General features: G+C 34.7%; 7 protein-coding genes across 9 annotated transcripts; 3 read left to right on the forward strand and 4 right to left on the reverse strand.

Annotated features, from left to right (window-relative positions):
* Positions 1 to 3154: 3154 nt before the first annotated feature.
* Positions 3155 to 48503, reverse strand: LOC134263042 (dynein axonemal heavy chain 5-like). Of its 2 annotated transcripts, XM_062745341.1 has the most exons (67): positions 48272 to 48503; positions 47352 to 47398; positions 47157 to 47249; positions 43440 to 43535; positions 42099 to 42167; positions 41777 to 41821; positions 38390 to 38774; positions 37972 to 38137; positions 37743 to 37836; positions 37496 to 37594; positions 37185 to 37366; positions 36409 to 36730; positions 36066 to 36161; positions 34903 to 35166; positions 34706 to 34771; positions 34346 to 34575; positions 33046 to 33197; positions 32488 to 32695; positions 31949 to 32121; positions 31531 to 31787; positions 30445 to 30477; positions 29164 to 29367; positions 28955 to 29035; positions 27902 to 28425; positions 27403 to 27702; positions 26985 to 27225; positions 26686 to 26812; positions 26163 to 26389; positions 25673 to 25939; positions 23875 to 24003; positions 23568 to 23705; positions 23194 to 23418; positions 22806 to 22978; positions 22392 to 22570; positions 22002 to 22189; positions 21288 to 21725; positions 20879 to 21178; positions 20380 to 20623; positions 19659 to 20197; positions 19299 to 19409; positions 19048 to 19170; positions 18586 to 18828; positions 17168 to 17461; positions 16832 to 16925; positions 15720 to 15868; positions 15315 to 15469; positions 14442 to 14595; positions 13913 to 14077; positions 13621 to 13809; positions 13014 to 13170; positions 12230 to 12726; positions 11833 to 12138; positions 11127 to 11384; positions 10780 to 10974; positions 10446 to 10601; positions 10065 to 10247; positions 9596 to 9839; positions 9006 to 9451; positions 8422 to 8589; positions 7951 to 8226; positions 7539 to 7703; positions 7102 to 7296; positions 6629 to 6891; positions 6261 to 6417; positions 5620 to 5961; positions 5369 to 5495; positions 3155 to 3888 (listed from the first exon to the last, which is right to left on the reverse strand). In XM_062745341.1, the coding sequence occupies exons 1-67, from the start codon at positions 48375 to 48377 to the stop codon at positions 3602 to 3604; spliced, it is 13806 nt and encodes a 4601-aa protein (XP_062601325.1). In that variant the 5' UTR covers positions 48378 to 48503; the 3' UTR covers positions 3155 to 3601. The 2 variants fall into 2 exon arrangements, with proteins under 2 accessions (XP_062601325.1, XP_062601326.1); XM_062745342.1 differs by lacking the exon at positions 30445 to 30477.
* A 4461-nt stretch (positions 48504 to 52964) lies between these two features.
* Positions 52965 to 65033, reverse strand: LOC134263043 (myb-like protein X). Its single transcript, XM_062745343.1, has 2 exons — positions 64919 to 65033; positions 52965 to 55409 (listed from the first exon to the last, which is right to left on the reverse strand). Exon 2 carries the CDS (start codon positions 55406 to 55408, stop codon positions 53204 to 53206), a length of 2205 nt encoding a protein of 734 aa, XP_062601327.1. The 5' UTR covers position 55409; positions 64919 to 65033; the 3' UTR covers positions 52965 to 53203.
* An 11342-nt stretch (positions 65034 to 76375) lies between these two features.
* LOC134263036 (uncharacterized) lies at positions 76376 to 86751 on the reverse strand. 2 transcript variants are annotated; one of them, XM_062745331.1, is made up of 4 exons: positions 86700 to 86751; positions 86490 to 86574; positions 78423 to 78455; positions 76376 to 77951 (listed from the first exon to the last, which is right to left on the reverse strand). In XM_062745331.1, the coding sequence occupies exon 4, from the start codon at positions 77925 to 77927 to the stop codon at positions 76863 to 76865; it is 1065 nt and encodes a 354-aa protein (XP_062601315.1). In that variant the 5' UTR covers positions 77928 to 77951; positions 78423 to 78455; positions 86490 to 86574; positions 86700 to 86751; the 3' UTR covers positions 76376 to 76862. The 2 variants fall into 2 exon arrangements, with proteins under 2 accessions (XP_062601315.1, XP_062601316.1); XM_062745332.1 differs by lacking the exon at positions 86700 to 86751 and having other exon boundaries at positions 86490 to 86587.
* Positions 86752 to 91189: 4438 nt separating this feature from the next.
* On the forward strand, positions 91190 to 96484 carry LOC134263037 (xaa-Arg dipeptidase-like). The gene is made up of 6 exons (XM_062745333.1): positions 91190 to 91582; positions 91843 to 91991; positions 92131 to 92273; positions 93096 to 93250; positions 93930 to 94170; positions 96301 to 96484. The coding sequence occupies exons 1-6, from the start codon at positions 91217 to 91219 to the stop codon at positions 96432 to 96434; spliced, it is 1188 nt and encodes a 395-aa protein (XP_062601317.1). The 5' UTR covers positions 91190 to 91216; the 3' UTR covers positions 96435 to 96484.
* An 8339-nt stretch (positions 96485 to 104823) lies between these two features.
* LOC134263046 (cryptochrome-1-like) lies at positions 104824 to 116754 on the reverse strand. The gene is made up of 12 exons (XM_062745347.1): positions 116445 to 116754; positions 114260 to 114368; positions 113357 to 113499; positions 112814 to 112998; positions 111481 to 111569; positions 111068 to 111208; positions 110584 to 110754; positions 110276 to 110416; positions 107373 to 107524; positions 105783 to 105985; positions 105422 to 105475; positions 104824 to 104960 (listed from the first exon to the last, which is right to left on the reverse strand). Exons 1-12 carry the CDS (start codon positions 116615 to 116617, stop codon positions 104833 to 104835), a joined length of 1689 nt encoding a protein of 562 aa, XP_062601331.1. The 5' UTR covers positions 116618 to 116754; the 3' UTR covers positions 104824 to 104832.
* Positions 116755 to 128890: 12136 nt separating this feature from the next.
* LOC134263039 (uncharacterized) lies at positions 128891 to 130987 on the forward strand. The gene has a single exon (XM_062745335.1). The coding sequence runs from the start codon at positions 128891 to 128893 to the stop codon at positions 130985 to 130987; it is 2097 nt and encodes a 698-aa protein (XP_062601319.1).
* Positions 130988 to 133189: 2202 nt separating this feature from the next.
* On the forward strand, positions 133190 to 139134 carry LOC134263044 (uncharacterized). Its single transcript, XM_062745344.1, has 2 exons — positions 133190 to 133351; positions 136290 to 139134. The coding sequence occupies exon 2, from the start codon at positions 136297 to 136299 to the stop codon at positions 138385 to 138387; it is 2091 nt and encodes a 696-aa protein (XP_062601328.1). The 5' UTR covers positions 133190 to 133351; positions 136290 to 136296; the 3' UTR covers positions 138388 to 139134.
* Positions 139135 to 144179: the final 5045 nt, after the last annotated feature.

Genomic DNA, 144179 nt, shown 5'->3' on the forward strand with positions numbered 1-144179 from the left:
TAGAAGTATAGACAAGATAGCATGGTCAAAATACAAGATCTCACGCGCATGAACGTGCGCTTCGCTCTGATTGGCTGAAACTAAAGTCTCAATATCTTTCTTGTTTCTTGTCATAATCCTTTGAAATTTTGAACATAGTGCTACATTATGAAGATCTACAGCATGATATAAAAGAATTTTCATAAAAGCATGCACATTTGCGCGTGCTGCAATCTGATTGGCTGAAACTTTAAATGGCTATATATCCTTTGTTTTTTGACGAAATTCTTTGAAATTTAAAATATAGTCATGCATTAGGATAACCTACAATATCGTATAGAAAAAAATCATGAAATCACGCACATGCATGTGTGCTGCAATCTGATTGGCTGAAACTTGAAATGGCTATAACTCCCTTGTTTTTCTACCGAACCGGATTGGATTTAGAACATAGATCGATGTAAGGGACTCCTACAAGAAGGTATGGTCATCAATCACGTGCACGCACGTGCGTGCATTTAGAACGAGTATAATTAAAAATACACTTGAATGAGTGATGTTTATTACTTTTGGACGGAATGCTTTAATATATAGTATATTAAAATATATAGATAGTGTAGACAAGATGATATGGTCATAACTCACATGCATTCACATGCGCTGGGGTGCAATGCAAAAATTTGAATATAACTGGTATCCTTTTGGGAAAACGTTGTTAAAAGCAAAAATGCACAGAGTCTGTCTTATTTAATGAAGCTTACAGGGAATATGGCACCAAAAAGGGAGTTGGGGAGCATTTGGGGAACATCTGTAACGGTCCCCGTTACAATTAGCACTAGTTTTATGTGCATTTCCTGCTTTGTAAATAATGCATTGACTTGTAGATTTATGATACTTCTCTCCTGGCTCAGGCAAACTGTGTAAAATTTGACAATTCCATCATGACTGAGTAACACGATTTGTAAGATGTATGTCTACACAGGTGAGAAAACTACAGTGAAATGCTTCAAACTGTTGAGAAATTTGGGGCTTAATTATATAGGGGTTGATAAAAATAACTAAAATATTCATTATTACATATACAAATGAAAATAGTTTATAGTTTAGTTTTGAAAATTCAATTCAAAGTAGTTTGCATAATGTTTTATGAATTTAATTTTTTTGGGGGGTGGGTTAGGATTTCAAGTTTTTAAATGATTGATTAAAATGGTTATTTTCATCAAACCTATTATTATTAACTAAACATAAAATATGTTCCTGTAAAGCAGCTCTCATCAATTTCTGGTATTTTCATTATCCCTGAACACACGTTAAGGAAAACAAGAGGCTTGTGGGCTACATCGCTCACCAGTACATTGAGGCAAGGAAATTCTTCTAAAAAATATTGAAGAAACTAAAAGAATTAAAAAACTTGAAGCCTGTATGTCATTCCTAAAAACGATAACTCACAAATGGGCAATTAGATGGTCATTTTTCACACCTGAGTTACCTGTGTTATTTGATGAATAAAGGACATCCTTATATTCATGACATGGCATTAATTTATTGGATTGTGTTAACAATGATCAGGTATATTGTAAATTTGAATTTTCAAAATTATTCAATTACTGCACAATCTAAGCAGCGAGGAATAATGAAAAAAATGACTTGTATCCACAAATATATAAAAAATATTCCAAAATACACATTCTTGACATCATGAAACTAGCTGAACATGAGAATGGGCTGTGTGGCTTGCATCAATCCATTTATATTAGTCTATAACTTTCCTAAAAAAATAGTGTATGAATTTTTATTAAACTTTGACTAAATCATATGTAATGTAATAACAAGATGTGTTTGTGAAACACTAATGCCCCCATATGGCAGCTTATGGCGAGGGTTGAATTCTCTCAATGCATGTCAAACTCCAAACGTCAAGGTCAAAAGTGTTAGTACCCAAAGGAAGGTCTCGATACGAAGAATATACCTGTGAAATATGAAAGTCCTATTTCTAACTGTTCAAAAGTTATGATCAAGGTTGAAGTTTTTTAAAAGTGGGTCAAACTCTTCAGTCAAAATTTCTTATACCAGCTGAAAGGTCTTGTTACCATGAATACCGGTACACATGTGATGGATGAAAGCCCTAGCTCCAATTGTTCAAAAGTTATGGCCAAGGTTAAAGTGTATCTTTTTTGTAAAAGTAGGTCAAACTCCAAGGTCAAGAGGTCAAATTTGGTGGTACCCATGGAAAGGTATTGTCACAAGGAAAACACATGTGAAATATCAAAGCCATAGCCCCACCCACTCAATAGTTATAGGCTAGGTAAATAATGACAACATACAGACAGACAGGACAAAACCGGTATACCCCCAGGGATCTTGGGATCCAGGGGCATTATATAAATATTGCATGTAGTTGAGTGTAACATTGAAAATTTTCACCCTAAGAAAACCATTGTCAACCGAGGCGCAATGGTTTTCGAGGGGTGAAAATTTTTAATGTTACACTCAACTACATGCAATATTTATTATATTATACTGAATGTTTTATACAAATACATATAACAGTGAACCGTGCGCGCATAAATTCTGCTCAGTTGCTATTTTTTGGAATACCACCCGTCGTCAAACAATGTTGACTGTTGCTACGCAGGAGGGCGTTGCTTCATTATTCAGCAGGTAATAGTGTTTTTTAACAAATGTTTCTCAACGAATCAGATTCAAGTAATTTACATGAAAGTATAATATAAAAAATATCATATATTAAGCAGTGTCATTATTATGAACGAGTTCAAGCAGTTGACTAGGAGGCCTTTTCAAATCATCCTCATACAGATGAACATCGTTAATTCAAACACTGATATCGATATCTCAAATAATGGATACGTCGGAATGGTTTGGAAGTCCCAAGCATTTATTCTTTATTTTATACCCTTGATATCTGGAATCCTCAGATATCTTGAAGTTTTTTCTCAGTCCGATTGAGTTCAAGAAAACAATTCAGGTTCGACTCTATATGTAAATCTCGGAGCTAGTCTACAGTATACAAATTTGTCCTCACTCCTGTCATGTATTTTGCAATAATCTGATAAAATTAAATAAAAACCTTGGTAAATGTTATATTTTATTGTTTCAAATCAACACAAAATTTAGCATATTTTTATATCATGTAAACATGTAACAAAAAAACAACAATTTTCGTGCATGTATAACAACAAATGGAGTAAATAAATAAACAAAATATAAATATGTATACTCATTGAAAAGACAAAATTGTGTTTATTTGTATAGTTTTTGCATTAAGATATTGTAGTGGAAAATGAAGAGGGAAGGATACAAAAATAGAACACTCAAAGAAAATAAATAAATACCAAAAAATACTGTTCTGGTTAAAAGAATAATTGGACGGAATTCATAAAAAATATCAGACTGTATACAAAACACACAAGATGGAAATTAATTGGTTTATCACATTTGTTTTGTTCTTGTACGAAAAAAAATGGAAACTTGCACAGCTTTTGTTATTATGCCCAAATTATATTGTCACTCAAACACATCTCATAAAGTCAGAAATGGCAAAACTCCACACAGAAAAAACATAGACTCGCAAGGTAAGATTTAGCAATAGTCCGACTGCAGTTTATTTGATGTCGCACAACAGAGCAACTCCACGCAAGATCCAGTGGTCTGGATTCTTGTTGGTCTTCAGTGCTAGTGGGAAGATGTAGGTCAAGTCTGTACGCCTGGGCTTCTTGTACACTGGGCACTCGTACAGATTGGTGGTCTTGCCCGGTTTGTCAACATTTACAGCGAAGACGTGGGCGACGGGTAGTAATGTGTACAGAACCTTAGGGGTGGGCTCAACCAGACGGCAGTTTCTGCGGTCCCATCCGGCACCATCCAGGTACAATCCAAAAATATACACACCTGTATTGACAAACAGCATAATAGTTAAATTCAAAATTTACTGCTGAAATTAAATGTAGGATTTCAAATATTAATAAATTTAATACCGGGTACCTAAATTGACAAGGAAAATTTTAGATTTCATATTTGAAAAATTTCTTTCTAATAAATTACAGGTAAACTTCGGTATCTCGACATCGGATATGTCGACAACCTGGGATATGTCGACGTCTGTCCGCGGTCCCGGCATTTTTTACTATATAAATGATTTGCAAAAACTCGGATATGTCGACCTCGGTAATGTCGACTACCCCGCTTATCTCGATGTATTTCACAGTCCCAAGAGCAAAATTTACCTGGTATATGTCGACATTGGGGCAATTTTCTGCTCTACTTAACCTAATTGTTTGTCAGTTGGTCGCTCGTCACGCACGGGCGACTCCGTGTATCTCGACGTCGGCAGAAATTCACACCTTTCACACCCATGTTTTGACTACATAATACTCTGTAGAAATGTGTTTGTAGAGGAATCCCAAGCCCCCTCGGCGTCTCTAATACGTTAATTAAAATGTTTAATGTTCAGCTTGGGTAATATCATTGATAAATCTTCTCGATTCTGCGTAAATGTAAAACGGTTTTTTATGTCGAAATCAAACAAAACTTAAACATTTTATTTAAAAAAGTAACCGAATAACAATGAATATACACACTGAATTCAATTTAACTTAAATATTGGGGTCAAAATTCAACAGGAATCAATCAAATCTACGGCATGCACGATTATTGCATCAGCTGTAATATGGCTGCATATGTTGTTAAATGCGCAATTCCAATTAAATTTTGCATTGAAAATAAAATGAAAATTACTGATGAATGATTATGAAATAAAAAAGAAGTGAAATGAAATAAATTAAAAATTATATGCATTATTTTTTTTTTCGTATCTCGGAAGTTGACTTTGTACCGTTCCAGTTTGGAGTTTATAGAGCGCATTTCGTATCCTGTTCTAACAGAGCTAGTGACACGCGGATCGAATGCTGGATGGAAAACGGTTTTTAGTAAAATGATAAGATTTCGATAAAAAAGAAAGCATTTCATAAATAACATTTGTGAATAACTTCTTAGATTTTCTAATAAATATAGAAGGATAACTGAAACAAACGAGCTACAGTCTAATTGAAGACATGTAGGTACCTGTAGGTACGTCTGTTCATGTCTATGGTTTTAGTATGAAGTATTAAAAATTAAGGACGTCGAGTCTCAACTCTGATATCTCGACACCTCGGATATCTCAACATTTTCCGACTGTCCCGTCGATGTCGAGATAACAAAGTTTACCTGTACATAGAAAATATCTATACATTAAAAAGAATCTAGGTCAGTTGTCAAGTTGAAATCTATATCACCATTTGAACAGGAGAGCAAATATACATGTATACTTTTATACTCTCTCCATGACCTACATCACAATTAAAATATAGTATAATTGAGTGAGACTGACCTTCATTAGGAGGGCTATGGATGTCCTCCTTCATCATTCTAGTGATGTCATTGTCCAGGACTACAGCATCTAAAGCCCAGCCCTTGTGAGCTCTGGTGATCTCCTGCCTCATGGCTGTCAGGAAACCCTACACCAAAGAAGAAACACAATTTAAATTTAACCATTTAACTCTTAAAAAAAATATACTGACAGAATACAAGCCTACAAACTTTTACTTTCATTGTTTAGCAGTTATACAGTGACATCCCTACCTGTGGATTGAAGAACCCAGTCATCCAGAACGACGTTGGACGGCCCTCAAACAACCAGGTGGAGAACTGCTGGTTACGGTCCAGTAAGTCCGTGAACCAGAAACCGAGAGTGGCAGACTCCCAGGAGATCTTCTTCCAGTTCGTGGGGACACGGGCATCAAACATGTTGTCTAGAGCATCGCGAAGGTTCTCACTCATGATGATGGTTCCATCAATGGCCAGTTTTAGGTCCAGTAGTGTGTTACGGACTAAAGTGATGACCTTCTGCATTCTGTCAATCTCTTGGCGAAGGAAGATGTTGATTGGCTGAAGCTGGCCCATTTTCTTCAGTCTCTCTTTCACCTGTTAAGGAAACATACACATGTATTTCATTTTACCCAATTTTTAAAAATATTCTAAGATAACAATTAATATTCTAAGATAACAATTATGCTTCATTAAGTTTTTTCTGAAAATATTTTAACTACTTGTATAAGTAGAGCTGCAGTTACTTGGTTTTTTTATTCTTCAAACTCAGTCATGGAATCAATTTTTCTGAGTGAAATGATAATATTCCTCTACTCCTACTCGTATAACAGATCAGCTAGCATGTTCTCCTTTCATTTAAATCCTTAAATATCTATATATTACAGTCAGCATACCTCATGAGGAATATAGTCCTGTGGCAGTTTCTCCAACATGTCGTCTGCCAGTCTGTACACCACAGTCTCCCTGGTCTCACCACCACCACCGCCGGCATCCTTAGGCTGAATGTCCACAATGTTGGCAAGCATGGTGTTTGCTGTGTTAGTCTGGTATCTAAAGAATTCAACATTCCATTAGTGTGTGCCCTCTTTGTGCAGCACTTTCTCTTTTACTGAGAATTCAAAATTGCAATACCAGTGATAAATTTGGTCACAGCAACACAAAAACTAACAATCATATGAAATCAGCATCTAACATAGCTTATTTATATCTCAGTGTAGATTAAGAGAGAACAGAGAGGTATCATTTCCCTAAAAACACTTACGTGATGTCAGCATTGGAGTGCAGACCGAAGCATTCTGGGGAGTCTCTTAGCGGCAGAGTCTCTATGTACGTTCTGTATTCATCCAGGTTCTTACATTTGGGGATCTTGTATCCAGTGTAGAACTGGAAGCTGTCAGAGAACATGGCCTCACTGAACCACACTTTACAGTAGGTGTTCAAAAGTCGCTTGTCATAGTCGTCTGTGACACGACCTCCGTACTGTACCTCTCCTGCCATGTATCTAACAGTGTTCCAAGACACACCCTGTACAACAGACATAGAAGCAAGAAAAATATTAAAAGGTCTTCTTGAATATACTCAATACAAGACAAATATACAGTATATAAATTTGATTGCCTTCAATCCTCATTTTATTTACACCAATTAATCAGATAAATTTGAAAGAAAATGCTCAGATAAAGAATTACAGTCAATAATTAATATCACAGCACTACTTGTACTTGACTGACTGACCTTCTTTGGATCGATGTCGTCCAGATGGTTTTGTATGAACTGTACAGTGGAGGTGAAGTCGGCCTGGTTAAACTCGTAGGGGATGTTCCATCCGATGGGTCCGAACTTCCTCCTCTCCTGTACTGTTGTGTGAAGGAAGGCCACGCCGTACAACATTGGCTTCCACTGCGGCAGGTTTGTGTATTCCAGTTGTTCCTGTACAACAATGACATCAATATTAAAGATTTTCATCAATTTTACAGGTATAGTGAATTTATTGAAGAATATTACTACTTTCTCTGAGAAAAAAGGTCATCTTATCAACTCTTTTAGCCTAAAACCAATTTCAAGCTTCAAAAGATGCTCTAGGCTTGTGTGTAAAATATTGAAAAAAAAAGATTTGTGCAACTTTGCTTGTAAAAAAATGGTTCTATCTAAAAAGCCACATGATAACAAACCTGAGTAATGAGAGCGTATGTCCTCTTCAGACCGGCTTTGACGCCCTGTGGAGGTTCATTGGTGAACTTGATAGAGCTCTGCAGCAGGTTGATTGGGAACTTCTTGTGTTCCTCAGTTGTCATCCAAATACGGAAGTTTTCATTTACATTTTCAGCTGTGATGACCTAAAGTGACAAAGAATATGTTAGTTCTAAACCATTCAACAAATGATTTTTCTCTCAAAATATCTGCACTCATTAAGACTTTTTTGCACTTATAAATCATAGGGTTGGCTGCATTGAGCTACATGAAAAGAGTTGAGATTCTTAAAGAAATTTTAAACTGTAATTTATGATCTCTAAAAGAAAGTGGTCTGTACATTAACATAATGAAAATTAACAAACGCTGTGAAAGAAAAATATATGGACTGACTGTATCTAGACATTCGTCCATGAAGTCCAGACCCAAGTGACAGTTCTGTAGCAGGACCCAGGACCCATCCTGCATGGAGGCGGAGATGAGGCGGCGGGCGTGCACCTCCTGACCTTGACCCATGGAGATATAGCCACATTTGATGTTCTTCTTCTTGGCCAGACCCATGATGTTCTCTGTCGGGTCAGATCCCATGGACAGGAAGCAAACCATGGGGGTCCTGATGTTAGATTCCTTCCACATTTCCTCCAAGTTCAAAATGACGCTCTCTGCAAACTGGAAACATGAAATTAAATCATTAGTTTAAATTTTCCTTACTGACTCATGTGGGGTTTTTTTTTCGCAAAATGCTGACTAAATCACAGTATTCCAACTGGAACTTTCCTATCCTATTAAAATTACATAGAGATTTGAAATAATTTACTTGTGCTTTAAAATGTAAACTCTTAAGAAGACATCACAGACACCTACCCTGGGACCCATAGCCTCAGCAATGTAAGTTTTAGCCATGGGCACTGTTCTGTCTGGGCACCAGGATCGGATCAGGAGCAGCTTACGGAATGTATCCAGAGTTGTGGAGTAGCCATCTGGAATAGTGCACTCTTCTGGAGCATCGTCATCAAACCAGTTCTTCCAGGCCTATTGAATGAAATATCATACAGGTAACTTAAATTACCCATCTATAAATTTTCTAAAGAAGACCACAAGACTAAAAAATTAAAAAAGAATTAAAAAAAAATCCCCCCTTTTTACTCAAAGAAAAATGTTGACTGCGTCTTGTCCTGCTGTTTTTTATTTTGAATTAAAAAAATATCCCTCCCCCTTTTTTTCTCAAAGAAAAATGTTGACCCCTCGTCTAACCCCATCCCTAGCTTCACTGATTAGTATGCAGAAATTTTGATTAGAAAATTTCACTCTCATCTTAGCCCAGTTGAGCTTAAAATGACAATCAGCTTAATTAATTACAAAGAAAGCTGAAACTCTAAAATTAACTTATGCATGTAAAATCTCTGCATGATATAGTAACACTGTTCCTAATTAGAACGTCTCCCTACCTTATCATTCCTAGCCACTTGACCACAGATCTGGCTAAACTGTCCTAGTTTACTGAGCTCTACCAAGTTAAGCCAGGTGATATCTGAGATCCATTTCTTGGGTTTGGGCTCCACTGCGTTTAAATCCAATGCGGCACCTCCTTTGATGAAGGTCTGGAATTCCTCCATACGGATCCTGCCACCATTCAACTCAATCTTACAAGTCAGGAGAGTGGTGTATAAGAACTTGTCTACCTCATACAGACCTCGGGCTGTGTATTTGAATACTTCATAGGTCAAGTACTCGATGATGTTATTGATACGCTTGCTGGTGATGGGGGATTTCTGGGAATTAGCCATAGACAGGTCGAAAAGTTCCAGGAACTGTTTCAAGGAAGTCTGGTACATGATGTTGACCAAGCTCATCTCAACAATAACAAAGTACACGATACTTCCTCTGTTTGATACTGAAAGGGACAGAAAATGAAAGACATTAATAGAATATCCACCATGCAACACATTCCTAAGAAATTTAATAGAAAAATGAAAGGATAAACAATCTTAAAATTCAAATAAAACCTTTTCCCTAAATTTCCCAGTGATATCTTTACCTGGCCTGAATTCCTCACGAGCGGAGTTGATTTTAATCTCGGTTTCGGCGGCGACCTTCAGTTTCTCGCTGACGTCCTCGGCGGTGGCCTTGGTGACCTGCAGCACCTCGATCAGAGATTCGTCCTCCACCAGTGACCCCTGGGTGGATGTCAGGCGGTACAGCAGGTTATCTTCCAGCTCCTGCATCTTCCTCTTGTTGGCCGTCACTTCTTCCATTAGGGACACTCTCTCCTGTTCCAGTTCCTATAGAACACAGAGACAGTGCTTATAGTCAATGACACAATTGCAGATCTAACTTAACATGTATGTTGTGCTAATGGAAATACAATCAATATCAGTGACTTCTTAGTACATCATAGCTTTCCAATAACCATCTTAACAAAAGTACTTGTTTCTTTAGTCATTCCTGATCATCAACAATTTGCATGTCTTTCAAAGGATAAACAAAGGGTATGACATAATTTGTACCTGTTTCTCAGTCAAGATGACCACCCCTAACAGCTGATCCTCCAGACCCTTCATTGTTACAGTGAAATCCACAATGGACGTGCGAGCTGACACTTCTGGTGTGTAGGTCGGGTTACCTAGCTTTGTGGTGATGTACAGACGGAATCCATTCATCACATCTACCTCCTTATCTCCTACTTTCACCTTGAAAACGAAAACAGCTAAATATCATCTCACTTTCACAATGAACAGAATATGATGCTCTGTAACTTTTAGTATCATGATTTTAACAATATTTCCCAATGTATTTTTTTTACATCAATTATACATGGTTTTCTTTATCTCAGTAAAGCTAATGAGATGACTGCTATGCCGTTCTGTAAGGAGATTTCTTTGACTCACCTTGAATGTGGAGCCTGACTTGATGAAGTTCTTTTCTAGGACGTTGTCCAGGGCTGGGTCCAGTTCCTCACCCACATCCTCAATAATGAGGGGTCGCCCCAGGGACAGGCTGTCCTCAAGGTGGGTACGGAAGTATTTATGGTTCAGGGCTGTCACCTACACATAAACCAAAGCACTGTCAGTCTTACAACCTATCCCTTTAGGGTTCTTTCTCTTTAATCCATTTGAGCATTCTAACAACGTTTGCAATAGAGAATAAAATCTTCTATACAAATGTATCAGGTACATTAAGTGCTTTTTTAAAAATGATTTATATTTTTCAAAATATATTAACCTGTAATTCGTTTTTGCCCTCCCTCTTTTTAATCCAGGCTTTGCCCTGCCCCTGTGGATCAATCAGAAGAGGGAAGCGGGAAGCCTTGGTTACAATCAGACCATTCTGAATGGACAGCTCATCATTGGGCAAACCTTCAAGGTTCCACTCTCCAATAGTGGCATTGTCCACCAACATAGACACAATCTGCAGGTCCTGTTATATCAACAAGTGAAAACTGTCAATCAAAATGTTTATAAAAGCATGCCTAGCAGCAAGAAGAAAATTATCCATTTCTGTGTGCATAAGAGACTCAAAGAAAAATTTGCTGTCAACAAGAAGTATAAATAAATTGCTATAATTCTTACATCACTGAATGGAATTTTCTGGGCAATCATCTCCTTTTTCCAGTTTTTCAATATGAGGTTTCGGAATTCCTGGTTGAACGGGCCTGTGTAGGACAGGAAGCCAGTGCAGAGCAGGACATCCCCGACAAGTCTGTGGATCTGAGCCTCGAATCCCTTACTGGCCTCAGTCCAACGGATTCTTTCCCCTGACAGGCCTTGAATCAAGGCAGTGGCATTAGTCATTTTCCTGCGGCAGGCCTCTGCATCATCTACCAATGCCTACAACATCCAAGTTTACTGGATTAATATCATACACAGTGGTGTAATAATTATATTATTGAAAATGTGTCTTTTCTTTAAATCCAATAAGTTGAATTCATGTAGTTTTCTCAACATTCATACAAAGAGTGTACAAAGTCATGAAGTTTTCTTACAATTCATACAAAGGGGGTAAAATTCAACATATTAACTTTTATCTTTTTCAATTAGATTTACCTTCTCCATGACTGTCATTCTTAAATTTCAATGTCAAATTATTTGATGAAAAAATTGAGAAACAAGTAATTGGGCCTATACTTTTGTTGAAGACTTTGATTTAATAAAAAATGACATCATTTTGGCTTGCATTTGATTATAAGAGTACACCATATATAGTACACCAGAAGTGTGAAGCGACTCTGTCCTTATCTGACCCAGTAACCTATAAACAGATCACTGGTTCCCTCACCTGCTTTTCCTTCATGGCAGCATCATACATGGCCATTACAGCGGCCAGCTCCTTGTTCTTCTCGTCTAGCTGTGCCTGGGCATTGTTCAAGTCCTTCATGGCCGACTGAAGTCGAGCCTCCTGTACCGCTAAGTTTGCCTTTAGGGGCAATACTTCTTTGTTGATGCCGTAGAAGAAGGCCATGGCTTTGGTCCAGGAGCACAGACCGGCTACATCACCACACACTTTCTGAGCCGTCTCTAGATTGTAGTCCTCCATCTGTAAATAGGGCTGTAACAGTTCCACCGTCTCCTCATTGATGGTATCCTGTAGTTAGAAAACAATACATATACTGACACAGAACACTGATAAATACAGAGAGGGGCAAAAAGTATGGCACACTGTAGAATGTCTTTACCTTATTAAAGGTCATTAAACCATTCAGGAAGGAGCTACTGCTCATCAGTTTCAAGGCTTCTGACCAGGATGGTATGACACAGTGTCTCTCTTCATCCATTTTGACTTGGTCTAAACGGCGCTGGAAGAGTAACAGTACACAGTCCATAATCCTCATGATCAGATGAGGGGGTTTTCCCAGCTTCTTGACAGTGGAGATATGGGCAGGTTTGATTGTCTGTAAGGCAGCCTCCGCTTCCTCCAGGGCAGGCCTGGCCACCTCCAGTTTCTCCTCGGCCGACGCTTTGTCCACGGAGATGGAATCTACAATAGCCTGGGCTTTGTCCTTGACCACCTGTACCTGGGCCTTGACCTTTTCAGCCGCCTGGGCACTGACGGTCACTTCAGCAAGCACCTGGTCAGCCTTCTTAGAGGCCACCGCTAACTCCTTTTCCTTGACTGCCAGTTCCTTGGACAGTTCATTTACCGACTCAGTTGCTTCAACTAGTTTTTTCAAACCTGGAAAAGACAATTTACTTTAATAATTCAGAGCACCGTCGAATAAGTTTTTATACTTATCCTGCATACTTGCAGAATTTTAAAAGTAACCTGCATTGCAGACTTACAGACTTTTAAAAATAACAGAACAAAAATTTCTAAAAGCCAGCACATAACCATTAACATTACTAGATTCAGACTGTAGAAATGATGACAAATCACATGAACAGATTTATTTGACAACATCAATTTCTAAATCAATTAAAAAAGAAAAACAACCTGTATCATTGTTAAAGAGGAAACAATACCTGTATTCATTCTCTCAGCCAGAATGCCAATTTCTCCTTTCTTCTCGCTGTATATGGTCTTGTAACCAGCAATGAAGGACAGATAAGACTTGGGTGTAACATAGGTCTGACGACGGTATCTTTGGAAGTAATCAATGCACATCTCCGCCACAAGATCCTGTAAAACAAAATAGCAGAACCGTTGGATAAATCATAATCCATAAATGGGAAAGAATAGCAAAACAAGATTTCTCTTCTTCATGTTACCTTCACAATTCACAAACATTTTGTGTTCCTCTTTACAACTTGGCCATTTATAGTCTAATAAGTATCTATGATATTTTTTTCTGCTGTTAGAATGAAGACTAATAGAGGAGTAACTCATTACTCTCAGAAAAATCTCTAAAACAGTTCAATCACTTCTCCTTTCAAAAATTTAGGTTTAAAACAATAAATATTTCCTTAAATTTTCCTCTGTGTATGGAACCCTTAATTTCCTTTATCTTTCAATTTCTTTTCAATTTTTCTCCATTTTAAGTATTTAAATGTATCAGAATAATAGAAATGTTTTATTCCACTAAAAGGTCAACTAGTTTTTTCCTTCGATTTGAAACTCTTGAACCCTAACCTGGAAGAGACCCATAGTTCCGACAACAGCTGTTTTGACAGCAGGTGTACAGGAAATGTCGTATTCTGCCAGGAAATGGTTGGATACGGCTATCAGGGCATCCTTTGGCCAGCGCTGGAACCAGTTCATTGTACAGCCAGAGATAAGTCCAGGGAACTTGAGGGATCGGCTACGGAACTTCTCACCAACCTGAGGTTACAGGGGATAATGTTAAACAGGGAGTCTTAGGGTTGACAGATGGTATGAATATCAGTTAAGTCACAACTTATAGTAAGGCTGAATTATTACTTACAGGAGAGAAACACAGAGCCACATGAAGGTTCTGTCGACAGCGAGATAGGTAGTAATCGTACAGATTCTCGTTTGTGGGTGGACGACGTGGGAATTCTTTCTTCATTTCTGCTATCAGTTCTTGTAAGATCTCATCCATTTCATCTCTTGCAAACAGGCCAGATACCTACACAGATTTGAGAATCTTAATAATCACACACCTCTTATAAAGCAAAAACATAAATGTTAGAAGAGAAAAACAAATGGCCCATAGGTCATAATGTTCTTAGACTTGTACATTCTTTTTCCCTCTCTTTTACAAACATATAGCTAAATACCACCACTTCCATTGGTTACTAATCAAAAGGCAAATCAAAGAAAGAAAAGGTCTGCACATTTCTCTGTTATAAAAATATTCAAGTCCTAAATATGAAACAGTCTTTGTTGTGTACAGGTATGCCTTGTCCTGACAGGTCAAAATGCAACTCTTGAAGTAAAGCTGTGTACTTTAAATTTATGACTTGAAGGAAATAAGATTTTGTGAGAGGTACCTCTCCTGAGGACAGGATGTTGTTCATGTACTCCAGGAAGCCCTCGTCTTTGATCTCGTTGTCAGTGAAGATGAAGGTGATTCCTTTTCCCTGCTGTCCTGCCGTTCTGTACAGGAATTTTAGATCCTCCAGCAGGTTTGTTACATTGTACGACCTTAAATACAATTCATTCAGAATAATTCAAACATTTTGCAAAAAATCAGTTTTTCCAGAATGAAAAAAAGCCTACCACATGATTACTGATACTGAGGCAGTTCAAAGATTACAATAAGACAGCTGAATTTGCAATACTCTGAATTATGGACAGGTAAGCAACATGGACCATGACAAGAATCAATACAAACCACAAGCTAAGCACAGAAATCTGAAGACTTACAATTGACCTAACACAGGTAAAGGCAGACAGAGAAATTTTGATACTAAGATACTATTTTTTAGTTTCCTTTAAATTTTTGAGCAACCGTCATTCAAGACTGTGGTATATATCTGGGGTATTTGAAGAGTTAATGGCTTTTAATATGTTTAAAACTTCTCTAAAGATCAGTCTTGGACATACAAATATCACATGTAATCAATCTCTTTTCAAATACGTTGTGCCATTTTCTCATTTTTTTTCTCAGTGAAACAATTATCTGGCTGTGAATGTTTCTGACAACATATCCATTCTTACCTCCTAGGTGATTGCAATAGCAAAAAAAATTCTTACGTTTCAAACATCTTACAATATTTCTCCTATTTCTTTTATATTTCATCACATTGAAGTTTGCATATTCAATGTATTTCATATTTATCTCTACCATCATAAAATTCAATCCTTTACTTTTTATTCAGTCTTTGTATTAAACTGGTTTAGAGATAAGTATTTATAGTAACCTGGACAAGGTGATCTGGAAGTTTTTGTAGCCAGCGATGAATGAAGCCAGTCTGGTCAAGCTCTGTTTACCAGACCCTCCCACTCCCACCAGCAGGGCGTGGCCTCGGGGCGTACGAATGACGCGGGAAATCTTCACCAGATTCGTCATAGCATCCTACAACCATAGCAAGACAAGTTTTAACAATCAATACAAGACATGAACATATATATTTACTTCTCAAATCAAAGAATTGAAAACATTTCTTAAATTAGAAAATTGTAAGATTTTATAGATATTTGATTTTACTACATACATAATGATATTGACAATCCAGTATTTTTGTTTTATTTCATTAGTTTTTTTTGGTAAGATTAATATTGATGGCATCTTATATAACCCTTTATTGGTTAAGACAAGACCTAACCTTGAAGAAGACCAGGTCCATCTTGGATCCTCTGATGGTCTCGTTGTACTGTTCCTGGTAGGACTTGAGGCGCTCAGACAGGAAGTCCAGGGTAGGGATCGGTTCATAGATCTTAGGGGCCTCAAGGTCTGCATCGTCTGTCTCCTCACCTACACCAAACAAAAGGTCAACAGGTCACATTCCTCATACCAAACAAAAAGTCAACAGGTCACATTCCTCATACCAAATAAAAGGTTAAGAGGTCACATCTAAGTCACCTCTAACTCTAAACCAAATCTGAGTTCTGGCAATTTAAGATTCCTTTTCGTAAAATATGCTTAAACATGTATTTTTCTTTAATGTTTTTTTTTGTAAATGTTTCAATAAGTTTTACTTTACTGCTGTAACACTTATTTAAAATGTTGACATTTCTATTGATCAAATAATCAATATTGTTACCATGCAGATAGTTATTTACTGTGCGATTTTGATGAAATGTATCATGCATGCAAAGTTAACATTAATTTCATAATAGGCGGTGTTCAATGGTACATAAAAATAATTTCATTCTTAAAATACAAAATTAAGAGATCCATTCAAGGCCTCAGGGAATAGCCATGCAATGTATTTCTTGACCATAGACCCGTAAAACAAATGCTAAGAGGGTCTGCTTGAAAGTACAATACATTGTGATAAGTGTTCCTGCACAATAAAACAGCCCAAAATAACATTCTGGTTCTTACAACAAATTATGCATGTGAAAACCTGAGACTAAACTGGCTCATCTGGAATAAAACATTGAGCTTAACAACACATTAACAAAAGCTAACATTGAAAAACACTTTTATTCTGTGAATATGACTTAAGATACGGAGTGATAATCTAACTAATTATCTACTCTACGTGATTTCTTTTTACTCTGCATCATCTTTGCTTTTCCTAAGAAAACATATTAATATATATTGTAAATTTCCTAAATTAAAAACCTGAGCAACTGGAGACCTATTGTAATAGTCTTAGACCTACTCATTCACTTGATAATTACCAATTTCAATGCTATAAATTTTACTTTACAAGTAAACTGCATACGCCAATAAAAATAATTTTCTCGTCAGATAAAGGTCGTGACCTACCTGTAGGTTCTGGGGCCTCACGAAGGAAATCAACAAAATACGGCTCGGCCTCCATGTCTGCCACTGCTGCAGAACCACACTCCTCCTCAGCAACCTGTAATTAGCATAATAATTAATATTGATCATAATTCACTTACAAGGTCCAAAAAATTATAAAAATAAATAAAATAAAATTACAATGCAACTTATAGATTGCAATAAAATTTTACTATGATCTGGTTGTGGCAAACTCTTTATTTCTGACTACTAAATATTTGTGCAAATAATCGCAAAACCTAAGAACAGCTCATTGTACAATATTTTTAAACATGTTTTACAGTAGTATGTATGTAATACCTGCTTAACGGTCTTGTCAAACCAATCTTTGTCTGTTATGTCAACAAATCTGTCAGCGATGGTGCGGAAACACTCGTGCTTCCACAGGGACATCATTCTGCCGGCGTTGTTGATAATCTCGGGGGTCGTATTCAGCATGCCCTGCCAGATACGACTCAAATCACGGAGGTTGAAGACGTAGTGGAACTTGGCAGGGGTAGGCAACATCTTGACCTTGACTCGCTGCCACACTTTTCTAGTTGCTGGGACAAGGGAGTTAACCAGTTCACAGACCTCCTCTGCAAATTCTCGACCCTGTCCAAAAAATCAGCCAGTTATTAATTCCAAGACTGGTTAGGCCCAAGTAAGTCATATTCTTCTTATTATGTCTTTATATATTTATAATTTTTTATTCTTATAAACATTTCTATATACAAAGTACTTTATTTACATATAATCTTAGAAAAATTATGCATTAATTGAGGATACTGGGCTATTCATGAATAAAAATAATTTGATAAAGAAAAGACTCAGAAACACATTCTAAAATAGGAAATAACTTGATTGAAATTGTGCAAAATTGAAATAATTCATGCCACTGTCATGCAAGTAAAATCTGCCCATGTAAAACCATTTTCAAATCCATGTGCACTTTTACGAATCATTTATAAAGAAAAAGGACAAATAGAGAAATGAAGACTAAATGTTCCCAGGAAAATATTCTAAATATTCTATTAGTGGAACAGCAGATTGCTGGAGACTGCATATTGTCAGTATAATACTACTGTAACATGTGAATCAACATTCCTCTAGGTCAGCTAACACAGTAGTTACAACATTCACAGATAATTTTTATAAAATATAACTGAATAAATTTGACTTCATCTGACAGTTTACAAAATACATCTTGCCCCTTCCTTTTTTCCCTGCATTATGTAGAAAGGATTGTAAGGAGGACCATAAAAAAGAACAGTGTTTGGAGACATATAAAGTGACGTGTAAATTAACAGATACAAATGTGTGTGAAATAAGAAGAAAGAAAAAATCGACCACTACACTTATTGGTCAACAACAGCTAGTAGTTAGTATACTTTACGTACATGCTGCAATTATAAAAGCAAACATAAGTTAGAATGCTCCTTCTTAGAACATGGATAATTTGTAACACTCACAGGGTTTAATACACAATTGGAAAGAGAAATTTAATATGGCACATTTACAGACATCTGAACACAGATTACAAAACAATTAATACATGTAGAAACATAGGGCATTGATTAAAAAAGTTTCCAATTTGATATTTATGTCATATAATTTATTCATACTTTCAGCAAGTAATTAAGGTCATTCCTCACTGGGATGGTATAAGCACCAAGTTAATTTAACATTTACTTAACATACAATGTAAACAAGTACTTCGCATCAAATGTAAGCCTTACCGGAATGAAATAGCCTTTGCCAATGGTCTTGAAGATTTTGTCAATGGAGCTGTTTGACGGGAGAGTGCAGTTGAAGATGTTGAAGTGTCGTTTAAGTCGGGACGGAATGTCGTTACGACCTCCACCTGGGTGGATCATGGCGGCCACCATCTGGATGTCTACAATGTTTGTAAACTCTCCAGGCTTCTCCAGATTGTAAAATCCCTTAGCCTCCATCATCTGGCGGGTGATCTCATTGGTCACCTACAAACATCCAATCAAAATTAGTCTACAAATATATCTGATAGACTATCTTGATGAGAAGTCTGCAATATTTTATGGAATTAACTTCCTTAAATACAAGATCCATTCTTAAGGAGAAGAAGGCACTAGTGTACTACAAATTGGAAAGCTGGGACCCAGAATAACAATATAACCACAGGTCCAGTTATTTTATTTAGTAAGGGGACCCTTAGTACATACCTGATCTCCCCATTCATTGATAATGGGCATGTTGATGTCATCAACAAACACTGTCATCTTCTTCCCTGCTGGTGGGCCGTAGGTTGTACCCATCCTCTTGTCTACATAACTCTCAATAGTTCTCTAAAAACAAAGATATAATAGCTGCATGACAAATGTATTTTTCACTGGCAATTAAAAAAACAGAATATTCAGTGTGTTTCCTGATAATGTTACAAGAAAAGTTGACACTACAGTCCTGGGTGACCTACCTGGAACATGTAAGGTGTACTGGCACTGGAGAAGTTAAAGCTCTTAAACACATGAGTTTCTGGGTCAAATTTGTTACAGTATCCCTGCACCATTACAGTCTTAGCTGTACCCTGTAAGACAAAGGAAAATTTTCAATAGGTTTGTATTTATTTGTATATATGTATTACAAGAAGCAAACTTGATGAAATTGATATAATTATGCACTATTTATAAAATGTATATACATACTCATTAGATTATGTAAAATCTAAAATACACATTGACATCAGGAAACATACAGAAGAAGAAGAAATATGAAAGAGGAGAAAATATGATTGATCTGAATCATACAGACCAACCATTAGTGATATAAAACTGACCTGTTCACCAATCAGGAGCACCGCCTTGCCCTGCTTGGAGATGGTTCCAATGAGGTAATCCGTTCTGACATTGTCCACGTTGGGAACTAGGATACTGGTGTACTCGGGTACGGAGTCTGAGGGGTAGACGTACTCTGGCACCAGTCCAGACCAGTGCTCCCAGTCTCCTGTCTCTCCCACCATGTACTCAAAGATGGTGTCGTCCCCGTCAGCAGGGGGGAGGGGCAGGTTACTGACGTTCTCCTTAAGCCAGTCCTCCATCTTCTTCCTGTCTTCCAGCTCCAATAGAGCCCCAAGGGTCCACATGTGAGCAAAGATAATGATCCTCTGTAGATGGGGTACTTTGATGTCTTTAGCCTCCTCTCCTGAAGGAATCAGACCTTCCAACAAGTCACACAGCTGCCTCACATACATGCACTCAAGCACCTGCATTTTGGCTTCATATTTCTGAATGACTTGGGTGTAAAGTTTGGGAAAGATGGCTTCACAAGTTTGGAAGATAGTGTCCTGTTGATTGGCAGGTCGTGTATTCAACCATCCTGTTCAGAAAACATAACAAAGTTCACATATTGAATATTTTCAAATTCATATAAAATGATAAAACAGCATACATTTACAAATACATTGTAATGTATTTAAGACAGGATTGCCACAAAGAATGAGCCAACAAACCATGTATAGAGATAAAAGTATAAACCTTTCTATATTGATTCTGACTTACCCCTAAGGATGGGATCCCAGTCCAAGATAGAACTGGACATGAACACCATCCCGTTTCTGGAGACAGTAGCTGGCGAGGCATTGTCAATGTTGTGCACCTCAAAGATGATCTTACAATTAGGGGCCATTGGGATACGATCACCGTTAGCCAGGGTCAAGGTCTTGTTGTCGTCCAGCACAGAGTTCAAGTTCTCAATCCAGATAGCATCTACTGGACCATCCAAAATCAGCCAAATATGTTCACCCTGGAAAGAATAAGGTTCATATTTTTAATAATTTTACAGACTTAATAAGGGCTATGAAAGATTTAAAACTATAATTGTTTTATTGGTATTAATTTCATTAAAATATGTATACTTTTATTACATTGAAATTTACATCATTATTCCATATTTATGTTATTTTTGTTCAAAATTTAACTTAATAATATGAGGAGCAAAAGTCATAACTTGGTTTTATACACCATTTGATGTAAATCAATATATAGGAACTTAATTAACCTTTTTGGTTTTGTGAGTTCTCCTCCAGAGAGTGGAGAAGATCCCGTCTGTCCAGTCATTAGTGGCCACATCCAGACGACCAAACATCTGGGGGGCGGTGATAGCCTTGGGGTTCATCCTCATCTCCTTGTGGGGCTCACCACAATCTGTCATGGCCTTCATCAGCATGTTGATACACTTGGTCTTCCCTGCCCCGGTGGGCCCCAGGGTCATCATACCGTGTCTGACCCGCTGGGTCTCAAACAGCTGAATCAGCTTCAGGATCCAGGGGGCGTGGACGATCAGTCCCGCATCAAGTACCTACAGCAAGAAAACAAATACATTTCACAGTCTAACATTGCAAATCAAGGACCAAAGTTTTTGTTTTCAGTTCTGTCTATTTGGAACACAAGATGGCTAAAAATCTTACATTTTTCTCAATGGCAGCCTCCATTTCTGGGTACCCTGCCTTGTCTAGTGTGATTCCAGGGAACAAGTCATCAATCAAAGACATAAAGAGAGGTTCGTCCTCATCTACAAGCTTGGACAAGTTCATGTCACGTAAAACTCTCATCACAATCACGGTCTCAGCATCCTCAGGGTTGGCACGCTTGAATGCTCCCAAAGTACGCAGGACAGAGAGAATATTACGAAGACCAAAATCATAATGGACCTGTTTTGTTAGCTGTTCCTCACAGAGTTTGTAGAGAGTGAAGAATTTCTTGGCAAGGACAATGTTCTGCATGAAACCACAGCTAGCCAACTTGACTCTGATGATAATGGCTCTGTCGGGAACCATCATGGCTACTGTACGGAAGTTAATCTTCAGATTCTCTGGCAATTCCTGACGACCAGCATAACCAGGGTTCTGAAATCAATGGTTGTCAAAAATTATTCAGGTAAAAAATAATCAGTAGAATCAAGTAACATACACATATACAGTACTTCTGAATGGAAGCTTTGAAGAAATTATAATACATACAGAAACATTATACTATAAAGTAAACATTTGGATATAAGAATACCTCCCCTTAAAATTTCCTTTTTTACACTATCAAAAAGAAAGTAATTCATGAGAAATCAATTTTTAATTCTACCATAGATGCCTTGTTCTTATTGTCTATCATAGAGCATTTCTCCTTACCATAGTCAAGAAAATACCAAACTCGGGATCCATGTCCACATTGTCTCCGTCAGTGAAGATAAACTGAGACTTCCTCTCCTTCTTACACAGCAGTACGATGGCGATTTGTTGAGCAGCCACAGACAACACAGGCAACTCAATTCTGTTGAACTCGTCAAAGCATCCCCAGGAGCCAGACTGGGCCAAACCTGTCAACAACAAGACCAAAATAAAAATTCATTTAATGATAAAGTAATACTTTATGTTTCTGATTTTTCACTTTCTCAGCAAGTATTTGGTCTATTTGATAATAAGAAAACTTGATCATCTTTCTTTTTTTATTTTTCCAGGTTTCTTTTTCCTACAGGTAGAAAGCAATGAAAACAGAGATTCTGAACTGAGAAGCCTGACCTTTGTAGATTCGCCCCAGTCCTCTGTAGTCCATCTGATCGGAGCAGTTAAATACCACCACGTATTTGCCGAGACACCGCCCCATGTCTTTGGTGGTCTCTGTCTTCCCTGTACCGGCGGGCCCAGCAGGGGCTCCTCCCAAGGACATTCCTAAGGCCTGGGCCAGGGTGATGTAACATCTGAAACAGACAAGCAAAACCATCATCTTGGATCACATTTAAAATTTACCCATGACATTTTCAAACTGAAGCAGTGGTTCTGCAGAGAACTACTGACAAGAATTAGATTTACTGATTTATGGATCATTTATTGAAACTTGTAGGTCATCTGACATTAATACAGCTGCTGTAATATTTCTGTAGCCTTAGATTAACTACATTCTTAAGGAATCTGCCTCCTCTTCCCTGATCTTACCTGTCAGTGAGCGGAGTGATGACCAAACGCTCGGTGCACCCCAGGAACTCGTTCATGTAGGTGAAGTCTACGTCGGTAATGGAGATCAGACACTGGTCTGTGTCCTCCTTAAAGTAGAACCTGGACTGCTTCAGCCACTCAAAGTCATTGGGGGAGCGGATGTGCATCTTTACCTGTTAAAATTCAAAATCACATTAAACCATTCTCTGTTTTCTGTCCCATTTTATTTGATTTACAAAACCTAAGTTCTCATGTATGAACAAAACAATACATATTTCAACAATAAGTCAGAAGTCTGACCAACGATTTTTTTAATTCTCATACTTAGTCACTCAAAATTTACTTAAATCCTTTTAATTTTTTTTCAAATCAGTTTGTCTAGACTTACCAAGTCATCAAAGATGTCTTTCTGATGGACGTGAACAGTAATGAGGGTCTCAAATTTGGTTCTCTCAATTTTGGTCAGTTCAGTGGTTGTCATGGCAATGAGCTCATTCAGAATGTCTAAGAATTTCTGGTTGGTGTTCTGCATTATTTTCTTATCCACTCGAGCATTGTTGAGAGCTTCTTCTGAATCTCGCGTCCACAACATCTGGATACCCAACAGTCCAATCTACAGAACAAAGAAACTGGTTAGAGGAGAAAATTAGCCTAAAGATCTTACAAAAAATCAACAGTCATTTTCATTAAAAACTACATCAAAATTTACAATTTTATTGAATAAATAGATCTCAGGATCTCATTAACACTGCTTATTCTGACCTGTGAGGGGAACATGTTCTCGAACTCGATGAGTTTGAAGCTTGGATCTCCGATACTGATGGCTGCTGATCTGATGATGCTGTGGAGGGACTTCCTCGACACACGCAGTAAGTCTCCCAGCCATATCTCAACGTTACCCTACAATGTCAATAATTGATATCAATTACTTTTATTCATTCAAATTTAATCAAATTCAGAATTATTTAATGTATACAATCAGGTAAAATATGCATTTATATTATCTTATTTTCTATTCCATTGTGTGTAAGTGCAGTGGGCAGAAACTTTGATCTAAAATTAGCCTTACCTGACACATGACAGCTTCCTCCAGTCCTACATTCTCCCCTTCCTGGGAGTTGATGGACAGAATCTTGTCATAAACTTTCTCATCAAACGTCACGGTCTTGGTGTTATCAAATACACTCAACAAATGGGCCTGCAATGTAAAACATAAGTGTCAATGGAGATTGAACTGTTTTCAGAGGACATGTCAAGGAATACGATCACTGAAAACCTTTATAAACAGAAAATCTTTTTTTTAATATATACATTCTATGTCAAGTAGCAATGCTTTCAACCAGAAAGGATGTATTCGCTATGACAAAAGAATTGACCTATAGGAGAGAACAATTTCCCGGAAAAAGTGACATTTAAAAATGAATCTTCATTTGTTGTTTTCTATCGTATATATGTCTAAATTTTTCAAATTTGAATTTTATACCTAATATTTATTATTTACAACTTTACAATAAACCTCCAAAGTTGGCCAAAACACCATTTTGTCCGTTTAAGCGTTGATTTTTGCATGTATTTTGGCCTAGAAGTCCTTCAGGGCAGGCCTGCCCCTAAATAAAACTTTGATATTTTGATAGGTTGATATATAAAGAATAATTTAAGATAGGAATTTTTTAGGGGCACCCCTGCCCTAGGGTCGAAATTCACAAAAAACTTACAAAAAAGTAAGGAAACCTGATTTTTATAATCTGCTTCAAATTTATACCTTTTATTATTAAAGTCAGACTAGCTCAGTTGATATATGAGCTGATTTTTACATCGTGGAAACTTTCTTTTTAAAGTCGGGGGTTCGAATCCACCTGGTACCACACTTTTAAAGTTTTAATTTTTCGCCTTTTCAAAGACAATTTTTATTTTTTAATAGATTGGGCATTTTCTTTCAATTATCTATCCTTTTTGCATGCCTATTTTTGATATAAGAAACACTAAAGAGAGATCAGATCGTAACAATCCAATGTAAAGTTGTCAGTCAGGCGGAACAGTGTAAGCACACTTTCTCCGAGGACACGAATAGCACACTTTGTGTTACTCGATACAGGTATTCTTGGCAGCATTGAGCTGCGATGGAATTTCATTTCTATATATTCCTTGGAATTTAATCACATTGACTTTGGCTACATATATCAGTAACTGATTTCCTTGGATTTCATTTAGGCCTGTATAATTTGCACACATTAATGGCATGTTTTATCATATCCACGGATAAATAGCCTAGACATAAAGGATAGAATTTCAGAGACAGTAGACGTTACCAATGTGCACAATGAGAAGTAAAGAAAAATACCAATTATTACATTTGGAGATAACAAACTCAGAAAATCAATGAAAGGGTTCCTCCTATCTATACTCACTGAAATAAGGATTTAGGAAAAACAAATTGTTATATGTATACAGCCTAATGTCATTAATCAGAACGGAAATCAACAAGCTTTTTGTAGAGAATAAAACCAAGCCCGGTCCTATAGGTCAGATCCCTATTTATAATGAAGTGATCCTTTGAAAAAAAAAACTACTGTATAGGGGATTAATTTCACGGGTTGTAATTTTCACGTTTTCCTCTTCTCTGACACTGTCGCGGTTTCTTGAATTCGCGGAATTTGTATGTTAGAAAAGTTCCCTCCCTTATCTATACATATTGAAAACTTATTCACTGTTTCTTGAATTCACGGATTCATCAACACCGTGAAAATAGCGAATATTAACACCGCGAGTTATTTTCCCCCTATACAGTATTTTTGAAGTGTTAATTCTCAATGCAGCACTGAGAACATGCCTGTGAATTATTAAGTTAACATTAGATTAAGACGGACCTGAATGGTGTGGGAGTCACTGGCCTGACCCAGGATTTCCAGCAGGGCGGGGTCAGACACGAAGAAGAATCGTGGGAAGATGAGACGTTTCTTCTCGAGGTAGCCTGTGAGTGATTTCTGACAGATCTCGAGCTGCTCCAGGAGGTGGGGCAGGAGTTGGCTCAGGGTGTCGTCCCCCACACAACACTGCACCACATTGGGAATCTCATGAGCTCTCTGCATTATCTTCATCCAAGACTTGTCAATGTTGCTAAAGCGCTTAGCTTCCTGAAATGAGTTATACGAAAAGATGTTTGAATTTACTGTTTTAATTTCTCCTTAAGCTAACTTTTTACTTCAGTACTCAGTTTATCATCTCTAAAACATTATGAAAATAATGTAACAGATAAAAATATTCTCTGTTTTGTGACACTCTGCAGCTTATTCCATCAAAACACATATAATAAACTTCTTAACAATAATCTTTCCACCTGATCACATGGTACATTACCTGGGGCAGCTGTTTGGCAATGTCACCACCCACAAAGACAGCCTCCAGGTAGATCCACAGATTCTGCACCACCAGCCAGTTCTCAATGATCTCGGTGGTGCCGGTCAGCTTCTGGACCCACTCCTGGATTTTGGGTTTGAAGGGAGCATTATACCTGTTACTGAGGAGGGATCCAAGCACCATCAAGCTGTCCTCCATCAGGGCCACTGTCTCTGAGGTCGTGTCACCTGAAAATCAACATAAACATTCCAGTTATTGAAAAAGCACATTGAGAATTGAGTATGAAGAAAATAGCTGTCTTCATGATAGACAAGTGTTCAGTACCAAACAAAAAAGAAGGAAGTTACACTTCACATGTTCTGTTGAATTATATTTGAAAAGTCAAAGTACAAAAATGTTGTTCACACTACAGAGAAAGTTATGATTATGACTGATACTTTTTATAATTTATTCACAGTTCACTTTACAGCATTCTAAATATCATGACTAGTAATAACAATAGTAGCTTCCATTAAGACCTTACCTTTCAGTAGAAGCTCTCCTCGGGTTTTGAAGCTGGAGAACTGGAAGTCCTGGGCACTCCAGTCATTGACCACCTGCTTCAGTTTGGCTTCAATGTCCTTCTCCTTCACCGCAGAGATGCAGACATCCTGACAAGTACAGTTCAATAGTAAATAAAGATTCTGCATGTACAGGGTACAACCATCAGTTATAAATGGTGAATTATTAGGGAACTAGTATGAATTATAAAGGTTAAAGACAAAATACAGATTCAGTACAACTCCCTGATCAGTAACTAGAGGAGCCATTCCTCTGACCTACCTCAATGTCCTCTTTGTACTGTAGTAGAGGAGCCTCCATCAGATTTCTCAGCAGGAAGTTGTCGGCCTCTACGTCAAACGTGTGTCCAGTGATCTGAGCGATGCGCTCCCAGTGACGTGGCATCATCGCTTTGTTTGACATCATCTCCAGAAGAGGACAAGTCTCGTTAAAGTCATCAATCGTCTTCTTCAACTCTTCATAAGCCTGCCACTCTTTTAAAGCCTTGGGCAGTTTTCGGCATCTGTGTTTCAAAGACATTTGTATCTTTACAATTCACTACGTCAGAATCTATACTTGATAATATACATGTAAATCTTTCACTTCCACAGCTTCAATTAACTAAGTTTCTTAATGATTGTTTTAATTATAATTTCCAGAAACTATAATGTACAGTATAAAAATATCTGCAATGACATACTTGTTTCCAAAGTCAAGCAGCTCATTGTTAATCTTCTCAATATCAATCTCCACCCAGGGGATATCCTGATATCCGTTGACGTTCTCCAGCACCACGTTGTACAGCTGGTACAGTTTCTGGAGGAGGTTCAGTTCCTTCCTTATCCTCTGGAGGTCAGGGTACTGAGTGACGGGCAGGCCAAACAGTTCCTCTCCCCCGGAGTAAGTGGTGTACTTCCTCCACAGCTCATCAAAGCGGGCCTGGTAGATGTTCAGTCTGTCTGAGGCCTCGCGTGGGTGGATACCTTCCTCCATAGGACCCCTGTCAAAGGTAAACTTTATCATGAAGAACATTTTTAAAAAATTCCACTTTCTCTGATTAACATCATAAAATTTTAACAACCTAGGTACTTAAATGTCTTAAATCTTCAATGAAATATTTCATTCCTTCTTATTACAATGTAAGAGTTCAATATAACAACCAGCGAAAAACATAAAGTAAATTAATAGGAAGGTCTTACTTGGTGTCATAGTCAGAAACGAATTCCTTGTTATCTGTGATGAACTGTTCCACTCCAGCCAGGAGGTCGGCCTTGAACTCGGGCTGGATCTTCAGCAGGTGGTTCTGGACCTGCTGTGACTGAGCAATCAGCTTCTTCCAGCCGTAAGACAGAGTATCAACTCGCTCAGCATTGCCGTCATTGAAGAAAATATTGTACTTGTTAAGCATTGCATAGCTTTCCTCCATTGGGGTGATTGTCATGTCGATTCGGATTTCGGCCTCGCGGATTTCTGCGAGGGAAGCCATGTGAGATCTGACATCGTCCAAGTCTTTGACGGGGCGAGACAAACGTTTGGTGAGATTGTCAATGAAGTCCAGTATCTCGTCCATCTCGTGGGCACACTTCTCATTCAGAGCCTTGGCGTATGCCATCTTCCAGTTCTTGGCCTCAGTAATCAGAGCCAGTTTGAGTGGTTCTGTGCTCAACAATGTGGCACCTACCCTGTAGCTAAGCTGCATCTCTTCTTTCTCTGTTTCCAGTTTCTATAAAAATATTAATTAGCATAATACACATACAGGTATTTTCCATCCTAATATATTGACGGTGCGACCGTTATGGCGAGCGCAGATATTTTTTTGTTATAATTTAGATCAGGCTCGTTAAACTGCATGTGACATTTGGTGCGTCTAGACTCTGACGTCAAATGACGTCGTATGTAAGTTACATTTCCAAAAAGAAGCCTGAACAGTGCTGAAAGTAAATGAAAAACGTTTCCTTTACTTAAAATTTATCTTTAATATTTATCCATTAAATCAGGGCATGTTTACTTTTAGTTGAACTTTTGCTGCTATTCTCAAGAGAACGCAGCTTTAACAAGTGATGCATTGTGGGTCCAAATAACTGCGTCAAAAAATTCGATCAAATGAATGTGCAGTAGTCCGAATTTTCTCTTCACACAGGCATTGCTTTAAGAGCTCGCAGTGACGTGCGTCGCAACACTCGCTGCGCTCACTATCAAGATGAGTAGCATTTTTTGCTATTATATATCAGAACACTAGTTTAACACCATACCTGGTAATATCTGATTTGAGCTTCAATTTCAGTGAGTATGGGATTGTTAGACATAAATTCCTTGACAGTGGCCTCTGGTTCCTGGAACATAAATATTTGTATTTGAAAATAAATATTTTCAAGTCCATTAACTTAAATTATTTCAAAATTAGTAAAACTTTAAGGACTATATACTCCCCAAAGATTTGTGGTTGTGCTGAGTTACGTACCTTGTCCCACAGGTGGCTGTCCTTGGTGAAGATCTCCAGCACTTCCTGTGCCTCCGTCTTGTTCTGAGTGATGATGGAGTTCAGCTGAATGACGATCTTTGTCACGTCCTTGTGCTCCGCGATTATCTTGTGCAGAGGTTTGATCATCGAGTTGGGCATCATCTTGGCCTCCTCACCCTGGTCAGCCGCCATTTGTTCCATTTCCTGCACAAACACATGGACTAATTAACTTTATAAACAAAGTTGGGAAATCAGATATAAACAGTCATTTTTTTGTTTTCTTTAACCTAATTATTTAATTTACACTTTTCATTACCATATAAAATAAAAACACATTGTTTAATTAAGCTTTAACAGAATTACTTGTAGCAACCCAGATAAGTGCAACTGTTAAAATGTTACTGAATTAACACTGAAAATTAAAAACCTTTTAATGAAAACATATAGCAATGACATATATGCATGTCGCCCAGTAACAAGTTCAGCTCCCATGGTTGTTTTGAAGCAAACGCTTACATGTATCCTACTGGTCATTCATCACTATAATAATTTCATCAATTTATTTCAATACCATCAGTTTTTACATATATATTTTTAAATCTCATTCACAACAAGGAGTGCCAGCATTAATAGACTGTGATACACCTTTTAGCCCCACTGTCTCAGGCAAGAATTTGTGTTGTCTCCCTTTTACAAATTAAAAATCTTGTTTGTAAAAAAAAAAAAAAAATGAAAAGGCTATTATTCTTAAAAGTATAGTATAAAACTCTCTTTTTATCAAGTAAAGGCCAGAATTAAATGTTTTGATGTATAGACTATGAGAAAGAATTCGCAGTGCAATTCCTATCCAATATCTTTGGATGAAATATTTGTTTTCAATAAATATTTTTGTTCATTTATGTATGATGAACATGGTTTAAAATGGTAATAAAATTACACTTTCTTGAATATTTAACAAACTAATGGATTGACTGTTTAATTGAAATATGTGACAAAATTTTTATCATTCATGTATCCTTTATACTGTTCTTTTTTCGAAATTAGATAATTTATTTCAAGATCAATAGTAATTCTGTGAAATGTGAAAGTGAGTAGGGGAAGATTAGGACAAGGGAGACAACTGCAAACGAAGTCATTTTTCCTGTGTGTTTGGGAAATGAAGAAACTTGATTGATTTCATTAGGTGAATTTGACAAGGTTTGTGGGATTCTTGACTGACACAGAGCACAACAGTATATATATAGCCTGCCCCAGTGTGTGAACAGAAGCTGACAAATCTACCTTTCCGTCACCTCGTGTTGACTTCTCCGTTATCTACGACAGGTAGTAAATTGTCCGTTATTTGAATATCTCTTTACATATGTCATTATTTAACAAAGAAAAATGTATATTAACATATCTGATAATATGGTAGATTTCTTATGAAATCTAAGCCAATTTAAGCCAAATTAAAACATTTTGTGTCTAAATCTGAAAAATGTGAATTTTGTTTAGATATTATACTAAGTGAGGATACTGCTAGCTCATTCCCCCAATACACATGTACCTATACATATTCTGCTCTACTCTAAGTATTTATCATGCAGATGATAACATACCTTTATTTTATCATTCTACTGCATAGCAATTAGCAGTGATTTTAATTACTATAGTCAAAGATTTTAATTTACTATGATATTCTCTGAAAGTTAATTATGAAAGCTACAGACCAGTCTAGTAATCTAAAATGATATTAAGATATACATTATAGAGTTCTTTGTACTGTAACACAGTTCCTCGTTCCTACAAGAAACTTGCTAATCATAGACTAAGACCTCTTCCTGCTACGTTATCAATACCTGCTTGAGGATTGCTTACAAAAGCAGCACTTTTTCCTTCTTCCCTATAATTCAGTTTAATTGGCAATTCAGTGATGACAAAATAGCATGAAAAATGAAAAACTGCTATCAAATTTAATCAACACATCACTCAAACTTTTGAATGGAATTCTAAAATTCAGATTTGAACCAAAAGGAAATTGGAATAAATAAACAACAAAAATTCAAAGTTTTAACTAATATAATCTTTTAAAAATCTAATATTACCAGATAACTTTTTGAGTGAATTTCTTTTGCTTTCAAAGACTGTGATGATGACCTAACAAAGCCTCTCTGTACAAATTTAACAAACAAAGAAAAAATTTTGAGGCTGATTTCAAGCTTGAATACATCATACCAGATAATGTTACTTGTAGAGAATGTCAGAGAATCAAATTACTTGGATCTGAATTTTAGTGATGAGATACACATTATAAATGATGTACGTTTGAGAACACACTGACACCAGCACACGTTTGTAGACAGCATGAGACAGTATAAGACAGTATACCTTCTGTTGCTGTTTCTGGTGGTAGATGAGATGTTCCCACTGCGGGATGTCCTGGGACGTCTTCAGTATCAGCTGTACCGCCTTGTTCAGGGCTGACTGAAGGTCATCCAGACTGGGCTTCATCACTACGTTAGGGATCGCCAGAACAATGTCAGCGCGGAACAACGGAGGCTTGGAATCCATCTTGTCTGCATCCTTGCTGTACTTATTAAAGATTTGAAGTCTCCTCTTAATGGCATCCAAGGACAGGCGGGTACCTGAGGAAATCAACAAGGTACATTATAGATATTCTTAACTCCTTCAACTGGCTGCATAAATTTTTGCTTTATTCTTTTAAACAAACATAAAACAAAAATATGCTTAACTCATTTTAAATGATAACATGATATGTGAGATAAATGTGGTATACAAATCTTACATTTGACCAGTGCCTCAGTGTTTCTCTGGGTGAAGTAGTTCAGCAGGGCATAGTAACAGTCCGTCTCTGAGGACCCCTCCCCTTCAGCCAGGACCGCCTTCTCTTTAGCATTCAGGTTCCCCTTCATGGTGTCCACTAATTCATACACAGCCTGCTCCACCAGCTGGCTTTGACTAAAGTAAAAACATCAAGACTTAATAGAGACACTAAAGATATATCTAGACTTTATTTGAAGAATTACATGCAGTGGCTCATGTATTCAAAACAAATGCATGACTGATTCATTCAGTGAGACTAGATACTAATCATGTGGAAATTCAAAACAATTTTTATGCTAAATTTTGAATTACCACTGCTTTGTTTACATTTTCTTATTGGTAATTTATTTTTAAGAAAAATATTTTTGCAGTGCAATAAACTCGCAAATTTGCTAAAAATTTACTACAGCAAAAATGACGGTATCATAATAATAACTGCCTCAGTTCCCCCCCCCCCCATTTATAATTCTATACCCAGCTGCAGCAATATGAGGTACTTACTTGGCAAGTTGTTTGGAAGCACTATCCACAGCCGTGGCTGTCAGATCCAGGAACTTCTCCATGGTAACGGCCTCATCCTCCGGGAGGTCACAAAGCGCTGTGACAGACATGTCTTGTAGGACGGCCTCAATACGACAGTCCAGGATGTCCTTGACCGTCTTAGAGAGCTTCTCTAGCTGAGCCATCACCTTGTAGGTGTGCTCAATGTCTGTAATGTAAATATGTAACATTTACTATTGCTGTGAACATTAATTAAAAATGAGGGAGTTTTTAAAAGTGCAGAGCATCTACATTTAAACTATTGCAAAGTTCACAAATAAGTATCAAATTTTATGCACGTTTCCGATAAAATGACATTCAACTGATCATATTCAAACACACTTCACAATGCATTTGAGCGCACATAAGTAATCCATGTATTATTTGTTTTTCAATTTATGCTTTATATTAAACACAGAAATTTAACACATATCAAGGCTAATAAATCACAGATAATATTCCTATGTTCTTGTTAAATCAGAGATTAATTTGTCTGCTATATACATGTAAATGTCTTACAGTGATCCACATTAAGGGCTGTCCAGGTAAGGGTGGTAACTCCGGGGAGGAGGGCCTCCTCTACTCGATCACAGAAAGGCTTCATGGGGGGCTGTAACACAGCCGGGATGTCGTCCTTGATTCTCTTGTACTCCAGCAACATCTCACGTAAACTAAAGAAGGGGGAAACATCAAATTAATGACTACTCCATAATTTTCGGAAAAACACATTTCTCTTAATGGTTAATCAAGCCTATTCTCTTCTTTTTAAACAATTTTATTAATAAAGTTAAAGATAAAGGTCTGAGATGTTAAATAGAAAAAATAACTTTAACCCTTATCATGCTTTATAATATTTGTATAATGTTATAACAGGGTGCTGCATAAAACAATAAAATCATTTTTTAAATATTAGTGTCTTTAAATTACATGACTACTCATAATCCTTATATAATTTTTATAGTTTGAATCAGTACAAATGTCACTCCATTATCAGATTCATTCTAAAAACACCTGTGTAAGTTACAGGTAAGAAAAGGTAATGCATGTGCATTCTACACAAAACTACACTAAAATTTCATGGTTAATCAAAAACAGTTTTGATGCGAGATATTTCATCACCTTTTCCTATACATATATCTACTGTGATACAGGTTCTCTTACGTCAGGTAAACCTCGTTAACCAAGAAACTAGAGAAAATAAGTTATTTATGTTTATTTATTTCAATGGTGTGAATAATTGTAAAAGGAAAATACTAAACAAGAACAACGAACTCAAATTCGCACGTTTTATTTCGGAGACGTGTCCACAACGTCCCGGTTCTCGTGTATATCGTCGTCTGCATAACACCAACTTTATCCAACTAATATATCTACATCTTATAAATTCGTTGAAATTAAAACATACTCAAAGCACTCAAAAGCAATATCTTTTCCAAATTACCAAGATAATTTAAAATAAATGCGGTTATTCGGCGTTGTTTAGGAATAAATCGTCATTGTCGATACATTCCGCCATTTTTGTAACTGAAGTTACAACCTGCGTCTTTTTGATGAGCTTTTGTACTTTCAACCAATGAAATCAGGGCTTATAAACAGTGTTTCGGTGTGTAAAACGGATATTACGAAATACCAACACAAAAATAGTTTGTACAATGGTTTTTTTATTCTTAAAATAGGAATGGGAATTTCCGATATTCAAAAACGACTTATGCCGCGACCAGCACTGAAACGTAAAGTTGCCGATCGCGGCAAATGCCGCGATTAGCACGATAAGGGTTAATTACTTTATATTTAAAAAACTAAAGTGGATTACACTTACGATACAGAGTTACTCTTGATTTCCTCCTCTTTCACAATAAGGGCCTTGGCTGTATCAGGAACTTCCAGTTTCAGGGCCTGAAGGCATTTGGACTCCTGAATCAACTCAAGCACTTGTGGGTCAAAGTTCACATAGAGTTCATTGGTCTCTGGGTGACGGACAAGGAGGGAAGAATTGAGGCCTCCTTTAGCGGCTTCTACTGCCCTACACCACCCGCGGTGATACAGCATCTGGGATTTTCATGAAAGTTTTAATAAACACAAGTCTGACAGAATACTTTCATTGATAGTATCTAAACAAAAGAATGATGATTTCACAACATAATTATCTAGTTATGATAATATAATCTAATTCCTTTACCTCATATTCTAACAAAACTCCTGCCATTTTGTTGTAATTCCTCACAATTTTCTTGGCCTCTGGGTGCTACAACACAGATTTCAACATCAATATCAATGCTGCACTTTTATAAGGTATATATAACAGCAATATTAAAAGTAAACACTTTTTTTAAATGTACAATTTTGTCACGTCCATGAGGTGACAATGCTACACACCTTCAGAATTTCTGGCTTTGTCTTGAACACCTTCATTGGGTGTTCTATCTTCCTGTACAGCTGACGTGACCAGGCGATCCTGCCGGCCACTGGGGGGAGGTTGCGGGGGATCAGGGGCTCGGACTTGTACTTCTGGTACGCCTTCCTGATGCCCTCCAGGTCCTTACCGTAACTCATCAGGACCCTCATGTACTTCTCATTCATGTCAAGCTCCGCTCCTCCAATGCTCTCAAACTTGGTCAGAAGCTCCACAGCTTTCTCAGTCTAAACATTCAAAACATAAGTTATAACATTTTACCCTCTTTCTCTCTCTCTCTTTTTATTTCATGTCGCTTCTACCTGTTGGAATTTATTTTTTCATTTGATAGTAGACAAATGTATGTATACAAGTACAGTGGACCTTCAGATATCCGGACGCCAGATATCCGGATGCTTCAGTATCCGGACGCTTTTTCATCGGAACGAAATTTTTAAATGTTATTCTGTCTTGTTTAACTGGTGATTCAGATATCCGGATCCTTCACATATCCGGACAAATTGACTGGGAACCAAAGTGTCCGGATAAATGAGGGTCCACTGTATCTGTATATCCACTGTGCCATTCAATACAAAATGGTGAAATACATGTACATGCGACTCCCAAACTTCATATCTGGGCTTCAAAACAACAACTTTTCTTTACCATAGAAAAGACCACTAAACATTCAAATAAGTTATAACATTTAAGTGCCATAGTGAATATATAATAGCAAGTCATATCTATAAACCATCTTTAAATCTAGAGTGGAAAGACACTACTTATTTTACTACACAAGTTTCAGATAAGAGAAAGATTTCAGAGAAATTTGTCATGTATATTAACAACAAATTTAGCAAACACATTCATATGTTTATCAGAATACTCATTTTCCGAGGCAAGGACTACATATAACTTACCCTGACTCCCTGGTTACATTTAATTAAAGACAATAAATCTGTACACAAAATTCAAAATCAGGTAGTTAAACAAAGCAATGAAGTCCCTTTCTTTCTGGCTCCAGAATGGATTCTAAAACTGATACGTAAAGACCAGGACTATACATATACATGCCAATAATATTAATGGATGATCTCGATTTTGACATTATGGTCATAGAGTTTTATATTATTTTGCAGCAACTTACAGTTAATGATCGTGAAAACCAGGAATCCATGAAATTCTGAATGTTGGCTCTCAAAGCATCAATCTGACTGCGAAACTCCACGTAATCCACATCAAACTGAAAAACACAAACACAAAAATATTAAAAAATTGAAATATACACGTATTTGTAATCTAATGAAAATGTAAGGAATTTACATTGGAAAAACAATATATTCAGATAACAGAAACAGAGGAATTTTGTGTGGGCTTTTTTTTTTTGGTAGGGATGCTTTGTATTTTTTTTAATCTCTTGAGGCTCTGAATATTACTCTGTACAAAACCAAAGAAATATCAAAGTTGTCTCCCTTAACCCTTGTTCTTACCTCGGCTTTCCTGTGGTCCAGTATATTGTAGTTCTTCTTCTTGGTAGCGTCCACAATGGTCTTATACTTCACCGCGATGGTGTCAATGCCCTCGATCTTCACACCGTGCAGTCCAGAAAACATCTCCATCGTGTTGACCATGTCCGCGATTCTCTCCAGTCTCTTACAGAAAGTGTCAAATTTACCAAAAATGTAGTTCTCACTGAACTCAAACTGACGCTCATTCGGATTCTCTCGGAGCTTTTCCTTAGTCCTCTGGAACTGCTTCTGGTATTCTTCATTCAGCTGAATACATTCATTCAGTCTCTGCAGCAAAACTGGTCTGCAAAATTAACAACAGTTATTTAAAATCATAAAAAGAAAAATTTAATGATATATTAAAGGAAAATAATTGCAAAAATAAAATTATAACATTACAAGGCCCAGGCAACTTATATTTATAAACACACATGCTTCTGAAACTAAATTTAAATTGAATGATAATTGAACAAATTAAACAACAGTTTGCAAATATATCAACATTGGAATATCAGTGAGGTGTGAAACAGAAGTCTCATTGAGTTCATAAGTTATGTACATAGCATATAAAGATGAAGCAATCAACCATTTTATGATTGAGAGAGAATGAAAATAAAACATGTGAATTCTTATTTTATCATATTCACTCAGGTGCATATTTATTTAAATCATGCCTTGTGAGAAAAATTATTGCATACTGATAACTTTTGCAGGACATACACCAAAATGATTCACTGATATTTTTGCTGGAAGCCTACCTAGGGATATCCCATATTTTGCTGACGTCGTGCATGATGTAGGCTTTACAGGTGGTGATCATCTGGTTAGTGACCTTGACAAAGAGGGAGGTCATTCTCTCTGAGGTGTTGTAATACTGAGAAATACTGTAGATCATTCGGATGGCATTCATCAGACTAGGAATATGTTCTACCATGGTGGCCTTAAAAAAAAACATATTAATACATCAAGTCCTATATAACACTATGACATGATTTACCAGCCTATGTGATGGGGACACATGTAGTTTCAATGATTTTTTTAATTTCAGTCATATAAATTATGGACTTACAGGTGTGCATTTGACCAATGGACCAAAGAACTTGTCCAGTGTATACAGGTATTTGACATTGTCCTTAGCTTCATTAGCTGTGTCTGTAATCTGACCGTCCTGAAAAACATCATTAAAACATACACTGACGTGAAAATTACTTGTTAAATAAATTACTTTCAAAGATTGCAATTCTTATATTCCCTCAAATAATAAGATTCATTGATGTTTAAATTAAAGTTTCTGAATATGCTTGTTAAACTGTTACCAGTTCTTTCCATCTGCGGAGTGACTTGGATTTGGCAACTTGTAGTACACCAACTACTGCCTTACATCTTGGACTTTTCATCTGCTCAAGCAAGCTGCAACAACACATTAATGTCATTTTTTCTAAAATTTTATTAGCAAAATAATTCCAAACAGTCTACAACTTAACCTCTTCAAAAGGCTCAATTTGAAATTTTTTATGAGCAAAACATCAATGATTATTGTCATACTTGTTGAATTTGGCCATTCTGCTCTTCCAGTAGGCTAACTCAGCTGTTGGTCCGATGTCGTCTGCCTCCCTCCTCATCTGCTCAGACTCAGCCAACACCTGCTCTATTTGTTTGGACCATGTAGACAACAGATTCTCAAACTTCTCCAGGTACTCAGTGTTGGCAGCTAAAGCACAAAATCACAGTACATTTCATATGACATGATAATGTTTGATGACAAATTTACTAAATTAGATTTATCAGTTTATTCTCTACTGCATCAAAACATGTATATAATGGAAATGAGAAAATAATTGGATTTTTTAAGTTCTAAAATAATTTAAATGAATTGATAGATTTCTCAATAAAAATGATTCAACTAGATTTTAAAGAATCAGGTTTCATGACGAAGATAAGTGTTCCGTGTTTCCATGTTTACCTGCAGCTTGATAATCCTGGGGAGAAGCAAACGTATCCACCACGTGTCCAATTCCATTCTCAGCCAGAGTTACCTGCCCCTCCATATTGTCAACAGCAGAAAGAAGGCTACTGATGAAATTCTCCAAATGTTCCAAAAATTCATCCACCTGGGGGGCCGTTTTCTTCTCGGCATTCTCCTCATTGGAGGGCATTGAGATGGTGCCCCAGGCCTCCAGGGACTTGAGGGCAGGTAGTATGATTTTGGAGAGGTACTTCTCCATGCTGTTGAGGACATTTCCTCCTGTGGCATCCACCATTCCAAAGTTGACTTCCTGTGCAATGTTCTGGGGAGTGATGGCTTTTGCTGTTGTTCTTAGGAAGTACAAACATATGCCATGAAGTCCCTGTAAAAATAAAAGAAACTTGTCTTTAAACATGTTAAAATATAATGTTTTCAATATCTATTTCTCTGGGAAAACATTGGGTAGAAAAAATAAACATAGGTAATCAGAGATTACAGAGCTCACCTCAACGAATGTTGTTTTTACGTAAGGCAAAGTCACACAATTAACCAACAAATAGTGTACATTCCAAAAATGAAAATATTTAAGCAATTTTGATCTGATACTTTGAAATAGACCTAAATAAAAAATTTAAACTAGTTATTCTTCATGAAAATGTAATCAAAATCCAGCATCTGAAGCAAATTTGAGAAATTTCATCTCTTGATGAAAACTTTAACCTGTTCACTCAACCGGAAAATGTAGGTCAGATGCAGCATCCGAAGCAAGCCCGGTAGAGTGCATCCTTAGATGTATCATCCATGCAAGTTTGGTCAACATAGGGCTTATAGTTACTTGCAAATGAAACATGCACCAAAAACTTTAACCTGTTCACTCAACCGCAAAATGTAGGTCAGATTCAGCATCCGAAGCAAGCCCAGTAGTATGCATCCTTAGATGTATCATACATGCAAGTTTGGTCAACATAGGGCTTATAGTTACTTGGAAATGAAACCTGCACCAAAAACTTTGACCTGTTCACTCAACCGGAAAATGTAGGTCAGATTCAGCATCCGAAGCAAGCCCGGTTGTATCCATCCTTAGATGTATCATCCATGCAAGTTTGGTCAACACAGGGCTTATAGTTACTTGGAAATGAAACCTGCACCAAAAACTTTAACCTGTTCACTCAACCGGAAAATGTAGGTCAGATTCAGCATCCGAAGCAATAGTATGCATCCTTAGATGTATCATCCATGCAAGTTTGGTCAACATAGGGCTTATAGTTACTTGCAAATGAAACCTGCACCAAAAACTTTAACCTGTTCACTCAACCGGAAAATATAGGTCAGATTCAGCATCCGAAGCAAGCCCGGTTGTATCCATCCTTAGATGTATCATCCATGCAAGTTTGGTCAACATAGGGCTCATAGTTACTTGGAAATGAAACCTGCACCAAAAACTTTAACCTGTTCACTCAACCGGAAAATGTAGGTCAGATTCAGCATCCGAAGCAAGACCAGTAGTATGCATCCTTAGATGTATCATCCATGCAAGTTTGGTCAACATAGGGCTTATAGTTACTTGGAAATGAAACATGCACCAAAAACTTTAACCTGTTCACTCAACCGGAAAATGTAGGTCAGATTCAGCATTCGAAACAAGCCCGGTAGTATGCATCCTTAGATGTATCATCCATGCAAGTTTGGTCAACATAGGGCTTATAGTTACCTGGAAATGAAACCTGCACCAAAAACTTTAACCTGTTCACTAAACCGGAAAATGTAGGTCAGATTCAGCATCCGAAGCAAGCCTGGTAGTATCCATCCTTAGATGTATCATCCATGCAAGTTTGGTCAACATAGGGCTTATAGTTACTTGGAAATGAAACCTACACCAAAAACTGCACCAAAAATGTTAACCTGCTCCAAAAACATTAACCTGGTCATTCCTCTGCTGAAATTGCAGCATCTGAAACTTTGACTGGTACAATGAAACACACTAGAACCATCTTCCATGCATGTCTAATCAATATAGGACACAGAAGTACTTAAAAAGAAAACTGCTCCAAAAAACTTAACCTTAACCTGGGACGCCGACGCCGACGTGGACGCCGACGCCGACACCGACGCCGACGCCGAGGGTATTACATAAGCTCCCCCAACTTCGTTGAGGTGAGCTAAAAACCTTTAACATAATGTTCATGTACTTCCTTGCTCAGTACTACCAATAAGTCTTTTTTATTGTCTTTGAATTCTCTCAGAGATTAAACAAATATTACACTTTTTTCCTACTAAATAAATCAAAATTGTCTTTATTTTATAATTTTCTAATTTTATGCATTAAAAACAATTCTGGGTTTGTTACATAAGCCGACAGACTCATTACATGATTTCAGATAAGGACAGAAAAGTCACAGCTACGGTTCTAAATTGCCAATAAATCTCGCTTATACCTTTTCTGCCTGCAATTAGATTGCATGTTAAGCCGCAGTGTAATTAACAACAAATCAGCGTCGGTTTCAATAACATTCTTTGAATGGGCTGGATGTAATTTATAATTTATTTGGTCCTTCACCTGAAGTCTTTACATCAGGTATTTAGTCCGGTATTGATTATCAGTGGTCACGGTAAGGAGAGGGAAAATATCAATATTCTGTCTACCCCGTGGTGTTGATAAAAATCACATTCTCCTCCCCTAACAACTCAGACTTGTGAACAATCTCACATTTCTCAGGGGCTTATTTGTTTCTTTGATTTATTCTTAGACAATAATAAAATGTGAAAAAAAATATTTTGGTCTTATCTCTACCATATCTCTGTCTCCACTAAAACTAAGGAATCAATATAAATCCATTTTAAGGCTCTAGTTGGTCCACAATGCATTAGTGATGGTAAAGTGCTTAATTCCACTACCGGATGCCACAGACATGGAATAACATGTCAATATCTTAACATGAGAGTTATAATAGCACTTTATCTGTGGTAAATTGTATCCTTAATAGTAACTGATACTAGCAAACATGACTTTGGTTATACTCTTTGTCAGAGTTTCTATTCATGCAGTCAACTTCATCAATTATTCCCAATATCAGCCCCCCAAGTTGATAAACAGTTCAAGTGCTCCTAACTTTTGATTCGAGTTAACCATCATCTCAGAGATTGATATATTCAATGGCTCTTAATAATAAATAAAATTGGTATGAAAAAAATATTGATTTCTCAGGAAAAAATTAGGTTGACTGGTTTGCTCTGATTTAGAATTAAAAAGAATACTTTGCCTATGTGCTTTTTTCCAAATTGAAAGAACTTTTCCATCAAAAAGCCTTAGATATCTTTGTTTCTATAACTTCAAAATCACATCAAATTTAAATTTGTAATTACAGCAATTAGGACAACATTTACCTCTGCATCTCCTGGTGTCAAAAACAATTTCTTCTGACCATTCCCCTAAAGACAAAAAAAGATAGAATTATTATAACATATTGAGATGTACAGAGAAACCTGTCTTTTCCAACATGTATTGCAGAACAAATTTTGTGATGGAATAGACAGGGTGTCACAACATAGAAAATAGTAAAACAGAAATTAAAATAAGGGAATATGGAAATTTAGTACAGTCAAATGGATTGCTTTGGTGTTGAATCAGGTTTGTACTGTTCTACAAAAAGTTTCACCAAAATATCATAAATAAATTGAGCTGAATTTTCTTGATAAGTACACTTACTGCATCTTGATAAAAGAAAATCAATTTCCTTGTTCCATTTTCTTTGAAGAATGGTTCAATCATGTCAAACTGCAAGGAAAATATGAAAGTTACTTTAATTGATTTAAAAAAAAAAAATTTTCAACAAAGTTCTTTGTTTATCAAGTAATTCTAAATTTTACCGATAGAAAGAGAATTGTTTGTTCTCTTTTGCCCTTTCAATAGTTTAATATACAGGAAACACGTCTATACATTAATAAACAATCAATTCTAAACTAATCCAGAAAGGGTAAGAATGAAGCAAATTTAGAATTTTAATTCAAATTTAAATTTGAAGTTTGAAATTACATGTGTGGTTAAATTAAGATTTTTTTTTCTTTTGATTTATGATGCAGGCTACTAGAAGTGTCATTCTTTAAAATCCTTAACATGTCAAATTTGCTGCAAATATTTAACCCTCTACATTCTAACCAATTATGTGTATTTCACACAAAGCTCTACTGCAAACAACTAATGATAGAAAAGTAAATATGAACAAGTGAAATGTATCAATTTCAACCTTATAGCAGTTATAAGCACTAAATGTTTAACAGCTTTAAACCCAGATTTAATACACCTATACCCAGGTAGGTATACACAGGGCCTTTCAAGTGTCACAGGGTAAATATTGACCCAAGTTATTTGCGACAGTTTGGTCCACTACTTGATTGTCTGATTACCGAGCCCAATCAGATAACTCTCAAACTAATATGTTGAAGAAGTTCTCATGGTCAATATGAATCGCACAATATATCACTTACACAGTAGAATTATCTACCTATAAGACGACCTCAAAGAACAACATTTGTAGGTGATCTGAGGACTTGTTTTATTAACTATCTCGAGACGAGAGCTGAGCACACAACAACACCCCAGACTTGAACAGCTGATTATACTGCTAATATACACCAATATTTATACTTTTTCCTCTTCACTGGATTTACAAGTAAACAGTTATTGACCAAAATTTATGACACAGTTTATACTAATATATCTCAGCTGTATATGCAGTACATGTTTTCAAAAACTTTATCATATATAACGATCAAAGTCATATATTCTCATACAAATCCTGAGGATTATTTGGTATTCTTGTAGTCTGTCTCATAATTTAATTAACAACAGCCTCTGGTGTCAGATTGCAGGAAAATTTTATTAAAATTTAATTGATTTTTCTTTTTTATCTCCCATATTTTTCACTGAATTTAAAATCACAGTTTGATCAATGTTTTGGAAAATTTGGAAGTTCTATTAAATGAACAATCTTACAAGAAAATGTATTCACTTTAAGTGATACAGAGTGCTTGATGTGAAATTTCTCACCCGCTCATCACCGAAGAGGAAGTCCTCCACGGCACTGACGTCCAGATTAAGGGCCGTGGCCAACTGCTGGAACATGTGCTGGTGCCTGGCATCACACTGAAAAAGACAAGACCCTACATAGAATACACAACTCAACTTTAAGTGATGTAGTGTTGTTTGTGTTGAACATTAGATATTATAAACATACTACAGAGCTAATCAACTCACTAAAGAGTTAGAAGTATCTAATATAACTGGTTTGCAAACAGGCCAAAAAATACTTATTGAACTAGTTTACATAGCATTCTTAATAATTTTTTTATGTAGAAGATTTAATTTGATTCTCAGAAGAAAATTATCTGGTCATTAAGTAGAATTGTCAGCAGACACAAAATAATGGCAGACCTTGGTGCAGGCCTTATTGCTAAAGGCTGAGAGAGGACTAAGTACGAGCAAGTAATCAGAACAAAAATTAGTTGTCTGAAAGTAGCTATTATTAATAGACTTTTTGTCACTGATATATCTAAATTGAAGTTGAAGGCCACATCAAGTGTTTTCTCATATATAAAATTTTGAATAAATCCTGCTCAATACGAATGCACAAATAGGTCTGGTAATAATGGGGCACAATTGGTACCCATGGGAATTCTGACAGACTGTTGTCAAGTTTTCTTTCTTGTCATTTATCAAATTATCTAATACTTTATGATATCTTGTAATGTAAGGATCTGAAGATAAAAAAGCACCAAGAAATACCAATTGAAAACGATACTCTCCCCAACAAAATAGTGAGAGACAATACTCTGTACTACACAAAATATCTACTTTTGGAGTTAAAATTTAATGTTTATGAAATTGACCACTTCATGCAAAACATACAATTGCTTTTTATTTTTAAATCAAAAGAGGGTTTTGATGAGTTTTGTTTGTTAATGAAATACCATGCTCATTATAGTGAGTGACTTTTTTTTTCCTATTAAAAATAAATATTGGAATTTAATTCTTCTTTTATATGTATCCAGATAATCAAGATAAAATATATTTCCAAGGAAAATAACTGATCAGATTATATACTTTAAAAGAATTTTGATCAATTACTTCAAGACTGACATTACAGGCTGGCAAACAGAGGAGACTTGAGTACCAGTGTCCGATTAGCCAAGCATTCAATACAGCCCTATCAGTTTAAAAGGTATCATATGAAATTCAATCCCTATGTCTGAAAAACATGCTATCCACATTTAAAATATAAGTCTCTTAAAAACCCTAATCTTTATTTTATTGCAACACAATGACTAGGAGTTCTGATCAACAGATTTTCAGTTCCAGAATTAATCGAGGGGTATAGCCCAAGTTTTTTAAAATCCACAGCAGATTTAAGACAAAACAAAAGGCAGATTAAAATATTACTGTAGAGTGTATAGAACTTGTCAGGGATGCCATCTAATGCACATGTCTACAAAGCATTTAAAAAGATTGATAAAGGGTTGTGTCCATGACTACGTTACAACAGACGGGGGCCTTCGGAGAGTTCATACACCAGCTAAGGCTTTATCAGCCCACAGCTACCTCCTGCTGGTTGGCATTTACACAGAATTACACTCATCCTTCTTTGTTTTATAACAAAATCTTATAATCCAATGACATCATTGTTAACATAAAAATTAAAATGTGACTAACTCGTTACTATTTTTTTCATAACTTATGAGTAATTCATACATTTTCTCACTTTCTACATACTTTGTTTCCTTGGCTCTGAAAATCTCCAGAGCTCTCACACCTATACTTTTTAGCTGAATAATGTATATATCAAACTAACACAAACAGTCCCTTCATTTTCTTTAATATTTGGTCCTTTTTAAAATTTTCCCAAAGATTTAGTTATTGGGAAAATGAAAACATGCAACTGGAGAAAGCGCTACCTTTTTCAGATTAAGAATGTGGCTTTTGATTAGCCCTAATTATGAAAAATCGGGAGCCCTATATATACTGAATATAAATTCTTCTTACGACTTTTCATAACAGAATCAATTTTTTTAATTTAGTGACAAAGATGGTCAATATCCTATTTTTAGAGTCATAATGGAATGGATCTTACGGTAAAACGACATGTCAATCACTTCAATTACTTAATAGCCGAGTGCTTCATTTTCATTTGATATATATTTTGGTAAACTACTTATTAATATAGGACGGTAGATCATCTATAGAAAATTCATGTTAAGTATCTAATTAATGCCAATTTTATAACTATTTTTATCCAAAACTAAGAAGAGGTTGAAATTTTATGAACATAAAAGAAGAAATACAAGTCATTTTTTTAAGATCACTCTTTAAATCCCCTATAATTAGAAAAGTTCCTTTTTCCAATCCAAATGAGTGAAAAGCAGTAAAGCATGTAATTCTATCGAACTTATACACTTTCATACTATAGAAATAATTTTATACACTACTGACTGAAAAAAAATGCCATTAAATATGGGGCATTTAATTTCACCACCTATTATAAATGTCTTAAAGAAAGAAGTGGTACATGTTGATCAGAAACCGAACTTAAAGACCCCTAAAACCAAATCAAAAACAACTATGCATGAAATGTTTGTATAATGAAAAACAAGAAAAATTTCCATTTAATTTTCAAATGAATGTTCACTTTCATGGATGTTTCCCATATAGTCTAACTATAGACATTTTCTGTATAACTGAGGTAAATTAACACTTCATATATAACAGTCTTTTCTTGGTTTAAAAAAGAGGGTAAATATTGACTAAGAGTTTAACACAATCAATTGCAAACAAAATCTAGACAGACTACAATCTGGTCTTTCAATACTGATTTGTAATAATCATTCTTGATTTTTTTTTTATGTTATTGGATATGCAAGTAAGCCCTTGCTTCTGCCGACTTCAAACAGCTTTAGTGACGGAATTAATTTTACCATAAAGACGTTGTTAAGATCAACAAAAGAATATTGATATTGATTGGTAAAACATTTAACTTTCCAAAGCACGCGGGTACAATATATACTCAGCATTATATTCTCACTATTGCTCATACATTGTCAATCTCTTTTGCTAAAGGCAGACATAAATTCACTCAACCTTCTTATTTTTCATCCTAAATTCAATAGATAATTTGTGTTCGCCCATCTTGACTTAACTGAAAAGGAGCTGAAATGTGCATATATTGTGAAGTCACGCAGCTTAACTTTTTCTTACCATGGAAAATTCTCAAACTTTAGAACGGTATTAATTTTAAGATTTCACCACCAAAAAAGGACCAATTCTAACACAATTCTGATACCAAGTAAATGAAATGCTAAAATTTACTGGACGTTTTGTGTCTAATGGTATGTCTTTGTTACTTTTCAATACAAATTATTAATTAATGTTATTATGAAAATCACTAACTATTAGTCACTGTATAAAGAAAACTTAATGACATAACTGAAACCTAATGTAACTCTTACGTATGATTTTAAATACAGAATTTTTAACTTTTGCCTTTAATCCTAATTGCAACGAATGAAATAAATTGCATCTAACTTCTCTATTGACTACATGATGATTTTGTTTTATTGTAAATTGTAGTCCTTTGTGTACCCGCATTTGTCTTTGTTTTATCGTAAATTGTAGTCCTTTAGGTAACTGCATTTGTCTTTGTTTTATCGTAAATTGCAGTCCTTTACGTACCTGCATTTGTCTTTGTTTTATTGTAAATTGTAGTCCTTTACGAACCTGCATTTGTCTTTCCTCGCGGTTCTGTTTGGCCCGCTTCTGCATTTCTTTCATGGCCTCACTGCTGAGAACATTCTTCTTCTGCTGCGTAACCTGGGAAATAGTTACAATGAACGTAAAATATATAAACTGCTCAAAGAGGAAAGTTACAAATGAAACATTGCTAGAATATGTACATGTTTAAAATATGTTTACCTTCGGCTGCGCTGCCTGTTTTGCTGGTGGTTTCTTTTTCTCATCTCCTAATGAAAGGAAAATTCAAATCAGTAAGGGTTTGTAATTTATGTTGTGTTTGCATGTTTTGAGGAACTTTCCTATCAAATTTCAAAGTATATGATAAATTATTCATCTAAGAAAGATGGATCAAAGAAAAAAATTGTGCCAGACTGGCAATATTTTGTGTGCTGTAGATATCCCAACATAGAAACACTAAAATGCTTAAATTACTGAATGTGTACACTGTCTAAGTGAGATGAGGTTTTCCCTTTCAGAGCAATTCCTATACAATGATATAATTTATCACAGCCAAACTAATTCTCACCACCCTCAGAATTACATTCACCATGTGCAATTTACTTCATAACCTTGAGTATCAAAGAGATCTATGCGAGATGTAACCAAATTCATGTACTATTGTGAACACATACTAAATACTGTACCACTGTGACAAATACCAAAAACTTTTGTCAGAACACTTAATTGCTCCCACAAAACTTGTCCTCTTTTTTAGGAGTCCCTCACCATCCCAATCTCTCACATACCTATAACATTACTGAAACTTTCATCTGAGTATCCATATGTTAAGAAATCGCTTGAAGCCGATGCTAATTAAATGTAATGTTGAAAAATTCTGTTAAATAGAACTTAACCTCTTTCATATATATCAAGATATGTAAACTTTTAAGAGGAATCGATCATGGGCAGATTCAAAGTTCAATTCAGTTTTAAAGAAAAACAATAAAATTTTTAAACAAAAAAGTTTTGGTTTTAGAAACAATATTCCTCATTTTCTGAATTTTAATTAACTTTAATAAGCCATGAAAGTACTTAAAAGATAGCATTTACAAAATCTTCAAGGGGGTCCAATATATCTGCATGCTGAGTCCTAGGCCTACCTTTTGAAATCAAAGGGGGTGCCACTTCTTGGTCAGGCTTTGGACTGGGGGGCTTAGTGGACTCCTTTTCACTTGGTCCCCCATCCTGTTGCTCTGTACCCTCCATCGTTAAAAAACTGCTAAAGTAAAGTAATCCTAAATACTAACTCTACGATCTACTGATCAGACGGGCGACATCCCGTCCTTCACAACTTCACAAGTAACAGACCGTTTCCGGTAGCGCGTATGAATACGTCGCACTTACAAAATATTTGTGCGTCTTTGAAATTTAATCCAATACAGTTTAAAACCAATGAAATTGCTTAGTAAAGGTTATGAAAATGTTTGCACAGGATAAAGTCTTAAATGAAAGTAATATAATTGATTTACAATGAACGTCTATTGAACTTTTATCGCGGAGTAACATCCATAACGACAAGGCAGCGTCGTGTCCATAGTTACATGATGCTAAGGAGTCGGTGCGCGATTTCGCGGGAAATGTCACATAAAGGAGTAAAATTTACCCAAGATTCGATTCTAAAGTGTGAAGTGGCAATTAATGCAATACACTTTGTAGGAAAACATAACATGAAACTTAAACTGTTAAACAGAGACAAAAATAGCATATTTGAACGTGTACGTTCTGACTTCAGATATACTGACTTATGCTATTAAAAAGATTTTAGCTGATAATATACTTAATTTGCCTGTAGATACGACACTTTGGATACTTTGTATTAATGCCTTTTTTCTATTTTGGACTTTGATTCCTTTTACGAACAGAAAACACTTTCCAAATATAACTTCCTCTTTTTCAACTTATTTACATATGCTGTAGTAATACTCAGTATTTTATTTTACAATTTGTTACTGCAATGGAAGGGGATTGAGTTTAATCACTCAAATTGGGTCTCTAATTAGATCATGGACAACTTTTTTTTCAAAACAGTCCCTGAGAATTTACACAAACGGCTTTTAATGTGTTTTCCTTCCACAACATTTCTAAAATGTTATTGTGTTAATGCCATTGTATTTAATGACACTTTCGTCAATAAATCTCCAGTTCTCATAATGTATTACTGTTAACAAAATTATCATACGTAAACATCTGAAAGAACCTATCATTAATTTTAAATTTACAGGATTGAATGTCTAAATGGATCAAAGCATCAACAGTTGTCCTTCCTTTTCCTTCCTCAATGTCATTGAATGGGCAACAACTCTGAAGTACAGAATATACCCCTCCCCTCAAAAAAGAAAATATTATTAAAATGAATGCACAAGTGCAAAGTAGTTACACACTTTTATGTTAGCATTATATACAACAAAAAGTACATGTCCAAATACTAGTATATACATCAAATGGAAATGCAGGGTTTTTTTTAATTTTTATTTTTTATTTGTTAACAGACAGGCTGTCTTTATGAACAAGGCTTGCTGCAAATTCTATTTCTCTCTCACAAATTTTAATTTGCTTTACCAACCATAACTCTTGAGCACAATTGAATTTCATTCAAACATTATATATCATTTTGCTTTAGTCAAAAGGGTCTGACTCATTACATGTTCTTCTATGTGCAACAATATTTGGGTTTGGAATATTCTAGCTAGTAAAAGAAATACACAAAAAATAATGAATGCCTTATGTTTATTTTTTTATTCTTCCAAAGCAAACAAAGAAGGAACAAAGGTCCGTGAAACACTTAAAAATTCGAATTTCTAAAATGGTTTTGAGTTTTAGAATGTGAAATTCAATATTTTAGTTTAAAAAATTTAATCTAAAATTTCAAATTTCCAAACAGGTTTTATAATTTTAATATTTTAGATTTTTACCTTAAATGGTCAAAATTCAAATTTCCAAAAACGATTTTTGGGATTTAAACGTTTGAGATTTTAGTCATCCGTTTGTACAGAAAGTTTACACTTAACAATCTTAAGTTCGGGAATATTTTTCGTCTTTTGATTTTTTTGAAATTAGCTTTAAACTTTTAAAATCCAACTCTGAAACGTTTTAGATTTTTAGAAATTTGGAATTTTATTTCAAATGTTCTACTTTCAAATAACCTAAACACTTTGAGTTTTTAGAATTTTACTTTAAATATCCAAAATATATACCAGGTATGGAATTTGATATTTTGGATATTTGAAGTAAACTTCTAAAAACTCAAAATGTGCAAAAGTGTTTTCGTTATTTAAAAGTTGAGTGTTTGAATCAAAATTCTAAATTTCTATAAATCTAAAAGTTGGGAAGTTTGAAGTAAATTCCAAATAATCAAAAGACAAAGAATGTTATTGAATTTTAGATTGTTAAGTGTAAACTTTCTGAAGAAACAGTAGATTAAAAACTCAAAAGTTTAAAATACAAAATTTATTTTTGGAAAGTTGAATTTTTGAATATTTAAGGTAAAAATCTAAAATACTAAAACCTGTTTGGAAATTCAGATTTTTGAACTAAAATACTAAATTTCAAAATACCAAATCAGTTTCAGTTTTTGAAAGTTAGAAATATGAACTAATATATCAACATTCAAAAACTCAAAATCATTTTAGAAATTTGAATTGAAAAGTGTTACACAGACCAACAAACTACAATAAAGAATGCCATATTGCATGGTGTGGTGTGGTATACCACTTTCTGAAAGACTTTGTACACTTTGTAGTAAAGGTCAAATTGCTGATGAATTTCATTACATTCTAGAATGCAAAGCTTTGGAAAATGAAAGGAAAAAATACCTAGGTAATTATTATTCCAGTAGACCAAATATTATTAAATTTACAGAACTTATGTCAACTCAAAACGAACAAATTCTGAAAAAATTATGTATGTTTATTCTAAAAATTTATGACGCTACCTGTCCTCCTTAATATGTTACTTGTCTGTTTCTCCCTCTTTTTTCATTTTTTCTTCATTTTGTAACATTTTGTATTGTATATATTATATTTTTTGTACCTCTGACCAGTTTGTTTAAAATGTATATATGTTTTACTGTACCCCATGTACCAATATTTTGGTTTTGGGAGAATAAACTGAACTTGAACTTGAACATGGTAAAATGGTATGTACATAACACATAATTTAAGGCTTTTTGGAGATTATATGGGTTCTTTTTAAACTATATTGAATTTTATTTCTTACAAAATATTTTTTATGAAGAGACAAAAAAAAAAGATTTGTTAGTAAAGAAGAATAAAATTTTGAAGAAAAATTTTTCTCCTTGTATTCATGACTGTGAAACCAGAAGGGAATTTATGCTTATTACAATTTTCAGATAAGCTTGGACTTTCAGTAAGTTCTCAACTTTAAATAATTATCTTCTGAAATTTACACAGCTTTCCTTCACTGTTGAATGTCAGTGTAGCAAATAGCCAATTAAAAGTTCTCGCACGGCACAGAGGCGGGGCTTAAGTAGCCACATCATTGTTGACAATTTAAAGTTCCTGATATTATTAGTTTCTTAACCAATGAGAATCTATTTACCAATTAATTACACTGCACCAAGAATGCCACACCTTACTGAAAGTTTAGGCTTACCTGAGAATTGTCCTATTTTAAACATTCATGCAGTTTCAAAGAGAAAGTCTCACTTCATAGTACCTGTAGCAAGTCTAGGGACTGCATTGTAATTTTCTCTCTCAACATTTCATGAAAATGAGACCTGTAAGCCACAATGCTCATACAAGATAAACAAGAGGCCAATGGGCAATATCACTCATGGGCTAGTTAAAAAAACACAACTCAGCTAAGTATTGAAAAGTTTACTTGATAGGGGAGGGGGGTGTTGAATTTTCTATTACAATGTACTTCAGAATGTCACTATATCAATAAGCATATACATGTATGTATAATTTTGCCATACTTGAAAAGAAGATACATGTATTTGATCTCCCATTGTCATTCCCATTGGATGCTTCCACTCGAGTTTCATCTTTCCTGGCCCAATGGTTTTGGAGATTTTTTAAAGATTTTTCCTATATATTCCTATGTAAAAATTTGATCAGCCATTGTGGCCCCACCCTAGCCTTGGAGGTCATGATTTGAACAAACTTGAATCTACACTACCTGAGGATGTTTCCACACAAGTTTCATCTTTCCTGGCCCAATGGTCCTTGACAAGAAGATTTTTAAAAGATACCATTAATTTATCATTAATTCATAATTATCTCCCCTTGGAAGAGGGCTTGGTCTTTCATTTGAACAAACCTGAATCCCCTTTACCCAGGGATACTTTGTGGCAAGTTTGGTTGAAGATGGCCCGTGGTTCTTAAGAAGAAGATGAAAATGTGAAAAGTTTATGACAACGATAACTGCAACGACAGACAACGGACAAATTTTGATCAGAAGAGCTCACTTCAGCCTTCAGCTCAGGTGAGCTAATAATCTTAGTTAATGGCAAATAAATATGGTGATATCATTGATTCAAATGCTTGTACATGGATCAAATGACCTAACATGCATATTTTTAATCTGTCTACACTTTGTAAATTTTTACTTAAAATAATTCATATAAAACGTCTTCATTTGAACAAACTACCAGTGGATGGTTGCATTTGCACATTTCTAAGGATTTTTTTTAAAGATCAAGCATCTCCCATGAAGACTTTTGATTGCCACTATTGTGGCCCCAACCTAACCCAGAGGTCATCAATTTAAAATAAATTAATCTAAACTTCAAAAAAAGTTTTTACTTAAGTTTTGTCTTTTACAGACAAGTGGTTCATAAGATTTTTTTTTTTAATGGCACCAAATTCTGTTTCTAAATTTTCTCCTTCCTAAAAGGAGTGTTTCTTCAATGAATCAAATTTTCTGCAGAATGATGGATAGATAGCCAGGCAAATGCTGATCAGAAAAGCTCACTTGAGCTGAGGTTCAAGTGAGCTTAAAATAACTACCAGCTTAATATTTAAAATTACAGTTCTCCACTATGAGTAAATTCATCTCCCTTACATCTAATACTAGTACTCATAAAATCTTTCATAAACTTCATCCTCTTTTATCATAGCATTTGCAATGTCCAAAGGTAAACACACAGAGACAAGAGACTTGCTCTCATTGTTATCCCTGCACGGGGCCTTGATGAGATCCACCATAATGTGAGGTCCAAACTGGTCATCCTTCCCCTCAAATTCCCGCTGAGTTAACTGATTCACAAGGGAAGACAACTTGTTGTGCTGTTCCTCATACCTCATCCTTTCCAACTGCACTTTCTGTGAATATTCATCTTGCACGGCTTGTTCTTCACTGAAAGCAACACACTTCATGTGATTCATTTGTGCCTGATGGTCCATTTTCAACTGCATGAGTTTACACTGTTTAATCATCAGATCAAAGTGCTGATAATGAACAGCTCTCGCCTCCATTTCCTGTTGAATTCGTAAGTGTCGAATGCGATTCCTATTCCGATCAATTTGATCATCCATCTTTGCATGGAAGATACACTTCATCTCTAGAAGTCTGTTATAATAATAATGCTCCAAGTCATTCATGTCCATTCTCAATTTGTTAATATTTTCTGCCAAAGATCTCGTATTCACATGACTTTTCATATATGGATCTGCCCCATTGCTATCTCCATGAAGGGTAGATAAGTGAAATCCTTCCAATCGCCCTTTCATGCCATTGGCCTTTTTCCTGAGAGTAGTTGCGTGGGTCAGATTTTTATCAGGATTATGGATTCCATTGGAATTCCACTTTCTCATCACACTCCTTGTCAATTCATTTTCACTTTTTAAATAAGACTTCTCTGCCTCGTAATTTAACTGTGTGTGGTATTTCTCCTCATCCCCCTTGTCTTGAGAATCTCTTGCGTCCTCGGCACTTTCATCAGTATGTTTAACCAGTGGACTGACACAGATCGTTGGTACCTTAGCCTTATTATCTAATACTGAAGTCTCTATCTTTCTTTTCTGAGTAGCCTCCTCTTCATCTCGATCAGATTTCTCAAAATCTGATTCTGAGTCATCTAGCAAGTTGATAACTACATATTCTACATCAGACTGGGGTTTGGCACTCTCTAGATTCCTTTTATCCTTTTCTTCTAACTCAGTATCATGAGAATCTGAAAGTTTTGTCTTTTTGGGATGGGTTTCTTTAAAATCATTTTCTTTTCTCTTTTGAGTACCACAAACAATGTTTTTATTGACATCAACATTTGTCTTTTGGACTAGTTCACTTGTATTAACAGTTTTTAATTTGTTGTCTCCTGTTTCATCTGGAACCACACCATCATTTTCCGATGTAGAAGGAGGAGGAGTCTTTGATTCTATTTTCTCCTTCGCCGTAACATCTCTGTCATTCTTCAGTGTTTTATCCGCGATTACCGTCTCCTCACCAGATAACAAAGATTCTTCATCAACATCATCATCCGAATCTAACTCACTCCAAATGTATTCATCCAATCCAAGAATATCCTCCGAAAGTTCAACATCTTCTTCCTCATCTAAAGCAACTAAGCTTGTTGAAGTTGTAGTGGACAAACTGGCAAATCTCCCAGGTTTTTCCTCTTTCTTCTGCTCATCTCTCTGTACATAAGACTGAGATAAAATGCTATCCATGTCTATTTTGCTTAGTTGGGTCTGATTCAAGTCCTTTATGGAATCCTCCATTTTTAACTTTGAGGGACCGTCTGAACTCAACCAATGATTCCGGGGCAGTTCACACAGCATTGTGACCTCAGACAATAGCTCTTCATAGGTCATTTCATGGATGTCTTTAGCTTCACCTTTTACTTCCGACACTGTCTTTTCTTTGTCTTCTTGCTCTATGACAGTTTTATCTGTGTCCCCTTGCTCCAGGACAGTCTTTTCTTTGTCTTCTTGCTCTAAGACTGTTCTGTCCGTGTCCTCTTCCTCCAAGACAGTCTTTTCTTTAGGTTCTGATAACAGGGGAATTGAACACAACTTTTTGGGCATTAATGGTGTACTATGAGTCCTGAATGAAAATCTTTTGTCTGAGCGAGGATCAAGGGAAGGCGTAAATTCATTGGCTGAACATGAAACAACAGCATTGTCAGTGTGAGATGGAGTATCCAAGCAGCTATTATCATTTGATTTAATGGGAGACAAGTTGAGGGTCTGGTTAAGTGTCCTGTTTTGAGAGTCCTCCTCACACAGACTTAAAATGGAGCTGTGTAGCTCATCTATGTCAGACTCGGAACCCATGCTGCAAAATGGAAACAAGCTACTTTACTTGTAATTCTCTTACAACAGGCAAATATCTAACAATCCAATAACTTAGGTACCCCCTGCTGCTTCATACCATTTAAAAGAATCTTCTGTTTATTTCTATGTTAGATGATTTTTCTCAACTGTCTAGTATAAAATAACAAAATTAAGATCTGGCAAGCTTTAAAAGAATGTTTGTTTGCCCTCTCCTGACTCAAGATAAAAAAGTTGGATTGGAAGGTAGGTAAGAATATTATTTTTCTCAAAAAATTTCAATTTCAATGCTTATTTTTAAAATATATTTTCCAGAATACATAAAAGAGATTGCTTTCTGGAGATTAAAAAGTTTTGAGTTGGGCCATTTTTAGCCAGTTGGTTGGGAGAAGGCAGTGGAACAATTTTTTTCAAAGATGGCCTCATTAAAGTAACTTACATCAGTACATGTTTTACATCGGATGTGATAATGTAAATTTGTAAAATATCTAAAGAGCTAGAATGCATATTGTAAATTAATTTCATGCATATGAATCGAAAATTTAGAATTTATAATGCACAATGTGTACGTTACTCAAGGCTTTCAAAAACATGCAACAGGAAGGGAAAATATGGGAACCAGAGCCAGGAAGTTCCATACTTTTTTTTCCTTCCTGTTAAATTATTTGGCACCATTGTTGCATCCACTGGAATTGCTGTTAAAAGTTCTTTTCAGGACAAAAAAAGATCTCAGCAAGGTAAAAGATGATTTTAGGAGGGAGGAGTGCACTAGTTTGGGTTGTGGATATTGCCCTGGGAAGATCAGTTGGCAGAGCCCCTCCCTAGAAATTCAGGGGGTCTATGACTCTACATCTAGGTCCGGACAATCACATTTGATGCCATGCCCTTTATCAGGTAAAAGACCTGCCAGAGAAGAATTTAGGTTGGTGTCTTTAATGAGGGCAAAAACATAGGTAATCAGAGATTACAGAGCTCACCTCAATGCATATTGTCTTTTACTAAGGCAAAGCCCCAGAGTAAACTAATAATTTAAAAGTGTGGATCCAAAGATGCAACATTTCTACAATTTGGTCTGATAGGGCTTGTCGTTTTATATGAAAACAGACTTAGGCCACACCAATTTGTAACATAGTTCTTTGGATTTTCAAAAATAAAAAGAGAGGCGAGCGAGCGAAAATATTTTACAAATATTTATTTTTTCAGTTTTCAAAATTATGAGGAGAGCGAACATAATTAATATTAGTGGCAAAAATTTCTAAGTTCTTCTATAGTACACAGGGGTGTGCAATTGAGAAAAAAATCAAGTACTTTCCCACAGGCTAGTGGCAGCTTTCAAGTTAATAGCCCCTAGTAAAAAGTTACTTACCCAAACAGAGGGGCAAAAATTAAAATAAATACTAATCTGGAGAAGAAATTAATTGCTGAAAAAGTCAGGGTACTGGGGTCATTCTTTTTAAAATTAAAGTTAAAAGTTCTCACTATCAATATTAATCATGCATAAATTGTTATGAAAAAAAAATTAAAATTATTTAAATGAATTATCTTCCCTTTTTCTTGATCATTGCACTAGCTCATTTAGAATAAAATCAAAATCATTTTGTTTTCATCTTAAATCATTAAATACACTGGAAATATATTTTATGTGAGTCATAAAACACTTATCTTTCAGTTCATTGGATAATCGTAAATAATTTAATGAGACATCTGCATGTATTTACCATAAATGGAGGAATAGAGGAAATTCGGATTAGGAAAACATAGGTAATCAGAGATTACAGAGCTCACCTCAACGAATGTTGTCTTTAAGTAAGGCAAAGTCACACAATTAACCAAAAAAAAAGTGTACATTCCAAAAATGAAAATATTTAAGCAATTTTGATCTGATACTTTGAAATAGACCTACATAAAAAATTTAAACTAGTTCTTCTTAATGAAAATGTAATCAAAATCCAGCATCTGAAGCAAATTTGAGATTTTCATCTCTTGATGCAACATTTGTGCAAGTTCGGTTTATACTATGTTATATGAGCCTTATAGGTTTTTGGTAATAGACCTGCAACCATAACTTTTACCTGGTCTATTATCTGAAAAATGTATGTCAAATTCAGCATCCGAAGCAAGTCCATTAGTGTGCATCCTAAGATGTATCGTCCATGCAAGTTTGCTCATTATAGGGCTCATAGTTAATTGGAAATGAAACATGTATTAAAAACTAACATTTTCAGTCATCCACAAAAAGTAGGTCAGATTCAGCATCTGAAGCAAGCCTGGTAGTATGCATCCTTAGATGTATCATCCATGCAAGATTGGTCAACATAGGACTTATAGTTACTTGGAAATGAAACCTGCACCAAAAACTTTAACCTGTTCACTCAACCAGAAAATGTAGGTCAGATTCAGCATCCGAAGCAAGCCCAGTAGTGTGCATCCTTAGGTGTATCATCCATGCAAGTTTGGTCAACTTAGGGCTTAAAGTTACTTGCAAATGAAACCTGCACCAAAAACTTTAACCTGTTCACTCAACTGGAAAATGTAGGTCAGATTCAGCATCCGAAGCAAGCCTGGTAGTATCCATCCTTAGATGTATCATCCATGCAAGTTTGGTCAACATAGGACTTATAGTTACTTGGAAATGAAACCTGCACCAAAAACTTTAACCTGTTCACTCAACCGGAAAATGTAGGTCAGATTCAGCATCCGAAGCAAGCCCGGTAGTATGCATCCTTATATGTATCATCCATGCAAGTTTGGTCAACATAGGGCTTATAGTAACTTGGAAATGAAATCTACACCAAAAACTGCACCAAAAATATTAACCTGCTCCAAAAACATTAACCTGGTCATTCCTTTGCTGAAACTGCAGCATCTGAAACTTTGAATGGTACAATGAAACACAGTAGAACCATCTTCCATGCATGTCTAATCAATATAGGACATAAAAGTACTTAAAAAGAAAACTGCTCCAAAAAACTTAACCTTAACCTGGGACGCCGACGCCGACACGGACGCCGACGCCGACACCGACGCCGACGCCGAGGGTATTACATAAGCTCCCCCAACTTCGTTGAGGTGAGCTAAAAAACGAGCGTTTTTGGAAGTAATTAAGTCAGATAGAACTACAAAACAGATAAGATTATGAAGATTTATATATGTTTTTTACTAGCCCGACGTGCTACCTCCTTGCAGAAAACACCTAGCCTGATCCCCAAAAATGGTAGCCCCGGTTGTTTGGATATGCTAATTGCTCACCCCTAGTACATACAAAGAGTTACACGAGCATCTTGCAAAACTTCACAGACTGCTAAAAAGAACAAACAAACTCTAAATCCCGCGCTTCTGTCATACAAATTTCCAAGTCTTCTATGCGTTTTGTGTAAAAAGTTGAGAAAAAAATTGAAATCGGATATTTCTGGACGCGCGCGCGAAATTTATTTTTTTAATATTATAATTTGGATTTGTTAAAAATAGAAGCGGCGAATCCGACGAACTATATTAGAAATTGGTATGGCCTTATCCAAAACTTCAAACTAGTCACCCACCAAGAAAATGTAATTGAAATCCAGCATCTGAAGCAAGTTTGAGAGTGTTCATCCCTTGTTGCATCATAGACCTTGTGGTTTCTTAGTTATAGACATGCACTCAAGGCCGTAACTAGGCTCCAATTTTTAGTGAGGCAAGGGTGCTGGGCATACCTAGTCCCAGACGGGACAAGGGTAGTACCTGATGGCCAGTGATGTGGCTTTCCGGGGGGGGGGGGGGTTTGGATTGTCGCCTGCATGGCACAGTGGTTAGAGCATATACTCTAGAGTCACAGACTAAGGAGTTTTTTTTACATCACGGGTTCGAATCCACTGCGGGATGTAGAGACAGGTCCTTCGTATGAGACCGTAAAAACTGAGGTCCTATGTCACATTAAGTGATGGCACAAAAAGATCTCTCGCTGTTCAATCATCTTCAGTACAGATTTAAAACTTGCAGCCCTCCACCGGCAGGTAGTGGTGTCTCAATATGAATGAGAAATTCTTAGAAGGGATGTTAAACAATCAAACAATTTACAAATCAAACATTTTGAATTATATTTTACATGCGTTCTTCATGAAAATGAGGCTCCTGGTGAGATGAACGATTTACAGAAATTGAAACAGAAGTTGAAAATACTAATTTAGCACGAAGACACGCATAATTCATAAGTTCGATGTAACACTTTTTCCACTTTTCAGAAAACTCTCAAAATTTAGTGAGGCATTTGCCTCACTTGCCTCAATGGTAGTTACGGCCTTGGGCACTAAAAACTTTAAAGACCCAATTTTTTTACCGTACGGTTACCTGAGGAGGGGGAGTGGTCTAGGTAACAGTGGTGTTATTTACCTGGAGACCCCCAATACCCAAGATGTCAAAAATCTAGTATATACACGTAGCATTACACAGGAAGTCTGTGTCTGGTGATCAGGGTCGGTGGGTCAATATTCCGTGTTTCGTGTCTAAATTTGAGTGAAACTACTTGAAATAATTGAAATATTTCAATGAAAAAAAAAAATTATAAATACTTTCAGTGATATATAATGAAGAAAAAAAATATATACAGAAATATCATTTTTATATTTAAAATTAAAGAAAAGAACACAGTGTAAAACTACAAAGTAAACATATCTTTTTAAATTAAACTTGTGTAAATATCAAAATTTTAAAAAAAATTATATAATTAAATATTCCATTCATAGGTAGGCCTATCCGTCGTGTGAACATATACAATGTACCGTACTGCGATAGGAATATTGCCTACGTTCTGATCAACAATAGTGTCGAAAATATTCTCCATTTCCGGGTGTTCGTGTGTTTAATTTTTTTTTATTGTTTGCAAGATTTCTTTTATACCTTTAAGAATTGATCTTTGGCTTCATATTTTCACTTTTTAATTTCGAATATTGGGTATTGACAGATGTAAGGAAATTCGAACTAAAAGTTACAATCTCGAAACTCCTAGCTATTTTCATTTCAGAACTTTACAACGGAACATGGTATAGATTGTATTCATATATACGTAGATAAAACATGGGATAAATGATTTTTTTTATCCGTGCCGTTTGTGCTAAATATCTTTTCTTATTTATCATATTTCAATTTTAATCGACAATTAGCGTTTCTGTGCACGGACTGGTCTAAATTCTACAGAGCAGATATCTTGGACGACATACCGCCTAAAATACAATATAGCCGTTGAGATTAAAAGCAAATATTTTATGAAGTCATGTTTTAATTATCTACTCTCAATTGTTTTTAAAATAAAATTTTACCAAGATTCTTTTTTTAAACCCGTGTATACAAGGCGGCTACATAAAAGTTTTTGACGCGTGACCAGGCAAGCGTTTTCAAAGGACATAAACTCAGACTATCGGTAGCTGACCTGTCAATCATATCAGAAGCTATTGTTTTTTTAATGATTGACAGGCGGTAAATTATTGATCTTGAATCAGGTAGATTTTGGGGGCGTTAACATAAAATTGGGTGTTTAACCTGGTCCATTATCTGTAATATGTATGCCAGGTCCAGCATCTGAAGCAACTCCAATAGTGTGCATCCTTAGATGTATAACCCATGCAAGTTTGGGCAACATAGGGCTTAAAGTTACTGTATACAGGGAAATTTTCAGCCCCTTTTATTTTTGCCCCTTTCGCCTTCTTCATGATTGGGCGAATTTAAAATGGGGCAAATTCAAAGAACATAGCATAATTTCTTAAACAGAACTATGACTGGGCGAATTTAAAAGGGGGCAAAATTGATTGAAAGTGCAAAAGAGTGAGAAAATAACATGGGGCGAAAATAACCCTGTACACAGTACTTGGAAATGAGACTTGCACCAAAAACTTTACCCTGTGTCAATCATGGAAAATGTAGGTCAGATCCAGGATCCTAAGCAAGCCTGGGCAACATAGAGCTCACAGTTACTTAGAAATAAGACCTGCACCAAAAACTTTACCCTGTGTCAATCATCTGGTAATTGTACGTCAGATCCAGGATCCAAAGCAAGCCTGGTAGTATTCATCCTTAGATGTATCATCAAGCAAGTTTAGGCAACATAGGGCTCATAATTACTTGGAAATGGGACCTGCACAAAAAACTTGAATCTGTTTACTCGACCAGAAAATGTAGGTCAGATCAAGAATCCAAAGCAAGCTTGACAGTGTGCATCCTCAAATGTATCATCCATGCAAATTTGCTCAACATAAGCTCATCGTTACTTGGAAATGATCGAGACTTGCACCCAAAACATTAATCTGCACTTAAAACATTAACCTGCTCCAAGAACAATAATGTGACATTATGTGGTCATTCCTTTGCTGAAATTACAGTATCTGAAACCTTGGCTGGTACAATAAATCACACTAGAAGCATCCTCCATGTATCTATAACTCAGGTAAGGCAAAGAAGTGTTTAAATAAAAAAAAACTTTAACATGGGATGACATAGATGTTGAGGGTATCATATAAGCTCCCCCAAAGACATTGAAGTGAGCTAAAAAGGGAGGGGGGAATGTGATGAGCTGATCGAAATCAAAATGGCAAGTACTTTTTATCCACTCTCTTTAGTTTATTTTTGTCAAAATACCATATTTTAACAAGAGGCCCATGGGCCACATCGCTCACCTGAGCACATGGGCTAGTTAAAAAACCAAAATCAACTTATTATTGAAAAGCTTACTTGTTGGATGAGGGGGATTTGTTTTCTATTACTAACTTGAAAATGTCAATATATCAATAAACCATACAAAAGTCATGTAAAATTTTGACATACTTGAAAAGACGATTTTTAAAGATTTTTTCCAATATATTACTCGATCTCCCATTGTGACCCCTCCACCCCCCCCCCACCCCCCACACCCCACCCAAACCCTTCACTACTTGCAGATGCAATTTCAATTTGACAAAACTTTAAATTTAAATTTTTTCTATATATTCCCAGGGCTGTCACTTGCATTTTTGTCAAATTGGGAAAATTTTATATGTCAATTTGACAAAATATTTAACATGAAAGCCATTTATCACTTTGAAAAGTATACTTGAAAAGCTAAATTTTTTCCTATATCATAAGGTATATATTCCTATGCATTTTTAAAAATTACAGAGAATAAAAATTGTGGTGAGGGGTTATTTCTTACTGTTTAATTGCATCTTAAATAAATCAAAAATTTTGATTATAAAGAATTATTTATTGAAATTATCAAGTTACTATTTAAAATTTAATGTAATATCATAAAATTGCCTAGATCTACAATTTATTTCTCTTTTTTTTTTTTTTGGTCATTTAACACATGAAAATGAAACAGATAGTATCTAAGGTTTTCTTTTAACTTATAATTCACTTTAAAATTGTTTATTTATTTTATGAATTAACTCATAATGGTTATCCTTGTTTAATAATGAAATTAAGTTCCCCAACCCAATCTACGCATGACCTATCTATAGATCTCTATTCCACGACAGAGGAAAAATGAAATAAACGATCATGACAGGGTTGTTGCAGATTAAAATTAATCATGCATTAGTGCTTGGATCAAATAAAGGATGTGTGTGTGTAAAAATTGATTCGAGAAAACACGTTTTTGGGAATTTTTATATATTCCACTTTGTGCCATTGGGAAAACAAATTTGAGGGCAGTGACGGCCCTGATTCCTATGTAAAAATTTGATCAGCAATTGTGACCCCGCCCTACCCTGGGGGTCATGATTTGAACAAACTTGAATCTACACTATCTGAGGATGCTTCCACATTAGTTTCATCTTTCCTAACCAAATGGATCTGGAGAAGATTTTTAAAGATTTTCCCTATATATTCCTATGTAAAACTTTGATCGGCTATTGTGGCCATGCCCTACCCCCTGGGGTCATGATTTGAACAAACTTGAATCTACACTACCTGAGGATGATTCCATATGAGTTTCATCTTTCCTGGCCCAATGGTTCTGGATAGGAAGATTTTTAAAAGATTTTCCCTACATATTCCTATGTAAAACTTTGATCGGCCATTGTGGTCCCGCCTTATCCCAGGGGTCATGATTTGAACAAACTTGAATCTACAGTACATGAGGATGATTCCATATGAATTTCATCTTTCCTAGCCCAATGGTTCTGGAGAAGAAGATTTTTAAAGATTTTCCCTATATATTTCTATGTAAAACTTTGATCGGCCATTGTGGCCCCGCCCGACCCCCGGGGGTCATGATTTGAACAAACTTGAATCTACACTACCTGAGGATGATTTCACATGATTTTCATCTTTCCTGGCCCAATGGTTCTGGAGAAGAAGATTTTTAAAAGATACCATAAATTTTTCATTAATTCATTATTATCTCCCCTAAAAAGAGGGCTTGGCCCTTCATTTGAACACACTTGAATCCCCTTCACCCAAGAATGCTTTGCGCCAAGTTTGGTTAAAATTGGTCCAGTGGTTCTTGAGAAGTCGAAAATGTGAAAAGTTTACAGACAGACAGACAGACGGACTACAGACAAAATGTGATCAGAAAAGCTCACTTGAGCTTTCAGCTCAGGTGAGCTAAAAAAAAGTTTGGCAAATTTAAGGGATTTTTCAATTCATTTTGAGTGTACTTAGACAGACATAAAAAAAATTACTGTACGATACACAAAATACACCATCCTAACACTGACCTTCCTTTAATTGGGACCAGAAAACCAAATGAGAAATTTTTTCTTGTACTGTAGACTAAATTTACGTACTTTTAGAGATGTACATTTCAATACAGATAGACTATTTCATCTTCTTAAGATGAGTAGCCCCTAAATATCTTTATGTATATTTATACACATACAATCCTTTCTTGTGAAGACAACAAATACTGCCAGTACCATATTGAACGAAATAGGTAATACACTAATAGTCAAACTCTTCCATTTGCAACTTCACAATCATTACCTGTGTGTAGTAAATGTTCATTCAACATTCTCCACACACTTTATACCATAGTATAGTGAAATTTGTAGGGGGAAAATTGGAAGTTTATTAAGTTGGGTGACCGAAAAAGGCCACTAGCCCCCCCCCCCCACGAAATAGGATTTTCGAGTTTGGGCAACTTTTAATGTTGTTGTTGTTGTTTTTTTAGGTAATTAAAAAAAAATTTCTCCATTGGCCTTCATGTATTGGTACTTTCAAAAACGATTGCATTATTGCCTAATTGTCAAACTTCCAAAAATTTGCAACTTCACTTTTTATTCTGTGTTATAAGATCATTTCTTCACACATTCTCCACACAATCTATAATAATTTTAGTCCCATTTATCAGTGGGTGACCAGAGGCCATTAGCTGGCCTCCATAAGCAGGAGACAGGAAGTTTAATTGATAGTGGCGATGTCAGTTTGCTGAGTAACGGGGTTAGACTGTAGAGAAAGGCATTCCATTGGCCTTCATGTATTGGTATTCGTTATTCTGTACATAGATTTCATTATTGCACTAATTGCACTAATTGCACTGATGGTATTATTCCAAAAATAATGTCTAACCTGACTTTTTATCCTTGTTGAGATTCGAACAAAGGTACTGGACCTCTGCTTCTGGAGTTGTTTATAATCTTTGAAATGGCGCGCTGACGTCAAAACCGGTGTTGCGTGAATTCGGGCCCAGTGCTGCGATTGGATCGTTCTGATCCCCCCCACCCGACACAGACACATATATTTTTAAGGATATGCAGGCAAAATTATTATATGCTAGTCAAATCTATTTTACAAACAGACACATAGGAAGATTGAGATTAAAATTATAATTAATGACGTTTTCCAGGCTTTTTTCACGTACGTGTTTGATGAAAATGAATGTAGGATAAAATATCAGATATTTCTGACTGTACCAATCATTTTTACGATGAAATAAATTAAAGTTTTATAGACGGGTAGCATGGGAGAGAGAGAGAGAGAGAGAGAGAGAGAGAGAGAGAAAATTCCCCAAACTAAAAAAATCTTGGGAAGAAAGATTCTTACTCAATATTTTCAGAATTTTCCTCTCAAGTACAATATTTTAGGGCGATTTGTAACTAACAGTGGGAATAAGGAGGATAGATTTCAATTTCAATAAAAGACTAAATACGTTTTATTCGAACGAAGTAGGAAGGGTCTGGATATGATACACTGTAATATTAAAATCATACCAACATTGCTTAATAATATAAACATTTTTATGTTACGGTAGGTCCTATCTATATTTATTACTATACATATGTACATATGTAAATTTAAAATTGCCTGATTGTATGACAATTTTTAAAACAAAAAGCCCACAGAAAAGATGTTCATTCATTATTAACCGTCTTATTCCAAGAAAACGTACACTTGTATCTACCATGTAAATTTCACTATAATAATAAATTCTCTTTTTGAAAAAACATTCAGTAAGCAAATCTAAAGGTGAAAGTTGTCACTTGTGTGAAATTAGGAGCAAGTGAACATTGTGACTGTATCATTCCTTTCATCGTGTTATTCTTTTAAAAAACCAGCTTCTTTTGTATAATTTTCTTTACCTTGTTACCTCAACTAGCACTGCAAAGTATGTTGGGGTTGAATTATTAAAATATTGATTAAAAAAAACAACAACAACAAAAATCTCTGGATGGTACGGATAGGCACAAAGTGTGAATTGAAAAATTCATATGGCAACCGCGTTCTGGGAATAATATATTGTCATGTTGTAAATTTTGAATTTACAACATGACAACAAGATGCCATGCCATAAATTCTGTGTTTACTGTCACCTATTAAATTAAAAATTAAATTAACAAAATTACAGCTTGACAATATCTTTACGCTCAGCAGCATGCCTTCTTATATGGTGTTTTGGGAGACAGACCAATTACTACTGTTTATATAAAATGAATTTACAAACAAAATCCCTTTCTGGTTATAGACTTTGTCAGAAAACAAAGTGGTCTGTCTTTTGTATAAATGCATGTATTTGGTATTTGTGTTCTCAAAATGTCCAAGGAAGCCAAAAACATCCATGTGTAGAATTTTTTTTACTTCTTGCAGATTTTCCAATATTTGATATTTAAAGTTTCAGCTATAGGATTGGGTCTGGCGATAACTTTTGGACTTTGTCTATAACTATTGAAAGGGTAGGGCTATAACTATATTTTCATAAGTGCATTCCTTCCGACAAGACCTTTCTTCGTGTACCACTAAATTTGACCCCTCGCCCTTGGAGTTTTACCCATTTGAAAAAAAAACAAAAAACCAGGAGGTGTTTGTGAAACAATGATGCCCAAGTATGACACCCAGTGGTGTTGACCAAGGTTTAAAGTGTTTGTTACAGAAGGACAGACTGAAAGTCAATTTAGGTTTTATGTTCCTTCACTTTTGCAAATGCTCGGGAAAATATTGCTTTCTAATAAAAACATACGGAGATAACGCACAGTATTCAAGATCAAAAGTCCATTAAACAATACAAAACAAAAATAGGAGCAGAGCAAACACGGACCTCCAAAATCAGAGGTGGGATCAGGTGCCATGAAGGAGTGAGTATCCCCCTCTGACCGGTCACACCCGCCATGTGCCCCTTGTCATGATCGGGAAATAACGGAAAAACCCGTCGTCAATTCAGCGTATAAATAATGGACTAACAATTATTATGAAAAACGTCAGTCTGCATTTAACTCAATGATGAATTGCATTTGCTGACACGGTCATTGTATCGACCACCGAACTTACGAACTTGCGGAAGTTGACGATTGTAGAGCTTGTTTGTAAGATTACCATTAATGTCTTTTTCAAGTAAAATATCAAAATATGAAACAGATGTGTCAGACTCTGTGGTATCTTTTATCTCAAGCTCACTGGGATATATTGTATCGACATAAGAATGGAAATTACCATTGTTAATTGACAATACGTCGTCGATATATCGAAATGTCGAGTTGAAGGCCACAGCAAGTGTTTTCTTCTTTTCACGTATAAGATTTCGGACAAATTCTGATTCAAATGAATATAAAAAGATCTGCTAATAACGGAGCGCAATTGGTACCCAAGGGAATTCCAATTGATTCCAATAGATTGTTGGAAGACCATATCTATATGGTTCAAATTCATTTTGGTTCTCAGGGATCTTATAAATATTCAAAACTGACATAATTATGATATTGAAGAATTTCTTCCTTAGAAAGGGAACTATGAGTATAAGTTGGATTACCACTTGTAGAATCAAATCCAAGTAGATTGATTATTGAAAACTTTCACAATTAAAATTGATTAATCTAAATTGAAACTATTTTAAGTGAATCTGATAACTGACATGTGTTTACCCCAAACCGATACACATTCTTATGCTAACAGATATTTATAAGCCCCCATAAATGAATATTCTGTGGTATATAGTTTTTGCCCCATCACTATATCCATCCGTTTGTCTTAACTTGGCCATAATTTTTGAGTGGGAACGGATTTTTTCACGAAATTTTTACTCATTTATAAGGAACTTTCGCGTTCCATCAAATTTGACCGTGACCTTTTTTACCTACAAAATGTATTTTTACGTTATAAATTGCTTCATTTATCCCTTGGTAAATTTTAATTTGTACTTCCATTCTACTTCAACATTCATTGTGACAAAACTGAGTGATAATTGTTATCAAAACACTGGCCGGATTAGGTTGTTTTTAAAAAGTTATCACCTGTGCCAGTGTTATGAATGACTTACGATGATTAGTCCACAGATTAAGCATGCTAAGTGTGTATTTTCATAATATACGAGAGATACTATACACAAATGAAAATAAACAATTAACTGTGTTGGTAACAGAAAACAATTTTCAATATTCAGTTATTTGTTATCTTGAGATATTTATAATTTTAGCAAAATCTGGTTTTAAATATTTTTTCTACTTTTATGGGTGGGACTATGGATTTCATAATTTCAAAGATGTACACATGGCACACACACATCGGTATTGTGTAATTTTCATCGGAAAATGAAAAAAACCTAAAACATTTTTTAATCAAATTTAAATAATTTTAGACAATCAATGATTAAAAATGGGATGTCTACTTCGTGAATTTTTATTTGTCAGATTTAGCGTGGATGAGTGCATTTCATATTGAAAAATTAAAAGAAACGACAGCAAAATTTGTTATCAAAGCTGCACATGAGAGAATTGGCTTGGCTATATTCATCAATTTATAGGAAATACAGTTAAAAACTAAAGCTGGGTAATGAAAAAGTTGCCCATATAAGCAGCGTTATATCCAATGTTTAATATATTTTTCCAGCTACAGTCATTTTTAAAAAGTGATATGTCATTTTTAGCTATAAAAAAATATATTATGTTTACTTTTAAAAAGTGTAAAAGTAGTGCTGATATATACTAAAGATAAATGTTTTAAAAAAAAATTAATTATTTCTAAATGATAGCATTTTAATATCTTTCTTTGTATATAAGATTACAATACAAATACAGTATATCTGGAAGAGAAATCAATGTTTTCAGATACATGTAACGGCTGAACAGATCCTGTAGAAATTTGCCTGGGAAATTCCACAACTTTCACTCGTTAATATCATGTTAATCACACTTACTACGTTTTTGCCCCATCATTATATTTTGTTTGTTATGTAACAAATTAATGGCCATAATTTTTCAGGGTGGGGCTAATGGCTTTCTTTTTTTTTTAAAAAAAAATTCCTTATAAAAAACTTTCTGCAGATGATACCACACAAATTTGACCTAGTGTTTTTTACAAAAATTGGAGTGTGACCCATTTTACCAAAAATTTACAAACTTAACCCTTGGTCATAACTTTTGAATAGTTTGTACCAGGGTTCTCATACTTCACACGTGTATTCATTGTGACAAAACCCTTCAATGGATACAAAAATATTTGACCTTGACCTTAGAGATTGACTTTTTGAAAAAGTTAACCTTGACTATAACTTTTGATCCATTAAAAGCCTCACTAATTATATATTATTGCCATAATGAAGTAGTATTTCATAGGTGTATTTTTATTCAATACCAAAAAAAATATATGATAAAATTGTTTTAACATTAATTTTTTCAAGTATAATCTTGACCTAGGAGACATCCCTGTAATCAATGATTCAATGGTTGATAGTTTTTGTCCTGTCCATTTTTGTCTGTTTATATGTTTGTCCGTAAAAACTTAAACCTTGCCCTAACTTTTGAGTGGGTGAGGCTATGGATTTCATATTTCAAAGGTGTATTTATTGTAAAAAAATTCCTGTAAAACAGTAAATAAAAAAATGTTGGCCTTAATCTTGGAGTTTGACCCAAGTCATAAAGTCATATGGATTCTTGTCCAGGTAACAATCTTGTAATACAGAGACAATTTAAACCACTTATCACCTTGAGAAATTTTGAGATCTTCCACCAAGGACAAGGTCACTGCATGGGAACAAATGTGTAAATAATTCTTCAAGCAACAGTTTTGTAATGCAGTGACTGTACAAGCTCATACTTGGAAAAAGGGTCCCTTAAATTTGCAGTTGTGTCATGAATGACTAGACCCATGTGGACAAGGTCAAGATTACTCATGGTAAGAAGCATCCAGTATTGAAGAAACACATGCAATTGATTCAATTCCAGTTTCAACCCATGAAACATGGGTAACCTTCTAGAAAAGCTTATGGTATCTACAGAGCATCTTATCCAACTTAAACTCAACATATGATGCTACAATAAAAGAGCAATACATTATTACAGATAATATTTTATTTTGACAAAGTCAACACCATGGTCAAATCACTGAATCACATGACCAAAGAAAAAAAAAACTTGTGAAACAAACACAAAATTGCACATATTATGTGAACACGGATACAAAAATCAGCATAAATAGTGATCAGCCATTCCTATTAATAGATATACAGTTTTAAAATAATATGGATAAGACATTAAATTATATAATTTCTGGACAACCAGCCATTGGATGATAAATGTATGCACTTAAAATAGTGGACACAATTAAAAATTCTGTAAAAAGAGGAAAACAAAACATATAAACAACTGCTTGAAGCTCAACCATTAAAAAGAATACATAAAAAGCAATGAGTGATATGCAATGATGTAAAATTATGACCAATATATGAATAATTACATAACTCATCTTTAAGAAAAAAAAAACTGCATGTATGGCCCAGTTTGGTTTCAAAAATAATTTTTAAAAACTTGGATTCCTTTAGTTTGTAAGATGTGTAAAATAGCACAATGCTGCTTTTGTAGAATCTTCCATAAACACAACTAAATTTAAAAAAAATAGGATCTACTGTCCATAATGAGCAGCATTGGAACACAACATTTTAATGACATTATATATATATATATATATATCAATCTTTGCACCAGGTTAGCCCTACAGCCTTTAATTCAAAAGTATGCCCGTCAAAGTTTTTCAAAACATCAATGACCAAAGTTGTGTATATACTTCAAAGCAAACATTTTAATGCTGATTCTTGGTACATATATTTGCCTCTTACGTCAGGCCTTAAAACGTCATGTTCATTGAAAGTTTGATTTCTGAAGTACTGTTTGACCTCTAGGTGACCTCTCACTTCAGGTACATCTGTTAGGGCATGATACAGAGAACAAATCTAAGCCTACATAAACTAAACAATGGCTACTTTTTCATAATTTTCTGTCATTTCCTGATAAAAATTGCTAGCAGGATGTAACTTGGGACTACAAAAATTTAAACTAAACAAATCGCCCCAGAGTTTTTTTTTCTGCTCTTGAAATTCTTATCTTGAACACAAGAAAAATCAACTAGAACAACTGTTCAATCACTTGAACCTATTTGTAAGAACACAAATATTTAGCATATATCAAAATCTCATTAGCCAGAAATGTACTTTCTGGTCTTGAAATTGTATTAAGTTATTTTGAACACAAAGAGAAAAATCAACTAGAATTGTCCAATAATTTGAACCTATACCTGTAAAGAACACAAATTTTTAGCATATTAATATTTTATATGCCAGTATGGAATATCATGTTTTGTTGATTGCGTTGAATTTGTTTTATTACATCTTACGTCAAAGTCCTAAAATAGCTCTACTGTGGAAAAAAATGGAAGTTACACCATATGCTGCTAATACTTGCATGCAGCTGTTAAACAAATTAAAACAGAAAGTTGAAGAAAAAACTATTTCTATTCACTAACTTAAAATTCCCTTTAATTAAGATAAAAAAAGCCCCTTTTGGGAGTTGGGACACACCACAATTCAAATGCGAAAAAAACAAAATATTTTTAGTATTTCTGTTGTAAAAGAAATACCCTTTTTCAAAGTTTCGGATAAAAAAATCTTTTGATCCATGCATTTTTAACATTATGGAAAACTTTAGGGATAAATTCACATGAAATGATTCACATAATGCAGTGATGTGATCAGATAATTGTCAGCCATGCTTTACTGAGGATCTATTATGTAAATTAAAATTGTCACCATTTTAACAACATGAGTATTATATTTATTTGTTTAAAAAGGATGGATTATTTTTTATAAATTGTTTCACTCTTGCAATGAAAATACCTTCATTTATCTTACAATCAAATAATACTTGAAAAGTTTGTCATTGAAAAAAAATGTCAAGAAGTTACAACTCCATGATCCCTCTCCCTAAGAACCTGAATCCCTGCCCACAGAACCTGAATCCCTGTTCCTATCTTGGCTGTCCATCTGTGACTCGGACAGATACAGTGGCCATTCTCCTAATTTTCCTAACTCGACAGAAGGGATCAATATAATTTACCACACTGTCTATATACCATCTGCAGGATTGACAGAACAAAAGAATCAATATAGTAAAGAAATAAAGAATAATATCACTGTTTTCAAATGTCCAACATCAGTGTCAAAATGCAGGGGGTTATTAATTATTGACAGACATGTTTCATTTTCTATTGGAGAACCCCATCATAATATAAAATAATCAAAATAAAATAAACAATGGGAAGAAAAATACAAGGTCAAGGTCATTATCAGTTAAAGGAAACTAGAATTCTAAAGTAAAAGTGCAGGCCATAATTCCATGCTAACTAGATAATCAATGACTAGCCTTACAACTACATTTATGGAAATGGACCACTTTATCTGTATGACTGAGAAAAAGTGGAGCTAAATTTACGGTTGTTTAAGAACCTTTATATTTTGAAGTAGGTAGACAACTAAAAAAAAATGTGAATCATCAGAATTGCAGTATACTGTAAAGTGTAATGTTCTCTGAATGAGAATTAGGGGTACATACAAAATAGTTACATCAGCAACTTAACATACCCTAACAACTGAAAATTAAAATAATTTTTTAATATTACCTCAGTATAACATATTTTGTTCAGCAAGCTTAATGTGCTTTTATAAAGACATGGATATGATCAAAACAAACAAATAAAAAAAAAAGTATCATCGGATATTAACATTTGTTGGAAAAATTGGTAATATTAACAAATGTATCCAGCAACATTTTACAACAGATAAACATTCAGTTATTGCAAGAAATCATAATTATACACAGAGAAATTTATAGAAACCACATTGAGCACTTTGAATTCCAGCACACCCAATCTCTCTCAATCATACTAACAACGGCTTAAGGATAAATAACACAAACTTTTTTCTAAAAAAAATTAAATATTTCTGAAAAAATATATATGTGCCTCTCTCACTTTATAAGTGAATTTTGTTTAGTTTAACAGCATAGTGTTTGGCAATGCCACATAATTTGGTGAAAAGTGCGAAAATGCTCAATACATTTTTGTAAAAAGTTTTAGAAATATATTAAGTTTTTCTTACTGCAAAGTTTCTTGGGACATTTTCAGAATTTTAACATTTTACACAATTAAAATTTCTTAATTATACTTCCATTGAAAGAAGTATTGAAAAAAATGATATTGTAACTCTTCTGTTTTGGAGATAAAATTTGTTTGTGGTATGTATCCTTAAAATGTAAAACTTCTGGTAATTTTTTGCCCTTCAGAGGTAAAATTGAAAAAAAGATTTTTAAAAAATATATATATATATAAAGGTTCTCCAAAGCATTCAAAAAAAGATAGAGCAAGAGCTTAGAATCAACCTGAAGCTAATTTTGCTAAAATTTAAAGTTGGCATAGTGTTCCATTTTGGGGGAGGGGTTCAGAATTATGCTGGGGATCCCTAGTTCTCTTGCTTAAAGCCCTTTTGATGAAAACTTTGATTGCCGTTTGAAAAATTAAAATTTTATAATTAAAAAGAAAAAAAAAACTATGATAAAAAAAACATGGATATTTTAAATTGACAACGTTCTGCATGAGAAAAAAACCCCACAAAAATCAATTCTATAAAATACCAGAGAAAGAAAAATATGAAAAATATTAAAGGGAAAATATTACCCCTGCAAGCCCAAAAGTGCTATTTAATGCCTATGATCTTTTATTTATTATATGTTTATCAAAGAGAGAGAAAAAAAAACACACAAAGGTAGGGGAAAATCACTGAATCCTTTTATGAAATATTAAGGGTTAATTACATACCTAAAATTGAAACCAACAATTTTATTTGTCCCATCTGAGACATCAAAAAGAGAAAAGACATCATAGCAAAATGAAGCATGGCTTTTAATTACAGAAACTGCCACGTACGTGATGTTCAGATGAGACCAAACTTTTGATATAAAAACAAGGGTAAATATTTAATAATTGAGAATTTATAGAATACATGTATCTACCTCACTGAATTTAAGCATAAAATTTAACTTGATGGGACTCATAGGAAAACAAGCATCATTAATCATTAATTGAGCTCTATTTCACTTGGCTTTCCTACCTCAGTCAAGCTTTAATATTCATTATACCTGTATATAAAATTTATATCAATTACATGCATTACGCTCTCTTCTACTAGTGGTACAGCAAGTGGATCATTTTAATTCATATGGGGTCATTATGTTTGTGGGCTAGCAAAATTTTGTTGGTTCATGGGGACATAATTTAAAAGGATTCCTTTCATACAGAAGTATATTGACTAAATATTAAGGCCATTCCAGTTTTGATTTTTGTATAGCATCTAACCTAAAGCTGAAAACCTACCAGAAAACCTGAAAACCTACCAGAAGAGAAAAACACAACATTATAATCACAACTCTACAAAACCTTATAGCGCATTTTCTTGGCGGGTGTAAATTTTGACGTTTTGTTTGCTCAAAGGTATGCCAATAATTCTAGTGCAATTTATTTTAGCGAAAAACAGTGGTTCAGCTCTTTGCGGATAAAGACTTAGATGAGCACTGACTGTTTTAGCGATTAAAATTTTAGCGTACTGCCATCAAAATGCCAAAAAAAGGCCAAAATCAGCATCCCGCTAAAATAACTCGTTATACAGTATCTCATCATCATTTGACTATTCTCCTCACATTGTAACTTCAGTTAACCACTATCTTTTGAAACAAAAAATTCTTTTGGTACATAACCTTAAACAAAAGAGATGCTTGTCTCAGGAGAGCAAGTTATGTTTCAAAGATTTGTATTTGTGTTTGTTTTTAATTTTAGAACCTCAAAACCAATCTGTCCTTGGATGCTTAACATAAAATAAACTTGGAATGGCCTAATTTTTCTTGGGGATGAAATTCGTGGATAAGGGTGACCCACGAAAACCAGGAACAGTGGTCCCCCACGAACAATGATGATTCCAAAGTGAGTGGTTTGGTTTCCCTTGAGCAAATCTACACTGGAAACTAAATAAGCAATACCTGTCACATTACGCAGATTAACTGACATTTTTAAAGATAAAAATTAACAAGAGTTTTACGTTATCCCAACACATTCTACGTTTTGAGTAAGCAGGGGAAAAAGTCTTACAGTTAGAGTGACTTCAAGTTAGACAAGCTACAAATTGCCCAATGTGGTTTCAACACAAAATATGTACATGCTACATTTATTTACATAGATTTGAGTTCAGTGTAAAAATGATGATTTCATTACATAGGAAGTGTTACTGCATCTAAAAAAATTAGCAATAAAAAGTTTTTTTTTGCCTCAAAAAAAAAAAAACAAGAAGAACAGTCATAATTGCAGATTTAACAAGTGGCTAATATTTTAAGAACAAAATATAAAGTCTTTAGGATTTTTTTTTTTTTTTTAGAATTTGAGAAATAAAATTATTATTAAAATGTTTCAAAGGCACTACATTTCTATGTTTTAATTATATTACCAATAGGTTCAAAATTAAGGTTTAATGCTTAGTATTTTTTAAAATTTTGGCAATAAGTCCCACATACACAGAAAATTAAACACTTAAACAACATGCTTATAAATCATGTACATGAAAATGTCAAAAGAGCTATGAAAGACATCAATATTGCTCCAATGGCATAAAAAAAGACAGAACTTGGACAGAACTTTTAACAACACAAAATAATAATGCTTCTTTTTATTATTACTGGAACGAATCAACCATCTGAGTGCCACAAGGCTAACAGTGTAGCTATCCTCCCTCTGTCCAAAGGGTGTGATGTGAACAAAACTAATTTATACTAAATGAGAATATTTTTTATAAATTAGTTAATTTCACAGTTTGTAGCCTTGTTCTACATGAAAACATTCTTTAAAATACTGTTTGACCCACTTATTTTGCTGAAAATTAAACAAATAGGATTCTAAATTACCAGAAAGTGCATGAAAAATAAATTGGGAAATTTAAATCATTTTTGTGTCTGTATAAGAAGTCTAAAACAAGAGAATTGATCACAAAATCAAGTTCTCATTTAGTAACACATAGCTTATTTAAACTCAAGCATATTTTTTAAAATATATACCGTATAAGTGGAACTTTTAACGAGACGCAAATTTAGCGATTTCTACCTAAAATCTGGTGTTTTATTTTTAGTGAGAAGTAATTTTAGCGATTTTAAAATGCTAACTAAAGAAGCTATTACAAATAATACAATTTAATATATATATACAAAATTAAATAAAAAACATACGGTATACTAATAAAACATGTCACAGCACAGCTGGCCACCTACCAAAAAGAACTTTTCTCCCAATTAAATAAAAATATAAAAGTCATGAAAAGACAAAGGAAAGTGTTAATAATTATATTATACAACCTTAATGTATAAATTAAAAAAATAACACTAAAGACAAAATCAGCAAATTATGTAAATCTCTCTCATGAAAGCATAAATATACACATATAAATCTTTATTCATGTCTCATTTTGAAAGACTTGTCAAAAAAAAAACATTTGACAGTGTAACTATATGATCAACAACCTTTGTTTTAAACAAATAAATTGGCCAATATTTATGGAGAAATGAAACAAAAAACATTGTATTGTAACATAAAATTCAGATACTAAATTTGACGAATATACAATTTTCCTTTTTGGATGGCAAAATGGTTAATATCACTTATGACTACAAACAATTACCCTTGGTATTGGATCCTCTCAATTCCTCCATGTTGAACTGAATGACGATCAGTCGAACGTGCTATTGTGCCGCGTTTTACGACTGCAGTTATCGTTTTCCTCCCATCGACTACTGACCCTGTCTCTCTGTGTATTCTGTAGGGCTTCTGACTTAGCTATGTCTATCACAGCGTACGTGGGGGGCTGCTCTCTAACAGGAGCAGGTGGCGCCGGGGCCACAGGGGCAGAAACTGACCCCGTGTCCACCGTTATGTACAGACAACCTGATTGGTCCATTGTGGTCAGACTAGACTGATTACTATAATTAGTCATTCCATTGGTATCTCTACGGGTCAGAACAGGGGGTGGAGGTCTAGCGGGCTGCTTATCTGGCTGAACATTCACATAGTTTTGAACATTGTCATCTAAAAAGACGTCCTCTGTGTTCACAGGCGAACCCTCTTCCGGCTCCGGACTATTGTCATTATTACACAAACTGTCGTCACTGGATGTGAACACTAGATCTGTGTAATTGATACTGTTCAGCTGAGGTACAGGCTGGCTTGGTTGTGGAACGTCCATATGAAGAATATCAAATATACTCTGAGTGGCGTTAGCAGGGGGCATAGTATTGGCATACTGGCTCCTACTATCCACGGTTACCTGGTTTACGTAATTTTCCATGCTCATTTGGGGTAGGTGCGGATTTCCGTTTGAATGGTTGCCATTCCTGTTCTGAAAGTCTGGGATTTCAATCATGGATGGGGGTCGACTATTGTTATGAGTATTTTCCACGTGATGCACATTCTGCTCACTTTGTCCTGCCCTACGAATGGATTCCTGTACAGTGTTAAACAGTACCTCAGCTCTCTGACACTTGAAAGCAAATATCCCTGGTCCTGTCGCACATCTTCGGCCACTTTCAAAGGAGAATAGTTCCTCTTCCCATCCGTACCGCCTCAGACATCGAAGCGGCCAGCGGATCTCCTTCTGCCGATGGTACAGAATCAGGTCCGAATCCGTCACTTCAATTTTCCCATGATTCAATTCTTCACCATGTTCATCAACATTGTACACCCGGAAAATTTTTCTGTGTCTGCCATTCCTTTCGGGTTTTGTGAAAATGCATCCCATTTTCTAGAAAAGTTCCTGCATTATCTGGTAAATAAATAATAAAATATTCAATATCATATGCCTCATATTTAAGGATTCTCTAGTGTAAAAAAAACAATAGATATACAATTGAACTTTGTTATCTCATTAAGGACTGTTATCTTGAATATCAAGGATATATGCAGATGTAATTTGGCAGTCTGAACTTGGGAAATTTCAAATCATTACAAATAGTTTCAGAAAGCTTATTTCACCTGTACCAGACTAATTGATAACAAAACAATTGTTACTGTCAATACAACAGGCTCAAAAATATTTTACTCCTCAGGAGTCTAAATCATTGTATTGACTGAAAAAAAAAGCAATAGTAGTACAAGTATTAATATTTTTAATAAGTTTCCATTGTTGACCAATTTTTTTTCAAACCCGATATTTGACCTTTAGCAATAACTTTTTTTTCACAATATTTATAACTATATATAACTGTAGCGTGTTTTACCACTCATTAGCACATACCTGATTGGTAGCTTATTTTTCCTCATAGCTCACCTAAAAAAACAAGAAATTAACAATATTAATTAACAATTAACAATATTAACAAGGCTTCATTAAAGGATAAACTCTATGCATTTAAGACTTTAACAACGTTTACCCAGAAGTGTACCAAGTTCATTCAAATTTAAGCATTGCACGCTTGCGCATGTGAATGCATGTGCGTAATGACTATATCATCTTGTCTACACAATCTATATATTTTGATATACTAAATATTAAAGTATTTAATCCAAAAGTATTAAAAAATACGCTCATTTGAGTGTATTTGTTATTTTACTCTTTGCACGTGCACGAACGTGCATACATGAGCATGGTGACTATACCATCTTGTAGAAGTCCATTACATCAATGGCTAAATCTTACCCCGTTTGGTTGTAAACCAAGGGAGTTGTAGCTGCTTAAATTTAAGCCAATCAGATTGCAGCGCATGTACACGTGCATGCATGTGCATGGTATAGAAGTCCTTTATGATCCAAATCCCACCCCGTTTGGTTGTAAACCACGTGAGTTATAGCTATTTAAAGTTTCAGCCAATCAGATTGCAGCGCACGTGCATGCACGTGTTTTTATGATAATTGCTATATATTTTGTTGTAGGATATCCTAATGCATGGCTATGTTCAAAATTTCAAAGGATTTTGTCAAAAAACAAGAAAGATATTGAGACTTTGAATCAGAGCGAAGCGCACGTGCATGCACGTGAGATCTTGCTATTTTGACCATGTCATCTTGTCTATATTACTAATGTATCCTTACATTATGAGTTTCAAAAAATTTCATCAAAAAATAGAAAAGTTACGGCAATATCCATTATATTGGTCATTTCACGTGTTGCACGTGCGCGCTCTGCAAGCACGTGCGCGCAAAATGACCTTGATTCCGCAAATCTACATAACATGTCTATGACCCTAAAAAGGTTTTACCTACATATGTTTTCCAGGAAGAAGAAGAAGAAAAATAATAATAATAATACTAATAAGAAACAGAGTAAAAACAATATGTTCCCCACCTTCGTTTGGGGAACATAATTAACAATTAACAATATTAACAATATTAAAATACTCATTACACATGTTACATATACTTTTCCTTTTAATAAACATGTAAAAATAATTATAAAAAAATTAACACAAGAAAATCCAATGGCTCCAATCATATGGCCCATTATAACCTTTAGCTAGAAAAGTGAATACATGAGGAAAAACACCAATAGGCTACTTATACCTCACGTGTCTATTGGATGGATAGAATACCTTCAACTTATCATAATTTATATTAATCTACAGTTTTTTCCTGATCTTGTGATATTGTTCAAGATCAAGTTATGTTTTCCATAAAGACAGAGATTCCCCAGGTCAACAATATTAAATATTTTATGTCAATTTAATATTAACACAAGCTGCAATCATATGGCACATGTATTAAGTAAGTGACAAGTTTACAAGGTCTCCCATGTATTACCTCTGAAGAAGCATATTTGATCGTATGTACATTAATAGCTGATTGATAAAAACTTATTAACATAAAAAAAAGAATTTTTATTATTTAAATCAATTCCAAATTCCATTACTTCCTATTTCCAGCAGTAATAAGCCTTTAACAAGCTAAATATCACTGATGGAAGATTAACACATGCTGTTCATGCAGCACTAAAGATAGATCTATTCTAATGATACTTATTTCCTACTTCTACTTTCAAAATTCTTAAACATTTTTTTATGCTGATTGTCCCTTTCTTCATTTGCTTCCAATGAACAACTTAATAACTTCCTTAGAATTATACTTTTAAAAAAAAGGTAGTATTAACTACATGTATATATGAAGTTATATCATATATTTTAGGCTACATATGCACTCAAAATTTACACTCAATTAAATTCAAATTAACAGCTTTATTACAACATAAGCCAGAAAATTCTCTACAAGGAATACTTTTTTTCCTTTTCTTTTTATATCAATTAAAAAATCTTATTTCACAATTGGTGAAGACTTCATATATCATAGAGTTCTTCCTAGAATTAACTCAGATTCAAGTTGTACAGAAGTCATAAATTAGATTGTAATCAGGAAAGAAAAATAAAATTTTATAGTTCCTAACATTTCAACACAGTAATGGACATATCTGCAAATATAAGCCAAAATAATACTTCAGTATGTCAGAAACTGACTAGAGATCTTTCTTAAGATAAATTTCAATTAATTGATTAATGATAATATGTTTGTTTTTAACTTTGCAATTGTGTTAATGCTTTGTGAAATTGTTACAACATCCCAAACAAGCAGCTCAAACAATTCTTTTTTTTGTTTAAACTTCATCACTACCGATGGTGTCAAATAATACATATAGATCAGTTGAAAATAAAAACTAATACATAGACTGAAAGTACACACAGGTCATTCCCAGGTAACACTTATGCAATTATTTCTGTTCAAACTTAATTTCAAAATAGACAAAAAACCAGATCAGAGGAAACTTGTAGACTGAAAATACTTCATCAAACTTGCCTTTATTGAATTAGATGTCCTAGAAACCCATTAAATGTACGAGCCTACAACTTCCTGCTCTGCCAAAACAGCAACAAAGATGACAGAGAAAGAGAAACTTGTCTTAGTCCCATTTAAGAACTCTTAATCTGGACTGTACCACAAGAAGACGAAGGCCTCCACAGAAGTATTATTTATCTGCCACTGAAGTAACACAACCAATGCAGAAATCCAATAATCACACAAGGCAATGTCAAAGCGAAGCATCCTGGAAATATATCGTGTCTGCTGCATAATACAATTGTAGACACAAATGAAAATCATCTTCAATTTGTCTGGCGCAGCCTGACTTTTTAACAAGACAGTTAGATAATGTCAAGTGCTCTGTTGAGGGAATGTCAAATTTGCTACAGTTCAACTGTAGACCACCTCTCTGGCTGACTTCTACTATTTTTAAATATAAAAATATATGAAGTTCATACTTTTATGGTATCCTAAAGATAAAATATCTGTACTTCTGTGTGTTCAGATGTTTTGTCACCCTTGTTAATGAAAGTAAAAAATTAAGAAAATTTAAAAATTAATGCATTTTGAAAGAAATTCAGCTCTAACTATGACCTTGAGGAATGAGGAATTTAATTTATCAACATCACAATATTTTCGAAGCAATTTAATAATATCTGTTTTTATTTTCAGGAAAAACAGGAAATAGGGGGTGTTCAAAGATTTTTTCTTATTTTACTATCATGTTTCCTAATCCGATTCATAAAACAATTTCAAGAAATTTTGTGTTGCTATTTATTTTTTAATGAAATGAGGAGGAGGGTACAAGCAATTTGTTATTTATGTGTACAGTTTACATAATTCTACAAACATGGATCTTATTTTGCCTTCTTCATGAAAAAAGGGGAATTGGGGGTGTTCTAGGTAACCCAGCTAAGACTCAAAGTAAACATGCAAAAACACTGTTCAGAACATGTACACTGCATCTGTCATTTTTCAACCGTCACTGTGGTTCTAGAGAGGAAGACTAAAATTCACATTTAAAGAGAATTTGAGATATGGATAAAAAAAATCTTGCTCAGATGAGCTAAAAATTCCAAGTAATTAAAGAAAATGGCAAAGTAACCCACTTCAGGATGTGGAACTTTCATATTTAGTACAGCAGAACCAGATGACTTATAACATTTATATACTACACCTGCTTACTAAATATCAAATTATCCCTCATTATTTTCTAACCTGGTAAACATGGAGATTTTGTACAAATACTGTAGATCACTAAATTATTGCGACACCTTATTTTCGCGAGATATATAGTCATTGACTCTTTATAAGCGAGACATAATTTTCACTAATTTTTAAAATTTCTCTGTATAATCTGAATAATACTATACGCGAGGATGAAATTTTCACATGCTCGCTGTCTCGCGCAATTACGCAAAAATAAAGTTCTCGCGAATAAAAAGTGATTTACAGTATAAGGTAAAAAATCATTACAAAACATCAGTGTGTTTCCAACTAAATTTAAAAACAATGACACATTTTTGTATAAAAAAGAACAAGGTAGTGAAAGTCTTCTAAGAAATAAATAAAATCAATGCCTTGTAAATCCCGGCCACTACTATCACAAACTCTGATAGGATGAGGCTTTGTCTGTAGAAAATGACAACAAATTTCATCTTTATTTGTAGGATCACATTTCAGACTACTGAAAATATGACTTGTCTGCAGATCGAGTCATCTCTGTTTTTCTGTGAAATGAAATTTAAATGTAAGCTAAATCGTCATGTTAAATATCAAGGCCATCAAACCATGTAAACCGTAGTTTCAAAATGTAAGAGCCTATATATTCCGTATTTTACCATTTATCAAGAAAACAGAGCTCAGACCATTGCCCTCAAAGTAATGTTACTCGGATTTAGCTTTCATTGCCAATATCAAACAAATATTTTCATTAATAATTGAAAATTAAAAGTTTCTATAATACTGATACACAAGAGTTCATTCACCCACCTGTTTTAACAGAAAATTAACAAACCTAGCATTAATACTATCCAAACACTGTGTAAAATTTTACCGTTAAAAAAAATTAAGTTATGCAAAATTCCTATCATTAGCACCATGAGAATATTTTTTTTCTTAATATCAGATGACTTGTGGTAAATCAGAGTCCCATTATACTCACTTAAAGCAATATTAAGAGGACAAGATAAATGACTCTTGGGTTTCATGTCATAAGCAGACGACAGCTAGTGAAAATAGTCCCAGACAACAAATTCCAGAAATAACTTGGATAATAATACTCCCTTTACAAATATAAATGATAAAAAAAGTCCCAGACAAGAGATTCAGAAAGTCTTTCAACAGACACCATTCTGCTAAAGAAACAATTAGCTCCTATTAAAAGATATTACATGTATCCTTCTATAACCAGTATTAAATTCTTGTAGATACTTACAGGGTTACATATTTGTGAGGGGGGATATCATGATGTATCATATTTCATGATATATCATGATACTTCAGAGAAATTTTAAAAGGCTAGGTTATGGAACTTTTTGAAAACAAATTTGACTTTTTATTTTGGAATGTTTTTGTCAAGTTTGCTTGAGGTTTGCCTTTCTGAGGAGAAGTAGTTGAGAGTGCAAATAGTTCCGGTACATTCTGGCGAACAAGAAAGGTAAACAGTGAGGGACTTAAATAAATACCCTGACTTGTAATTCATATTCACCATAACATGATATTAAGTCAATCAACATGAGAATACCTTGAGATCATCAAAGTGTATTTAGCGTACCCTGAAGCTCTTTTTCTGTTAGTATTCTTCAAAAACAGAATTTAATTATGTCCAACAAAGAGTTGATCAAAAATTAATCTAAAAATTAATCACAAAAACATACAGAGAACAATACATTGTAAATGTACTCTTTTTTATATGCTACATGAGAAATGCCAGGGTCTTAATCCTGAAAGTCCAATAACCTTGGCTTCTTTTAGCATTGGTGAGATAGATTTCTAGATAATCCTATGACCCTGGCTGCCAGTAGCATTGGTGAGATATATTTCTAGGAAGTATAGCATTCTACTTCCGGATTGGTTTGACTGTCACATTCAGGTATGATGATGATTAAGTGATGGTTCGCTATCATTCCATTGTACCATTAACACACTATGTCATCCCATCATCAGTGTTACATTATTACACTGTCACATCATCATCGCCCTTGGACTTCGTCATCATCGCACCATCCAATAATGTGCCATCAACCCTTTAGTCCATGCTTGATATGATAGTGAATTAATTGGCCTCTTTTAAATCCATAGAACATGTAGAATGTGACTGAAGATGAAGAATTTTAAGTTCAAATAATTATTAATAAAGTAAGTTTATTGGGGGGGAAGGGGGATTGTCTACCAATTTTTATGTAATTGTTCAGGATAGGACATCATGACTGGGGTACACTTTTGGATACACTATTTTTTTCAATAAGCTCAAAATCACTAGTACCGGTAACCATGCTTTTAGAGTTAAAAGTATTCGAATGAACATTTGTATTATATGTATGTAACTATCATTCAAAAAGCAAATATTGACATCAGAGTGGGTCATCTGGTAAGAGACCCAATAGTATAAACATCCACTAAGAATATGATACTAACCAAGGACACAATGTGTTGATAAAGACTTGTAAACAATCAATACTCTCACAGGTAAACAGAAAATAACCAATTTCACTCAGTACATGTGCATTCTGGTCTGTTTGCAACAGGGTTTCACTTCTGTTAGATGGTCCAAATTTTAAAGACATTGCAAGTTGAATAATTATTTTATGTCATCTATAACAGGTTTCATATAAAACTTTTTTATGCATAAGTTATAACTTATAAGATTGTGTTTTTGACTAACACATCTTTTTAATGTCTCTAAGCAATAATTCATTAAATATTTTTAATTCAATGAACACTGTGTGCCCTTACCATCATAAAAGTGGATCCCTCCTCCCAATCTGGAAGAGCTTTCAGTGACCACGTCTGTATTATTAATTATTCTCATTATCTCTGAGTGAAGATATTTTAATGAAAGATTTCTTACAATCTGTCAAATCAAGGGAGTGTAGAACTAGAACTTGTACATGGTCACTTCAAAATCAATTCTTGGTCAATATAAGGAGTTATTGTTCTTTTGTAACACTAAGAAAAATATAGTCAGATTGAGTTATCTATCTTCTGTTACAAACAAAAACGACAAATGTAAGTCTGAAGTTAACAAAGTGGAAAAAAGAAATAGAAGTTCCAAATCTTAAGAGAGTTATCATGGTTATAGTTATTACTTTTTCTCCGACTTGAATAGCTGAATATTTTTGTCAATATAGAGAGAAACTTGGTGAAAGTCTGACAATTAAAACATTAATCACTGTCAAAAACAAGCACAAATTATGGAATCTTTTTCAACTTCTACAACAAGTCTTAAAAAATGTCTTCATTAGGCCAAGATGAATAAATACTGTGTTTCCTATTCCAGCCTGAGAAAAAATAGGGTAGGTAGGTAGGGAAAACATTTTATTTAAGTTAAACATTTTATTGGCAAGCATGCTGCCCTTTTCCAGCTTTCAAAATTTTTGGATTAATGTGCATATGATATGCATTTTTTACAGGGAAGTAATTCAGATTAGGATTTCTAATAGTAAAACTGGAATAGTTGATATTGGCAGAAAAATTGTTCAGGGTCGGCTCCTATATTCTAGGGTCAGTCGAGGAACCGGAAACACACAATTTATTTATCTAGGCCTTATATTCACCATGAAACACAACAAAACAATATTTCGCAGCATAACATGACATAATAGGCACTGTATGGAAGTCTACGAAACATATAAAGTGATAGAGAAATTATTTCACAGCCCAAAGTCAAACGAATTATCTATGTCATTTCAGGAGTTAACTTGTAACATATAGCAATTTGATGATCGAGTTACAGTTTTCATTAATTAAAGATTTAGTTTGTTTAGTTTAATAGAAACAAAAAAGGAATGATTTTACAGGTAATCAACTACACATACACAACATGCGAAATGAAACCGTCTCAACTTTCTCCTTCTTACATCTTAAGGTCTTTAGACTTTTACTTCATCCAAATGAATATATTTTAAAATAATTTCTCAGAAAATAAAACTTTCGTTGCTGAAAATCTTTAAACTAATCCCCAGGGCCTACGGGTTTTCACTTTAAATATTCATCGTGTGGGGCGGGTGTGGGTGGTTGGATATTTAGGCTGGGCGATGAAGCACGGTTCTGAGAAGCTGACATTTAGCTTCTACGTTGGTAAATATTCGACGGAATATCAGTCAATTAGTTGTTGCCCACAAACTATGTGAAATTCCGCCGGGTCCCATCTCAGAATGAACAAAGACAGCAAAGGGCAATTTAATTGTAGTTTGTTTATTGATCTGCAATTTTATGTCATTTCTGCTTTTATTACGACCCATTTTGTTGGAATACTTTTAAACTGCCTTTTAATCGATTGTCAGAAAAGATTTCTTACCTTTTACAGCACTTCGAACGAAAGTCGAAATCCTTAATTCATTCGCACTTTGAACACCGCTGTCACTAATTGAAGGAAAAGATATCTGTATACAAATTATGTGAAAAATGAAATATTATCTGAAATATTTAAATTTAAATATTGAATTATGAAAAGTTTGATTAACAAAGAATCAGGAATTAAAAATCATGAAAATTTTAAATCAAATACCAATTTCAAATAGCGAATATAAAAAAAATATTGATTTGTTGATTTCTTTCCCCTTTTCTGCTTCCCGAACCCGATCTATTCATCATACACATGCACCGTTTGGCACATAGCCACATTTTTTTCGACGATATTATTTTTCGTTTTCCTGCAGTATTTGGTCATAAGCATGATAAATGAGTCATAATATCTTTCTTATACTACAGATTTTTCATGGAAATTAATGTTAGGCAATATTGTATCATGTTTACTGAATGTTTTTTTTCTTCTTTTTTTTCTTGAGTCATCGTATCTTTCTTATACTATGTACAGATTTTTCATGGAAAATTAATGTTAGGGCAATATTGTTTCATGTTTACTGGTTGATTTTTTTCTTTATAAATCCTACAAATGTACACGATACAATGCACCGACCATTGAATATAATTTATGAAAATCGTCAAGACAAACTTCTAATTTCCTGTTTTCGTGAATTATAGCAATATTGTATAAAATTTCGCATTTTACTTGTTACATAATGTTTAATTATCAGTGCAACGGCTACGGAGAAAAAGAACTTTGAAATTTTGTAAAGAATCTGATTTTTTTGAAATCTGCATATGATGCTATACTATATCTTTAAAAGGAACATCAAATAAATAAGCATAGATTTATTCAATATTTTAAAGTAATATCATCGAAATTAGAAAGAAAAGGCGAGTGTGTCATTTTTCAATTAGGTCCTTTCACCAAAATCAACAGCATTAAAACTTCCGATTTTTCAACTCTATATACAACCATTCCCCACGATAAATTTAAGTCCAGGCTTTCTGATATTATTGTCAGTAGCTGCAGATCTGTAGCTCTCCGAAAAAAATGTATTGATAGACCGGAGAGCTACAGTGCCACCCATTGAAAAAACTGTATATTTGTTGCGCACAAAAAAGTGCGCTCGGTTCTTGATTAATTCTTCCAAATTCTTACCTCAGTTGCAAAAAAGGAAAAATTTTAAAAATTTCCTTTATCCTCAAGTAGTTGACATCTGAACGAAGCATATTGGACCGAATTATCTTTGAAACCAAAATGGCAGTATAAATAAGCGAAATGTTCGATGATTACAATTTCAGGGTCAGGAGGACTATTAACAACAATTATGAGGAATGTTTGGTTGTGGAAACAGCGAAAGAATATGTGAGGAACACACGGTTAGTAACATTTTGAGATTACAGTTTTAAAAACAGGGAGAAATAAATCGAGAACCGAGCGCACTTTTTTGTGCGCAATAAATATACAGTTTTTTCAATGGGTGGCACTGTAGCTCTCCGGTTTATCAATATATTTTTTTCGGAGAGCTACAGATCTGCAGCTATATTGTCAGCTGCTTTTTCAATTGATACAAAATGGAACTCGTAAATTTACTCACCTTGTCATTGGTCAATTGCAATAATATTTTGTTAAAAACATAAGTCTATTGGAATTCCGATGGGTACCAATTGTGCCCCGTTATTAGCAGACCTATTTTTGTATTCATATGAAGCAGAATTTGTTACGCTCTGGGGTACCCATCTCTTATCCGCAACTCCTCTCATACCACTGAAGGAAATTTAATGAAACTTTCACAGAATCTTCATTACATATTGCCATTGTGCACCTCCTATTTTACTTTTTGATCTGACATATATTTTGGATTTTCCAGAGCAAAACATGGACACTGCCATTATATTCATATGGGAGGTGGGGGTATCATTTAGTGAGCTCATTGCTCACAGTGCCTCTAGTTTTCTTCAAATAAGCATAAAAGTCTTTCTACATTCAGTATAGTATATATACTAGAGTATTGTTTTCAAAGTTTTTTTTTAAATATTATATACAATTTCCTTTCAGACTGTGACAAGTAGGTTACAACTCATATTAACAGTAATTCGAAATATCTATTTAAAGTAATCTTTATGTCCGTCCGTACGTCTGTCCGTCTGTCACGCTTTGGGGTACCTATCTCCTATCCAAAATTCCTCTCATACCACTGCATGAAATTTGATGAAACTTTTACAGAATCTTTATGACATATTGCCATTTTGCACCTCCTATTTTACTTTTTGATCTGACATATATTTTGGGTTTCCTACAACTAAACATAGACAGTCCCATTATATTCATATGGGAGGCGGGGGTATCATTTAGTGAGCTCATGCTCACAGTACCTCTATTTTTAATTGCTTTCATGCAATCCAGTCCGAAATTAAACTTATCAAGGATAAGCATTCAAAGTCAGTAACTATAATTTTATCTACTCTTTTTTTTTTTTAGATAATTATATTTTGTTGGTTAGTCTCGTCTTACCCCACTTTTGCTGAACCATGATAGATACTGACGTGTCGTCTGTATAACTTGAAGTGCATGGAGACGGATGAAAAGAAAAATCAAAGTACCTTTGGAACCAAGTTAACGCATTTTGAGAATACTTCTTTTTCAAAGTGCGTTAATGAAGAAAAAAAAAGTACATGTTCTTGATAATTTTATAGGCATTAAAATGAATTACTAGCATTTGAACCTGACTGGATTATTTTCCGGTGATGACGCCACTTCAGGATCTCAAGTATAGGCGTTTTATTGCAGCTAGGGGGTCGACATTAAGCATTTTTCTTTGGGAAAGGGGAGCAATTATTATGATTTTGAAATACAAATGTACCAGGAAAATTCTCTTTCTATCATATACTTTTATTTACATGTATCTATTGTGTATATATTTATACTCCACCCCCCCCCCCCGCTTGAAAAGTGGGAGGGTATACTGTAATCGGTATGACCGTCCCTCCGTCCGTCCGTCTGTCTATTACGCTTTAGGGTACCCATCTCTTATCCGCAACTCCTCTTATACCACTGAATGAAATTTAATGAAACTTTCACAGAATCTTTATTACATATTGCCATTGTGCACCTCCTATTTTACTTTTTGATCCGACACATATTTTGGGTTTCCCGGCCACAGCAAAACATGGACTACTGCCATTATAACCATATGGGAGGCGGGGGTATCATTTAGTGAGCTCATCGCTCACAGTACCTCTAGTTGTTATATTGATACATGTTTGAAGAAAAATAAACTTTAGCCACAATACTCACCCGACTGAAATTTTACCTCGCTCATTACTTACTTTTTGTGAAATAAAACATAAACAAAAGTTATGCAGTCAGATTACTTCTAAATCTGTTTGATATAATGAAAAAGCTAGACATGTCAAATAGCATGTTTTATTTACCTTCTAAATACCTTTTAAGAGAATCATTGTGGACACATTTTGAATAATGATTACGCAACTCGGTAGAATATTAAACAAACAGGCGATTAATTGGCCATATGCATGTAGCTAACATGTTCGTAACGTTAATACGAAAATCTTACTCCAGAAATTTTGTTTTTACAATTTTTTCTTCAAAATGCGTTTAGTGTCTCAATTGAAAATAATTGTAAATGTACACTCTTAACTTAACGCACTTTGAAAGTTTTTTTTTTTTCAAAGTACGTTGACTTTGTCCCAAATTAAACGCACAAGTCTTGGAAAAAAATTTCAACCTGCGTTGATTATTCCCAGTTTTAAAGCACTTTGAGTTTTTTTTTTCAAAGTGCGTATTTTTTTTTTTCAAAGTGCGTCCTTTACTATTTCAAAGTATCAAATACTTTGAAAATCTAAAGGAAATTCTGCAAATTTGAAGATGTAGATAATAAGAGAAATATAGACAACTCAAAAATGTTCTCATTTGAATTTTGGGTGCGAAAAACCCTGTGTGAGATTTTGAATTTTCGCAACATTTGATATTGACTGATGGCATAAGGCATGATAACGGTTTAATATCATGGGCTTTGCTGGTCAATACAAAGTTACCATCATTATCAGATTATCTAATATTTGTCCCCAGACCTGTGTTGATTATAAGAAAAGGGAGAACGTTTTGAAAGACCTATTTTACAAATAAACCTGGAAGGCGAGAGATCGACACGCACTTCAAAATTCCTTCCACAATTGATTTGTAATTAACCAGTGTTATACTTAATTAAACGTACAATTTAATTTGTACCTTTATTGGATGGCTTATCACAAATGTCACTTAGACCTAAGATTTTATGTCTTATCACATTTCTTTATGATATACATGCATAAAAGAAATATCAGATATTCGTAGGAATGGTTTAATGATGCCTAGATTTGTTCTTTTGAAATTTCTTTTAATACTGTATACCATTGCATACTTATACCTTTATACTTATACATGCTGTTGGGGTCATTGATATACAAACCCTCTAAGAGTTTTATTTATGGCATCTCTTCTGAAATTTCCCGTATTGTTTCACACCTGTACATACCCTGCTTAAATTTAAATGCAAAGCAACATCTTTCGTATTTAGGTCGCGGCTGTAATAGATATAATTTATGCATGTCCACAAAGGGGTGTGACTGTCAATGTAAACATGCAAACACCTGATTATATGTATATATATATACAGACATGTATTCTAGCGGTGATATGTTAAGATTAGGACGATGTCGGATTTGAAGCAAGCCGCTTGCAAGGCTATAGACGAATACGCCGATGAGTTACATACACTTAGCAAAGAAGTCTGGTCCCACCCTGAACTAAATTTTGAGGAATTTTACAGCCATGACTATTTAACAAAGTTTTTGGAGGACAGAGGCTTTCCTGTGGACCGGAAGTATAAATGTGACACAGCCTTCCGGGCAGTTCTTGGAGAGAGTTCTCATGGTCCCCACGTGGCAGTTATATGTGAATATGATGCTCTTCCTGGAATTGGTCACGCTTGCGGACATAACTTGATCGCAGAGACGGGAGTAGCTGCAGGATTAGGGATAAAGGCGGCGTTTGAAGCTGCTGGAAAACCTTTAGGAAAGGTTTGTTACGGTATTTGATTTCCCCATTCATTTTATTCCTCACCAGTGGCAATAATCCAAAAGATACGAAAAAAACATCATTGCCTACTAGATCTACAGTGTATCTTACTGATTCGCAACTAGCTGCGAATTTTGAAATGACACCTCTTTGGTCAAACAATGCGAAATACATAAGATTTTTAATGTTTGAATGTAAAACAGTAATAAATTTCTTTCGATACTATTTCTTAGAAGAATTATATTGTCTATATTTGTGGTAGTTGTCTGTGATCGGGACCCCTGCAGAGGAGGGTGGTGGAGGTAAAATCGTCTTATTAGAGCAGGGCGTGTTTGATGGGATTGACATAGCGATGATGTCACATCCGGCGCCAATGGACGGACCCGCCATAAGCTTTAACGCAATACAAAGGTACGCTTTCTTCAATCCTTTTTTTTTTTTTTAAAGTATGATACTAGTTGCGCACATTACTCCCCATCTGTAATGCACTTCATTAAAAATACATGTATAAAATGTGACTTTAACTATTATTCTTTAAAAATTCAAATAGTTTAATGGTTACATACAAGGGTAAGGCGTCACACGCGGCAGCGTTTCCCTGGGAAGGCGTCAACGCTCTTGACGCAGCCGTGAACGCCTACCAGGCAGTGTCTAACTTACGGCAGCAGATGAAGCCAACATGGCGTGTTCATGGTAAGTATAGTCTCTCTTACTTAATAAATATTACTTTGGTCATAAGATATGCAAACATGGTGACAATAAAGTGCCAATGCACTGTCCCGTGGTATCTTTTGTAATTTAGTGGAATATAGCTACTCAGTATGTATGTGTGTGGACATGTATATAAATGTATGTGTATGTATATGTAAAAAAATGTATATTTTTTTTTCTGCGTATGTATATCTGTTTTTTTTTGTTTTTTTTTTTTTGCATTATGGTACATGATGGTACTTATTTATATTTTACAATATGTATTTAAATTTCACATGTTAGCAATTATCTCAACGTATGAACCATGCATGTGTAAATTGATTAAGTATATACATGTCCTAAGAATATGCTGAATACTACTATTACACCACACTTTGTTAATAACTATTATATGCTCTGTTTAATGATTATGTATGTAATATGCCCACAAGGGCCCTGATCTGGAATAATAAATCTATTCTATTCTATAATCAAGTCTAAATTCAAAGTGTTTTTTGTCTTTTTTAGAGATTTTTTTTCAACAAATTAAATTTTCAATTTAATATGCTTAATTTCCTATAAACTAGTATAAATCTATTATCTACCAGTAAGTGATTCCTTTAAAATTTTAAGAAGCGGTATCAAAAAACTATTTGTTGAAAGAAGCGACAAAAATAATAATAGAGATACTCGTATGCTTTTTTCCTGCCAAATTGAAATATATTATTTAACAAATGTACCTTCAATTCACTTGATTATATACGCATCTTTTATTTTGTGAATATTGAAATATTCTTGTAGAACCTTTAGTTTGATATGATTCAGGAATAATTACAAAAGGCGGCACAAAACCTAACATCATACCAGAAGAAACAGAACTGGAGTTTAACATACGAGCCCCTAAAAAACAGGAAGTGGACATTTTGACGGAGAAGGTCAAGAGGTGCTTCCAGAGCGCTGCCACGGCAACCGGATGTACAGTATGGTCAAAATACACATGTATACTTCCTCTTTTTGTCATCATACATAAAACAAATAAACATAACCATACATGATCATATGAAAGACAAATGTTGACAATCCAGATTTCATCAATAAATAATTAGGGTAACAAAATTTTTAGAAACACAATTTCACTGTGACTAGATTGATACCAGGATAACCCATTAAAGCTCTAGAGCTTATTTCCAATGGGGTCCTACAATAAAGCTATTGAGGGAAGTGGCCCAATAATTTTAATTTAGATTAATTATTTGAATGAAGTGTTGTTGCTTAATTAACAACTTCAGGTAACTTCAGGTAAGTTTCCGTAAAATTTTTGAATAATTTCATGCAAATGGATGAAATCTCCTATCTTAAGCTATTGAAAATCACTTGATTTAGTGATACTGAAAATTCTGATAAATATTTCTGAGGCATTTTGAAATATTACAAAGGGAAGGAATTAATTATCGCGTAACTTCGTGAGAAGCAACACTCGGGAAATTAAGTTACTCGTTTTAATGGTACTAAAATCATCTAAAATTTCCCGAAAAACTGCCCACTCGCAAATTATTTTTCTCGCGATTTGCCATCTAAACATACAATATAAAAAAGAATATCATTTATATATTTACGTAATATTGGTCTTGTCTCAGTTTTCGTATTTTTTTTTTACAGATGGAACTAAAGTTTTCGGAAAGACCCTATCTTGATGTCATTCATAACAAATCGCTACTGGGAGCATTCGAAGAGAATATGAAGATAGTGAATCTTGGAAATAGAATTCCAGAAAAGGAATTTCCGGCGGGCGGATCCACAGATATGGGGAATGTTTCCTACGCCGTTCCAAGCATACATCCAATGTTTTATATTGGCAGCGATGCACTCAATCATACACGCGAATTCACAGCTGCAGCAGGTTATAATATACTCGTATATTGCGCTATGTTAAAAAGCAAAATGTAATGAGAACGCAAAATGTAATAAAGTTGGATTATAATTGCTTTTTTATCAACAAAGAATTTAATAACACAATATGTACATTTTTGTATACTACATGTAGTATGTTGTTCCCTGTCATAGTATAAGTATTCACACAAGGAGCTTTTTCAGTGCTCAAATTGTTCAGTGCAAGTGTCAAGCATAGGGCTAAATTGCAGGCCTCCACTGGCAAGTGGTGGTGTTTTAATACCGGGTAATACTGTGTCTTTACTAAAGTTTGCTTAATGAGTATTTATACAAGACCAGCCACCCTTCTATCCTTTTTAGCTCACCTGAGCCGAAGGCTCAAGTGAGCTTTTCTGATCAAAATTTGTCCGTCGTCTGTCGTTGTCGTCGTCGTAAACTTGTCACATTTTCATCTTCTAATCAAGAACCACCGGGCCCATTTCAACCAAACTTGCTACAAAGTATCCTTGGGTAAAGGGGATTCAGGTTTGTTCAAATGAAGGGCTGTGCCCTTTTCCAAGGGGAGATAATTATGAATTAGAGGAAAATTAATGGCATTTTTAAAAAATCTTCTCAAGAACCACTGGGCCAGGAAAGATGAAAGTCATGTGGAATCATCCTCAGGTAGTGTAGATTCAAGTTTGTTCAAATCATGACCCCCGAGGGTAGGGTGGGGCCAAAATGGCCGATCAAAGTTTTACATAGGAATATATAGGAAAAAATGCCGAAAAATCTGTAAAAATCTTCTTCTCAAGAACCACTGGGCCAAGAAAGATGAAACTCATGTGGAATCATCCTCAGGTAGTGTAGATTCAAGTTTGTTCAAATCTTGACCCCCGGGGGTAGGGTGGGGCCAGAATGGCCGATCAAAGTTTTACATAGGAATATATATGAAGAATCTGTAGAAATCTTCTTCTCAAGAACCATCGAGACAGGAAAGATGAAACTCATGTAGAATCATTCTCAGGTAGTGTAGATTCAAGTTTGTTCAAATCATGACCCCCAGGGGTAGGACGGGATCAAAATGGTCGATCAAAGCTTTACATAGGAATATATAGGAAAAATCTGTAAAAATCTTCTTCTCAAGAACCATCGAGACAGGAAAGATGAAACTCATGCGGAATCATCCTCAGGTAGTGTAGATTGAAGTTTGTTCAAATCATCACCCCTGGGGGTAGGGTGGGATCAAAATGGCCGATCAAAGCTTTACATAGGAATATATAGGCAAAATCTGTAAAAATCTTCTTCTTAAGAACCACTGGGTCAGGAAAAATGAAACTCATGTGGAATCATCCTCAGGTAGTGTAGATTCAAGTTTATTCAAATCATGACCCCTGGGGATAGGGTGGGGCCAAAATGGCCGATCAAAGTTTTACATAGGAATACATAGGAAAAATCTTTTAAAATCTTCTTTTCAAGTACTTCAAAGCCATGATTATTTATATGGAATCATCCTCAGGTAGTGTAGATTCAAGTTTGTTCAAATCATGCTCCCTGGGGGTTTAAGATTTAAGCCCCCCTCCAAACTCGGTAAACTTTCAGTTCTGAACTGATATGTGCTTTTTCCTAGCCGATGTGCTCAGGTGAGCGCTGTGGCCCCTGGGCCTCTTGTTTATCTTGTAATGAAATATTATACACTTATCCACTGGTTGTGAGTGGGATAGCTCTTTTATCAAACCCGCGACAGGGAACTATTCCCCGAGGGCTTGCCCGAGGGGAATAGTTTCTGTCAAGGGTTTGATAAAAGAGTTATCCCACTCACAAACAGTGGATAAGCGTTTTATTATACTGATGTATAATATAATTTCTGAGGTTTGAATTTTTTGGAGTAAGATAATTTCTGCAAGAATAATCTGAAATCCTGATGAAGTCACAATGCTACTAAAGTCATAATGACATCATCTGTCAATAGATTTATCGCTGGAAATCAAAATTGGCAGCAACAATTGCATGAAAATTTTCCGAGGGTGGATAGCAAAAACTATACCCCGGGGTATAGCTTTGCTATGCATGAACTATAAAAGATAGTCATTTTACCTTCTGAACTTTATATAGGAAACATTTTAACAGAAGTATAATAATGACTTTATTCTAATTCCAGGTGATCCTATCGCCCAGCCTTACACACTGGCACAAGGGAAAGCACTGGCAATGACTGCAATAGACGTCTTCACCAATCCTCAACTTCTTACACAAATCAAGGAGGATTTTACAAAAGACATACGGGCTTCCTAATGACACTACCTAGAATTAAAATAATTTATCCGAGGAGTTTTAAACATGATCTGTATAGTTTTGCAAGAAATGAATAAAAGCATTACATTTACTTTATTATGTAAGAAAGATTTTTATATTTCATTACGTATACCAAAATATTCTAGCAGCTCACAAATACATGTATAATAGTAGTTTTGCAGATGGTAAGTACGTATACCAAAGAAGCTACAGCAAACTTGCATTTACAAAAGTACCTTTGCAGCTCATAAGTCCGTTAACCAAATAATTTTGGGGGTTCAAAAGTACATGTATGTATCAAACAATAGATTTACAAATAATTCATGCGATTCATTCGTTAAATCAAAGTAGTCATGGAGTTGACAAGTTCGCTTATTTTTGAAGCTCAAATGAACGTTGACCCACAACGCGACACAAGTACATGCACGTTCCTCAGGAATAAGCGACAAGCATTAAATTCAGATTTCATTTATCTATCTTGGTTGATTCGATATGCAAGAGCATGCTCTACGTATAAACAATATCTAAAACGAGGTAAATTATTGACAAACAAGTTGATAGAACAAGAATATCAGAGTCTCGTTAAAAGTCATTATTTCGTATGTTCTATGGTCGATAAAATGACCTTGTCAGGAAATTCAATTTATCATTGAATCAAATGACTGGCGCTTTTCATACTAATTGTAAGTCCATTATTTATTCAATGAATATTGACGACGTATTTATCCGTTATTTGAATTTATTTCCCGATCATGACAAGGAGCACGCGGCTGGTTTGACCGGTGTAACGTTGAATATTGACCCGAGTTGAAAATTGAACCGGGGGTCATTTTTCAACGTTGAATATTGAACCAGGGATGTTTCTTTTTCTCCGTTGAAAATTGAGACCAAAAGTCGTTGAATTTATACCCGGGGTCATTTTTCAACAGCTTGATAATTTTTTTCTTATCCCTGATGACCTCAACAAGTTGAAAATTGACCCTGTTGAATATTGACCCCACCTCAGAGAACATGATTTGAACTGGGAAGTTGTTTTACGGGAGTTATCAATATCTCTATACTTATATTTCAGTTTCAATTTTGTCCCTTTTCAAGAGTAATAGAAATAAACCTATCATCCCGTGTATATATGTATATTTTGATCAGTGCACGATTTCAGTTATCTTCAAGCATGGCAATTAAGTTAATTCTTTGACAATACTTTCTAAAATCCATAACATCCATAAATAACTATAAAACAATGAATAGGAAATAAAACAAAAATCCTGGAAATCTGGTGTGAAAATAAAGACATCAATCAGCCAAACTTGTCCATGAAATGTATTAGGACCCCTACACTCTAAACAAAACTTCTAAACCAGGGATTCCTTTCTGTTGGAAATATAAGTATTCATTAACATATATAGAAATATAATAAAGAGTGTTCGGCAGTTTTTGTAACGGGTACTTGCTCTAAGGCCTACCTCATCAGGAGTCCATCTTAGCAGTGTATTCTTGTGGTAAATATGATCTAAACATTATATCATAATCGCCTTTGCTTTTGTCTTTGCTATAAGCTTTAATTGGTTCTGAGGTAAATATTTCTTTGCATCTTGTGTCGGTTTTCGTTTCTTCCCAGTATTTTAAGATGCGTTTTTTAGTCGGTTGACTCTCCGATTATATTTTGTAACTATAACCAATTTATTGTGGAGTCTCAATTGGCCGTTGCTTTTATTTAGGATCTCATTTCTGTCTGTTCCAGTTTTATCTGTGATAATAGGATCTACTTCTATATCAGAGAAGCCTCTCTTTGACAAGTGTTTTTCACACGCTTTTTTGCATTTACCTTTAACGAAATCTTTGAATACCGCTTGGTTGTGAGAACTTTCTCTGTGTAGATATTGGAATTAAATTGTTTGTTGGTTTTATGTAAGATTTGATATGAAGTTTGTTTGATTCTTGAAATTTTCTTTCTTTATACACTTTTGTGTTTAAAAAGTTTACTGAATCAACAGAGATTTCAAAAGTGAATTTTAAGTGCGGATGACACTGATTGCCAAGTTCAAAAAAATCGAGAATCTCAGTCTCAGAAACATTAAAACGCACGTGCATCATGCGTTTAACTCTCACTATTTCCCAAATACTAATATTACGAATTTTAAGATTGAAATAAATGAAGTGTTCTTAGCAAAAAGCAAATGTAGATAAACAAATTTCTGAACTAAATTTATATTGTGTGACTGTATACTAATAGGATTTACATATACTAATGATTTACATATACAAATGAGTTTTTAGAATAAGTATTACCCGGAATATTGCGATTTTAAACTACGTGTAACTTTAAAATCGAAGAAATTTTTGTTAATATTTTATTCTAAGAATATAACAGAATTAAGTATGTATTGATTACAATGGTGTCGGATGCAAATTGAAAGTGCGGGGAGGGGGGTTAATTGAAAAAGAAACAAAATCAAATTTTAAAAATAATTGACAAAAAAAGAAAAGAATCCGAAAATCCTATTTCGGGGGGGGGGGGGGGGGGGGGTGATTTCTTTTTTTTTTTAAATCAAGCACTACCACTTACTCTTCTTTCTTTGACTAAACTGTAGCGTGCCTGTTGAAAGGGGGAGGGCTAAACCAACTTCACTTTGTTCAATGCTTATATTATTTATGTCTATCTTTGCAAAAAAGTGGGGAGTGTGGGGGCTAAGCATCCCTATCCCCCCCCCCTTTCCGACGCCCATGGATTAAATCACACTTGTGAAAACCAAGTCATAAATATGTGTTTTTATGCTGTTGAATTTAGAACCGGTTTCAGGATCAAAATTGCACGACCCGGCTCAGTTTTCAACGGACTATGGTCTAAATTCAACATCTTAGGTCTCAGTATTCAACGTTGAAAAATGACCCCCGGGTCAATTTTCAACCCGGGTCAAAATTCAACGTTACACCGGTCGTTAGGGGATGCTCGCTCCTCCATGGTACCTGATCCCATCTCTGTTGTTTTTGGGGTCTCTGTTTGCTCTTCTACTATTTTGCATTGTTTTATGGACTTTATATCTTGAATACTGATCGTTACCTCCATATGTTTTATTTCATAAACCTTCAAAAACGTAATACTCCTATACTTCAAGAAATTGACAGGTTTTCCAATCGTTTACTTGACGTTTTAAATACTGTTGTTAATGTCCAGAAACTCGATCGTAAGAAGTTTTTCTTTGCATAGATTTTTTTAAATCTACATGTACATCAAAATTACCATCATTTTCATATAATTGCTCATAAGTGTGCCTTTAAAAAAATTAACTGAACCTGGTCAATCATTCATAAAACAAAGGTTTCGCGCAGCATCTATGATTGACGGTTTTAACTAAAATAAGATCGAATATATGTGACTTGCAGCATCCTGTGGTTTGTAGAATGTAACATCTGCAGTATTAGCTTTATAGGAAAAGGAGAGATCTTTAACAAGAAAAAAAAAGGCAAAATGGACTTTATAGAAAATTCCGACCAGAAAGTCGACTTGCTGTAAACTCCAACTGCATGATGATTTGTAGCTAAGTGGAAAAGGTGAAATTAAAGAACTTGGCAAATAAACCTTTTCGGGGAGTTATTCGGTATTGCAGTTCTTCGTTATCTTCACCCATTACATTATACTCTACTTCTGCCAAGGTCAAAAGCTTGGCAAAAGGGTTAGTTGTTGTAACAATCGCTGATAATCAAATTGTTCATCTGAAATTATCCCCCGTGTTCGAATGTGATGCTCAACATTTCAGAGAATCATTCTGAGAATTCAATTCCCGATGTCGCACATGTTCAAGCCATTGCAAATTTTTTTAAATATTATTAACTTTTCTGTGAAAATACTTTGTCAATTGTCAATTCATTTATTCCTTGTATCCACAGATACATCAGATTAACATATTAATACTACTACTCATAAGAAGAGACTTTCACAAGATGCATTCTATAGAACAATGGATTGGGCCACATATTGCTCCAGTTGCTATTTGCTCACCAAGAGGAAGGGTTCTAGCATTGCAGATCGGACAACCCATTTCTTCATCACAAGTAATGCGGACAAGACTTTTCCCAGAGACAATGGCAGGTTTAAAACTTTTAGAAGAGCCAACCTTGTAACCAAGTAGTCAACATCCACAATAATTCTATAAGAAAGTACAAGACACAAGTCAATAAATTAAACATTTTTAACACTACAAGAGAAGACAACAAACTACGTGGACTTTCCGTAGAGCTGAGGATTGGAAATTCTTTGATATTATGGATACAGAACTCAGGAGATGGAGAGCATCCTGGCCTTCAGATTTTTCCATGTTAACCGATTCCAGACAATTATCAAATTCATCGTGTGAAATCTTTAGGCTCTCTATTACATCACCTTAAAGTGAACAAACACCACTTCCTGATATTTATGCATATATTATTACACGATGACTATATCGAATTAGTTCCTATGTTGATTTGAGAAACACATGGTAACCTTCGCCGCTGATGTTCAACTCCTTTACGAAAAACATTGCGGTTACTGAGTACCTCCGAATTCCATCATCCATGGCACAAAGACAGTTTCTAGTCATTTGTTTTCAATCACTTTTTGTCTTCGTGGGTTGTCTTAATGCCAGATTTTACTATAATATTTCAATTTTTATTGATAACACATTTTTTCATGTTTTATTTCTTTATAAATATACATAATAACAACAGTGACACAGATTTGAACAGAAAATAATCTCTATTATATAAAAGAAACAAGTTCTGCAATTATACATATCTGGTTCCATAAATCATGTTTAATGACTTAGCAAAATCAACACAAGCAATGAACACTAGCATTACAAGTTTTCTGACACGAACTGTTTTCTTATACTGTTAACTTTCCAACAAATAAGTCTTACTTTAACAATTTTTAGCATTTGAATTTAAAAAAAAACACAGAAAAATTACAAAATACCCAGGGTAAAATAAGTACAATACAGTGCTGGGACCTCTGAATCCCTCCGACATATCAAGGATATTCAAGATATCAGTGTCTGAGGTACTGAAATTCAACTGTATTTGATAATTCAATGTGACTAATTTTTTGTCAACTGTAGGGTAAAAAAAAAAAATGTACCAGAAAATTAAAGATATTTTCTTTAATACGTATGCTTCTCTAACATTGTCAGTCAACTGTGTATAAAGTTTAATGATCCAACAAAGACTTTTTAAATTTTTACTTATGTGTCATTAATTTAGAATAAAGATAAAAAAAAAACTGCTGACCTTTGCACCCCCCCCCCCCCCCAAATCTCTTGTATGCTACAAGAGTATCATGTAAAAAGTTTGAATATTTTTTAACAAAAAGTTCTTGATTAAATTTTCTAGAGTGAGCTTTTGATCTGCAAATTAATGAGAGTCATGTTTGTAATGACCAACTTGTTCATAAAGTTGATAAAAACAACTAAAACCATATTTTTTTTTTCTTTAAAAAACCATTCATCGAAATTGGTGCAGAAACTGAGAAAGAAACCTTCAAATTTTGTTTAATTAGTAGAAGCCATCTGGTAATCTTTCTTTGTGTAAAATCTAAAGACTATCAAGCAAGGGTTTTTCAAAATGTATGCACTGGTCAGTGATCATTGATCTACTAAACCAAACATCAAACCAGAAAGTGCCAAGAGGAATGCCCCCTCGTTTTCCCTGAGGAAGCATAATGAATTTTTAAAACAAAATTCGGTAAGTTAAAAAATTTACAATTCATAAAGAAGAGGTGATAGAAAATTAATGGTCAACATTTAAAAATCACAACATTATACATTATATTTTTACAAGATATTAAGTTAAACAGCTTACATGTACAACTTTATATTTACAGTAACTAACAAGAGGTCCAAGGGCATATTGCAACTGTGTAAAGAATCTGTAAAATGGGAGAGAAATGGATGATGATAGATTGAGGAAATAGTTAAATAACATTAAGTTAAGAAGTAAATCTTTTTACTTGCCTGTATGTACCAAAGCAAACAATATAAAAGTGCTTCTGCATACTGAACAGTGTATAAAACAGTATAATCCCTGTAAATTTCACCTCTCTTGGTCTTTGAATAATATTTGATGTACAAATCTATTGCATTTGGTCTCATTATTTATTTACAAGTCTACCTGACCATTAATAACTATAAAAATACTTTTTGTACAGCGTCATGAAAATTCTTATATCTTTTATTTTTTGGCCCATCAATTTCATTTTTCACAGTGTTCTATCATCATAGGTGAATAATAAAAGGATAATGCTTTTCATGGTGTAGAGAAGTGTCACCTTCATGATCAAAAGTCCTTTCCAATACCAAGTCCCTTGACCAAATGGTCAAAAATTTCAAAATCTTGTAAATAAAATCTTGCTCATTGCAATTTTGTTTTTTATTTGTTTTAGAGATGTCAAGAATCAGAAAGGAATTTTCAAAAGATTAATGCATTAATAACAATAATTTCTAAAAAGTCCTCCATGGCCTTGGGAGTAGATGGTGATTTTTTCAATTGACATTTCAAGGTCACAGAAGTCTTTTTAAACAAGTTTAAACAAGAATTTCAGTAAAATATATGGTTTATTGATAACAGATGTTGGACTTTGAGTAGGAAAATGTATCTTAAAATGGAAATGATACCCCCATCTAATAAAAAACTTTTTTCTGTAGCTACATTTTATGATCATCACAGTCCTGCCTTAACACCCATCCCGTTACACAGGGACCATAAAATTTCTACTAAAGATGTCCTTGCCCATAATACACATGCACTTAGTTTTTCTGCTTAATATCAAAGAGAAGAGTTTCAAAACAAAAATTGAGAAGAAAAAACTGAAGAAGCTGAAAATGTTTAAAAAGTTCATGACCCATGGACAACAACAGACAAGTACAGATAGTAAAAGGTACTGTAAGTTACTTAAATGACCTAAAAAATCGTTGTTCAATTCACATTATTTGCCTTTAATAGTATTTATGATCATTTTAAAGACAATGCTTCCGTACAAGTATCTCAATTAATCAATATCATACATACTGACAAATTTGCAAAAATTATAATTGCTGCCTGTGAAATTGTTTTAACGTATCTGGATATACCTGTATCTGAAAATTCTGATTCATCACACAAGCTCAGTTCTAAGAAAACAAGAGGCCCATAAGTCACAACGCTCACCTGAGTACCCCAGGCTACATTTATTTGAAATTAGCTTGGTGGTCTTAGAATGAAATAGTGAAAAATTTAGAATGCTCACGTGAGCTAAACAGAGTCTGTAAAAAAGAACTATTATAATTACCGGGGTATTTGTTCCAAATGTGAACACTCTGAATCATTGAAATAAATTTGAATAAATATTACTTTTAAAGTTTTCATATGATCCACTGATTATCTGTCTTGGCACAAAGATACTGTAGACGTACTTTTTTCCACGGGGTCATAATTCCGTGGAATCTCAATTTCTGTTTAATCCGCGAGTAAATAATTACACAGATTTCTTAGATCATCACTATATGCCTTACATGTATATTAAGTACGCTTGGACAAATTTCCATGGAAAATTTGTGTCCACGTACATAGTTTAAATTAATACCATGCGGAAAAAAGTACTTCTACAGTAAAAAATGGACATAATTAAACAATTTATCTAAAGAACCCCAAAATTCTATTGATTTGGTAGCAGGTAAAAAAAAAAAATAAATTTAACCCTCTGTTACAAATGCAGCAAAAAAAAAACTGTCTCCTTTAATGGGCTGAACAATAGTTAATTAAGTTACGAATGATTTATGATAACAAAAGTAAAATACACTCTCACTCATACTACATCCTTTCAGCATGTTCAGGAAATGTCTTACACAAACTAACTTGATTGTCTTGTTGTCGAGTAAAAAGGTTTAAATTGTGTTTAGCTCTGGTCTGCATGGAATGGTAACATGGAATAAATAACAGACCAAATCAAATATCTAATGCAAATTATCAAAATCTAATAGCATGCTTTCCCTGTTCATTCCTACTTTCTGTTTCATGTAGCACTAAATTATTTAGTGGGAAATTGTTCATACAAACTAAGTTTGAGAAATAGACCCCATATTTCCAGTTCTCATTATAATAGGAACTCAGCACTGCATCCACAGTGAAAGTTTTGTCATGTATGCATTGACTTAGTATCCACATACATTTGTAATAATGCCCTTCAGATTATCTTTTAGCAAGTCTTACAAGGTCCTTAAATTGATGAAATGAACTGCGGGAATTCATCCTTTTTTGGTTGAGCCTCTGAAACACGCCAGATAAAATTGGGACATCATGGAATGGTGTATTCCTCAAAACAACGGCTTTGATTCATCACCTAAGTTGTCACCATAGCAGCTTTGATTCCGACCCCCTATGTTGACCCCTACGTTGTCAAGTACTGCTTCTGGCCATCACTCTCCTCTCCTGTCATCTGAGAATGGTTTCCATGACTACCGTGCTCAGTATTATCCATCATGGTTACACGCGAAGGATGGTTCCCAGAATGCATTGCTGCTCAAAGAGAACAAAATTATAATTGTTTCGTTCTTTTCCAATTTCATAGTAGAAAATATATGTCTTACAGATTAAAACTTCATTGAATGCGTCATGGTCCTTGGTCCTCTTGTTTAATTGTATTCTAAATATAAATCCTATTTTCATCTTTCTGTGAACGGAATATAGGAAAAACTTAATTCAAGAATTTCTAATTTAGCTCTTTTATTTCTGAATTTCTGAGTCAAACTTGTTGCAGTCCATTCCAAATTCACAGTTGTCTGTTCTGTTCTTTAATTTTACTTTGCAATTTAACAATTTATTTTATGCCATAATAAGCTATTTGATTTTGACATAAAGTAGGTTGCAGTATATTACAGACATGATTTATCAGCATAAAATAACAGCATGTTTACATTAAAATTGTGCTTTGTATAAAAATGAGATAAATACATGTAACTTAGGATTACATTATTTACCTTTTGTGTGCTTGCTATATGGTTCCTCAATGTTGATTTGTTTAGGGACTGAAGCTAAAAAAAATGTAAATACATATGTAGTAAATATGATTTAATTTACTCAAGTGATAAATACACACATATGAAATTTTCATTAGGTTAAATTTGGACAGCAGCATTTTGTAGTTCACTTTGAAAATAGGAATTTGGCAAACTTGTGACACATATCTTTTTTTTTCATTTATCTCCATCAAAGTGTCAAAGAAATGTAATTCTGATTTTTTTTTAATTATACATGTTCAATGCACTACATTGTTTATTCATTAATTTTTTTCATGTACTTAAATATTAAAGATGAATTGTAGATTCTTTTTAACTTTACCTATTGAGGCATACATGGCCAGCTGCTGGTAGACCTGTTTCATGCGTCCTATGTTCAGTTTGCTGACCTCGGCATGGTTTACCATTGGGACGGGGTAGTCTTTACCAATGATACATTTCGCTGCTCGCTGAACACTCTCTGGAGCTGTCCACGGCTCGTATATATATTTGGCAGGAAATCCTTTCAGAACAGGCAAGTATGTTCTACAAATATTGATAAAAAGAAATGGCATTCAGATTCACTTAAATATTTTAAAGGGGATAGAGGGATAACTATTGATTTTTTTTTTTATGAAATGTCTCTTACTTTCCCACATCTTTCTAGAAAAATTTCCAGCTGTAAAGGTATTCAACTTTATTTACACTACTGGGCCATCATTTAATATTTTTCTGTTGTGCTCTGACCCAAGTTTTAAGATGGGTGGCTAGGTAGGTAGCTTTATCTGAATTATCTTACACATTTTAATCACAAAAAATCACAGAATTGGAATTTTATACATGTTTTCATTATACACAGGAGAACTAGATATATTTCAAATTTATAACTTTATTAAAGACTTTCAATCTTGTTATGTCTTGTTGAATTGATAAAACCTTCACTTTAAAATTATATGGACAGTTTGAATTTTTCTCTGTATAAACTATATACAGTAAAACTCGGTTATAACAAAGTCATTGGGACCTAAAAAATTACTTCAATATATATGTAATTCGTTATATCCATATGATAATTCGTTAAATTTATATACTGTACATCACTTATTTTTGGCGACACCTTATTTTCGCGAGATAGTCATTGACTCTTTATTAGCGAGACAAAATTTTCACAAATGTTGGTCATTGCTCTATGTAATCTTAAGGAATTCTATTAATTTTCTGCTACCTGATCTACATCCCAGTACGCTTTTGATACATAATAATCATATAACACTAGTCTTATGACACAGTTACCAGGGCTCGACATTAACTTTTTTTCCTACTTGTCCATTCGGACAAGTGACCAAGATATTTACTTGTCCGATCTTCAACTTTACTTGTCCGAAAATTTTTCAATGAATGTCTTGTTATGTCAACTTGAAAACAATTAAAAAATTAAATGTGCTTGATTTATAAGTGTTGTTATTGATAAATAAGACAAACACATATAAAACAAAATTTTATCTAGATTTCCTGTCCTGACAACAGCATAAATGTTCGCATGTGAATCTGTAAAATCAATCAAATATATTTTAAACTCACAAACGTCATAAGATCCACGCCATGCAATAGTATGGCTGCAATTAATGAACATCGATCCCGATCAAGTGTGAACTTACATAGCGATTCATATCGGGATCGAAATTCAGGTTTATATACTGCTTCCATTTTTATTCGATAAATTTTACAAAAGTTGTTTTTTTATGATTATTATTATTTGAAGACTTCTTTACATAGAAAAATCACTTGTCCAATCGGACAAGTGCCCAGCAATATTCACTTGTCCGAAATTTTTTTTCATTGGTACCGGACAAGCGGACAAGCGTTAATGTCGAGCCCTGGTTACCTGCTAAAATCGCTTCTAAAGTTCCAATACATTCTATGACAGAATTACCTGATAAAATCCCCAGTAGGATCTGCTCTTTTACCAAAGCCTACAGGGCAGTAACAGTGAAAGAACTGCTGGAAAAACGAGCTACAGGAAAGCCACATCCACATCCCAGCATTGACACTCCAGTCAGCATCTAACAGTAGCTCCTCAAACACCTGTCAACGGGAAACATAAACCTTATATAATCTATACCGGCAACATCCACATGTGTTAGTTTACACTCCAAGCATGACTCATTTCCTAATAGCTCTTCAAGCACCTGTCAGTAGAAATCATTTTCTTATTTAATGTCTATATATTAAGCTAAAGCTCTTAATATATCACTGCTCCAGACAACTACATAAGCTTTTGATAAGCAAACAATTAATTAACAAGAGGCCCATGGGCCACATCGCTCACCTGAGCACTGTGGCTAGGAAAAAGTAGCAATTGGTTTATTATTAAAGTTTAAATCCAAAAATAGTCCCATGACCAATCATGGCTTTGCTATTCTTGAGAAGATGATTTTAAAAGAATTCTCCCATATATTTCTATGTAAAACTGTGGTCGGCCATTTTGGCTCCGCCCTACCCCAGGGGGTCATGATTTGAACAAACTTGAATCTACACTACCTGAGGATACTTCCATATAAATATGATCAATCATGGCTTTGCTATTATTGAGAAGAAGATTTTTAAAAGAATCTTCCTATATATTTCTATGTAAAATTGTGGTCTTCCATTGTGGCCCCGCCCTACCCCCGGGGGTCATAATTTGAACAAACTTGAATCTACACTACCTGAGGATGCTTCCATATAAATATGATCAATCATGGCTTTGCTAATCTTGAGAAGAAGATTTTGAAAGAATTTTCGTATATATTTCTATGTAAAACTGTGGTCTGCCATTGTGGCCCCGCCCTACCCCCGGGGGTCATGATTTGAACAAACTTGAATCTACACTACCTGAGGATGCTTCCATATAAATATGATCAATTATGGCTTTGCTATTTTTGAGAAGAAGATTTTGAAAGAATTTTCATATATATTTCTATGTAAAACTTTGGTCGGCCATTTTGGTCTCGCCCTTCCCCCGGGAGTCATGATTTGAACAAACTTGAATCTACACTACCTGAGGATGCTTTCATATAAATATGACCATAAATGCCTTTGCTATTCTTGAGAAGAAGATTTTTAAAGAATTTTCCTATATATTTCTATGTAAAACTGTGGTCGGCCATTTTGGCCCCGCCCTACCCCTGGGGGTCATGATTTGAACAAACTTGAATCTACACTACCTGAGGATGCTTCCATATATTTAGGTTCAATTATGGCTTTGCTATTCTTGAGAAGAAGATTTTTAAAGAATTTTCCTATAATTTTCTATGTAAAACTTTGGTCGGCCATTTTGGCCCCGCCCTACCCCCGGGGGTCATGATTTGAACAAACTTGAATTTACACTACCTGAGGATGTTTCCACATAAGTTTCATTTTTCCTGGCACAGTGGTTCTTGAGAAGAAGATTTTTAAAACATACCACCAAATTTTCATTAATTCCCAATTATCTCCCCTTGAATGAGGGCATGGCCCTTCATTTGAACAAACTTGAATCCCCTTCACCCAAGGATGCTTTGTGGCAAGTTTGATTAAAATTGGTTCAGTGGTTCTTGAAAAAGAAGTAGAAAATGTGAAAAGTTAACAGACAGACGGACAGTTAGACAGACAGACGGACGACGGGCAAAATGAGATCAGAAAAGCTCACTTGAGCTTTCAGCTCAGGTGAGCTAAAAAGTGAAAAAAAAATTGATTATGTTGAATTTGGCTCTAACTGTGTTAAGACTAGATATCACTTTTTATTTACAAGAACTGTTCTTTTTGAGACTGTCTGCTAGCAAAAAAATCATTCTTTCATGTATTTCATGCCTATGTAATCGAAGATTCGGGGGTATATAGTTTTTGCCCTGTCTGTGTGTTTGTCTGCAAAAACTTTAACCTTGTCCATTACTTTTCAGTGGGTGGAGATATGGCTTTCATATTTCACAGGTGTATCCCTTGTGAAAAGACCTTTTGGGGTACCACAAAATTTGATTTCTTGATCTTGGAGTTTGCCCCACTTTTACCAAAAAATTCCTCACTTAAACCTTGGCCATAACTTTTGAACAGTTGGTGCTAGCCCTTTCATACTTCACAGGTGTATTCACTGTAACAAGTCCTTTCAATGGGTATAAATATTTTTGAACATAAGAATTTGACCCACTTTTTAAAAACTTTAACCTTGGGCATAACTTTTGAAGAGTTAGCAAGATGGATTTAATATTTCACAGGTGTATTCCTTGTGAGAAGACCTTCCATTGATACCAATTTTGACCTTTTTACCTCAATCTTTGGAGTTTGACTTGCATTTAAGAAACTTCAACCCTAAATAAGCTGTTATATGGGGGCATCAGTGTTTCACAAACACATCTTGTAGAGATATACAACAAAATCAGAATTCCTGAACATTTTGAGGTGTCACAAAAATTGATTTGTAGTATATTTTTTGTAGATCTAGAACACCTAAAAAGTCTATCCATTATTGAAATTTGAATATCACTCCTAAAGTATCTTACACATTCAAAGTGTTAACATCTATTGATTTCAAGAAACTGTTAAAGTGCCTTTCTCCTTGAGGTCATATATCTTCTATTTAATCCCCAGGTATCAGAAAAAAATGAGAATTACCAATGTACTTCTTAAATGCACTTTAAGAACACTGTGACAAATTTCACATTGTACTTTCTAAATGCACTTTATGCACACTGTGACAAATTTAAGCAAAACATTTTCAGCCACCCTTTGGGAAGATTGATTTGACTTGGAAAAAAGTATGTCTGCATTAATTTTACATATCTGTATATCTATTTTATTTTACTCTTTTGATCATCTTACCTTCATTCCTTCCTCCCACGAGATCCAGAGGTCACCACGGGTTAAAAAACATGCCACTGAATGCCGGGCTAAATTATGGATCCACCCGGTCTGTTTCAGCTGCATCATTATAGCATCAATCCAAGGAAACCCTGTTTTGCCCTACAAAGTACATGAATGGAACCAAGCTGATGTTAGAAACGTGGTATAAAACTGCACCATAACAATACCAGTTACAGTCATAGTGTACGATAAAACCAGAGACTTTCCAAATTCTCAATCTGTGATGAATTTAACCATATAACACAAATATGTTCAAACTTTCCTACCTCCGCCCATTTCGCTAATGCTCCTGGATTCTTATCCCAGGGGATTTGTACACACAATGGATTATCTTTCATTCGGTCAAAGTTGGGATTATTTGTGGCCACCGTGTAGAAGAACTCTCTCCATAACAACTGGCCGTGTAGAGACAACGGAGGGTCCTTCCTCTTCTTCACCTAAAAATAGGTAAATGTTTCATGTTTCCAGTAATTTAACATTCTAAGAAATAAGAATTGAGTATGTATTACTCTCTAAAAGTATCAATGTATACTCTCTAAATGTATCAATGTATAATGATCATACAAGTGATGAATGTGATAAGTTACTCAAAATAACCATGAATTGTCAGTATCTCTCAATGTTTTCAAGAATTTCTGCATCAGCTAGTGTACATGTATACTTCCTGACCTGTTACAGACCTAATCATTTTTTTTTTATATGAGATCATTTGCTTCACAGATCTCTTTTAAGTTTGCAATAGGAAAGTACCTTTCTGTATAACTCTCTGAGTTTCCAGTAAAACAGACGAGCAGACAGACAACCAAATCTCAGGTAGGGACTAAGTACGTTTTGACTAGGAAACAGGGACTGCTGGGACATCTTAGGTCGCTCAAAGCTCGCCACCCAGGCCTGGAAATAATAAATACATTTGCATTTCTCTTAATACCTGTACATGTAACACTTTGCTTGAAAACAGTGCTTCTGATAATACGTTCAAAACACATTTGTATCTTACCTAAATCAGGTCAAAATATCTCATTTATTATTAGAATGATTTTTCCTATAAGCATGATTAAATGAAACTTTTTGCAACTCCAAATCTTTAATTGTACTAGGTCATTGATTAAAATTACATAATATGATTTTAAGTAATGACCCTTTACATTGATTTTTCCCCCTACCTTTCGTTCGAGGTGCCTTTCAAGCCTTGTTAAAGCCTCCGCCTCTCCACCACAAAACACCGCAGGACCTAACCCCTCTGTGTCAAACCCTGTCGAAATAGGATCAATCAAATACTGCGTTTCCAACAACATATTTCTCTGAATCAAACCCTGTCAAAATTCGACCAATGACCTTACATATACTGCATTCCTGCAAATTAAGTTGCCCATCCTATCACACCAAATGTCACTGACAAATACAGTCAATTCTCGAATTATCGCCATTCGATTCATCGCCATTTTCGCAATACCGCCATGATCTCCCAAGAACGTTTTTCCTGCTATATAAAATTCTCTTTATAACGCCAAATTCGCATACCGCCATCCGCCACCCTCTTTTCAAAACAAACGTCCATTTTTAAGTGTCAATTATCTCGATATACCGCCACAGATTCAAACGGTCAGTGAAGCGCGGCTAATTAGTTGACGCTATCCCTGTTGTAAAGCATGCAAAGGCAGACAAGGCACATACAATTTAGTAATTAAACAAGAATAAAATAAATAATAATTTTAACATGAACTGTTATAATAATTTTGTTTTTTGTTTAATAAAAATCATTTAGTCACGGCTTCGCCAGGAAAACGGTTGTTGTTATAGTGCGCGGATAACGATATTATTTTGATGATGTCTGCTTTAATTAATGCAAAGTTTGCTGAAAAAATAATTATACGGCATGAATTGTGAACTTTTCATTAACAATGATGCCATAAACGATGAATTTATTCAAGAATTCATTTTACGTACTTTCGGCAATAAATCACGACGATCGACCCAGCTTGTTTTTTTTCAATATCAGACGTGCAGATTTACATAATATTAAATACACATGACTTGTCTTTATTTCATTACTGCACATTTTGTTTTAGTGAAATTGTACATAAAAAAATACTGGAAGTATTTTCAATCAAAAATGTCTTTATACATGTACATTTTATTATAAGAATAGAAACGCTTAAATGGTATTTCTAAGAACGGTAACTCCACTTCTTGTTTTCTAAAAAGATGGGAAATTCGATTCATCGCCAAATTCGTTATACCGCCATGATTTCTAAATTACAAAAGGTGGCGGTTTATCGAGAATTAACTGTATATTATTATCTGTCAGTTAAATACGTTTACAAAAACTGAATTAATCTTTCACTTTTTACCACTTGTAAAGGTGTAAAATGTACTCTGATAAGTTCACATAGTGCAAACACAGAGATAAGAGCCATGCTCAGACATGCATCTATTCCAGAAAGTCCTGACACTAGAAATTACTATACTTATCAAGACTAGCCACTGAATCCTCACCTAATTCTTCTAACGTAGGTACCCCGTATTTGTCATCATGGTCTTCAGACAGTGGAGTTTTTGTCTTCTCTAAAATAGCAGTGTTGATCGTTTCCTCCGGTTCTTTGGGTGGGTCCATTTTGGACAATACTGACTGGAAACGCTTGTACGTTAGAGGTGGGGTGTCTCCATTTACCGAGATTATTCTATAAATACAAAAGGATAAGAATATAATGCGTTTATTTATGTGTATTGTTTTGCTTATTCATGAATATAAAATACATACCATGTATGACATATATAATTTATATGTTTATTCCTAACTAGTCTCTGTTCTAAACAATTGCTGTTTCCATTTCTTCTTTATTTTTTAAATTAATTAAGCTAAGCTAATTATCATAACAAGAGGGCCAAAGGACCCTCATAGTTACATAAATCACGAACAAACTTTATGTGTATGATGTTCTAATATTACTGGTATTCCTTTTTTCCCCATCTAGCATCTATATTTAAAATAGGATTTTATTTTTGATCATGATGACTATGGTGACATTAGGGACTTACTTTTGAAGGTCATAGAGAGTATGAGATGTCCTTATGATGACATCGACTCCTGCATCTTTAGCCAACATCTGAATGGCACTGTCTCGTTCCTTTCCAAATGGCTCGGGGTCTTCCTCGAAGGAAAGCGTCGTAATATTCCATTCCTGTAAACAAACAAATTACAGTACAATCTTTGTACGTAGAAATTTGTTAAATTGAATACAATAGATTTTTCGATTATTTCCTGATCATGACAAGGAGCACACAGCTGGTGTGATCAGTCAGCAGGGGATGCTCACTCTTCCATGGCATCTGATCCCACCTCTGATGTTTTGGAGGTCCGTGTATGCTCTGCTCCTATTTTGTATTGTTTTATGGGACTTTTGATATGGAATACTGTTGAAGTTCGTTATCTCCATATGTTTCATATGTCAAAATGAGTTGGAATCAGGATTCCACAATCACTTTTTATTTGTTTATCTTTTAAGCTTAATATTTTATATCCTTGGATAATTCATTTTTTTAAATTGACACATGTACCATTGTCCTCAAGGGAATTGACATGTCACAAGTACTTTATTGAATAAGGTAACTCAATAATTTTTTTTTTTCATCCATGATCATAGCTTAAGTTCTAAAATGAGTGAGCAATAACAAACAAATTGAGATCTAAGTGGAGAACGACCTGAGACTTAGTCATGTTATATACAATGAAACTTGTAACTTCTACAATGGGGAGGGGTATAAAAAATGGGGGATTATAAAAATTAGACTGCACTTTCTTTAACCAAAACAATAGTGTAATAGTCTTCTGATCTTAAAGAATAGGAGTCTCTGAACTTGGTATTCAAATGAGGAATACATTGAAATGTCCTACATAATATACCTTACTGTCAGGTATATAGTGGTGTGTTACAAACTTACCTTAAATATTTTAGGGAACAAGTCAGTTGGCTGTCCTCTTAAAACAAATAACCTGGAATTCAATTTACGAAGAGAAGTATCTAGATCTTCTAAACACTGCAGCAAAAACCTGAAAGATAAAAAAATGTGCAAATGATTGATTCTTTTTTTGTTTCTTTTGATTTTTTTCCATAATCACCAAGTTGTGTTTTTGGCTGACATTTCATACCGATTGTTGGGCCCACTAAATTTGGTTACAGAGAAATTATGTTACAGCAGGTGTTACCAGGTGTCACGGGGTGCCCCTCCTATGCACCTGATCTCACCTGTAGAACACCCCGAGGTCCCTGTTCACAGTTTTCACAGTTTGTAGGTTTTTTTTTTTTTATTGAGATGTATTACTGTTTGTTATTGCCACCTTTAACATACAAGATGTCACCAGATGCAGGTGAAAACTAGGCTTGTAATTTATTTACTTTCTTGGCATTCAAAGCAGCTGATCAGTGAAGGTTCTTTAACTTATGATTCAGAAGGATAATCAAATTTTTTTTCCAAAAAGCTGACAGCTGAGCATTTGACAAATGGCTGCATATCTTATATTGGCTAAAGTTTGTTATGGTCAGGTTGCAAACCTGGGACAATTATCATTTACCTTGGACCACTGCATGTGTTGTATTTAGATAGAATGTTCTATCGTTAAAATGATATTGTCCAACAGACCCGGTTTAACGATAGAATTCGTTCCGTGTATTTGTAATGTAGCAAAAGAAACATGGGCGATAACTCGTACTCACCATAACTCAGTGCATTTACTACGAACAATCTAGAGAGTTCCGAATGTAAACATGGCAGGTAAATTTGAAGCGAGAGAAAAACATTGAGAAAATTAATTGGATTTTCGTCTTTAGATGGATTATTTTCTGGGATAAAAGGCATAAGCAATCTCAGAAAGGTTCGTTTTGATTAATTTGGTAGATATTTCCAGTGCAAATCCTTTTATATTCTTCAAAATCGTTTCGGAGCAGATCCGCTCTGATTTCCTACATTGCAAGTATATGGGACGTATTCTAACTGTGGTGAGGGCTTGTACCGAGACACAGTTAGATCATTCTAACTAGTGTTGTATTGTGCTCAGTTCTACATTTGAATTATCCTTGAATATCAATGACAAGATCTTATTCTCTAGCAATTTGTGAAGCAAACCTTATTAAATCAATAGATCTGTGAATGGTAAAAAAAATGAGACGTAATTTATAATTTCCTTAGAATTCTTATGGATAACAATGTTATTAAATCCATCACATTAACAAGAAACAAGTGATGATGCTTGAATTGAAAGGTACTTATTACCAAATAATCAAGATATATTCGATCAGGTCCCAGTGTCAAGAGCACAGGCACTTGTTCTGTAGATGTACCACAAGGTATATCTAACTCAATTTCAGGCACCCCCGCTTTAGCCTTGTCTCTGGTCGAGCCTCTTTTTGTAAACTACTCATTTATTCCTCGAAAATTATAATTACTTCAATACAAATTTCCAGTTGGGTTATAAATGAAGGATAAAACCAGAAGCCTTGGAATGGAATACTCCGTTCTAAGTCTCTGGTTTTATCCTACTCCAAACCTGAAGTTGTATCCTATCTAAAGTCTCTGCGGAATACATGACGTGAATACAATGTGGTTCCTGAAAATGAGTTACTGATACCATGTAGTAAAAAAAGAAATAATGGGGTGCCCCGTATACGAAACATTAGTGCTGTGGTCAAGAGTGGTCCAGTATCAACCAGAACATTAGACAACAGGACAGTTGGAATCAGAAAAGACAATGATAGGAATTAATGCTTTTCAACAAGTGGAAATTGGAATTATAAGGCCAATGATCTATGCATGGTTTTGTTGTGCTGCACTATTTTCCATGTGCCTGGCATTCACAATCATGACAATGGTAATTATTAATGTTACATCTAATCGTCTAAGATTAGGTCAACGAAATCCCATCGAGTCTGGTTAAAATCAAACCCTCAAGGTCACCACCATCAAAATAAAGCAGCTACTGGAAGGTTTGATTTTAATCAGACTGAGATTTTGATGACCTAATTGCATGGCTTTTCTAATTACATAATCCGACACACATGAATACATGGAATAACTGCATAGCAATGTCAGTGTTTACTCATATGACCATTACAAAAGCCCGAATACAAACCTCCATTTGTTAATTCCAACCTGCGAGGAGCCTGCAAACCATGGGTCTAGTATGTAAACACAGCGATAGGTTGAGGCCCCTTTCAGCGCCTCGCGAAGCGCTGGATTGTCATGTAAGCGAAGTCCTTTTCGAAACCAATGCACAATATGCTTTCTCTTACCACTCTTCGACATCTTGATTATTGTTACAATCTTCCACTTAACACATCACATCGTATTAAATTATTGCTTTAAATTTACCATCAAAAATATTGAACACAATTGATCTGTACGCCATTAACATGCCCATCTTAACGTGAGGGTGAGCTATTTTTAGAAGAAGATGGCCGAACGCTTTATAATACTCAATTTTCATTGGTTAGTTGATTGAGATAAAAATAAGTCACGTTGCAATCGGCATGGCATGTTAAAGAACAAACAACAACAACCATTGGAAGAATGCCCCATCTCACGTCACAAAGTGAAAATATTCCGTTACTTGTTCGCACAAGAAAATATATAGATCTAGAACTTTTTCATCTCATTCTAAATCAATTTGAAAATAATTTTTGAAGAATGCCGTTTTCTGATACACGAGTTCAAGCGGAAGAAATCGCGCCAAAGTGACGTCATAATTCACTTCAATCATCGTTCGCATTTATTGAAGTGAATTATGCAGCATACGCCCAAGCCAATTTTCAAAAGTTTAAAATGATATATATGGAGACAAAGAACAGTATACAAGCTCAGACGGCTGTTTGATTCTGAAGGGGGATCTGTCCGCGAAAATATGTTTCAAAGTTTTTTTTCTTCTTTTTTGCTTGTCAGACTATATATTTTCAGTGTAGAAGAAAACAAGTAATCCGTCTATGACCTTATTGGAAATAAATAATCTGTCATTCACAAACATGGAAATAAATCATCTGACTTTGAAAAATTTGTCAGGTCCCCGCGGCCCATATCAGCTACTTAACTTTATATAGCCACGGTTTGGAGTCTGCATCTCTCTCCTAGATCGGCTAGAATGGAAGAGGGTCGTGCGTTTGCGACGAATCAGACCCCCTTAAAGAATACAGATCAGGAGCAAGCAATACGTTTACACGTTACAAGTACGGACCTCTTATCAGAGGTGGGATGAAGTGCCATAGAGAATCGAGTGATCATCCACTGCCAACCTGTCACACCCTCCGTGTGCTCTTTGTCATGATCGGGAAATAACGAGAAAAACCAACGGCAATGCAGTGTGTAAATAATGGCCTAACAAACAGTATGAAAAATGCTAATAAGGACATACGCAAGGTACCTTACCTACTGATGATTTTTCAAGATATTCTAAATTTAAACTTATAATACCATTACACGTTCTTAGACAAAAAATCAGCATGTGTTACCAGGGGTTTTGAAATATGATAATTTTTGCATTAATGAAGAAAACAGTACAAAAATTACAAAACATTAATTTTTTTTTCATCAAAATTTGTTTTAGAAGAGGTGTACAAATCCATATATAGACATTAAAGTTATTGCACACAGGCCCTTCATTTAGTTGAACTTCAACTCTACGGAAGAACCAAATAAAGTTCAAACTATGTTGCGTTTGACCTTAATGATAGATTGTATTTGTTGACAAGGTTATTGCATCGACCACACAGTGTCTAACCCACATACTAAAAAAAGGAAGTTCTTGCGTTTTTCAATTGACAACATGATGCAGTCCTGAAAATATGAAAATAAACCGACAATAATTCAAAGACAAGTAAGTATTTAACTGCTTTTAATAGTATGCCACATAGATATATGATCAGAGATTGCCCTGGAAACAAAATTCTCTCAACACACAGCTTGGCTTTTGAATATGTTGCAAAACGCAGTGGTACAAAGACTTTAAAAGATGTATTATGGCTTTGAAATTTATCCCATATTCGGTATTAATTGTACTAAACAATGAGAAATATAAGTACTTAAGTATTAAAACGTAATTAATCACTGCTTGTGATTAGATTATCCTAAATTTTACATCTTCAGTCAAAATATCACTGTATCCGTCGTTCAATATTTACTGTTTGTGTCGTTGTGCGGGACAGTATTTTCATTGTATGAGTCGTTCATAAATTAGGTGCGTTCTTGATTGGAAAATGCTAGGATTAATCCTGTTTCTTCTTTCAGTAATCGAGGAATGATACAATGCTTCCATACCTTCTTTTTGTGTGCTACTACTGCCACTTTCAGACAAGAAATTTCAACGAAATCATTGATCACAACATCACAAGACACCCTAATGAATATCTCAGATACAAAGAACAAGAAATAAATGACAAAACACAAACAACAAGAACACAGAATTTCAAAATCATTCCAAATGAAATAAAACGCCAAGGCAAATTTATTATTCCAAATCATGTCTCGAAAAAAATTTCAGTTCAAAGTTTACAGTCTGATGACTTAACCAACGGACCAAGTTCTCCAAAACGAGTTTGCAGAAACCCCCTCCAATCTGACGATGCCTCTATAACATGTGATTGTATAAACGATAGTCTACATGACAATCAACAATGTACAACGGAATTCTCGGATACTGTGGATTGTGATCATGATATCGAAGACATCATTTCCATCCTTCCTTTAGTTTTTTCCAATTTAAGAGCCGCTAATCAGCTCGACACTTTCCTTAAATTTATCAGTTTAGTATCAACAGGGTCATTTCCCCTAGACAATATAGCCTGGAGATTATTTGGAGATGTGGTCCAGTGGTATTCTATAGAAAATTCTTCCTTCATGAGATACAGCGATATAGTTAAACGTTTTTGGAGAACCGGTCTAAAATTATTTAAGGGTAAATTTCTTCGTTTCATGTCAGGGTTAAAAAATAATGGAAATATATACAATGGGTATTCTGAAAGGGGACAATGTAGACCACAACAATCGGAAATTAATTTTGTCGTACCATCACGTAATATTTTGGATTCACTAAAACATCAAACATCTGAGGAGGTTTTAAAACCAGGGATACTACCCACGATGATAGAGGCAATAGGTGATCAAGATCTAGTAAAAGTTAATTCATTTAAGTTATGTGTGGATGGAAAAAGAATAAACTCTTCATTATCTTCTAAATGTGGGGATATAGATCTTTGGGGAAATGAAGAGCATCCAACACTTGCCGCAAATCAAAGTCGTTTTAATGATGAGATTTCACAAATACAGAAAGCGAGTGACTTTGTCAACAACATAGACCAAGATCAAAATAAACAATTCATTCCTACCAAATTCAGAGAAGCAATTAGGGTCCACTGTTTGAATATTATTCAATTAATCAGTAACAGAATAAAGGAGTTGAGAATATTGAAAGTACGAAAACAACTTGCGCATGACAAATTTCGGAAACAAGTGAGTGGTGATTGGAGAAATTCAAAGTTTGCCTATGCCATAAGTTCAGTAAAAACAAGCATGTTTGAGATAGCTTCCTGCATTCACGACTCACTTGCATGTGTAGACAACCTTGGAAGGGTAGTTGCAGATGTAAACGATGTTAAACATTTATACTTAGATGGATCCTTTGCTTACCTTGACCATCAAGAGAACTACGTTTGTTTGCAAAATCATTCCATATCTTCAGACACAAATGTTAAGAAATCAATGGATGTAGTAGATACATCAAAGGTTAAACAAAGGACACATGAATGGACAGAAATTCGAGACAAGGCTCATGTCACAGGTAGTACTTGCTTTTCAGCAATAGGACTAGATACTTTAAAACAACAACAAGCTCACTTCAGAAGGATTTTTGAAAAGGATACAGAAACAACAGTTCTATCTAAGGATGTTCAAGACAAGATGGAATATGGTACAAAAAATGAAATTAACTGTATCGCTACTCTTGTTGGAAAGATTCTTCCTATTTTTTATGAAAACTTGCTTTACGTAGAAGAAGGATGTTACAAGATGAACGTTGGTACATCATCGGTAGTAGTTTCGCCAGATGGAAGTTTACGGGATGAATCCAATCGGCCGATACTTGGCATAGAAATCAAATGCCCATTTCCTGGAAAGGTTTTCACCACCCCTGTTAATTACAGCATTCCTTTGCGTTATGTTCCCCAAATTATGTGTGAAATGGCTTCCTTGAAAACAGATAAATTACTTTTTCTTTCGTTTTCCCATGAAAGCACATCTGTTTTAGAAGCAACATTCGATGACACCTTATGGGAGATGATCTGCGAGATACTTCGAGATACCTACGGTGAAAATCAAAAGCTTCCCACAAAATTGCACCCTCGAGTAAACAGTCTGCGTCAGAGAATGAAAGATTACATACAGAGTGGTGTACGTTTTGTCGCTGAAGTACCATCATTACAAGCTGTGAAGTGCACACATGAGAAAAATTATCAAATTGCAGATGGTCACATGTTTCATCACAGATCTGATGGCCTTTCCAAACGTCTAAAACTTGATGATGTATTGGACACCCTAAAGAAAAGTAAAACAGTAATTGAAACAGCATATCAGCTTCAGAGACAGAAAGCGAGTGAAGTTTTGGTTTTTTTGCTGAGTGACATGGATAGGATTGCTAAAAAGGAAATACAGCACTCGATACCGGTGGCGTATGCATTAAAGGGATACAGCATGAAAACAGATGTAATGAGAAAAATGCTGGACTCAGTATTGCTCGAATGCAAAAAGAAAGGACTTTATGTTCCAGTCATCTCTTTTGATGGACAATGGTACAATATATGTGTGAGATCAAAAGAGGAAAAAACATTGACTGTTCTTCAACTTCAAAAAGATGTTTTCAAAAAATCAAAGAATGAAACAAAATTTGCCATTTTGAATCGAATTTTCTATCTGAATACATTCGATCCCTGTAGCAATTTATCAGAACTTTCAGTGGTGATGAATATAGATCGTGTGCAGGACAACGTGGGGAAAATTAAAGGACCGATTATTGTTGGAAGTCTCCGAAACAAGGATCGACCAATTGTCCTTTCATCACATTTGTCCATGATACTGCAAGGTCTTAAAAATGTTGATCATCAAAACAATAGGACCGATGGTATCTGCACTTCTCCAAATGGAGAAAATGGAAATGACATTATTGCATATGACTCAAATACTGTCGAAGAAACCGGAGAACTATTGATAGATTATACTTTGCCGATATATGAAATCCTTGATTGTGAAACGGATGAAAAAGATTCGTGTGAACTGCAAACATCTGTGGTGCCAATTCCTGAAAACAGGTCAAAACAGAGAGATGGAGAGAATTTCAGCGCAGGAGATGCGAACGGTGATTACGATAATGGGGGAGAAACTTATCTAGACAATTTTTTTTCAAATGAAACCCATACACCTACCTCTTTTTTTCAGTTCAAAGCAGAAGATTATTGTTCAATGTTTGTTGCTTTGCAAAATGATCCGAAGACAAAAACTCCCAAATTAACGGATGTGATGTCTTTTGAACAAAAGTTTGCCAGCGTCGATGTATTGTCAAAATTTTTTGATAAACACGATGCACATATTTGTTTGAAAACAATGGCATCAAAGATGAAGAACAATAAAATACAAATATTACTGTCATGGCCAAAATACAAAATGATCAAGATTCTTTGTCAAAGTGCAGCTGGATTTCAGGTCCCATGTAACGATAAAGAAATCAACCAAAAACGACGGACACCAAGAGATGTTCCATCTCTTTCCAAATTATGTAAACAGACAATTAGAAAATTTCCAAAGGATATCCTGAATATCATATATTCAGAGTACATTTTTCCCGAGGAACTAGAGAACTGGAGGAAGGACATGCCATTCGAAGATTTTACAGATGTGCGTGGCGTAGACAGTGAGGTAAGATGGTATTCAAAGCCAGAATATTCCAATCAAAATCACAGTTACCAGTTTTATCTACTAGACTGTCATCATCTCTTAACAAATATGAGAATAAAATGCTGTAAAACCGGTATGGTGGAAGCCGGGATAAGTAGAAATGCGTGGGCGAAACTAACTATGCGATCTGGAAATACCTCACCCTTACTCAGTGCAGCACTTGTAGAGGATTTGACAGACAAACAATCAAATGCATTTGCAAGACAAACTTTTAGTGAAAGTGTTGAGAGTGCAATGCTATCCAATGGAGACGTCAATGAGGCACACTTCTGCCGTTTGATTAGAGAATGGTACTCGGCAGAAGACGATCCGGGTATATCAGCAAATGAAAGGTGTAAACGTAGAATGGCCCTTCGTGAGTGGCTTCTTAAAGACATTCATTTCAACGCCTTTCCACCACCAGGTTCTTTTGTTAAAGGTATGCCTATAGTTTCGTTTGAAGGAATGATGATTAACATAGAAAGACGCTTACAATTATTTCCATTCATAAAGAAAGGGTCTTACAATGTGATGTCTCTTGGAAGCCTTGAAGCTGAAAATTTCTTTGGCGAATTCCAAGACTTGGACCCTCGAGGAAGTGGAGTAATCAAACCAGAAGATATTTCCTCGGCTCTTAGTACAGCCTGTGAGCTGCTTCACTACAGACTAGACACTGACAGGTGAAGATTCATTTATTCTTAAATATTATTAGAATTAATTACCATTCAGGTAATACATTAAAAAAAATTAAGACCATGAGAAATGTTTGATATCTGTCATCATTGTTAATAGGGGTTTTTACATGCACACGAGTAAAACAAAGGTGTATCCTCAACATGGCTTACATGATGAAATGAATGAAGTGGACATGACAGAATTCGCGAATGAACTTCCTTCACGGGTATCTTTTATACTACCTAAGTAAGTAGTTTTTAATTTACCGGAATATTTATTTTATTTCATTTTGTAATTAAGTTTTTATTGTTTTGTAAGTATCAGTATTTTTACTATTCAGAGACCATGTCTTTGACATGCCTGAGAGGAGAACCCATAAGCAGCAACGTGAGAGAAAAAGGGTACACATAAGCAATCCAACTATGTCAGCAAGAGGAGCAAAGCCTGTCAGGGAATATCACAGAATTAACGAATCCAAAATCTTAGCCCATGTGCGGAAAGGATTGAATATCGAGGACATAAACATGTAAATGAAAACAAGGTCCAATAACATCGTATTATTGAATAAAAACAATTCATTCTTTAGTATTAGCATTTTTTTTATTGTACTATATATAATGTATAGTTACAAACAAAAATAACAGATGATAGACAGTAGTGATATGTAACAAATGTATAAACAATACTGTAAAAAAAATTATAATAACTATAAAAACAAACACTATTCATTTGAATATCACAAATGTAAAGGGTAAAGACGTACTTATTATATTAATAATGTACAACCAAAACTATTTTTCAAAAAATAACATGTATAGATTATTAAATGTTGAAATGAGTGAAACATACTTTCAAGTTAAAGGATGCATGCATGACCCATGTCTGTAAGTTGCTTATTTCTTTAGTAATATGTTATTTGTTCGTATGACTAAATAATGAGTGTTCATAACTTAGGCTTTACATTTTTTTAAATGGTAATTATAACTAGACCTCCAGGAATATGATTTTCCACAAGTACAGTAAAACTTCCGTCCTTCATGAACAGCTCTCATGTGCTCACGAAGAGCATTCCTGCAGGATAGGTGTTCTCCACAGATGTTACACAGGAAATTAACTGCCTGACCCTGTGTGGGGTGCTGGGTTTTTTTTGTGTTCTTTCAATGCCTGTTTATATTGAAAAGTTTTTCCACATTCGTTGCATTTTTCAACACGAATATTATTGTGTTTTGTTACATGTCCGTGGTAGTCCCAAAGCCTGTTAAAACCGGCATTACATACAGAACAAGAATATCTGAATTCCCGAAGATGCTTATCCTTTTGATGCAGTGTTAATCCTCGTTGCGTTGTGAAAATCTTCCCACATTGATCGCACAGATATATGTGGGGTCCTTTTGTCAAACAAACAGAAGTAGTCTGGGATTTTTCATGCCTGATGCGTTTATGCCTTTTTAAGTCATACTTTCTTTTAGAACTGTACGTGCATACGTTACAATGAAGCATTTTCACGTCTTTTAATTCTATTGCTTCTTCTGATTCCGTAACTGCTTCTAATAAACAGTCATCCATCCTTAAAAAATAAAATCATTTAATAATCATCTGGTATTTATTTTATCAATACATTTTTAATGAATTATTTGAAAAAAAATTCATGTAGGTCGCCTGAGTTAACCGCTTATCCTTTTTTAATAAACAATTTGTCGACATTTGTTGTCCACATGTTTTTTTTTGTTTTTTTTTTTTACATTTTTATTAACAAGAATACTTTTTTTTCTTTACAAAATTAATATAGATGTCAAACTTAAGTTTAAATGAAAAGATGAAACTCCGTAACTGTTGGATTAAATGTATGTATGGACTTTGGTACTCAGTTGACCTTCAAGGCTTGTGAATCTATTGTATTTTCACTAAAACATGTAAATACAACGCGCGTTTACTTTTGGAACGAACAATACAATTCGAACAATCTCGTTTGAAACGACGCATACAGTGATTAAATTGCCAGAGGTATCTTACTACTGTAAAATTTCAATCCGTGACACTTAAATTTAGAACTCCAAAACATTCATGACATTGTTCTATGATTCAATATTCAATATGTACCATTTTAAGACATAATCATATATCTTGTGGGCTTTAAAGTAAACGTAAACTTTACATGCTTGTGAAAGTATGTGAGCAAACGATTACGTTTTTAAAATTTCTACTCACTAATTCTTACAAATTTAAAACAAACAACTTACACTTATTCAGGGGGATATGCTGAATGATAATATCTCAAATTCATTATATTTATGTGTCAATATCCATGCTTACCTTGCAATTTAATGGGTACCTTTTCTCCTCTCGGTTTGTTTACACGCTTCGATACGCAGGAACTTCCGTTTTATTTAGTATGTGGGTTAGACACTGTGGACCATGGAAATTACGAAATGATGACTTTAAACGAGACTGCTGATATTCTTGTTTCGTCAATTTGTTTGTTAATAACTTAATTACTCTGTTTAATAACTTGTTCATACGTAGAGCTTGCTTTTGCGTATCGAATTGAATCAACTGAGATATATACACCCGTATGCTTGTGATAATGGCATAGTGTTGTACATAAGAAAGGGAAGTTGGCGATTGAAAAGTTAAAGTCATCACGTTTATATTATTATAAAGCTTTGTTGTTAGATTATCATTAACCTCTCTGTTTAGTAAAATACCTCGATATCAAATAAGAAACAAATGTGCAAGACTCGGTAGAATCCTTATTTCAAGCTCACCGAGATATATCTTGAAAGTCGACATAAAAATGGAAATAATCATTGTTCATTGCCAATCTATATCTAAAAGTCGAACTGAAAACCAAAGCAAGTGTTTTAGTCTTTCCACGTATAAGATTTTGTACAAATTCTGCTTCAAGTGAATACAAAAATAGATTTGTTAATAACGGAGTGCAATATTGGTACCTATTTGAATTCCAATACGTGTATATTATTGGAAGACCAGTACTGTTCTCCAAACACTGCATATATATTCAAGCATCTTTTTATTATCAACTTTAAACAGAGTACTTGAGTGTACAATCAGATTGTTTTTTATAAAGTAATTTCGCAAATAACCAATGACAAAGAACAATGTACTTAAATTTACGAGTTCCGTTTTTAGCTCACCTGAGTCGAAGAACTTGTCACAAAGTATCATTGGGTGATGGGGAGTCAAATTTTTGAAAATGACGGGCCACACACTCTTCCAAGGGGAGATAATTAATAATAAGTGAAATATTAATGACATCTTTTAAAAATCTTCTCAAGAACTACTGGGCCAGAAAAGATTAAACTTATCTGGAAGCATCCCAAGGTAGCGTGGAATCAAGTTTGTTCACACCATGACCCCCAGGGATAAGGCGAGGTCACAACAGAAAATCCAAGTTTTACATAAGAATATATCTAAGAAAAATCTTTTTAAAATCTTCTTCTCAAGAACCACTGGGCTAGGAAAGATATTGCTTATGTGGAAGCATCTCCAGGTAGTATAGAGTCAAATTTGTTCATATCATGACCCCCAGGAGTAGGGCGGGGCCTATATCTAGGAAAATCTTTTTAAAATCTTCTTTTGGAGAACAGCAAAGCCATGTTTGGTCATATTTAAATGGAAGCATCCTCTGGTAGTTTAGAATCAAGTTTGTTCAAATCATGACCGGGGGGGGGGGGGGTTAGGACCGGACCACAATAAATGATCAAAGTTGTTATAGGAATCTAGAGGAAAAATCCTCTTCTATAGATCTGAAAGGCCACGTTTAGTTATATTGATATGGAAGGATCATTAGGTTGTGTAGATTCATGTTTGTTCAAATCATGATTTCCAGGGGGTAGGGAATGAAATTTTTACAAAGGAATAAATAGGAAAAAATCTGTTCAAGAACAGTAAAGCCATTGTTATTGATACATAGGCGTCGGAACCGGGGGGGGGGCACTTTTTTGCAAATATAATACATGATATAGGCATTGAAAATTGAAGTTTACCTTTTTTTTTGTTGGCTTAGCCCCCCCCCCCCTTCCAATTTGCTTCCGACGCGTATGTGATATGGAAGTATTCTCAGGTATATAGTCTAAAATTCAAGCCCTACTTTTCAATTCTAAAGATTTGTGCTTTTTTTCTAGCCAATATGCCCAGATGAGCGATGTGGCCCATGGGCCTCTTTTATTAAAAAAACAGCTGTCAATGATGTCAAACGATCTTATATATTATACTTTCGTGTAAATAAGTTGAATCTGATTGGTCGAGAAACATTTGTTAAAAAACACTATTACCCGCTGAATAATAAAGCCACGCCCTCCAGCGTAGCAACAGTCAACATTGCTTGACGACGGGTGATATTCCAAAAAATAGCGACTGCGCAGAATTTATGCGCACATGGTTCATTGTTATATGTATTTGTATAAAACATTCAGTATATTAATATAATAAATATTGTATGTAGTTAAGTGTAACATTGAAAATATTCACCCCAAGAAAACCATTTTCAACCGAGGCGCAGGTTGACAATGGTTTTCGAGGGACGAAAATTTTCAATGTTACACTCAACTACATGCAATATTTATATGATATTTAATCCTACACGAGTTAAATATAAGAACAGACCCAGGGGCCATAAAACTTAGAAGAGCTCACTTTTGATCTCAGTCTCACTTTTACGAAAGGAATTAATAGTGGAAAAGTGAGACTGAGATCAAAAGTGAGCTCATCTAATTTTTATGGCCCCCAGGCCAGATTTAAGGGACATTTATCCAAGTTATGGAATTTTGATCCCCCGCTTTCGGTGTCGAAGTGACTGGCATGTCATTATATGACATATTGCGTAAAATATTAACCACCACTCATATGTATTTCAAGAGTAATCACAAATGTTGAAATTCTTGAAAATTAGGTCAAACATGAAGGTCAAAGGGTCAAAAATACATGTAATAGATTGCTCGGAAACATCTTGTTACAAGTAATGTACGTCAAATATGAAAGCCTATCTCTTCTCAATCAAAAGTTACAAGGAAAGCGAACATTTTTGAAAAGTGTGTCAAATTTCAACATCACAGGGCCAAAAAAAAAATCAAAGTATGTTTGTCACACGTAATATACAGGGATAATATGATTATTTACTCTTTCAAAAGTTATGACCAATAAAAAGGGACATGGACACCGATTTGAAGGTAATATTTTTACAAATTTTCTGTATAATATGACTTATGTTGCTACAACATTTTACACGGAAATTTAATTAAAAACACTTAATTTATCGGGAAATTATTGAAGCTACGAATGTTGGGACGCGTTTGATTGACACATTCTTGCATTTCCATAAAGTAAGTTTAATCCTTAATACTTAATTTAAGGGAAGTAGAAATTTTGCAGTGTATTAATTAAAAATTTTAAAAACTAATAATCCAGAAAATTCAGAGTGGACATGTGAGAAAGCGAAAGTATTACAAACTTCAAGGTCAAGGGTGAAAAACCTAACTATATTTGGAAAGGTCTTGTGACAGGTATAATATACACGAGAAATATGAAAATATTTCTTCTCATTCAAAAGTTTTGACCAAAGTTGAAGTTTTTGTGACAAGCGGGTTTAATGTCCCCTCGCTTTCGCAAAAGCGGAGGACAATAAAACACCAATAATTTATCTATCTAAACCTAAATATACCTGGTATGACTTTATGAATAATTCAGAAGCAGCGATGTTTTTACATATATCTGAGATTTTTTAAAATTTGTAAAAATAAAATGCCAATTTGTGAAAAATTGAACTTGAAAAGTGCCCTTTTATTATGTAACTAAAGGGTGTATCAATAAATTTTAAGCACTCAATATTCAAGCGGAAGTACGTCATAACATAGATCTCGAGGTCATTTAAATGATTTAGAGGACTTGTTAAATAATATTAATTCCGGATTCGGAATGGATCACAGCGGCGCTTCAGAGGTGTTGTACGCGGGGTTATGTAATAAGATAGGGACACCAGAGGAAGTGAGGGTCAGGAGAGAAGTCCAACACATGTCTGAGATGATTGATCAACCTCTGCAGATTTCCCAAGGATCGAGATTTGCAGATACCGGAAGTTACGCAGAGGGTTTTCGATTTAAATCATCTGATCGAGATAAAATGTCCTGGCCATGTAATCATAAAGTGCTATGTGATATGTCTCGGTCTGCAATTCATCATTCATCCAAAGACACACTTCTTCTCATGGAGACTTCTGATACACCGGGTGGTTATGCTCGCTTGCAATTGCTTACATCCTCTAGAAACTCGATTGTGAACGCTTCACTTGCAAGTATTGACAATGTCGTTTATATTTCAAGTTCTTTGTTCAGGAGCCTGTGGTATAAAAAGCTCCGTGGAATCGATCCACATGTTGGAGAGGAGATCTTGCACGGTCCATGTTACAGTTGCAGGGTTTTTACAATTGAAAGCGACTTTACACGTTGTTTTCATTGTCCAGACTGGCCCTCTGCCGCTTTGAATTCAATTAAGAGATACAGCGTACTTCAAAACTTTCTCAAAGATGGATGCATTCTTGTTCCAATAGGAAGTAAGCAGCCAAATGATTTTGAGGATCTGGAATGGAGAATTTCTTTTGCACTCTCGGAACGAAGACTTGTATACCGTATGAACCATGTACAGTTTCTTTGCTACGGATTGTTGAAAATATTTTTGAAGGAATCCATCTGTGACGATTTGCTGAGTTCGTATTTCATGAAAACTCTCGTGTTTTGGCAGATACAGAACAATAACTCTATGCCTTGGGCTCCATATACTCTAGTTCAGCATTTCTGGATATGCTTTAAGTTTCTATTGCATTCCGTGTATATGGGATGTCTACCGAATTTCTTCATACCAGAAAACAACATGTTCCTAGGAAAAGTCGTAGGGCCACAACAGATGACCTTGTTTCAAAAGCTGGAGAAGTTATACACAATGGGTGTGACCTGTCTTCTTCAGAGTCCGTCTCTCACAGAAATCCTCATCCCGACCCTCTCTGCTCTGGAATTGAAAAGTAACATCAAGTCGGAGTTAGATATAGATTTTGCACTTTATAAAGAGATGCAAGAACCAATGCTAGATTTCCCTTGTACAGATTTTCAACAGATTAAGATATTTTTGGAAACAATTGAAACACTTTCACAATTCAGTCGCAGAACTTCTTTTCGGTTACATGCAGTTGATGTGCTTATATCAATTGGCATGTCTTTGAAATTGAAATGTGCTCTCCAGACCAAAAATAAACTTTATTATCAAATTAATAAGTTGATTATTCAAATGTTAACCCAAGTTTCACAAATGGGCTTTATTTCGGATATGCTTTATCTGGCGATGTACCTTTATGACATTGGTAGATATAAAAGAGGGTTAGTTGTCCTTAACATAGCCAAAGTGAAGCTCTCGCAACCCGTTGTTATGTATAATAGCGAAGTGGACGAGCAGATCTACTGTAGATTAATGGGAGGATATTCGCTGTCTACAAAAATGAATAATGCATGGGCAAGACATGTTACGATTAATTCATGCTTTATGTACATAGACGAATTTAAATTGGAACAAGAGGCCACCAGGAAAAGCGGAGTAGAGGTGTTCCGTGTTCCTCCTTTGGTGTTGACACACATGCTGTCTGTACTGTGTTACCATAGGCTGGGCGATAAGCCTCGGTGTCAACAGTCACTGACAGACCTACGGACCCTACTGCACTCCGACGATAGGAAAAACGTACCAAAAATTTTCAGAGAAGTATCCTGGCAGATACTAGGCATCTGTCAACAAGTTGTTGGAGAGTTACGTGAAGCGTTAGAATCTTTCCAGCAAGCACTGGAACAACCTGGATCAATCGATAGACTTATAAACAAAGGAATGCGGTCCAGAGAGATGGGGAACATTTATAAGGCTTTACAGATTACACCTATGTTTGTGGAATTTGTGAGAAAATTTCTAAGAATCAACACTATCCAGGAAGCTACACAACAGAGAATGGCTTCAGTGTGCAGTCAAATGGGTTATTAAAATGGTGTTGTGCTTGGCAAATACGAAGTAAACATAAGACTGTTTTAAAGAAGGTTATACATGTATTTGAATATTAGTAACATTGACGGAAAAAATGACTTTGAAAACGAACATTACCAACTTATTCCTGATTTAACAACCATTGTGATTTTAGGCGTTTTTATACGTTTGATAACTGGAAGGAAATTATGGTAATATGCGACGATAATCATGATCCTAATTTTTTTTTATTTCTTCCTTTTTATTAACAAATACAGAGAGATTTAGGATATCGCAATAAACGGATCTTATATAATTATTCAGTCACTGCAAAATCGCTGACGTCAAAACAGTTCACAGCGTTTGTGATTTCAACTGTTTAGGAATTATGCGTTTTGTCTTTGGAAATTTTAATGTTAAAAATCGTTTAAAACAGAAATTGTACATTACATTTGATTTTCATGTACCACCGCACACATAGATTCATCGATTCAATTCTTTCCTACCCCCGATCATGATCCCAACTTTTCGATTAACTTTTCGCGTCTAGCATCCTCATATCGTCAGGGGACCTAAGTTAGTCATTACGTAACGGCCACGTTTTGACTTGGGACCGCTGACGTTGCTGGGATGCGTCGTTTGTCGACTAAGCGCCTCTTCTCTATGTTAATCCAGTCATCCCTGAGCCTCATTTGTCGGGTATTTGTGTATTTATGTGTCATCAACAAATAAAAGAAATAAATGGCGTTGAATTTAATTTTTTTTTATTATTAGTAACATGTGAAGATGCATGATAGAACATGAAAATGGATGCTACCCCTCCCTAATATGATAAAAAAAAAATTGTCCCAGGAGGAAAATACCTCAGAAATGGTTGACCTAAATACATTTTGAAATGGATGGGTGACCAGTATCATCGATTATTAAGAATTATAACACAAATGTACCTTTACAAGTTTTTTTAACACTAAATAACAAGAAATTTAAAGTAAACAAATAATGTAGTACATTCCTATATTTGTTGCTAAAAGAAACAAAGGAAAAGTCACCAAAAAAACCTCTTAAATGTACTTTTTTACTGGTCATTATCATTCGGTGATTGAATGGTGGTACTCAACATGTTAAAAATTGTACCAATGAACAATTACTCTGTTGAACAGAATTTCATACTAGCTAAATACAATTGTGTCTAGATACTAGACACAACAAAACATTTTTCCAAACTGTCTTTCTCAGCAATAATCACTCTTGATCTCAATATGAACAATAATCTCTGGCAGGAAAAGAGATCTGCAACTTAACTTTTCTCGATCGCTTTTGTTGTCGAATACGGTAAATGTCATGTACAGGTGGGGCCGTGACCTCTGAACCCTCCTCATCACTATCCCCCTCCGTGACCTTCCGTTGTTTTCCTAAAGCGAAGTCAATAGAGAGCTGGGTCCCGGGGTCTAGCTTAAATGTGCCATCAATCATCCATGCAAGGTTGGTCCAGGTAGGGCTTTTAATGACTTAAGAGTAGTTTTGTTCCAAAACATATTCTTTCCTTTGGAATGTATGTCAGAGCCATCATCCGAAGCAAGTCTGTTAGTGTCCGATAGGTTTATGCCGACACTCATTTGAGTATTAATATTTTCTTTAGAGAAATGGACAGGCTTTTGCCTACATCCACTGAAGAGAAGTGGATGTAGGCGAAAGACTGTCCACTTCTCTAAAGAGAATAGAATATTAATGGCTATAAGATATTCTTAAGGAGCAGACATTTCAGTGTTTTCAGCCTACACACTTGGATTTCCTCTTGTGGTTATATCCTAGTATCCCAAGGGTCATGATTTCAAGAAATCGAATCTGTACTACATGATGATTTTTTAATGTCGATATGGTTAAAAACATACTGAATAATTATAATTTGTCTGGATATACAATGCATAGATTTTTTTCAAGATCTTTATATCTTGTGGCCAAAGACAGATCCTTTTGTCGTGATTTAAATAAGCATGAAGTAAGATTTTTTTCTTCAAAATATACTCCCATATGAGTCTTTTTTTTGGAATACTGTGATAACTTCACCATATTGTGCCCTAAAGTGTGGATAGCAATGATGTATTTAAAACCAAATTACTCTTTATTCAATCAAGAATTACATAAAATACTTGTATTTAAGTGGTTTAGTATTGTTAGGACAAGTGCACTGGCTACACATTTAAAATTAAAAAGAGCTTGTGGTATCTTCTTACAATGCTCTCACGTGATTTCATTGTATGAGGCGCGCCCGTATAGTAGCTTCATAGCGTGTAAAGGAAAGAAGGATGTTATAAAATTTCTTCTAATTTTTCCGTCAATTTCTATTTGCCTCAATTATCAGACGAAAAGGTTGGATACATACAGGTAAGAGAAGATTTAGTAGTGCAATCATCGATGATTTCACACATGTGCTCGGTTTTTTTCGGGGATGGGATGTTCATTGTATTTTATCTGGGGAAGATAATTTAAAAGTACGCCAATCTAAAACCGAGTCCTTATGAATGGTCTGTGTATATTTATCTTATTATGCTAATTATGGCTCAAAAAATGAAACAATATTTTTGTATTACATCACAATGAATACAATGTATTGATTTTGCATTTTCTCCCTATATTTACACTTTTTACTTTTTTTAACTGTTGTATCGTAGCCCATACCAGTACATTACCAGGCCAGCTATTCAATGTTTTTATGTGTACTTGTATTGCTTTTTAAATTGATTATAATTTGCTTAATCGTACCAAATAACATCGTTAAATCGATTTTTATTTTAAAGGAAAAGTAGACCTACTTAGGTAATACCATTTTCTATATTTATTTTACTAGGAAATGTTTTTGCTTTAGGGCCTATAGACAACAGTTTAAATATGACACATCGCATATCATTTTTTATAACGTTAGTATTCAAAAGTTTGTGGCCATGATTAAAGTTTGTTTGTTTTTTTTTTTAAAGGCCAAACCTTTTGGCATGGCTTAAAGCTGAAAATTGTCGCACTTGAAATGAAGGACTTCTTACAAAGAATACTTCTGTGAATATTCCAGTACTAATAGTTAAAAAATTAAGGCTTAGACTTAAGGTCTAGACGGTCGAAGTCAAAAGGTAAAAAATATTAATTTCCAAGGAAAGGTTTTATCACAGTGAATATTCATGACTGAGTAGAAAAAAGGTCAAACTTCCTTTTTACAAAACGCTTGACCAGAGTTAAAATTTGATAATTTTTTGCATAAGTGGGTCAATCTCCACGCTAAAGGTCAGGAGATCAATTATCTCCATAGCCAAAGAAAGGTTTTTACAAAGAATACAAATGTGAATTATTAAAACCATAGCTAGCTCCAACCAACCAAAGTATGGACAAGGTTAAAGTTTTTTGCGGACAAACAGATTAATTAACAGACAGTTAGACAGACGGATGGACCGACGGACAGGAAAAACGATATACTTACGAATCGTCCACTATGGGGGTATAAAACAATAATAATTACACTCTATATTACATTTTAGAAGAGAGCCTCAGGGCCCATATCGCTGATCTAAACAACAATAACCACAAATTCTGCTTCATATGAATATAAAAATAGGCCTGCTAATAATTGGTACCTATGGGAATTCCAATAGGTTGTTGGAATATCTGGTCTCCAAAAACCACATAGATATTGTCAATCAGAAACTCAAGCATCTTTTTGATGTCAACTTCAGAGTACTTGTTTGTGTTTTAACAAAATAATTTTGCAAATGTCCAATGTACTCAGGTAAGTAAATTTACGAGTTCCATTTTTATTGATAAAGCAGCTGTCAATGATATCAAAAAGCCTGGACTTTAATTTATCATGGGGAATAGTTGTGTATAAAGTTGAAAAGTCTTAAGTTTTAAAGCTGTTGTTTTTGGTGATTTCAAATTGTCCAAAAGTTCTTTGGAATTTTTGAGTATCCACATCTGATTCACACCACTTCTTGAATATATTGTTGCAAAGTACTCTTGAAGTTTTTCCTTCACTACTGTTAATATCTTAGTGAGGAGTAACGAAAGAGGTTTGGTTGAACATTTACTGGAACCCGCAATGTATATTTGTTTGTAAGGGTTTTTATGAAGTGTCGGAATCCAATATATATATAGGTAATTCAAATTCATTTTGGCTCTGTGGAATATTAAAAATATTTCAAAATGACCTTTGATTTTGAAGAATTTCTTCCTTAGAAAGGGAAGTATGAGTATAAGTAGGTTTACCACTTGTAGAATTAAATCCAAGTTCTTCTAAAATACAAATATTATATAATGAGCCTTACAAACGAAGACAATGTTGTTACCTGCTTTGTCGGCAGGGACCAGTACGTACTGATCAACTAATCTATCCTTTTTTTCACTTCTGGATTATTGAACACAGAAGGATAGATGGTTTTCATATTGCCCCTCAAATCTTTTAATACGCAACTTTAACATAGATCTGATACATTTAATCCATTCTGACAAGGTGTCAACGTCATCTGGCCCATCGTCTAGCGTAATTTTAAACAGAATCCATAACATTTATGAAATTTCGACACCAGTTGAAGGGTCTCAAAGTATATTTACTCACATATCTTCTATATTTAAAAATTAAGCGTTTTAAAGATCATATTTTTCTTTCTTCATTTTAGTTGTACACTTTGAAATAGCAAAAGTAAACTGATTTTGAAATCTAGCACGGACTATATTTTTGGCTGAATGGTAGCGTATTTTAGGCTTCTTTTTACTACAAAACAATGAATGTTGTATTGCAAGCATTTTTTAAAATAAAGGCTTAAGGTAACTTTTGAAGTAGCTGAAATTAATAATAATGGAAGTTTTAAAATATATAAAATGAATATGATTTTGTAGACAAATGGCAATCTTAGCGCTTCATGATAAATTTCCCGGCGTGAAGCGTTGCAGTTCATATACCTCATATTCATTTCTTATATTAACATTATTTTGCTGATGAGTTGCCACAAATAACGTCATTCAACTGTCATTTTTAAAGCAAACAATTTGCACTATAGTTTTTTTTTGGTAAAGTACAGTATTATGATATAACTTTGGAGATAATCTCCACGTTTATCCATGGTAGTTCATGAAAAAATGAACAATTTTCTTATTTGCAAACTTTAAGAATCTTAAGAAAAAATAGTTGAAATTGTAAATCTTGTAATTTTTTCTTCTTTACCTCATAAAGGACCCATGCGTAATCATTAAAATGATCAGGTGTCATTTTTCGACGTAAAATTGTCCTAAGTCATTATCTGAAAAAATCTTGACTCTTGATTACAAACCTGATTTATTGTAGAATCAGAATGGAAAACAATGGCGTTTCAGAGGTCTTGTACACCGGTTTATGTTATGAGATAGGAACACCAGAAGACGTCAGCGTGAGGAGAGAGGTCTTAGATGTATCAGAAATGATAGAAAAACCTGTGCAGATTTTGAAAGGAATGAGAACCACAACCGGTGGAAGTTACAGAGAAGGGTTTAGATTTAAATCATCTGACAGAGATTACATGTCCTGGAGATGTGATCATAAAGTGCTGTGTGATATGTCTCAGTATGCTATTTACCATTCATCCAAAGACACACTTATTCTCATGGATACTTCTAATACACCGGGTGGTTATGCTCGCTTGCAATTGCTTACACCCTCTAGAAACCCGATTGTCAATTCTTCGCTTTCAAGAATTAACGATGTGAATTACATATCAAGTTCCTTGTTCAGGGGCTGGTGGCATCACCATTTACAAGGGACAGACCCTGCTAGAAAAACAGAAGTTTTGCACGGTCCATGTTACAGTTTCTCCTTCTCCTTAATAGAAACAGACTTGGCAAATTGTCTTCACTGTTCGGAATGGCCCTCTGCTGCTTTGAATTCAATCAATAGATACAGCGTGCTACAGGAATTTCTTAGTGAAGGATGTCACCTTGTTCCAATAGAAAGTAAGCTGCCAAACGATTTTGAGGATCTGGAATGGAGAATTTCTTTTGCACTCGCAGAACGAAAACTTGTTTACAATATGGACCATGTGCAGTTTCTTTGCTACGGATTATTGAAAATATTTCTGAAAGAAACAATTTGTGACGAATTGTTGAGTTCGTATTTCATGAAAAGCCTTGTGTTTTGGAAGCTAATGGACAATTACTCAATGCCCTGGGCTCCGTATGATTTACTTCAGTATTTTTGGACATGCTTTAAATTCTTAATACATTCTGTTCACACAGGATGTCTACCAAATTTCTTTATACCAGAAAACAACATGTTTCTCGGAAAAGTTACAGGACCACAGCAGATGTCTTTGTTTGAAAAGTTAGAAAAAATATACAATGTGGGTGTGACCTGCCTTCTTCAGAGTCCATCTCTCAGAAAGATCCTTATTCCAACCCTCTCTGCTTTGTACCTTGAAAGGCATGTCAAATCAGAATTAGAGAAAGACATTGCTCTTCAGAAAGAAATGAAGAAATCAAAGCTAGATTTTAAATGTAGAAATTTACAGGAGATGAAAATTTATTTGGAAACAACTACAAATCTTTCAATCTTTAATCACAGTGCTAATTTTCAAAAAGCCAAGACAGAAGTGCTTACATCAATTGGCATGTCATTAAAATCGAAATGTTTATTCAGGAACAAAAATAAACTATTCTACCAAAGTCACAAGCTGGTATCGTACATCCTTACTGTAGTTTCAAAAATTGGTTTTGCATCGGACATACTTTACCTAGCATTATATTTATATGACATTGGTCAATATCCAAAAGCATCCATTGTCCTAGAAAAGGCCAGACAGAGACTCTCACGACCCCATGTCATGTATAATGGTGAAGTAGACGAGCAGACGTATTGTAAATTAGTGGCAGGGCTGTCCCTTTCATCAAAAATGAAAAATGCTTGGGCAAGAAATGTCAAGTTGTACTCACACTTTACCTACATAGATGAACTAAAATTAGAGCAGTGGGCCAGTCAGAAAAATGGTGTAGACATCCTTCATCTCCCTCCTTTAGTGTTGACACACATGTTGTCTGTACTTTGTCTCCACAGATTGGGTGATAAGCCTCGGTGTCAACAGTCACTGACAGACCTACGGACCCTACTCCACACTGATGACGAGAAAAATATTCCTAAGACTCTCAGAGACATATCCTGGCAGATGCTTGGGATTTGTCAACATGATATAGGGGACTTACATGGGGCATTGCATTCTTACCAGCAAGCACTTAAACAATGTCAGCAGCTTGACGAAATGATGAATGTCGGATTTTTGACTGCAGTTATGGGGAACTCACTTGAGCCTCGGATGTTACAACTTTTAACGTCCATTAGGGACATTAAGATATTTAAAAGAGTACAGGAAGCTACAGAGATGAGAATAAATTCACTACAACAGAGGATGAGTATTTAAACTCATAAATTTGTTCAAAATTCTTAAATTATTAAATTTCCAAGAACCTGTATGGCATGAGTGTCAAGCAATCAAAAATGGCGAAAGTATCAAACTATACATCCATAATCTATCTCAAATTTTCTGTCAACAATAAATCCTGAATACCGCAAAAATGGACCCCTAGAAACACCAAGGGTTAGATCAGATAACTAGAGGTCAACATTACCTGTCGACTAGACACACCTAGTATGAGAAATCAAGTGGACGGGGATCGATGGTCAAAATAAATATAAAAAACATTGGCAAAAAACGTTGTCAAAAATCAATGTTAGTTATCCTGGTCTCTTTCATTGCTCACTTCATGGATTTAAGCATGTCAGTCAAAAAATCTACACAAAGATACGCTGTATTGCAAACAGGATTTTTATCTTAAGAAAATCAAAATAAAAACTACTGACATTTTTAATTTCTGTGCCCAGGAAAAAACTGTACTGCATGTATTTGTTGTGATCATATTGTATGTTTATTAAGGACTTGAGTTTACATATATAGAGAACAATTTCAAAATTAAGAGTTGGTTGGATTCAATGTCAGAAATATCATCTTAGGTGAATTACCACTTACACAGGACAACAGAATTGAAAACTTTAGGATATTATATATACACAAAATAATATATTTTTCATGTTTATTACAACCAAAAAAATCCTTCATTTACTGGTTTATTAAGCTTTTTGAAAATGAAATATAATATTGAAAGACGTTTTATTTTGAAGAACAATGGACTTTCCGGAAAAAAATATTTTGAACAAATGTTAGATTTTGTGACAGGTTTTTGCTATTAAGTTTATATGATATATTTTCGATAAGCAGATTATTATGAAGCAACCTCCATTTAAAATGCAAATGAATGTATGGATAGGTGTGTGAGAGCTGAAAGCTGAACACGATTCGTAAAACGAATGTGTCCTCCATTTTTGTTCGGATTCTCGCTATATCTGAAGACTTCTATATATAGAACTTTAATATCCATTGTAATTTTGCTGTTAATTTAATTTGATTTTGTATGTAAAACAATGGATATATCAAAAAATGTTTTGAAAATGATTAGTTATTTAAACTATATATAAAAAGTCATGGTGACCTCTTTTATGTTGATTCTCATCGTGGCATCAACAAACATAAAGTGATTGATTTTAATGAAAATCAAAATATGCAATATTTGATCTTTTCCATTTGTATTGTATAACTTTCCTTTTGTGTTGAATAATTTTTTGTACTTTTATTTGATAATATTCCATTTGTGTTGTGTATTTTTTTTTATTGGTATCGTATAATTTTCAATTTGTATCGTATATAATGTTTTTTGCATGGTATGAAATGCGAGGAATATTTGAAAATAAACACGTAGGCAATGTTCATCACCATCATATCATTTTTTACAAAGTTAAAGATCAACCCATTTTTATACGTAAAATCATTTATATTATCGATGTGTGAAGTTTGATTTAATGGAACTCATGTTAGCCAATTTTAAAAGTAACATGTTTTATCACCACGATTAACATTGTAGCGTTTCACTCGGTGAGTGATTGAAATTTTTACAGTTTACCATTACAACAGTTACTGAAGAATGTATATCATAAATTAACCATGCAGTAAAATATCTAACACTTGGCAAGTGTTTTTGCACATTTTAAATTTAATTCTGATTGATTAATTATGTTAGCATTACTTTAGTAATTTATAACAAAAAAGAAAAGATTATGCATGGCCTGAGGAACCAGGAGGAGGGGGTATGCCCCCCCCCCAAAAAAAAATATAGCCGATATTAAACTATAATATGACCTAATGAAATTAAATCCCCCAACTTAGATTGTATCTACGGGCCTAACTTGAAAAAGTTGGTCATGATCAGTCACATAACTGTATCCCAAATGGTAAAGTTTAATTTGAATTTTGTTTCATTTTAATTTGTTGGAATGTATTCACGGTATGTATGTAACCAAAGTCACTCACTACTGTCACAAGCTAAAATCATTATAACTGATAGTCGGGTAAATAAAATGTTTTGTATAGTAGATATCTTTATTTACTATCTAATATAATACCTGCTGTTTACATGAAAAATTATGAATTTATGAAAACCACCACTATATGAAATATTTGTAAAATGGAACGACCTTTGTTATGGCGTCCGTAAAAAAAATGAAAAAGGGGCAGGGGGTCAATTGTGGTATTATGATACATTTATCTGCATTTGATTGTACTTCCACTATGCCCATTAGTTTGGCATTTTAATGTTCTGTACTTAATATATTTTAGTTTAGGAGAGGGGATTACCTTGGAAGTATTGTGATACAGACAAGTGTATTATGTAGTGGACTAGTGGTAACTGAATTGTATATATACCACAGTAAAATAATTAATTACAAAAAATAAATTTCTGCTAATGTCATCCAGTGTTTACTAATAAAAGAAAATTCCTAAAAAAAAAACAAAAAAACAAAAAAAAAAAAAAAAAAAAAAAAAACATTGTAGCGTCAAAAACAAAGTCGAGAAAGTTTTCAAACATACTCTGTCTTTTCATGTCAGTTTTGAATATTTTTAATATCCCACAGAACCAAATGAAATGAATTTGAACTACCATATCTATATTGGATTCCGAAGCTTCATAGAAAATACATAGCGGGTTCCAGTAAATGTTCAACCAAGGCTCTTTCTTTACTCCTCACTAAGATATTAACAGTGGTGAAGGAGAAACTTCAAGAGGACCGTGCTCTTTCTTTACTCCTCACTAAGATATTAACAGTGGTGAAGGAGAAACTTCAAGAGGACCGTGCAGCAACATATTGAAGAAGTGGTGTATATCAGATATGGATACTTAAACATTCAAAGGAACTCTTGGGCAATTTGAAATCACAACATTTTACCAAAATCAATGGCTTAAAAACTTTTCAACTGTATACACATTCCCCACTATAAATTAAAGTCCAGGCTTTCTGATATCATTGATAGCTGCTTTTTTCAAATAAAAATGGAACTTGTAAATTTATTAACCTTGTCATTGGTCATTTGTAAAATTATTTTGTTAAAAAACATTCTAATTGTACACACAAGTTCTCTGAAGTTGACATCTAAAAGATGCTTGAGTTTCTGATAGACACTATCTGTGTGGTTTTGGGAGACCAGCTTTTCCAACAATCTTTTGGAATCCCCATGGGAACCAATTGCGCTCCGTTATTAGCAGACCTATTTTGTATTCATATGAAGCTTAATTTGTTCAAAAATTTATACGTTAAAGTAAGAAAGCACTTGTTGTGGCCTTAAACTCGACATTTATACCGTGGTATATACACACTGTATATGCACGATGTATTGTCAATTGACTATGGTGATTTCCATTTTAATGTCGATACTGTATATACCGATGAGCTTGAGATAAAGATACCACAGAGTATGACACATCTGTTTCATATTTGGATATTTATGCGAAAAAGACGTTAATGGTAATCTAACAACCAAGCACTATGATAAACTTGATGACTAACTTTTCAATCGTCAACTTCCCTTACTTATGCAGCATTTACTTATGCAGCATTATACCTTCAATCACCTGCATTTTATAACTCAGTTGATTAGATACGCAAGAGAAAGCTCTACGTATTTAAAATTTCTAAAACGTGGTAAATTATTGCCAAACAAGTTGATGAAACAAGAATATCAGCAGTCTCGTTTTAATTCATCATTTCGTAAGTTCTATGGTCGATACAATGACCTTGTCAGCAAATTTATCGTTGAGTCCAATGGTGACTTACGTTTTTCATACTCTTTGTTAGGCCATTATATACACTGAATTGACAACGGAATTTTCCGTAATTTCCCAATCAGGACAAGGAGCACACGGTGGGTGTGACGGGTCTGTTCATTTCTTCATGGCACCTGATCCAACCTTTGATGTTATGGAGGTCCGTGTTTGCTCTGCTACTATTTTGTATTGTTTTATGGACTTTTGAACTTGATTACTGTTCGATATCTCAATATATTTCTCTTTCCCCATGGCTGAGCAATCACAGAGCATATTACAATATCACAGGTAGTTTCAAGTAGAAGAACAATGAGGCTTTCACATTTTAATTTTTTACCTTTGGACCAAGCAGAGGGTTAAAAAAGATGTTACCCTTCCAAAGTCTGCTTCCGAAAATTCATTGTAAATTGTATTCGGCAGATAAAAATCACGTTTTGGAATATAATAAATGTTCAATGAAACATATGGAGAGAAGGAACAGTATTCAAGATCAAAGGTCCATAAAACAATACAAAATAGGAGCAGAGCAAACACGGACCTTCGAAACACCAGAGGTGGGATCAGATGCCAAATAACGGAAAAATCCGTTGTCAGTTCAGTGTATAAACAATGCACTAACAATAATGTTATGTAATAAAGTTATGATATTTTTATCCTTGGTACCAATTGGGGTTGAAAAAAAAACAATGTCTTCTGTACAAATTTGGTTCTCAAAACTTATTCATTTATTTATTTATTTTATTTATTTATTTTTTGCAGTAGCCAAATCATGTTTTGAATATACATGTACATGTTATTTGTAATGTCAAGGCAACTTTCATATCCTCTCTTGAAATCAATGGAGTTAGTAAATACATGTTTGTTTCTTCAAAAACATGGTTCCGCTAACGCTTCTATTATTTTATGCAGTACCCAAATACTTTTTTTGGAATATGATTGTTGGCTTGAAGTTTTTTATTTTCATGCAGGAGATGACTTTGTGTCATAATTTCTTTTTTTTTTAATTAAAAAAATCAAAAGGTCCCTTTAAACAGATTAAATAAATGTTTTTTTCATTTTGAAGAATTAATACCAATTTGTAATCTTTGTAATCTTTAAACATTGTTTACTCATATTTTTCTTTTCGAAAGCTGTTTCAATATAAAAGATCTTGATTCTTTCTGTGATATCTTATTACACCCAATTCTATAACATAACATCATAGGTCAAACGAGCGTCACTGTGTGCAAAAAGAAAAGTAGAGGGTTTGGGGGGGGGGGTTTCCTTTTATTCCAAATATATATTTCTAGGTATTCACGCCTTTGACCTCACTTATCAGAGGATCATATTTAAGAGGAAAAGGTAGGGCCATGATTTGAAATAATCAAGAACCTGTAATTTTTACTCTTTGTCCTTATTAATATCCTAGTAGTGTGGTTAATGTTTCAATGAGCACTCTGAATTGCATTCATCTCAATAATGAAACTAATCTCCGTGGGTGATCTGACCAACAGTGTAAATTTGCTTCCGATTTTTTTTTTAGCGTTTGCTCCATTAACGAGATATTTGAACACGTTTAAACTGCATATATTTTCCATTTTTATGGCTGTTCGTAATGTTTAAGATGATAGAGTTTTTTTCCGGTATTTACAAATGTATTCAATTTACTGATATAACTGCATGTTGTCTACTAATCCAGATAAAGGTTATCCTGATCTTCATACGTGTAATACAAATATGTACTTCTACAAGTACATGTATACAAGTGTTCCTTTGGCAATTTTTGTCCATCTTCAAAAGCTTTACACATTTACTGAATTTATAAAGCTTCTGAAGATAGAATGAATTAAATTAATTAAATGCCTAAAGATTTACTGAGGTTTTTCTTGTTTTTTATTTTAATCTATCTTTCTATCTATCGATCGATTGGTCTATCTATACAAATACAATTGTATTTTTAAAGGAAATCCCGCCTTCTTGATTTCAGAATCACAATGGATCACAGTGGTGTTACAGAGGTCTT

The sequence above is a fragment of the Saccostrea cucullata genome, unplaced genomic scaffold, assembly GCF_032062105.1.
Source record: "Saccostrea cucullata isolate Sc308-1 unplaced genomic scaffold, CSIRO_AGI_Scuc_v1 ctg367, whole genome shotgun sequence".
NCBI classification, from domain to species: domain Eukaryota; kingdom Metazoa; phylum Mollusca; class Bivalvia; order Ostreida; family Ostreidae; genus Saccostrea; species Saccostrea cuccullata.

What these genes read in the sequence shown, in the direction of transcription:
- LOC134263037 (XM_062745333.1), top strand. Translation starts at nt 91,217, where the DNA reads ATGTCGGATTTGAAGCAAGCCGCTTGCAAGGCTATAGACGAATACGCC. An exon ending in CTGGAAAACCTTTAGGAAAG is followed by an intron (nt 91,583 to 91,842) that starts GTTTGTTACGGT and finishes TATTTGTGGTAG; the next exon opens with TTGTCTGTGATCGGGACCCC. An exon ending in AGCTTTAACGCAATACAAAG is followed by an intron (nt 91,992 to 92,130) that starts GTACGCTTTCTT and finishes AAATTCAAATAG; the next exon opens with TTTAATGGTTACATACAAGG.
- LOC134263044 (XM_062745344.1), top strand. Translation starts at nt 136,297, where the DNA reads ATGGAAAACAATGGCGTTTCAGAGGTCTTGTACACCGGTTTATGTTAT.
- LOC134263036 (XM_062745331.1), bottom strand. Translation starts at nt 77,927, where the DNA reads ATGGGATGCATTTTCACAAAACCCGAAAGGAATGGCAGACACAGAAAA.
- LOC134263043 (XM_062745343.1), bottom strand. Translation starts at nt 55,408, where the DNA reads ATGGGTTCCGAGTCTGACATAGATGAGCTACACAGCTCCATTTTAAGT.
- LOC134263046 (XM_062745347.1), bottom strand. Translation starts at nt 116,617, where the DNA reads ATGTCGAAGAGTGGTAAGAGAAAGCATATTGTGCATTGGTTTCGAAAA. An exon ending in GTTGGAATTAACAAATGGAG is followed by an intron (nt 114,369 to 116,444) that starts GTTTGTATTCGG and finishes TTTATCTTTCAG; the next exon opens with GTTTTTGCTGCAGTGTTTAG. An exon ending in AAAGGCACCTCGAACGAAAG is followed by an intron (nt 111,209 to 111,480) that starts GTAGGGGGAAAA and finishes TATTATTTCCAG; the next exon opens with GCCTGGGTGGCGAGCTTTGA.
- LOC134263042 (XM_062745341.1), bottom strand. Translation starts at nt 48,377, where the DNA reads ATGGAGGGTACAGAGCAACAGGATGGGGGACCAAGTGAAAAGGAGTCC. An exon ending in ACAGCCACCTGTGGGACAAG is followed by an intron (nt 29,036 to 29,163) that starts GTACGTAACTCA and finishes TTTATGTTCCAG; the next exon opens with GAACCAGAGGCCACTGTCAA. An exon ending in ACTGGGGCGAATCTACAAAG is followed by an intron (nt 22,190 to 22,391) that starts GTCAGGCTTCTC and finishes TGTTGTTGACAG; the next exon opens with GTTTGGCCCAGTCTGGCTCC.
- LOC134263039 (XM_062745335.1), top strand. Translation starts at nt 128,891, where the DNA reads ATGGATCACAGCGGCGCTTCAGAGGTGTTGTACGCGGGGTTATGTAAT.